General features: G+C 39.5%; 6 protein-coding genes and 2 long non-coding RNA genes across 18 annotated transcripts; 4 read left to right on the top strand and 4 right to left on the bottom strand.

Annotated features, from left to right (window-relative positions):
* Positions 1–2,689: 2,689 nt before the first annotated feature.
* aff4 (AF4/FMR2 family, member 4) lies at positions 2,690–29,007 on the bottom strand. Of its 2 annotated transcripts, none has more exons than XM_026181172.2 (21): positions 28,558–29,007; positions 16,129–16,258; positions 12,505–13,272; positions 11,967–12,005; positions 11,743–11,829; positions 11,473–11,500; positions 11,312–11,375; positions 11,058–11,150; positions 10,219–10,363; positions 9,263–10,016; positions 8,973–9,124; positions 8,389–8,474; positions 7,823–8,045; positions 7,378–7,475; positions 6,898–6,961; positions 6,156–6,292; positions 5,704–5,775; positions 5,451–5,544; positions 5,261–5,304; positions 4,901–5,118; positions 2,690–3,076 (listed from the first exon to the last, which is right to left on the bottom strand). In XM_026181172.2, exons 2-21 carry the CDS (start codon positions 16,252–16,254, stop codon positions 2,949–2,951), a joined length of 3,420 nt encoding a protein of 1,139 aa, XP_026036957.1. In that variant the 5' UTR covers positions 16,255–16,258; positions 28,558–29,007; the 3' UTR covers positions 2,690–2,948. The 2 variants fall into 2 exon arrangements, with proteins under 2 accessions (XP_026036957.1, XP_026036956.1); XM_026181171.2 differs by lacking the exon at positions 28,558–29,007 and adding an exon at positions 21,213–21,482.
* Positions 29,008–31,080: 2,073 nt separating this feature from the next.
* On the bottom strand, positions 31,081–41,521 carry zcchc10 (zinc finger, CCHC domain containing 10). 2 transcript variants are annotated; one of them, XM_080307231.1, is made up of 4 exons: positions 41,292–41,521; positions 34,081–34,242; positions 33,891–33,932; positions 31,081–31,993 (listed from the first exon to the last, which is right to left on the bottom strand). In XM_080307231.1, exons 2-4 carry the CDS (start codon positions 34,197–34,199, stop codon positions 31,750–31,752), a joined length of 405 nt encoding a protein of 134 aa, XP_080163357.1. In that variant the 5' UTR covers positions 34,200–34,242; positions 41,292–41,521; the 3' UTR covers positions 31,081–31,749. The 2 variants fall into 2 exon arrangements, with proteins under 2 accessions (XP_080163357.1, XP_026037681.2); XM_026181896.2 differs by lacking the exon at positions 41,292–41,521 and adding an exon at positions 38,876–39,016.
* Positions 40,889–53,495, top strand: hspa4a (heat shock protein 4a). Of its 2 annotated transcripts, XM_080307227.1 has the most exons (19): positions 40,889–41,210; positions 43,248–43,305; positions 43,422–43,562; positions 44,397–44,519; positions 45,779–45,878; positions 46,194–46,327; positions 46,622–46,866; positions 47,029–47,105; positions 47,346–47,497; positions 47,782–47,888; positions 48,467–48,600; positions 48,704–48,885; positions 49,336–49,419; positions 50,416–50,574; positions 51,071–51,196; positions 51,347–51,454; positions 51,577–51,696; positions 51,823–51,984; positions 52,426–53,495. In XM_080307227.1, the coding sequence occupies exons 1-19, from the start codon at positions 41,104–41,106 to the stop codon at positions 52,636–52,638; spliced, it is 2,532 nt and encodes an 843-aa protein (XP_080163353.1). In that variant the 5' UTR covers positions 40,889–41,103; the 3' UTR covers positions 52,639–53,495. The 2 variants fall into 2 exon arrangements, with proteins under 2 accessions (XP_080163353.1, XP_080163354.1); XM_080307228.1 differs by lacking the exon at positions 49,336–49,419 and having other exon boundaries at positions 40,895–41,210.
* Positions 53,496–56,115: 2,620 nt separating this feature from the next.
* rnf14 (ring finger protein 14) lies at positions 56,116–60,957 on the top strand. 5 transcript variants are annotated; one of them, XM_026182314.2, is made up of 9 exons: positions 56,116–56,253; positions 56,876–57,034; positions 57,808–57,869; positions 57,997–58,150; positions 58,689–59,074; positions 59,171–59,399; positions 59,626–59,798; positions 60,329–60,459; positions 60,573–60,957. In XM_026182314.2, exons 2-9 carry the CDS (start codon positions 56,884–56,886, stop codon positions 60,634–60,636), a joined length of 1,350 nt encoding a protein of 449 aa, XP_026038099.1. In that variant the 5' UTR covers positions 56,116–56,253; positions 56,876–56,883; the 3' UTR covers positions 60,637–60,957. The 5 variants fall into 5 exon arrangements, with proteins under 5 accessions (XP_026038099.1, XP_026038097.1, XP_080163356.1 ...); XM_026182312.2 differs by having other exon boundaries at positions 57,739–57,869; XM_080307230.1 differs by lacking the exon at positions 56,116–56,253 and adding an exon at positions 56,337–56,455 and having other exon boundaries at positions 57,739–57,869.
* A 2,600-nt stretch (positions 60,958–63,557) lies between these two features.
* On the bottom strand, positions 63,558–68,212 carry LOC145431447 (uncharacterized). The gene is made up of 3 exons (XR_013911748.1): positions 68,052–68,212; positions 67,755–67,946; positions 63,558–63,832 (listed from the first exon to the last, which is right to left on the bottom strand). It is a non-coding gene; the product is annotated as an uncharacterized LOC145431447 (long non-coding RNA).
* Positions 65,472–69,145, top strand: endou2 (endonuclease, polyU-specific 2). Of its 2 annotated transcripts, none has more exons than XM_026182315.2 (7): positions 65,472–65,731; positions 66,485–66,640; positions 67,057–67,162; positions 67,277–67,398; positions 67,740–67,852; positions 68,377–68,530; positions 68,766–69,145. In XM_026182315.2, exons 2-7 carry the CDS (start codon positions 66,539–66,541, stop codon positions 69,018–69,020), a joined length of 852 nt encoding a protein of 283 aa, XP_026038100.1. In that variant the 5' UTR covers positions 65,472–65,731; positions 66,485–66,538; the 3' UTR covers positions 69,021–69,145. The 2 variants fall into 2 exon arrangements, with proteins under 2 accessions (XP_026038100.1, XP_026038101.1); XM_026182316.2 differs by having other exon boundaries at positions 65,495–65,731; positions 66,488–66,640.
* Positions 69,146–71,318: 2,173 nt separating this feature from the next.
* Positions 71,319–80,171, top strand: ndfip1l (Nedd4 family interacting protein 1, like). Of its 3 annotated transcripts, none has more exons than XM_026182283.2 (8): positions 71,319–71,502; positions 73,376–73,463; positions 73,904–74,034; positions 76,035–76,094; positions 76,636–76,723; positions 76,829–76,953; positions 77,226–77,292; positions 79,028–80,171. In XM_026182283.2, exons 1-8 carry the CDS (start codon positions 71,473–71,475, stop codon positions 79,129–79,131), a joined length of 693 nt encoding a protein of 230 aa, XP_026038068.1. In that variant the 5' UTR covers positions 71,319–71,472; the 3' UTR covers positions 79,132–80,171. The 3 variants fall into 3 exon arrangements, with proteins under 3 accessions (XP_026038068.1, XP_026038067.1, XP_026038069.1); XM_026182282.2 differs by having other exon boundaries at positions 76,032–76,094; XM_026182284.2 differs by lacking the exon at positions 76,035–76,094.
* A 2,502-nt stretch (positions 80,172–82,673) lies between these two features.
* Positions 82,674–98,679, bottom strand: LOC145431446 (uncharacterized). Its single transcript, XR_013911747.1, has 3 exons — positions 98,500–98,679; positions 93,293–93,395; positions 82,674–88,941 (listed from the first exon to the last, which is right to left on the bottom strand). It is a non-coding gene; the product is annotated as an uncharacterized LOC145431446 (long non-coding RNA).
* Positions 98,680–121,896: the final 23,217 nt, after the last annotated feature.

Raw genomic sequence — 121,896 nt, 5'->3', positions numbered from 1 at the left:
CACAGTTAGAAAAAGGACTGAGAAAGCATTTGATATACAGAGTTAACAGACTAGGAGTGTAATCTGTAACCACTTGGAAGAAAAAAAAAAATGTGCATAAAGTATATCTCACAAGTATATTTACAGCATTTTTAAATTTAATAAAAATGTCAACCTGTAGTAGAAATTCACCCTTAAAGAAATGTTATATTTACAATTTATACATTTGTATTTAAATAGAAACATGCAAGTGTTAACATTTTTCTACTGAATAAAAAAACAAAACAAAAAAAAACCTCATCTTACCCTGGATTCTTTCAAGTTAGAATTAATATTAATTACAATGAAATCTCATCCTGAACAACCCCGTTACATTTACACCTTCCCATTTCATAAAACGGTGCTCATTAAAAAGGCAAAATACGAAAGAAACATTAAGCAAAAGGGGCAGAAAAATAAATAAGTATGAGTAGCAAATCGTTAAAAATTTTCTCTAATGCTAAATTTTTATTTTTTTCGTTTTAGGATATTTTTTTTTAATTCATTTCTTTTTTTACATTTGAGTACAAGATAGTGTAAGGAACACAAGGCGCTGACCTCTACTTACAAAGTGTACCAGTGTATGAAGACATTGACTGGGCTGGCAAAACCCACAGAGGAATTCCTATGAGAAAAGTGGCCTCCAGCTTTAAGTAGAAAATGGCTAAAGCCATCTGTGTTTGGTTATAAAATCAGATCTATACACACACATCCATGCACCCACACATGAACGCGCACACACACACACACACACACACACACAGCCAAGCTCGCATACTAAACCAGTACACAAAATTGCAATAGCTAAAGGCATTGGATTTGAGTTCAACAGGTTTCTCACTGAGGTGGGAAAAAGAAAGTGGGGGACAGAGGAATCCCAAACATAAAAATATAATTATTTTTTCCACAGAAACAGTTTCTTTTTTTGTAAAAATCCTGCATAGATTAAAATAATACCTCCTATGACTTGCTTCTTTTTTTTTTTTTTTCAAGTGTAAGAGAAAATAACAGTATCCCTTCCTACAACAAAGGCCAGGGAGCCAGTAAAAGAAAAAAAATGACAAGAAAAAAAACAGGAAAAAAAGGAAGGGTCAAACCTGGGCCAAACAGCATTTTGTTTAGTCTTGACATGCAGGGGGAAAAATAAATTAAAAAAGGCATTATAGATCTTTCTGGCACGTTCTTGTCCAGCCAAAACAAAATGAATGCCATCTGGTCCAGGCTTTAGTATTTCCAGCATATTTTGATAGAAAGTGGGCTTGAAACAACCAAAATGGACAGTTCATGTAAGTGAATTACTGTAAAATCCAAATGCCAACTAAAAATCAACGCAATGTTAACATACTGCGCCAGCTACTATCTTGTAATACAAGTGCGATTACAGTTTGACAACTTTAAATAGGAACATATACAAATACTTGTTCTTATAACCTCTGTTGTAACCCTGCTTTATGCGTCTGACATGTTATACTTTTGCTTGGCTAGAAGGAAGTAAAAGAAACTGGTTGGTATATAAATAAAATCTATATTGGTTTTTATACTTTTTCTTGAAATATATAATGATAGATTTAAAACTCTGCTGTATAAATACAACACTGATCATCTGCATCGCTGATGAGTTCCATTCCCCAGACAACATATTTCCCTTCAAATAAATTAGCTTCTGTTCAGCCAAATTAGCGGCAACTTAGGCCCAGTTTTTATAAAATGTACTGTGACTGCATTGGATGTGGACATGATCTTCAATACTTAAACACTCCCTGCTGTTCCCTAGAAAAATAGAATAACACTGATTTGGAAACAGCTCGTCCTCTAGGAAACTTTTGAATGAACAATGCCGCTACGAGTGGGAAAGAATTGTGAAGCTTCAAAGAGGCGGAAAATCTCAACGTTTGCCATCATCAATCTTGCTGAGGTCTCCCGCTAGCGACCCCTGGAGGCCATGTGAAGCGTTTAATTTATTAGAAAGGGCAATCACATTTCATGATTCTGAAAAATGAAATGGCACTTTTTGAGCCAAGTACACCGATCAACAGATGTCCTAAGGGATCATTAATAAATATGTGTGTGCCCCACGAAATCTGCTGTGCACAGTAGCCCTTCCTTCAGTCCTTAAATCTTCAGTGGGATTCTTCAAGGTTTAATTTGTGGTGACCAACACCATCTTTGCAAATACATAAAAAACAAAACAAAAACAAAACACAAACCCAGTAAATGCTGCAAGAATAACTGCTGAAACAACTGTTAAGTGTTAAAAAGACAAAAAAGTAAAAACTGTGAAAAGAAAAGAAAAATAATTGAATCAGATATGACCGGTGACTTTTCCTGTAGCTGACATACAAGGCACAGAAATGATAAAGAGAAACCTTCATTTTTAAAGCACCTTTGGTGTTCATGGGAGGTACTTTGGTGAAACAAAGACAAATAAAAAGTTCAAAGCCAAAGTAGCCTAAAAACCAAAGCAGAGTTTTAGTGTATTCATAATAAATAATTCACCCAGTGCTTCCATGCTGAAGAGATTAAAAACATGGCCTTCGAAGATTTCTTAAGAATGCCGATATATGTGTGAAGCCAGGCGATAAGCTCTTCTGACTCCTGCTGCAGTTTGGATGCTTCTCCCTGTGTGGTGCCGTCGAAGGTGAGAGATGCTCTAAATTGCTCAGTGTTGGTATTTTTGTCTTGGTTTTTTTTTTTTTTTTTTTTTTTGGCAAGCTGGTGTAGGAAATGGACACAGTGTTGGAGATATGTCTGAGAAGTTCATCACACGTGTGTGTAAATGGAGGACCAGAGGAGGGTTGTGTTTGTGTGGCTGTCTTTTTTGAGGGCATGCGTGCGTGCGTTTGTGTGTCTGTCTCTGAGCAGATGTTGCCAAACACAAGAGGCTGAGGTGTGGGTGTGTGGAAAAGCAGCTTGCAGGGAGTGAGTCCTCGCTAGGGACTAACTTTTGCATCCAAGCGCAGCCAGTGGAGGCCCTGCCGAGTGTAACGCACCAGTTCTGTCATGCTGCTGGTGTTGAAAATCAGAGGTCCCATAACTTTGTCCAACTCTGTGAAGAAGTCTGGAAAAGAGGGAGAAAGAAAGCGAGTGAAAGACTGGTTAATAAAATGACAGAAGACTGATAAATTAGGTCCTATTACCAACCAGACCACACAGAGTTAAGTGCAATCAAGGGTTTTAACGTACACCAATTGTAGAGACAAAAAACATTTTCACAATTTGTCACATTTGTCAACATGTGTGACGGGAAAAACCAGCCAAAGGACACAGACTGAGAATCCCAGCTGCACACAAAAACAGCCAAGCAATGAGGCAATCAAGAACAGCCCGATGTTTAAATGTTTCCAATGTTTGTTATCTTCACTCTCCACAAATATCTCAATACTAAGTCAAAAAAAAAAAAAAAAAAGGGAAAAAAATCTGATTTATTGAAGATTTAATCTGAGGCATAAACTGCAAGAAAAAAGACAAAAAACTATTTGGCCTCAAATCCTCGTCCAGCAAACCTCTCAACTATGAGGGGTAAACCCCAAAATCAGCGCGCGCACACACACACACACACACACACACACACACACACACACACACACACACACACACGGCGGTGAAAACTGGCCAGACAGCTAGGGAAAATTGTGCACTTAGTGATGCTGCTGACTTTTCCATCTTTAGATTGTGGCGATAACGTTGTGTGGGCTGTGGACGATCGAGGGTTTCTTGTAAACGCAGTAGTTTTTAAATCAGAAGTTCAGTCAATCACAAACATACTTCGAGCTATGAAATTTGCATTATTACTATATTGCAATGATTCGAATTCAAAAAACAGTTTGACATCTGTAAAAAAAATGAAAACACATTTTATTTATAGGTAGATAAATAAAATCCGTTTTTGCACATTAATCTAGAACACAGATGTTAGATTGTGGGCCAGATACGGCCCACTTTGATCTTAAGTGGGTCAGAACAGGGAAACTCCCCTTTCCATCATTGTAAAGAACTTTAACTACACATTTACTCTCTGTTATCTTAATATATTCAGTTCTTTTTAAAGTTGCTTAGATAGCACCAATTCACAACAGTCACCCATATTATATTAAAATATGTACTATTAAGTAATATAAGAAAAAGAAGTGCAATCTGAAGAAATGTTGCTCTAGTAAATGACACGTCTGTTGGCACGACCTAAGTGTTCTGGTAGCTCATTGCCAAGACTCCTGTATATTTATAAAATATATAAAAGCTCTAAAATAGAGATGAGAGGAAAGAAACGTTGAAAAAGAGGCATGCTAGGATCGTCTGATAGCAAATTAGTCCTATTTGAAGCCGTTTTTAAACTTGGAAAGAGCCCAAAAAAAGCCCCCCCCCCACAAAAAAACCCAAAAACTAACAGTACATTAACCATTTAAAAAAACAAAACTATCTGCTTTTTTACTTTAAATAAATAAATAACAGGAAAACAGACCGAACAAACTCATTGCCTTTATGGTAAACAGATCTCAAGGCCTACTCTGTGACAGGAAAAACACTTCATTACCAAAACATTTCTGCAACCAGGGCAAATAAAACCTTCAAATTAGTCATAAAATGCAGCTGGGGAAAAAAATTCAACAAAAAATGGTCTGCATGCTCGATCAGCCAACCTGCTGCCCATTTGTATAGATCTATACTCAAATCTCTTTACACAGTGGGTGCAAATACTGCTGGCAAACATCTATGAAAAACCTTACTGCTGCTGCTGAGCTATTAAAGATGTAGAAAATAGCAGCTCAGGATATATAGTTCTAGATCCCATCTGTGTTTGCTTTTAAACATAAATTTAAAAGTCCAGAACAAAGACCATATGTCTCTTCCTTTTAACTAACAAGCAAATCCTTGTGTCGTATACCTTTTTGCTCTTTAGATAGTTGCTCAGCCTGGTCCCAGACCTCGGTGGCGTACAGGAAGTTGGAGGTGACCTGGACATAACTGGCAGCCATCTGGTGGATCCGCTGAGGTATGGTCACAGACGAGCTAGTGCTGCTGGTACTGCTGACTGCTGAGTAGCCACCCGCTGTGCCCGGTGAGAGTTTGGGAGATACTGGAGAGGGCATACCTGCCGTCTTACTGCATCAGGAAACAGAAGCAGACATGGCAATGAGTTTCCTGGCACTGTGAGGGAGAATCTGGGAGTCACTTGACAGAACAGCAAATAAGAACCTCTCCTTTACTTTATACATCAAAAGATGTAACAGAGGATGTGACTTACTTTCCCATTCCAGGAGAGGGAGCTTGGGTGTTGCTCAAAGAGTTCTGGAAAATGAAATAAGAAGAACATTATGCACACACAGAGGAAGCATGTTACATATTCACAGAGAAAAACGTCTTTCGTGGAATTTTACTGCACGTCTTTGGTTTTGAAGGTCTGCCAAGGAAATAAAGTTAATAATAAAAAGTACCTTTAGGTGTTCGGTGAGTGTTTTAGAGTATTTTAGAGCGCTGTCTTTTCTCAACTTGAACAACCGCAGGTAGAGAAGAGACTGGCATCGCAGGCTGGAAGCAAAAAAGGATAAATATTGATCTAAACTAAAGAAAGAAGCAACAAATATTTGAAATGTGTGGAAAGTTTAAGTTACACGGCCAGGTAATGAGTACTTGGAGTTGACAGCTGAAGACAAGAGTCCACCACCTGATGTTGTTCAGTGTACTCACCACAGCACAGCTAGCCTCTTGTCTGCTGGAGTAGCATCTGGGGCCATGTAGCTTTTTAACTTCATAGTGTATCTGGATGCAGAGATAATCAAGAGCTCAAGTTTTTAGGAGAAAAGGATTGAAGCAAATTAAGCACCTCCTTAAATATTGTACTTTTTAAAGGAGCACTCCATCCACTAAGTATCAAAACCCATGCAGCAGAGGCAGAGAGTTGTTTGTCAAAGCCTGGTGCTCACATTACCCACAATGCAAATCAACCATTAGCGTGGTGTGTTATGCAACTTGTGCCTCATGCAGCCCTGAGGTGCTTGGCCTTTGGCACAGAGATACAGGTTTTGTTTTTGTTTTTCTTGAACAACTACGTCCTCATATGTAGTGGTTCTCACCAGTGGAGGTCTCCTTTAAAGTGTAATTCTGCTGACAGTGATAAACACAGCTATGGCTGCCCTTACTTGATAAGCTCCACCGTTTCAGCATACATGGGGAAAGGAGACTTTGCCTCCTGAGCGCTCTTCTCCAGCGCGTTACCACATTCAATGAAAGACACCACAGCATCCAGATAGAAAACCGCCTTGTCAAAACGGTCAAACTGCAAAGGAAATTAAATAAATAAATAAAGAGGACACATAGTGATTAAATACTACCCACTCTTTTGAGACTGGGAGGACAAACTACCTTCACATGACAATAATTTGACATGGTTTTGGTCAGTAACATTAGATAAGTGACATGGTTTGAATATGACCTGGTTGGGATTGCATAAACTGATCATATCACTGAAATAATATTATGCTGATGTAGCTTATGATCCTGATTTTGTGTTTAGAGAGAAAAGAAGAAAACAGCAACTAAATAATTAAACTTTGAGTAAGAATAAGATAATCCAACAGAGATGGCTATTTTGTAATGCAAGTGTACATAACAGATACCAAACAGATCCACCTGCTCATCTACAGTGACCCAGTAATAAAAGCATTTTTATTACCATTTTTAAGGAAATCACGCAGAGCTCAAACTAAAAGCAGCTTTGAAAACTAAGTAAAATTTCACAGTCACCACAAAAAAGTCACTGTGAAATCACTTTCTGCATAAAAGGAAACCTCTTATTATATGTAACATAAAGCTCCATAGAAAATGTCATTTAATGTTTTAAAGTCTTCTCAATTACACCAGTCATTGGGGTTTTGCTCTTACCAGTGCATCTGCATTGTGTTTAAGTTTCTTGGCCTCCTGTAAGTAGTGATCTGCTGAATGGACCCTGAAAGAGAATAATGAGAAGGTTTAACAAATCAAATCATTTAAGTGTTCTTGACACTGTGGCGTGCTTTTTATATCCACTAAACGTAGAAACTTGGAAAGAATGTCATAAAAAAAGTCTCTTAACTCCTGAAATAGCTCTTATCTCATTAAATCAAAATGTGAAGTGAAAAGGTAGGAAAATAAGAAGCAAGACTATGTTGTTGCGTTACCACGGCATTAAAAAGGCAGCGATTCCCAGCAGAGAGCCTTTTAAAATGGAAATTAACATAACTTTTCTGGCATGCAGGCACATCTATTCATGACCTCCCCAACCTCCTGCAGCTTTATGCATCAAAGGCAACTCTAGATCCCCACAGCAGTTCTTTCTCTGTGCCCCGCTGAGGGGTTATCCACAGTGGAAAGAGCTCCTCTTACCTGTCCTCAAACACCAGCTTGGATCTCTGAGACTTGGAGCCGTCTGTGGAGAGCGGGGGCACAGCCAGCTGGTTATCGCAACCCTTTGAGGATTTCTCCTGCAGAGAAGTATGGGGAAAATAACATTTAGGGAAAAATAAGCTTTTTTTTAAAAAACAGACTTGCAGAACAGGACAGAGTCACAACAAGTTAGAGGTTGGTCTTATACAAATGTAAAACAATCCCACCAAAAATCAGTGATTATGTTATAGTTGTAGATACACACTGCAAGCCATGACCTTTGCTACTCCCTTTCTACCCTCAACGACAACTTCCTCCCCACTCCATGCATGCTCTGGTATTTAAATTGCTCAGGGAAAAACACTGCACAACTGGCAAGATGAAAGTCTGCCCTATCTGCAACATTTGATAGGTATCAGAGATAACAAAGGCTTCTCATGCCTACCTTGCAGTCACGTGTGCTGCGCCCTTTTTCCTCTCCTTTTCTATGTTTGGAGGTGGAGCTGCCCTTGGTGCTGTGGCTCCCTTCTTTTCCACTTCCTGTCCCGCTGGACAATGACGTGGAGGACTGGCTGACTGTCCGCTTTCGACTGGGATGCTCTGCCTTAATTGTCCGCATGGAAGGAGAGGGGACTGGCTCCTCTTTCTTTTCCGAAGACCTTTTAGAACTGAGTGGGATTTAAATCAGTATTTCATTATGCATTGTGTCAAACTAGGCTCAACATAAAACATTAAAACTAAAAAGTTAAATATTAACATTTCATGTAATTATAAACAAAGAATGCAGATATGGAGCATAATGGCTAACAGGTACAGCTTGAAGGGGCTCAGATATAATAATAAACTCACTACATTAAGCTGTTATGATGCTCATTAGAATTTACAGGGTTTATTTTGTCTTTTGTGTGATTATCGGAAAAGGCAAAATTAACTACTACTGTCACATTAGGCTCCTGGCTTACAGAGGGTTTACTGGTAATGATATTCAGGACAAAAGCTAAGATTACTCACTCTTTACTGCTGCTTTTATGATGGGATGTAGATTTATCCTCTAGCTTGATCCGCTTGGTCTCTGGCTTTGTGCCTTCCTCATTAGTCTAAAGAAAGATGAGAGAGAAAAATAAAAAGCAGGGTGCATTAAAGAAAAAGTCAGATTTAATAATAGGTTACACGCCTCCAATTATTATCGGAAGACGCCAACTCATGCAGGTATAGCTCAACTATGCCAGCTCACTGTTATCCTAAATGACTGTTACATTCCAAAATATCCAGTCACAAAGATTTTAATTCTCCATCTTTGGTAGTTGTGTGGCTATGATTAAAGTAAAATGCACAGTCATCTAACAGCGCTAAATCCAGGTCTGGATCTCAACCAGAATGTAGTCAATTGTTCTTTGGCTCAAATGCACTTTCTTGCTTTAATGGAAATCTGTCTGTGTGCTATTCCAAGAGATGCTATACGGGGGGGGGGGGGGGGGGGGGGGGGGGACCTTAATAAGTGAAAGGGATACTCAATAACAAGCTTTTCTATTTTACTTTGCTTTCAAGTAGAAATACAATGTATTTCTTACAAAAAGCACTGAAATTTGCTCTACCTTGTGTTTCCTCTTGGCCTTGCTTGAGCTTTTCTCAGAGCTCTGTTTGCTGAAGTCTTTGCTGTCCCTGTCGAGAGAGTCTTCCCTCTCCACTTTTATCTCTGCAGGTTCCTTGTAGGGCCGCCCTGGGATTCTGGACAGCAAGCTGAGATCTATGGGAAACAGGAAGGAAAAGGGTAGGGTATGCTTAATTTGGTTCAAAGTAAAGAAATCCCTTTGGTTCAGTGCCCACTACACCTTGACATATTTCTCTGGACTTTTTACAAGACTTGCGAGCAGTTTCGACTAACCTATCTTGACTAATAAAACTTGCTGCTGAGGCTGTCTTGCAGGGTAGCGGTCCTCGGGGTCACTGAGAGGAGACAGCAGCCCTCTCTCTTCCCCAGGCGAAAAAACGCACACGGGTGTCCTGATACTCTCTGTGTACTTGGGTGTCTGGGATGAGGACGGGATGCTGTCGTTTCCTTCGGAGTCTGATGATGAAAAGTCTGTGTCAACAAATTCACGAGATTTCTGAGAAGTCTTGGTTGCTGCCTTGGGCTTGCGCTGGGCTGCAGTGCTGGAGGGAGTAGTAGTGGGCCTCGGCGAGGATTTGGGTTCTTTTTTATTGCTTGGTTTGCGTGAACCCTTCGTAGCAGCTTTGGGCTGATGAGGTGGTATCTCTGGAGCCGGCTCACTCTCCACTCTCAGACCTCCCTTTGGTTCCTCTACCACAGGAGGCTTCTCAGATTTTTTAGGCTGCTTTTTACCCACTCGAATACGTGGATTTGTGCCACCCTCGCTCTGTGCGGGTGACTTTTGCCGGCCACGGCCACCTTCTGCACCTTTCTGGGCTGCCCGCAGGTCCCTGCTTGGGGTGGGTGCTGCTGAATCTTTTGACCCCCCTCCTTGGCTACTATAGCTGCGCCCTGAGCTGTTATCTCGGCCATCTTTCTTGAATTTGGGTGGGACGTTATTGTTGTCCAATGGGGATGAAGGTGAGGACTGCTTGGCTTTCTTGAACCAGTTGTCCAACTGCCACTTGTTTGCCATGGGTTTTTCAGGCTGAAGGGGCACAGAGGGGAGCACAGAATTAGGAAACAGTCTCACTGATTGAACTCCTAACAAAATATAAGAGTCTAGAAGAAAGTACCATATAAATATTCAATCCAAAAAGAGAAGTGGACAGTGTGAAAACTGGTTCATACAATCCTTAATCAACCAAGCGGTATTACAGCTCTGTATAAAGTAACTGAAAAATTATTACTTCAGGGGAGGCAGGCCGTGGTTGCTCGTTGGCTTCGCTGTCTGTCGTGCTGCTTTCGCTCTCGCTGTCAGAGCCCGAGCTGCTCTCTGAGCCACTATGGCTGCTGGAGTCGTCCCTTGATTGCTCAGCTGCTTCGCTGTTATTGCTGTTCAATAGGAGAGCATTAAACATTGTCATTGTGGTGTATGAGCAAACATCTATACCTCCACATAAAGATTTTAAGTGATCAATAATGGTATTTTACGGTCGAGTCACTAAAAACCTGTGTATGTTGAGATTATTCGTTACCGCAGCAAAAATCTGAATACTTATGTATGCATTTTTCAGGGTTTAGAATCAGTCAGCATAAGGCTATTAATGCAACCTGTGTAGTAGCTGCTCAAGAGTCCTTGGGTAGTTCATAGGTTTCGATGCTTTAACTGTCAAGCCACAAGGTGTGCATAAAAACCCCAAGATTTGCATTCTCTGTCTTTCTCCACACACTCAAAGCAGCTTTGTTATATATTCAGTTTTTAAAAAAAAGTGTGTGTATGTATGTATATATACATATACACATATACACATACACACACACACATATACACACACACACACACACACACTTTGCATCCAGCAGTACAGCAAAAATATGGTTTTATATTTCAGGCATCACTATGTCATCAAGGTGCAGTTAACACATAAAGACAAGACACAAAATGGCTGAAAAAGAAGAAGAAAGCTACTCGAGCTGTGAAGTTTTTCTTTCAAGATTGGGAAAATGATTCAAAGTTAAAACAGTAAGTCTCAACATAGGACTTAGATAAAACTTAAGGACTTAAAAAATGTTTTCTACAGTTTACCTTGCTGATGTGTTCCTTGAGGCATTCTTGGCAGAGTCCTGTTCTCCATCACTGTCCTCACTGCTGCTTAGCCTTAGGTCTTCCTCCAACCTACTGAGATACGGGAATCATTTGTTATTCTTTATATGTCGCCACAGTCGTTTGGAGTTACTGTGATTACTTTTAGCTTCTTAACTCAAATATTTATTGTTCAACTATTCCACTCACTACTGACAAGAAAAGAGAAAAAGAAGGTTCAAAGATGAAGCACTTACGTGGGCTGGTCATCGCAAGTTTTGGCTTGGTGGCTACTCGAGCTCTTTGATGAACTGCCTCGCTCTAAAACACACATAAAAAGATTTATATGTATTGATTGAAAGCCTAGAACATATGCATTTAACTTTACTTCACTATTTTATGTGTGTGTAATACTCACTGTGCCCACTTGGAAAAGGATGAGTATCCTGAAATTAAAAAGAGGTGTTAACTTATTTTCATGAATCTCTGCGTTATTATATGACTTTGCATTCATGCGAAAGATGCCATGATACATTCAATACAAGCAGTAAGTAACAAGTTGACTTATCACATTAAGTAACCTTCCAAAAAACCCTCCTTTTCTTGTCTTATGCAAGGTTTGATTCATACAAATGGAAATAGTTCATCACAACGCAATCACATTAATCAAACAGACACTGCTGCTGACCTTGGTGGGGAATGGAAACTTGGAGGGCTCTGTTTTACAGGGAGTGTGGATGGCCGTCAAAGGAGGGGGCCATGACTGAGTCATTTCCTGAATTTAAAAAAGAGAGAGAAAAGAGAAGGGAAAAAATCCATTAAAATTAGCTTTAAGGTGTGAGTAATCTTGATGGTTCATTCAATTATTTGAAGCAGATGGCTTTTCTATGAAAATGAGAGTTGTGTCTGTACCTTCAGAATTTCGTCGACACAGTTGGCATCACCGGATCCCTAAAGACAGAAACAGCATGCTTATGAGACGTATAAACAACACGATCTCAGTACAGCATGTGTGAGGTGGCTTCCATTTTGAGCCCTATTAGTCATCCTATAGGCATTTTCTGAGAACTAGGAGTTCATTCAGACCATGTGTAACAAGCTGAGAGGTCCTTCAACGTAATCATTACATCATTAAATCAAACACATGCCACTTCTCTGACATAGTAAGCTATAAATTCTACACAAGCCGTTGGTAGGTCGTTTCTAATGTACAATCAGGGTTACACCAGAGGGACACCTCTTGTTTTGAGTCAAGGCAGAAATATATATATTTCTGTGGGTCTAAGAGAAAATGAAGGAATGATCACAGCATGCAACATTCAAAAAGGCATCTGCCTTAAGAGAGACTTCAAAAAGCTGCTCTTGAGGTGATATACAAACAAAGAGCACATTCTTTAAATAGTCAACATACCAGGTTCACAACAGCATGAGATTGAGACTCAGGTCTTACCTCTACAGGTTGGGAAGGGATCTTAAGTTTGGCAAGCTTGGACTTCATCTCTCCCACAGTGCTGCTATGCGACTGTCCAGTGTAGCTTTCCGCTTGCGAACTCTTAGGTTCTGCTGTTTCCTGGCCATCCATAGGCCGCACATAGGCTGTTGGTTTTTGCAGCATTGTGCTGGGCTTGGACATGAGAGATGGGGGAAAGGCCTGACTTGAGTGCTGTCCACTGGGGAAGGACGTGTGAACCCGTGAAGGTGAGTCCCAGTTGGCCTCTCTGTCTCGCGGTGACTTTGAGCGGTAGCGGTCCTTGTTGTGATGCTGCTCAGCAGACAAAGAGCTCCGCGAGTGACTACTGGAGGAACTTAGAGAGCCCTTTGCCGGACTTGACATGTGTGACTTCGAGTGATCGGAACCTCCGCTGTGTTTACTTGACTTTTTTTCCCGCACCTCCCCTCTCTGGCTACTGTTGCTGCTGCTGCCTCCGTTGCTCCTCTGGCTGCTGTGCCCGCCCTGGAGTCCTGAGCGTTTCTGGGACTGGGATGAAGATCCGCCCGCTGCGGGGCCAACAGGGGTCCACTTACTGCTCTGGCTGCTGCCGCCACACCGCTGGTCCCCACCAAACAAAGGTGGACCCGACTTCTCCTCAGAGGAAGACGAGCTGTTGGATGGTTTACTATTAAGTTTTGGAATGGTGTCACCAATTGGCTCTTTCATTTCGTCGTAGTTGCCCAGCATGCTCTGAATACGGCTGGACAGTTTATCTTCCTTGCTCACCTGCAGAGTGAAGCAGAGACAAACAAACAAAGAATAATTATTGTGGAGAACACGAGTGAAAAGAGGGAAAGCAGAGAAAAGAGAAGTTGTTCAACATTTGAGGTAAAGGCGCTCAACCAAAAACAGAGGCGCAGTGAGAGGCCTAAACACAAAGTTCACTTTTTCAGACTGAGCCCAGATCTGTCCAAACCCATCTGCGAACACAGTTACGCTCTGCCCAGACACCCACCACAGAAGATAATCAATCACTGTAAGGCCACGAGTTCCAGCCGACCTGTTTGCAATCAGCCCGTGACAAAAGTCTGTGTAGAGTATCCAGTTTCACACGTAGCCTCACGCTTCAGTTTTGTTTGACAGAGTCACACCGAGGGTGAAGAAATACTAGCCGTTATCTGCAGCAGGAAATGTAACTTAGCTTGGTCATAACGTGCACTCCACTACCTCCGGTCTGCGCTGCCTGGCTCACATATGCGCAGCTAGGTATCACCTATTTTTCTTAATGGCTGTTGGTTTCGATTTTGTTTTAGGCTGTTTTGTTTTGAACAACTGCACTGTTGCTTTCACATAACACACCATTGTTGCGTTATGTTTAACTGAGGAAATTTCTGAGAGGAAAACCTTCAGATTGTAACTCTGTCAAAGCTTTTTTTTTCTTTCTTGATAAACAATGGTGTATAGTGGTTGTTCAACTGCTGAAACTTTCAGAGGAAACCTCCAAGATGACCACAGGAACACTTTTCACCTTTTGGTTCCTGTGTGACAAAAACACTTAGTCCTGCAGCAGTACGGTCTTTAAAGCAGAAATAAATAACTTCAATCATTCACACTTCAACAATAACAAGCTACAAAGAACAAGCCGCTGATTGCCATCTCTTCAACATTTCTTCTGCCATTTTGTGATATCCGATAATAACAGCCACAAGTTTTTGTTTTTAATCTGACACACATTTAATTTGCCTATTTTTCGATGCAGACAAATGTTCTTAATAGATTTTTAATTTGCTGAGTCACTTTGGCTTTTTCGGGTCCAATTATATCCTGGTACCGTTAGGGTGAAAGCACCTACCCCGTCATATAATTTGAGGGATCCCTGATTTTTATTTTTATTTTTTAAGGAGCCTTTCTAAGTGAAAAGAACATGAAAAACAATATGCGGCTTCATAGATAAGCTTTTATTCTGTGCCGCTGAGAGAGTGCGTGAACTCTATGCCATAAAAATGTTACTGCTGTGCTGGTCTACATCTGGGAGGGCACAGCTGCAGCTGCGTGCACACATGGCCTTTAATACAGAACACTAAACTTCCACTTAGTGGAGCATGACAGAGGAGAGAAAAGTCAAACTAAAGCTTATATAAGACTCGCACAAGTAGAGAAAACTCTATTGGACAGACTTAAGCAGTTTGCTTGTTCCAAAATTCTGCTCTGATACTGCAAAGACTGAACACCATCTTGTTCTTAAACATAGTATCAAGTGTGTGAAAACAGCAGATCACAATGTACAAGGGTGAAAAGCTTCTTCCTTTGTAAAGGTCAAGGAGTTTTCCATCTTTAATGTCAGCTTTTTTATCTTTGTTGTGGCCCAAAACACTCCTCACTTACCTCTGGTGGCTTTTCAATTCCCAACCTGTCAGAACACATTCCTCACTGCCTCTTTGATGGCCAGCTCGAGCTAAAGAGAGAAGCCACTTACATCTGCTCAAATCTGGTTAGTGGCAAAGATTAGACCAATACAGAGAACTCAAATCCTCTTTACAATTATATTGGCCGGGCAGGAGCCTGAAGCTGGCTGGCCTACATCTATGTGTGTCTGCAAGCACAAGAGGAAGCTCTGCAAAGAGGAGGCATGTTTTCTGGTCTTTAGTTTGCTTTCAACAACTGTAATGCCAAAAAGCTACCCAAAGCCAGGTGTTTTTAAACTGTGCTGTATTTAGTGCAGAGTTGGTGAACTGCTCACAACTATCTGACAAGTATGTAACTCAAACCTCAAATCTTTGTAGAAACATTTGCGCTTTTAATCCATAATTATGATTAGAACAAACACTGCACACAAACCTACCAATTTCCTCTTGAAATCGATGTTGCTGGTGTTCCATCTACTTTCTTAAATAGATAACTATCATATCTGATATCATATCTCACAGTACAATAATATTGAATGGGTTGCATTGTTGTATTTTGTCATGTTTCTCAGGTCTTTGTCTGAATTTCTACGAACATTATTGCTAAGGATTGTCTTATTGCATTGGAGTCACACTGGGTTAAATATGTACACTTGGGTTTTAAGGGGTATTTATTATTTTCTTTTTTTTTTTGGGTTGTATGGAAGCCCCAAACGCAATTTCATTGTTCTTGACAATGACAATAAATAAATAAATACTAAAATACTAAATAATTTGTTTTGGGCGGACAACAACACTTCTGAGAAAAACTATAGACTTCAGGCCTCAATGTGTTTCTCCTCCAACTTGTAATTCAGCTCAGTTTCACTGATACATACTGAGAAAAATAGCCTTAAACTTGCTTTTGGGCTATAGTTCACCTTAGTAACAGTGTTACCTGCCTGACGATCCAGATTAACATTTCAGTTGATGTAAATCTACATTTCTAAATAGTTTAGCTCTTGGAACGTGCTTGTTTAAGCTAGCAAGACTTTCCGAAACAGCAGTGTTGTGCTGAATACTAGATCGCTGTAATAGTGTGCAGGAATTTCCCACATTGTAATTGCTTAATTTGCAGGAACTGATTATTATTATGCACAGTCTGACACCTTGCATTTCCAGTCACTGTTACAGACTCCCTTAATATTACTAACCACTTAGGTGCTAGATAAAGTGAACGTGAGTTGAACAAACTTACCACTTTGTAGGGTTCGGGGAAGAGAGGGGAATTTGCTGGGAAGGCCTCTCCTCCTCCCTGCTGGATTTCTTGATTTCGCCTTTCTCGTTCTTTCATTCGGAGCACATTCCGGTCCTCACGGTTCATGTTGCTATCAACACAGAAGAATAACAAGGTAACATAATGAGAAGAAATAATAAACAAACAGCGTATGTCTTTGCTGAACACGGATGCCTGCAGGGGCAGTATATTATGAAAATGAGATCTCGGAGACAAGTGCGGAAGAATTAAGCAAACATATAGTCTTGTTAAAAAGTCAGCTTGGAAAAATAGAAATGGTCAGTTTTTTTCTCTTCTTTTTTACCCTTTACCATTTAAAAGAAAACAAAACAAAAAAAAACAATAAAGTCACAACAACTATTGAGAAAGATCACACTACCGCTGTGCTCTGCTTTGACTCATTGTTAGCACAAACATAACTGTCATTAGTGAAATCCCACACGTATCATAAACAGGGGAAGTTGTGACCTATGGAGAAAGTAGGTTCTAATAAGCTTAGCCTAGTCTAGACACTGTGCAGTACCCTACTTCATCTGCAAATAATCTCCTTGTACAGATGGTCAGCACAATTTGCCCCCAGCTGAAACTACCAATTCAATGTTTTCACACAGTGAGAAGGCTGCAGTTTACATACTTTTTATCTCAAAACATCAACAGTTGCAGGAAACGTTTGCGAGCACTTTGTTATTTATGATTGAGATCTGGGTAAATCCAAAGGGTACAAATCAATCTGACTGAACCACTAACATGTTTAAAAAAAAAAAAAAAAAAAAATGTAAATAAAAACTTTGAGAAGGTTATCAAAAACAATTTAACTTCTTTTCTAACAGCATCTAAAAAAGCAAATGTTGCACTGATGGATCTCAGATGTCGAAGATGGTCAGCTTGATCACCAAGCGTTTGACAATTACGTCAACAGTTTAGCTTATTTTCCTCTTAATGTATTCAATAAAAACACTACCGGTATTACCTGCAAATTCAACTCAACCTGCCCCATTACTGTTTTAAGTACACATCTCTGTTAATTTAAAAAAACAAAAACAAAACACACCCCAACATATACAAAACAGACACAAAAGGTTAGTGGTTCAGTGCCTACTTGCAGTCACTAATTACAATGCGTTAAACCATTCATTGTTGTATGCGATCAAGGGTTTCAGTTAGCACTAGTTTGTTTTCTCTTCATGCTGGAAGCTGAAAATAAACTTGAAAGCATTTCTCTCTGAGCGAAAACTGCATTTCTTTTGGTTGGGGAGCACAGTATAGTAGATCAAGTAGTACAGTTTAACCTCTTCCTCCACCTGCTATCGGTTCTTCCTAAACAAGGGGGAGGGAAATCACCCAAAACTAATTTGCAGGTTTCCCTCTTAAAGACTTGGTGTTGTGAGCAATGCCTTGACGATAAATATATAATAAGGTTAAAAAAGCACCACTGAATAAGAAAGGTATACCATTGATAAAAAAAAAAATCTCTTCAATAAAATAATCCTTATGGGATAATAAATGAGACAAAAATGTAATTTTCTGGGAAAAATGCACAACTATAGCGAGGCACAGTGGACAGAGCATGATGGTTTTGGCCAAGTTGCTACCTCAGAGCCTAGATACTTTACAACTACTGATGGATGGTTTAGAAAGTACACTGTGTCCATGACCTAAAGCTTAGGAAAGGATAATGAATGCAACAAGGCGACAACTCAAAAGCATAAGAAAACAAAGATGAGCATGTCGTCCTGACCTTAACCCAAGCGAGATGCCATCCCAAAATTATTAATCAACTAAAACAGCTTTTTGTCATGTCTCATAACATCTATAACAGTCTCAGAACACTTTTATTTTATAAAATGAGTTTGTACGAATCTTACTAAACTTACCAAACTCAAAAGCTCACTTAATTTGAAAAAAACAAACAAAACAAAACCCCAAAAAAACCCCAACAACAACAACAACAACAACAACAACAAAAAACTGTCAGGCTTTTCCAGTGTTATGACTAAATGTGTTAAATAAAGTCATGGAAAGTAAATGTGTTTATTGCAGACTGTGTGACTAAAACGAAAGATCGGGCCACATTTAAGAGCAATCAAATCACAAATTTTTTCTTGTAACCTGCAAGAACCTGATTGCTTTTAAAATATTGGTAATTTTGTGGACTGTGTGCTGGATGTTTGCTTGCAATGAATGACAAAGTTAAAATAGACTGTAATTATCTGCTATGAAACTAGCTGGAACTCACTGGGTCCCCTACAGGTAAATAAACACACCCCGTAGTCTGTGTTTTCCTTCTGAACATAATGTGTATTATTTAATCAGATGAGGAGAAAGTCATAAGGGCAATACCCCTCTGATCGGATGTATGGATTGACACCAGTGAGACAAACATCATTGCGACATGTAATATATCCATGTACACATTATCACGATAACAACTCAGAGCCATTCTAAAACATTACCAAAAATGCTCTGGTAGAGGAGAAATCAGGCACCTCATAGGTGCAGTGAGCCAAAAAAACAAATGTGACTTCCCTCTGCTGTGCACTTTGTTTAACAAAAAGCAACTACAGAGGTTTGAAAATAGAAACAAGCACGCTGTCATCCAGGCGTGTCGCCTCCCGGTTTAAGTCGACAGCTTCAAGCTCTGCCAGTGACAACAATGATTGTAAGGCTGTTGACACAGTGCGATTAAGCAGCAACCATCCGGCCTCCTTGTAGATTCTCAAAACTACACACAGGGTCTTTCTAATCTTTCCCAAGCATGACTAAAAAATGTAAGAAGTGGATGAGAAACTGACTCAACGATGAGGAAATTCTTTATACACAGGGAAGTCAAATGGCGAGAGAGTACACTGGAACCTGAGACTTACGAGGAACTGATGAATCATAAAAAATTAAATTGATAAATAAACTGTGTTACAGACTAAACCTTGTCCCCATATGCTGGTCAAGCTTTGAATGAACTATTAGAAAAGCTCATCAGTTAGTCTAAACAGTAATTTCCCAACCAATCTATTTTTTTTTTTCTTAACACGACCTTTAACCGTTTTATATCATCAACCCTGACATCTATGAGTAATGACAACTCCGACGCATTACTCATAGGAGGTATAGGGATTAATCCACTATGGCTAGGGTTCATTAAGCCACACTTATAAAGAAGCGACTAAGTCAACTTTATTTCATGAAACATACCATTAACATCATGATCACCTCTTGACTTAAAGCACAGCCAAGAACCAAGGCTGGAAATACAAAACCCAAATCCTAGCAACACACTTTGCATGACAAACTTTCTAAAACTGAAGTAGCTATGATTATCATCTACAGATAACATGGCCTCCTGCTATAAATGCTGTCCATAACTTTATTTACATCCATGCACATTTGATTGCTTAGATAAAAGGGTGATTTTAATCTGCTCCAGCAGTATTAGTACTACACGTGTGTATATATGTATATTAGTTTGTTGATGTAATGTGGGTGCGGGCCTGCATGTGTGATTAAGCCACAGTGCTAATTGATCAAAGGCTCCAGGCAGGATCCTTTGTAAACACAGCTCATTTCCATTCTGCCAACTAACTTACCTGAGCTGTTATTTGTTATTATTTGAAAAGGGTGTGACGCTTTAGTATTACGAGAGAAACTCAACAGCCAAGGAGGCTCAACTGTCTTGTTTGCGCCTCCTGGTTGTTGAACTTCTAACATTTCTAATAATTGTTAGTAATAATTGTAGTACGCTTTAATTTTAGACTCTTCCCAAAAAAATCTCATTGACTTTAAAAAAATCAAAAAAAATCAAAAAAAAAAAATCACACTTTCAGAGAAATTACCATGGTCCTATTCACGAAAACTTAAGTTTGGCTTCAGAATAACTGAGAAAGTACTCACTGTACCCAAACAGAAAAAAAGAATGAAAAACAAGTGTTGGTGACATGATATGACCATGTGGCACGTATGTGGTAAGCCTCTGCACTCAATCTGTTTATAGTTTAGTCTTAGACCTGCCTCTAAACGCAAACTAGGCCTCAGGAGTACCAAACCAAGACCCTGATTCTTAATTAAGAAATATGATTAACAAAAAGTTCGAGCAAAACACCATGCCTTTCTGTACACATCAAGATTTTTAAATTGTGAATGAAGAGTAAATCCACAAAATAAAAGGCATGGATTTATTTCTGTAGAAGTGAAACTATTACCGCACACACAGCTGGTTTTCCACAAACAGTTTTGTGTTCAACATGTCCAAGCAACTAAACCAACACTGTGGATGGTGTTAATCATAATTCCTCCAAATCAACCCATCTCTCACGTCACAAGGTATTGTTATTCACTTTCAAACTGAATGAATAATTTTATGACTTACAAAATAAAAGGGTTTTCCTTTCCAATTTGACCTAGGCCAAAAAGAGCGTACTGTATATACTTCTCAGATATCAGTAGCTAAAAGTGCAAGCTATACAAATAAAATGTGACTAATCGAGAATAAATTCAACCACCATTTACTTGTGTTGTGTTCAAAACAAGTAAAACCTTACTTTAAAGTCAAGATGCACATATAGGTGAGCTTTGATTGGCATTTTCCTGACTTACCAAGCCTAAATCCAAACCTTGAGCCACTCCCCTCCCTATTCCAATAAAATAAGATGGATTAACAATAAGAAAAAAAGTTTTAAGTTTAAAGAACATTTATTAATATGAAGGTGTGATGGCCAGCTAGGTTTACTGTAGCCATTCAACACTGTGCCAAACTGAAAAGGTCAAAGTCTGAAGGCAGATCACTCTGTACCTAAATGAATCAGCTCGTATGTCTCGTTCTAAAGTACCACATAACAGTCAGATCTCATCTTTAAAAACAAACAAAAAACAGGGGAAAAAAACCCCCACGATTTTCTCAGTATCACTCTGGGACACAGCCATTATGTAAGGCAAATCAAACATGTCTCATCTGTCATATTCAAGTATTCACAATAGGATAAAGTTATGTGCTTTAGTCTTACCAGACACCAAGCGAAATGAGTAAAGCAGTTAAATAGCTCTGCATTTCTTACCCTGACTGAGAGGCCATGGCCCCAACCACTGAAACATTGGAAAAAGGAGGGGAGGAGGTTTCACAGGATCTCCCAGGAATTCAGAAGTATTCTCGTCATGACTTGTCAGCCTGAATTTCCACACAAACCACCTCCAGTCAAGAAAACCTGACCCCTCTTTTTCAAATCTAGATGTATCTGTGGGCGTCCAGCTGAAAGAATGTGACTAAAGTTTCTTTACTCGACTGGAAGGTACTGTGTATTTCCTTGGAGTGGAGACAATTCTGACTTAGGGAGGGGAGGCGACTGCTTGTTCTCGGGAAATACCATGTTGGCAAACAGCGGGGGTTGGTCACATGCGAGGTGAAGGCTACAGAAAGCAGCAGCAGCTTTTGTTTCTGTTTTGAAGATAAAGCATGCATGAAAAATGAGAAAAGTGAGGTGAAAGAAAGAGGTTAATATTGAATAAATGCGAGGGTATTTGTGCTATTTAAATGTTTGGAGTGAATGCAATAGATAAATTAGGGATAAGAGACCTAATTTCTCATGTCTATTTTTATAGAAGAGTGCCTGATGTTTGACTGAGAGCACTTTAGGCTGATTTTAATCTTTAAACCCCTCAGAAAGTAGCAGAGGAATAATTTAATCTGAGATAACAAAGCAAGGAGCACAAGCCATCAATTTGAAAAGCTTGCTGAAACACTAATAGAAACACAGTTTTGTTTTCTTTTTTAAAAAAAGGGGGGTGACTAATTAAACCTTTAAGGAATCTTAAAAGATCACCTAGTCTTACTGAACCTTTTTACACCCTATTCTTACACACAAAATTAAGAAGGAGTGAAAAATTAAAAAGGGGATTATTGCGAAGGAAATTAATGAGCTTGGCCTTAAGGAAATGATTTCCACAACCGCCATACTGGCCAATTAGAGCATCTACAGGAAAACGGGACTGAAGAAACAGCGAGAAAGGGAATAAATTTCACCTCTCTCCGAGAATGGCACAGTCCACCTCCTCCCATAAAAGGAGATGTTATTTTACACCGCAAAGCCTCTCCTCCAAGTGATGTCACGGCCCTCAGCACAACCCAGCCAATCAGAGCTGCTCTTTCCATCAACAACCTCCCCCCACCCCCCACTATGCCCTGGAGCACAGGGCAAAGCACCCATGCAGCCTGTTAAAGTCACAGCGCTTAGGCATCCAGTATGCTGGGTGTAACAAACATGAGGCTTTTTCAGATGATGACGAAACATGCTGACAAGTGTGGCATCACCGCAAGCTGTGAGGATTTTTATCTGGTACACAAGCTGACAAAATGATGCCACTTGTGTTCTTGACTTTCAGCAGATGTTTATCATTAATCAAGAACATTAAAGGGCGGGCTTTTAGGTACAAGTGTTAAACATTCATTTATTGCTTTCAACAAAAATATATCTGAATTTGATCACATCTTTACAAGGTTTTGCCCTCATTATCTGAGGGTGCTTTGATTTAATTGCAGAGAAATTCAACTTCAATAATCTCATAAATTATGACAGTTTTACATTAATTCTATGCTGACTGTGCCAATTCTTCCCCACACACAATGATGCACGCTGTGCTGTTTGCTTGTGGCGTTATTTAAAGTATTAAAACGAAGGCCGGTCTCCAAACTTTGGGAAACTCCATTTGATGGACTTTATAATAGACACAGCTGATATAAATAGTCATCAATGGATACCAAGGCTGTACAGTCCTGCCAACAGCTGCATGTCTGTATCATCAGGCTTACGCTCTTAGAGATACTGTACTGGCTGGAATTATTTCCCATTCATGCTGAATCTGAAAGCACAGTGTGTTAGTCTGTCATTTCTCAGCACTTCCGGCAATTACATATGCCCTCTACTTTTATAAATAGAAGCAAAGTACTACCCTGGGAGGATTTAATCAATGACCAGGCTCATGAAGTAGAAAATGTTAACAAAAGGTTTACTATGCACATTACAAATGGCTCTAATTTTGTATTAAAAGCTATGAGCTGTATGTACATCAATTCATTTTGGATATTAAAACATAAATATTGCATGTTCAGTGAGTCTTGGTTAAGCAAAACTACAAGTGTCATCGATCATAACTGGTTTCCAGGACTTTACAGCACCTTAGATTGCTCTACAGAAAGTATTCTGTAGCAGGTGCAGATGGACAGCCAGTGCCACCACCACTACCACCCCCAGTGCTTTTGAAGCAAACCTGCTGACTGCAGGAATTCCAGAGGGAGCGTCCATTCAAATGCAGCAAACCTGCCCTCTATACCAGCTGTTTGGTGAGGACTACAGACAAAAATCACATGCAGCTAGGGCAAGAAGACTAAGAAGAAGTGTTGGGAAAAACTGGAGTGGCTTTCAATCACTAAAACATGCAATACTTTTCATTAAGAAAACCCTGCAAGCCATATTTCTGTATCAGCATTTCAAGAGGAAAGAAAAGGGCTTGATTTTCCTTGAGACTTTTATATCAAAGTGCAGATGAGGAATTTTTGAAGAGGGCAGTATCTTAAATTCCCGCTTCAATTAAAAGAATTCAATATTTCTATGTGGCTGCACATTAGCTCCAATTAGCATATCAAAACAAGTCTCGGGTCTTGATTGGCATGTTCTCTAAACAACTGCTTATGTCCTTTCATTAAAGCAGGATTGAAGCATTTGAACTGACTCGCTGCCTGGAAAGCCTCCACTCAGCAGGCGTGCATTATCTGAATAAGAGGGAACTGGCAGCATTTACCAATCACAGGCTCAGTGCTGAGACTGTTGTGCATGTACACAGCTAATTAACTCATATTAATTTAGGAGCTTTTTATGTTTAACATTCAGTAAAGCTGTTTACCAAGAGCAAAACGGTAAATCAGTCTCTTCATGGCACTGTGAAACAGATAAAAAAACAAACAAACACTTAAAATAGTCATTTTCTAAAGCTTTTCTAAAGCTCTTCTAAAGAACTTAGGTATCTAGTAGGCAAAGTAAAGTAGTAGGTAAAATATACACTCTAAAATCTAGAGTAACTCTTACAAACAAAGCTAAAAAGTACCAGGCTCGAAAGCTCATTTGGATTTTACCTAGGTAAACATTGTCACGTGAACTCAGAAACAAAAGAAATGCTCTCACTTGCAGGTTTGACACAGATAACATAATGTTCAGTGTACTTTTTAGGCCACATTGTTAGTGGAACATGACACCCAAGCCTCAGTTATCTTGGCAACATTTCCAAAGGATCTGCGTCATTCAAGCTCTTCAGAAGGCACAACACAAGCCTGTCAAGAGGTTTTTCATTTTTAACCTGCTTCTGATCTATTGTACGATTTTTAACTCAGCAGACTGAGCAGCAGTATACGAATAATATTTAAGCAACATGGATTATACCGCAGAGAGGGAGAGAGAGAGAGAAGAAGCCATTTCGTGAATATGCATTTCATAAGGTTTTAGCTACCCATCTTGAGTCTATCAGACCTTCCTTTAGTGTGATGAAACAATCTACCGAAGAATAAACCATTCCTTAGTCATTTTTTACCTTAAAGAAACTACAATTATCCAGTCAAACTAAATCTTAACCTTTAAAACAGCAAGCACTTTGCAAACTAAAACTGTAACAACATGCAAAGATTTCCTGAAGTTAATAAAAGGTCAAACAAGACTGTAGTTCTCTCTGTGTAATAATTTCCCATCCATCAGTCTCAGCTGTATTACTCAGAGAAAAGTCTGCACTACATCTAAAGCTGAAATGTCTATCACTAACCTCCAAACATCCAATTAAACTCTCTCGTAGCTAGAATAAAGGCTCAGTTGTGGTTAAATGGAGGAGTGAAAACCTGCAATGATAAGCCAATTAACTGAAGTGCTGTCGAAAAATGAATCAGCAAATATTTTTGATAAGGGCACTGAGCGGAAATTTTCGTAATTTCTAATCAAAAATGTGCTGGTTTCAGCTTTTTTGGGTTTCACACTTGTTGATGTGAACATTTGAAGCATCACCAAGGAAATGGGTGTAAATATATACAAAGCACTTTTCAACATTTTATAAAAGAAAGAAAGAACATAAATCCATGAGATTAATCAATAATGAAAATAACTGGCAGCTGAGCCCTAAAATGTAGACAATTATTTATGCAAAATGTTTACATAAGACGCTTAACAATATAAATCTACAAAATCCACATTTTATCTGCGTATTGCATAAATTCATACCTCTGACTCTGGGATTTGTTTCTGTTTCTGTTCCTAATGCATTTGTTATTTCCTTCAAAGCACTTATCCTGCTTAAAACAAAACAAGAAGAACATACTGTGGCAATGAATTTCACTACTATTTGAGACATATTACTGCTGCCACCGAAAAAGACTGAGGCTATTATCGTTCCACTTTAAAAATAGTATTATAAAGCAGTATCTCACAGCACCAATCTATGCCAGATCTGTGAAATGAAATGGCCTTAATGAGCTTCACCTTCACAGGACTGTAAAGCCACATGAGAGTTTAACTCGCATCGCTGAGAACAAAAGCTGAAGAACAGATGCATGAGGTCAGGACACAGTGAGCAGCATATTTCTCTGCTGCGTGAGCAACAGTACTGGGGGATAAAAAGAGAGCTGCTGATGTCTGATTAGATTCGGGCTAATTAAGCTGGCAGACTCAGAAAGAGCCTTCAAACAAGTTACTCTCAACAAGCTTCTCTTTGTACAGGAAATAAGATTTGATTATGAAACTTACAAACCTTAGCTGACCACACAATTAACTTTTACTTTGGGTCAGGTTAAAGAGGAAAAGGTAAATGCTAAAAAGCTGTAACATCTGCACAATGCATAAACCAGACAAGCGCAACACCTTAAAACCATTTCTATCATCAACAGAAGAATAGCTTTTCTCTTTAAAATTGTGGCTAAAGAGGCAATTCTAAGCTTTGGATTAATTTTCCTCAAATGTAGGTGCTCAGATTTGAAATTGTGTACAATGGGCTGCAGTTGAACAGTCTGAAACTAGACATTGCTCACTTCCCAAATATCCAGCCAGCAAAACAACAGTGGAGTACATCAGGAATGTACAATAGGTGTGCCAAAGCCAAAGAAAACATGCATGCACTGCTCTGTCTGGAACAGACAAACAAGTCGCATAACATCTCGACTGAATGTGTGCCCTTCGCCTTGGCCACAGGGGAAACTGTTAAACTGAAGCCTCACAGCAAAACCCAAACAGGAAGTGAAGAGGATTTCACAGTAAGCCGCGTCACCAGTAGCACATTTACACATTACTGCCAACAAGGTGTTTACATCGCTGCTCCAGGAACCCTTTCCCCCCTTTTTAAAGATTCTTTTAAACTAACAAAGCTGGTATCTAGAAGTCATCTAGCCTCAGTTGAATGTCAAGTATGCTTAAGGTTTTCTTTGGTGCTTCGGTGTCCGGAAACCCAAAACAAAGACTATCACATCCAGACAATGTACAGTCACATGCATCAACCTTATCTCTCTGCTCAACACTTTCATTTAAAAACAAAGGCATGACACATATATGAGCTATTTTTAACAGTTTAAAATAGCATGTTTTACCTGGATTAATTTTCTGTCTACAACCTTTGAAGTAGCGCCAACACTTCAGTTCAGCTTTCTAACTTACTGCCATCAACACAGCTCTTCAAGCAAGCCTGGTGATGGCATTATGTTTCAAGCTGCTACTAAGAGTATTTCAATTGTATAGTCAAACAAGTGGGTGACCTTCTGTGTATTAAAATACAGTAAGAGCGCCAACCAAGGGCTACACTGTAGTTAAACTACTTAACAGCGCACACAGAAGAGGTTTTAGCCTTGTACCAGAGGAAAATCACCACGTCGGTGAGACATGAGGTGTAATTTACTAATGCAATAAACTCATTATTTGTTAAAAGCTGTCTGTAATGTAGTCTAGTCATAGTGTATAATCACCTCTCAAAGGTCCATTTTTTGCTATAAAAACCCCAACTTTATTTACTATTTGTTTATCTTCTAGAGTGGAAGCTGGAGTTTCAGACTGCACTATTGCCTGGCATTTTCAGAAAATTATTGAATATAAAACAGCAGTTGTCCTAAACCAGCCAAGTACTGCAGCTCACTCCACTGTATGAGAGGAGGGGGGAGAGTTTTTTCTCTGACATAATTGAATCCGACTGCAATATCAACACTCCTGTTATGTCTACATAACAACAAATCAACAACTGCAACCACAGTTCAAGTACAGCTTTTGCTCCATCCACCATCTGACTAAAGTTGCTGAGCCGGTTCACAGCTACCTGCCGTGAACGAGTTCATGACCTTAGGGCATGAACTCGTCCCCCCTCCCGACTAAGTGCAGCCAACCATAATAAGTCAGTTGGTTGCACTTTCCTTGTCTCCATGCGTCAAGCCCATCCCTCCACATGCGTGCATGAACTACCAGTGACAAGTGTTAAGAGGAACTCTGGACTTATCACGCATTTTCTGGCCCTTCCCCCCTAACTATGGCACGTAAAATGGCTTCCTAGAAAAGCACATCAGCTGATCCTTCGCTCAACCAAAGCATACATTCGGATTAACTGTGCTGCCCTTCTCCCCAGTGTTGATTTTCCATGCAAATAAAGACTTTGACTGGACACAGCAAGGAGTGGCACTAGGAGTTAGTAATACAATAAAGGAGGAGGATACGAACCTAAAACTTTATGCTCGTCGTCACTGTGCGAAAAATAACGAGTATCAAGAGCCAAACGACCATAAACTAGCACAGAAAGTACAAACAAGTAGCACTTATGTCCCATTGTTTGATTCCCCAGATGCTTTTTAATGGAGAGCGAATAGTCTGTATTTCAAATGCAAAGGAAACATAGTATGTTTATCATTTGCACGTGTAGTATCATATAGTTATGCCGCCGTCTGTAAGAGCAAACTTAGGTGTACAAGTTATGTCAGCCACGGATAAACACAAACATCAGTCGTCATGACCTGTTAGCTGCCATGACAGGAACAAAAACATTACTCCTATCACCGCGATATTTTCCCCTACTTCCTTGCATAGAAACGTATAAAAGTAACATCTACCCTTCCCATCCATCGAATAATTAAAGTCTCCTTCCACCAGAACACCAAAGCAGGTACAATGTCTAACCAAATCATTAGCAACTGGCTAGCACGCTACCTACACGACTACCTGCATATCTGCTTTAGCATAACGTTAGCTAGCCGGACCCTGCTAGTAGCGTATTAAGGCTAGGCTAGCTAGCCCTGAAGCTACTGTTTTTTTTTGGCGAAATTCTAATTAGCGTTCACTTCAAATATCAGATACCCTCTAATGCAGTAAAACACCAACTAACGTCTTCCATCAAAGTTGGCATCCTTACCTCTTGTCTTCTTTTTAGGCCCAAACCATTCTAGCTATTGGAAAGCTCTTTTTCTCTTTGTCTTTTCCACTTCCAGTTACACGCAAAACGGATTCAGAAAAAAAAAATGCTCTAACGGCTAAAATACTAAAACCAAGTGGATGGTCTTCATCTTTTCCTTAAAACACGACGACACATCGAGAGGGAAACAAAATAAAAATCATTTTCTCTCGCGTTCATTTTTTGTTACTCCTGAACTGATAGGTAAGACTGCTAGCTAAGTTAAGCAGCCAGCAGGTACCACCACAGACAGGACTGAATGCATGGATGGCAAAGCGGTGGTGCATTTGCGCTGTCGGAAATCTGTCAATCCCACCATCCGACACAGTAAACACTGTCATAAAGTAAATCTTAATTAACACGTCAGCACCGCTGACGATGTCTTTAAAAACACGATTGAGCCTTCTTAGCAGTTGCGAGTTTTATTTTTTTTTTATCGTACCCCTCGGATAGCTCTAAGTAATTCCCATTCGGTGTGAATGCAGCATTTCTGTGACGCGCAAGGTTGACCAGACTTTGACGTTTAGGAAATCACGTTTCATTGTTCCCTGATTGTACCATGGACAGCAGGTTATGACAAACCGTACCCTGCTTTTAATTCATAGCTCATCTAATCTTCAACACACACCCTAGTTATCTAGATTTAGCTGCCCGCGTCTATGATTAATAAGTAAATACGTTTTAAATAGTAATATGATTCATTTTTAATCTTTCAAACAATGACTTACTTTGTGATGTCTTACTCTGCCTCCAACTTCACACCTTTAGTGGATGTGCAATAATATGTCTGACTTTACAGGTGCCTATACGCAGCAAAAACTGGCATTACATTGGTTAAAAGGCTCAAAGCAGCTTTTGGGTGTCCTGTAACCTTATTGACTGTCTGTGTTGGATGCTAAACTCTATGTTTATATTTTAATTACTACAAAAACAATAATTTTACAAGATTTTATATTATCTTTGAAGACAACAGCACTTCCCACTAATACTGCCTGACATGGACATAGAATGAAAAGAAGGAAGTGGATCTGTTTTCAGTTCTAAGGTTTCAGGCATCAGGACATAATGTAAAATAACATCTGGTCCTTAGTAGGTCTTAAAATAAGGTAAATGCAACCTCAGTTAAACTTGAAAACGTGACATATTACACTGTTATTATTTATTCATCAAAAATTGAGTCAAAAAACCAAAACGTGTGAGAAACTAAGTACACCCTGCTTCATCTCAGACTCTAAAGGCCTTGGTTAGCATGTTAAATGTTAAAGCTCATGAGAGTACAGTTACAAAAAGATTGAACAAGTATGTCTTGTTTGGAAGGGTTGCCGGAGAAAGCTTCTTCTCTCTTACAAGAACAGGCCAGCACAGCTTAAGTTTGCAAAGTTGCATCTAAACAAACCACAAGAGCAAACTCCTTAAACATATCAGTACACAGTGAAGATGTTTGGCCATAATACGCACTGTAAACTTAGAACTGAACTAGCATATCAACACCTCACACCAACTGTGAAGCATGGTGGTGGAGGTTTGATGATTTGAGGTATTTTTGCAACCACCGGACTTGGAAACTTTGCAGTCATTGAGTAAAAGGTGAAGCCATGTGACTGTCAGCTAAAGCTTGGCTGAAATCGAGTTGTGCAAGAGGACATTGACAGCAAAGCATTAAATCTGCAACACAATAACTGGAAAAAAAAGAAAGAATCGAGGTGTTGCAATGGCCGAGTCAAAGCGCAGACCTCATCCTGATGAAATGCTGTAGCAGGAAAGTTGAGCATAAACAAACGCAATGCAACAGCAACCCTCAATGAAATTAAACAACACTGTAAAAAAAAGAAAGGAAAAAAGAGTGGGCCAAAATTCCTCCACAACGTAAGCAACTGTCAGTCATACAGAAATTGATTACTTCAACTTATTCTTGCTAAAGGCGGTTTTACAAGCTACTGAATCATAGGGTATACTTGGTTTTCCCACACACTGCTTCTGTAGTTTGGCTAAGGTTAAAAATGATTTACTATGTCATGTGTCGTTCATATGAGGTTGTGTTGAATAATTTTAAGACCTGCTGACACAAGATGGGTTTTTCTTTGTTATGTGCCGATTAAGGTTATTATAGCTAGCTAAAAATTAAAACTAAACACTTTTATTAAAAAATAAAATAAAGCATATTCAGAAAACACCCTAAGTTTAAAAAAACAATTGTTACAACTTGCCTGATGAGGCATTGATGGATGTGTTTATTAAGACTCTAGATGTCGTCAAGACCGAGTCAGCTTTGTTTTTACTGCAATCCTTGGTTTTCCTGAAACTGACATATCCCCTCCCTATATTGATAATAAAAAGACTAAAATGATAAACTGAAAAAAACTAAACTGAAGAAAGAAAATCCTCTCTGAAAACTAACGCCAACTAAACGTAAAAACAAAGTGAAAATGAAATGAAATAGAAAATGCAAAACTACAATAACCTGTATTTCACATGACTATATGCTGATTTAAAAAATATTTTATTTGTAAACTCGTGAACAAAAAGACTGTTTATTTGACATTTTATTCCTAAATCCATATATCTAAAATCATATAATGCGTTTTTCTTTTTTTTTTAGCAAAATAAAATATTTTACAATAGCAAATTCAAAAAGGTTTAAAAAAAAACAAAAAAAACAAAAAAAAAAAAACTAGCTTTACAGTGAGACAAGCAAATCCAATTCCCGAGCAACAAGAGTTTTGTGTGCGTAACTAATTTTATTCAGACTAAAACAACTGTTATATAATCTTTTATTGTTGTATCATGTCTTTTCAGTTCTAGATATGCTGCTGTTTTATAAAGATTTTGAACTGTACAGATTAAGTTTCACTAAAAATATACTAAAGTACAAAATCACAAGATTTCATTTGATTAATCACATTCGTTGCTTTGGATATTTAAAGTTTGTATCCTTAGTAGACCTAAAAATTGAAGAAAATATCCCACTAGTAGAAGTAACACTGGAATTGCCTTATTTCTCTCTTTTGTGACATCGTGTCTCCTCTCCTTAGTCCATATCCACTCAGTTGTTGTTGTTGTTTTTTTAATAAGGAGGGGAAAAAAAAAAAAAAAAAAAAAAAAAAATCAGGAAAAGAAAAATAACAACAAGAAATCCTGCTGATTCCACAATGTTTATTTCTTCTTTTTCTTCTTCTTAGGAGGTCCTTGATCCGAATCGCTGCTACTTCCTGAGTCTGAGCTGTCTGAGGACGAAGATGAGGAGGACGAAGAAGAGGATGAGGAGGAGGAAGAGCTGTCATCGTCGCTGTCACTGCTGCTGTCATCTGAAGAGGAGCTGGAGGAATCGCTGCTGTCTGACGATGAGTCACTGGAGGAGCCGCCTGAGCCGCTGCTGCTGTCGCTCGAGTCTTTAGCCCTGAGAACAAGTGGAGGAAAATCTGAATATCCAACGCTGAACACCAGAGGTTTGGTTATTAAGGTCTCAGGCTGTACCTGTTACAGTCCCTAAGGTGCATCTCACTTGCTGTAATACTCTGTTTACAAACACTGGAACTCAGAGGACACAACGTCAACTACAAGTGCTGATTTTGCATACCTGGAACATTACCTGCACACCAATTTGTTTTCTCACACGCGAATTCTAGGAAAATGTGGGTTGGGACATTATCCAGAGTTGCCCTTTCACACGTGTCGCGTGATGAGATAATACATGCAAGCTGCATTTTTTCCACGATGGGGAAATTGGTGCAGCTGGGTGTCACGCAGACTTCGCGGCTACACACGTGACAACGATTTTACGGTTTTCCTTTTGGATGCTGAACAGACCAGAACAGTCGCACGATGAGCTCTCTGATAATAAGGCCTTTATCTGCCTCTTTTATGAGCAGGGAGTGACAGTGTTATAATTCTCAACAGCTACTTTCATATATCCCTGTTATGTCTGGTACTGATGGGATTTGATGGCATTCTCCCCTCCGACCCTCAAACAAACAAGCAAGACTAAGAAAGTCACAACACTTGGGACAGCAGAACTTTGAGAGGTTTTTCAAGTCGACTCTGGCTTAAAATGCATTCAAGTGACACTTTTTTTTTTTTTTTTTTAAAACCACACACATTCTTATAATGCTTTTACACCCATTGAATAATTGCTGTGTCAGGCACCCTTACCACCAGGGGACAAACTCTTGAGTCAATCTTCAGTTAAATAGACCCAAACGGGCGCTCTTACTGCTCTCAAAAAGAAGAAGGTTAATTTATTTGGGAAAGATAAAGAGTCCTCAGCTGAAAGGAGTGCTGTGGCTGTTTTATGGCTGTCGCAGTAAGAAACGCAAAGGTGTCAAGGAGGAAAAGACAAAAAAAAAAACCCCAACAAAACAAAAAACAACAGGTTTTGGTGTAACTGCTTCAGTTTCACAGTCCTGTTTTTGCACATGCTGGGAGAACAAAACAGAGACATTGTGACTTGTTATTAGTAACAACTGTGCTTTTGCTGTGATCACAGCTCAGACTACAACAATGGTGTTTCTAACACATCGCTGTGATGAGACCAGAATCTACCATTAAAAAAATTAAATAAAAGTTTTAATGCATTTTCAACGGATAAACAAAGTGTTTAAGATTACCACAGATGACATTTAGAACAGTTAGGTTGATGGATTAGACATTATGGCTATGAGACAAAACACTGCAATCTTTAAGAGATTTGAAAAGGTTGCAAATGTAGTGATGTGCAGTCACCAAGAGCTTCCACAAGAGGGAGCTGTTTAGGGACGTTTCACTCACTTAAAACAGACTGGTTTTAATTAAAGCTTCAAAACAGGGAAGCAGCTCCGAAACACATACTCGGGGATGCCAGCACCTTCCTGGAATCCCTCGCTGAGCAAATTTTCCCCCGGAAATTAATCAGTCTAAAACTTGTTGAATTGCAAAACCGTAATCTAACCATTCTTCTCTGCTATGAATGTTACCCAGTATCATTTTGTGTAATAAGTTATTTTTTTAGGAATGTAATACATGAACTGTGCAACTCCACAGGCCAGTGTTGGAAAGCAGGACTTATTCTTGTAACGTAAGTCCAACCTCAACTCCGATGTCCATGAATGTGAGCCTGCAAGGCCCATTGGCATATTCTTAAAGCTCGCAAAGATGCACTGAAATCACGTTCCACTACTTTGCTACACAATTTATTCACAGACATCATGGAGGTACCAAAAAAAAAAAGAATAAAATAAATAATAATTGTGCAACCCTACTTTATCGCAGGTCTGATAACTACATCATATCAGTTGTGACAGTTGGTCCACCTTACTTACTTCTTTTTCACTTTCTTCTCACTGGAGCCTTCTGTGCCTGGTCTGTAGAGACCAATATTTAAAACAAAAAAAAGATTTTTAATGAACATCATTAGTGATTAGAAAAAAGAAAATCTGATGCACAAATATCTATATTAACACAGAGGTATTGTTGTACATAAAATTGCTTAATCTGATCAAGACACCTTACCCAGCTATGCTGAGGGGTTTGTTTTCATTTTCCTTGAGTTTCTTTTTCAGCTCAGTCGTTCTTGATGGCCTGTGCACATATTTCCTCTTCCCGGTGCATTCGTAGGTCCAGTGTCCCATCTCCAAACACTTCTGGCAGCGCACATGTTGTTTGTTTGCCTCCCTGTATGTAACAACAAAGGCTAATATGAATGTAAATAGACATGGCTCTTTGCTGTCACATACAGTTGTGGTAAGAAGTTTACATCCACTCATCGTAGGTGTCAATGTCATGGTAAGTTTGGACTTTCAATTACTTTCTTGGATTCTTTTTTCCCCCACAAAGTGTCAAATGTATGCATACATACTTAAATATATACATACACTCCCTTAAATATAGGGATGGGTACTGGTATCCGGTGCCATTATGGCACGGTTCTGACATAAACGGTAGTAACCAGACCGAAAAGCAGCGCACATTTCGGTGCTTTTTTTTCCTGAGATGTCATACACTTTGGATTATAGCCAATCATTTTACCTTTCCAAGGATAGTAGGCGGGCCCATGTACGTACGTTCTTTTATAGCAGAGCTACAGATTACAAATGCCCAAGGCGAAGCGGTCAAAGTCTGGCTGTACTTCACAGCAAAAGACACAAACTCAGCAGCCTGCAGCAAGTGCTTTAAGGTGATACTGTGCAAAGGAGGTAACTCCTCGAATCTGATGAAACACCTGGCGACGCATAGCGTTTTTGTTTTTTTTAACCTGGAGTTAGCAACATCTCCCAAGAACCCGAAGGGGAGACTCCTGGCCCCTAGCCCTGCCAGTGTAGCAGAAATGACGATGGCAGCATCAGCAGTTCTTCTCTGGGCGAGTAGCTTAATGTTGTTCGTGTGTAATTTACGTTAAGTACGCTAACAACGTTATTATATTAATGCATGCAAGGTGAACTAGCAAACACCGTCGTAGTTACAAGGTTTTTGGACAAAGTTTGTGTTAGGGCTGCTCAATTAATCGAATTTTAATCACGATTACGATCTGGGCTTTCAACGATCATTAAAAATGACTGAGCCGATTATTAGCCCCTCCCTCATGCTTTACTCTCGCGCTGCTCCATGTGGCAAATCAAGCGCACTGCTCTGCATTTCGAACACGCGTCACAACAATTAAGAGGACCCGAGGGAAGCTCGGAAAGCTAAGCAGAAGTTATTTGGAGAGGAGTGGACTGCCGTTGGTTGAAAAGAAAGGTAAAAAAAAAAAAACTTAAGTGGTGTGGAAACATTATGGGTTCGCGGAGTCAGACGTGGATCAAGTAGACACAGTGTGTAAACTTTGCTATGGTGTCGTAACTGCACCACAGAGCAACACTGCAAAGTTCACATTTTTCATTTATTTCTTATATTGCAAACATTTGCACTGTTATCAGTATTTGCACACTATTTTATATTATTTTTTAAAGTCATTATTCAATACATTGTTATTGTTAAACCTTTAAAGCCGGTCAGAGCAGCATGCTCGTTTTGTGTAACTATTTTTAAATCCCTGTAGAACCTGAACGCTAAGCTAGCACAATAAATTTTTTTCCATATGAAACCAGAGGAGTTGTACGTACATCTTATGCCATCAGCTTGTCCTCGGTCACGGTTTCCTTCCACATATAGCTTTGCAAAAATAGCATAAAAAGAGCTTGCAGGAACAAAAGCATAATATTCCAGAAACACGCTTTGCCGATCCGATCATGAACTTCCCACATTGAACAAGACGTCAACGTGAACTATCGCAAGTGACGTTTTTGCGGAAAATGTAGTTTTTTACTTGTAGGCCTTAGAACTCGAATTGCACTGCTGGAAATAGTTTATTTTGATGCACATTCTTTGCAAATTTGCATCATAGGATTGTTTTTTTGTTTTTCCTGCAGTATATAAAAATTGCTGTATCTCCAAAAATAAAACTATGAAGACACTCAAAATAAATTTCCTGTTGTTGTAAACTATTTTTCGCAACTTTTTTGTATTTAAAGTTTTGAGGGATAAACCTCTTAAATTTCTCCAAGTAGAAATATATGTAAAAACAAAAACGATTTTCAATTTTTTTGTAGTTTATTGCACTTTTTTGCAATTAATGTAGTTACTATGGACTTAATGCATACACATTTTTAAAATATGGGCTATAACAGTTGTATTGATGTATAGCAACTTGAAATGCTCCCACAAATGGCACTACAGCATGTAAAAAAATAATATAAGCTCTGGCGGACGAAATAAATATCGTCAAATAATCGTGATCTCAATTTCAGTGAAAATAATCGTGATTATCATTTTTGCCATAATCGAGCAGCCCTAGTTTGTGTTCTCCATTCTTTAATCACCGGTTCGAGCACCGTTTAAGCACAGGCACCGTTTCAAAAGTACCGATTTGGCACCGGTATTGGATAAAATCTAAACGATACCTATCCCTACTTAAATATTTTAAAAAGTGGCATTGAAGGTTTCACAGTGTCTTTTAACATGAAAGGCCAAGGCCTATTAACTTCTCATTAGTGATCATGACTGACTGCAAGTGGTAGTTTCTCTTTGCCAGCATAAAAAGGATTTGGCTTACAGCACTCACTAGATTGAACTGTTAAAGCCCAAGGAACTTACTGAAGATCTACAGTAAAAAGGAGAATTCCAGTTTTACACAAACTGGGAAGTTGTATTGGAGGAATTTTATTCAAATGTGTCACCGAGGAACAACTGCGGAACCGCCAGCGCTTGATCCCGATGATGAACTGGAAACTGTTGGAACATCAGCATCACTGTCCACAGTGAAGCTAGTTTTACATTGACATAGACTGAGAGGGTCAAGGGCTGATCAAGCGAGAAGCCCCTGCTCCAAAATCAACACTTTCAAACTCAACTGAAATATGCTGCATCCCACATGGACAAGTGAAATGCCTTCTTGAGAAAGGTTTTATGGTCTAACGAGACAAAAAATTGGTGCTATTTGGCCACAACCACAAGATGTATGTTTGGAGGAGTGAAGGTGAGGCTTTTAAACCTAAGAATAAGCATGGTGGTGGTAGCATCCTGCTCTCTGGCTGTTTTGGTGCAAGTGCTACCTGTACATTGCACAAAGGGGATGGAATAATGAAAGAGGAGGACTACTTCCAAATTCTTCAACTTCCCCTCAAATCAAGAACTAAACATTTGGAAGTTGGACACAATTAGATGTTCCAAGTGGACAATGATCCTGAGCAAACATCAAAACTGTTTTTTTTGTTTGTTTTTCTTTTTAAAATGGGGGGGGGGGGGGGGGGGGGCAAACTTCTGGAAAGACCTTCCCAAGGCCCTGACCACAACCCTATTGAAAATTAAAAACCAGGTTAGTGCTAAGAAACCAACCAATTTAAATAAACTCTTACAAGTCTGCCAAGTAAAGTGCTCAAATATCCAGCCAAAAATCTGACAGTAGTTTATTGATGGCTGCCAAATGTCTGGTTGAGGTGCAACTTGCTAAAGGACATTTAACCAAATATTAGTGGAGGTGTATGCAGTATTTAAGCCTGTATATATACACTTTTGATGCTATGTGGATTAGAGAAAATCCAAAATAAATTGAAACTTGTTCTTGCCTTCTTTTAACATCACTGGATGCAGGGTGGCTGTAGCTCAGGTGGCAGAGCAGGTCAGCCACTAATCAGAAGGTCGGTGGTTCGATCCCAGGCTGCCTCCTGACTGCATGCCAAATATCCTTGGGCAAGATACTAACCCCGTGTTTGCCTACTGGTGGTGGTCAGAGGGCCCGGTGGCGCCTGTGTCCGGCAGCCTCGCCTCTGTCAGTGCGCCCCAGGACAGCTGTGGCTACAATGTAGCTTGCCATCGCCAGTGTGGGTGAATGACTGAATGTAGTGTGAAGCGCTTTGGGGTCCTTAGGGACTAGAAAAGCGCTATACAAATGCAGGCCATTTTACCATTTTTTTTTTTTACCATCATTAAAGATGTACACTGTACAGTAATCCCACCCTAGAGAAAGAACAGATCAAATAAATCATTAAAAGCCCAAAATTACCATGACCCCTTTGGACCACAACTGTAAATGTTAATAAACAAAAGTACAGCTTTGTAGTTGCTGAAGAAGTTGGAAGTTTTAACTTCATTAGTGCTTTAAAGGTGCTTTTTCTACAGTGAGTAAATATGCAGCGTATATGAAGATGGGCCGACCTCTTATTCCTATACGAATTCAAATGCTCATTAAAGAAAAACAGTAATGAAAAGGAGCACCACCCTGCAGTTCTCCTTGCTCAAGAAGAGATGAAATCATTTTCACGTATCAGAATAAGTTCAGGTGCAAACTTGAGACCAGTGATAAATGGCTGGAAAAAATAAATAAATAAAAATAAATAAATAAAATAAAAAAAACCGAGCACCAGCGGGACATTGCTGTGTTGCCTGTGTTACAATTCAATGCAAAAATATTTTCAACATTTCCTCACAGACACTAAAATACGGCAAAAATCCGCCTGACTTTTATAAACAAGTGAGCGCAGAAACGTGACAGACACCCGACATTTTATTTGTCGTTCTTGAAACAGATAGTGTGACAAAAGTGGCATTCACGGCGTCAACCAGCCTTGAACAGACACCCTCTACAAGAATAAATAAGCTAATAATGATGTGGAGCACAGAGAGGCGCGCTGGAGCTGCGTTCACTGTTCACCGGCCCCTGAGTCTGACACGGAGCTCGAGCAGCTGAACCTCGCTGCTGTTCAACAGCCTGTAGTACTCACGAATATACAAAACCCACAGCGCTACAGTCAATTAACAATATTATACTCACGCTTGCCTCCTGGCTATTAATCTATGCATGGGAGTCGCCATGTTGCAGGTTACTTTTTCTTCTTTGTTGGCGTTAAATAAGCGCGTATTTCCGGCCCAATCAACTCCGTTATCGCCTCCTATGGGTAAGGAAGGTCTACTGCATGTATTTGTAATCATTAACATTTAATTCACAGCAGCCCTGACGTTTTGTGTGTGTTTTTTTAAATAATACTATGCAAAAGTCTTGAGCAACTCCTCATTTTTCTTGATATTTTGCTTATAAGGAACAGGATATTATTCTAAGTGTTCTTGAGCAATGGTTCTGCAGGCTTCCTGAATTCTGTCAAAGTTTTCCTTTGGACATTCGCTGTTATTTTCCCTCCGTTTCAGTCCAGTCTGTGTATGTAACACTTAACTCTGACCTATGAATCATTCAAACATACAAAAGCCATCTAAGTGATAAATGAGTATGGTGGCAATACAGATCAGACAATTAAAGACACAATTTCAAATTGTATGTCGTTAAATTGTAATCGACAACTACAAAAAAGCTCTCTTCGGCAGATGAGAAGTATCTCAAAGTCATCCTTAAGAAACAGGACAAAATCCAGTAAAGACCTGACTCTTAATCCATCTGTTTGACGAAATGGTCTGAGTGAGTGTCAAGAAGCCATTCTTAAGAATGGGAAACAGCCCGAGGTATGCTAAATTAGAAAAAAAAAAGTGGTCTGAAAGTCAGTGTAATTTGAAATTTGTGAGTCGAATCATCATCAGTTTGTGCAGAAGAGGTCAGGAGAGACGTACAACTGTGAGTGTCTGCAGAATCTGTAAAACAAAATGCAGATATGAATCCCCTCCATCATGTAAATCTCATGGTGTTGGAGTTCTTGTTAAAACTGATCAATTATGACTGCAGAAAAGCACAGTCAGAGTTTGATCCTCCGTGCAATACAGTCTGGAAAGCATGACAGTGATACCAAACGCACTGCCAATACAGCAAAAGCATTATCCAAATATGTGTACAAACTCACAAACTCAGTTTTTTCTTGTATTTCCATTTGGTTTGAACATGTTTCAATATCTTGGTGCATTGATTTCCTATGTTTCAAATAAAATATAAATGAATTAGAGTTTAGTGCAGTACTGTGATACATGTGATTCATTTATACTACATTAAAGGAAAAAATGTGCCTCACATAATAATGTTTCGTTTACAATCAGCATATAATGGCATATAAACATTCTGTTTATCATATTTCTCCCCAGCTTCTTATTTCCACTTTCTGTGGAAACAGTTACTGAGGTTAAGCATTCAGTTATCTGTCACCAACACAGTGCACACTTTCAGCAGTCAAGTGTCACCACACCCACCTGCATTTACGATTTGTCAGAGCTGCGTTTACATGTCATCAGCTCTCTTCTCTGTTTCATAGATTCTTAAATAAATGACATTTTGTTTTTGCAAACCAAACCAAAAAAGTGTTATGTCAGCTACTATTTTATACTAATTATTTATAATGATTGGTAATTTTATATCATGAAAATTACTAAGGAGAACGTATTTAAAAACTAATCTTTTTCAGTAACAACGACTTTAAAAATTGCTATGCTTTAGTTGTTTATAATTAATTTGTTTAATGTTATTATATTTTCTTATTTTCCCCATGACTTTGCTCTGAGCTGGGTCATTTACATTTTTTTTTTATTTCTAATAAAAAAAAAAATTAAAAAAAAACCAAAACAAAAGGGGACAAAAATGACTTCATCACTTTTTGCATCACAGTCTATTTTTGTTTCCCCACCCTGATTCGATTCCAGAATTCATCAAGCTAGTCATTTGTTGATTTCACTTACTGTAAACCTTAAACTTGGAGTTTTTTATTATTATTTATTATTAAATAAGAAGAAATTTATGGAGCTTTCTCCCTACACCTCGACTGTTGGAGAACTGTCTTTCACGTGGATATGGAAAAGTCCAGAGAGCGCTAGAACCCTGTAAATCTCGCGATGTCTGCGGGCGAGACGGTAAAGCAGACCTTGCCGCTGCAGCCTGCCAACACACATCAGAGACACCGGCAACAATCAGCGGTGTGGATTATGAGTAGAAGTATTTAAGACAGAGCAGCTTAACAACTTCACTTGACTGGAGCATCTTTTTTATGTTTTAAAATCTAGTTACAGGTTTATTTTCTTTACAGAAATCATACTGTATACAAAGATAAACCTAGGAGACACATATCGCTCAAGATGTCAGTGGTGGGATTTGACTTGGGCTTTCAAAGCTGCTATGTAGCTGTAGCCCGAGCTGGAGGAATCGAGACAATCGCCAATGAGTACAGCGACAGATGTACACCGTAAGTACCAAGTAAAATCTTATTATAGTTTGTGAAGGATAGCTACACAGGACAGGTTTTCATTTATAAGTGTTGTCTCACCTGTGTCACTGTAATACACGTGAACGCAACTTCTCTGCTTTCAGCGACCATTTGTGCTCATTGCTGGGAAATTGAACTGCTTTTCCGTGTAAGTTAGTGATACATTTCTCAGCCTGTCTATGGTGAGCATGGAACCATCTAGAAATTAACTCATAAGGCTCACACCGCCTTCCAAGACCGATTATGAAGCTAAGCAAGTTAGCTGAGCTCATAGTTTTATTAACGGTAATGACAGTTTGGAGAATTGGTGTGGCTTCGCCGGTTAAAACACGACCGGGCGGTGTTTGCCACCTGTCGTTTTTAAGTAGTTGTGCTTGTCTTCAAGGCGTAAACTCCGACCAACCGGTGTGCCCCGTGTGGCAAATTGTACGCCTTGCGTTATGCTCTGTACGATGACGACAGCGGCCAATCTCTTGTTGGAATATTCTAGCAAATTTTTATGTCTTTTAGCCTTTCATGTTTTAAACGGTGTAAGGTTATATAGTATTTATTATTATGCAAAAGTATTATTGAAAAACATATTGTTATCAGAAAGGTTTTTTAATATTGTTTGAATTCTGCTTATTTGGGTTCATGGCGCATTTTGTAATTCCATTAGTTAGATTTCAGTCATCGTGACTAATTTTTAAAGTCTTTACAGTATTTTCTCTTTTGTAAGAGTTCAACGTTAATATAAAGCACACAAGCGTTATTGAATGTTATACACTGTCACTGGTTTTGAATGATTAACTGGTATATTTATAGATGTATCATTACAATTTAGAATTCCCTCCCAAAGAGTATTAATAAAATGAAATAAGACCAGTTATTATATTGTAATTTATTTATAACGTTTGTATTAAACAGGGAAAGAAAAAGATAAGCATTAACGCCCAATTTATGCTTAGATGTGCACCTACTAGTCAGAAAGTCAGAGAAATTTAATATAATATATATAAAATGGGTTTTATGTCATGGTTATATGAAATATGTATACATCATTAAGTTGCTGAAGATACTTTATTGTGAATCAACCTGGACTTTTTAAAAATTATTTAATTTTATTCAAATTTACAAGGCAAACATGTGTCAGAGAAGTAGATCACGTATAAGATAATTTGGTGAATAGAAAGATTATACATAACAGTTTCTTGGTGTGTATATATATATATATATATATATATATATATATATATATATATATATATATATATATATATATATATATATATGTATTATACGACAAATTCACATTCAGAATTTAAACACAGAATTTCATGTTGAATATTCGTAACACACTTTGTTCTGTAAAGGCTTATACTTACTGAGTATAAAGAAAACAAATACTTTCCTGGTAACTTGCACAACGTTTTGTCTGTTGCTCACATAAATATGTTGCATTAAATTTTGAAAAATTATGAATATTGGACATTTTTTGACAAATATTGAACTGTTTTTGTGAACTTACTCTCTACTACATCATAAACATCACAAACACCACTGTAAAAAGTCCTTTGAGTGCTCAAATAGAATAGAAAAGCACTTTATAACAGCCAGTCTATTTACCATACAACTTCCTGTCCTGTTCTTGATTGAAGATCAGCATCCGCTGAGTGACTCTCCTCAGAGACTTGTATTGTTGACATCACCACACTCCACTTGTGTGTTCATAGCAACGCTTACTCTGTGTCATCAGCATCTGTGTTTGATAGAGATGGTGATGAGAGGCAAGCCCTGTGTGATTTAAGTGGACTTACCACACCACTTCAGCCTGTGTTTATATAGTACAGACAACTCAAAACTTAAACAAGCCAGTCTGGAGCCTCAGTCCAGGTTTCAACAAGGATTATTTAGAAAAGTGCTGAGATCAACTAGTTAAAAATTGTGACCAGTGTAGATTGGTCACTGAACTATCATGTGAAGCTCTGCTAGTTGTGTCATTAATGTAGCTTAACATTTTGACTCGTGTGTGTCCAGGTCTTTTGTATCGTTTGGACCCCGAAATCGTTCGATAGGAGCTGCTGGAAAGAGCCAGGTAAAAATTAATTCACCGATACGGTCATATTTATGAGAATTATTTACAATTAAATGTAAAAAGTGGTTAATACTTGGCTTTGTTTCCTCCTGTTTTGTCTTTCTTTTTTTATTCAGGTGGTGACCAACTATAAGAACACAGTGCAGAGCTTCAAGCGATTACATGGCAGAGCGTTCACAGATCCTTACATCCAGTCGGCCAAGTCTAACTTGGTGTACGAGCTGGCACCGATGCCCTCTGGGGCCACCGGTATAAAAGTAAGATTGTATTTTCTAACCAGGTTTCTGCCCTCAGCTTAGCTGATGGGAAATAATTAATCAAAAGAAAAAAAAGACCATTAAAAGAAAATTAACCGAGAGACCGCACAGTAGATACAACAGCTTATTTCTGACTATGTTGCATCCTCCACTCACTACATGCTGTGCTCTAAGAAGTGCGTCATGTAATACTTTTTGCTCTGATTCATAGCATTCCTACTTCATCTTCCCATTTAATCCTAAAAACACTTTCAGTATGTTGTACTTATTTCTGCAGGGATTTTGTCTCTTGGAATATTATCCTATGGGCAAAATGATAATTGTGTTGGTGATATGAACCGTACGCTTTGCTGACTGCCTAAATGTGAAAAATGTACACATTTCTGGCACTAACAGATGATGACTGTGAGACTCCAGAAATACCCAAAGTTATTGCAAGTGCATAAATGACAATGCTTCGCTTGGCACACTGCAAAGGCACAGAGCGGCATGTTGTAGAGTCCCCGTGGAGATGATTAATGTCAGTCCTCAGGATAAATAAGAGCACAAGAAATATCAAATCAAATCAAAATACATAAACCTGGTTTTGCCTGTTAAACCACAAGGCTTTGCAATCTGCATCTTTTCCATATTTTATCACATATGCATATTTTTGTCATCTTAAAAAAACCCTAAATGAAACTGAGATAGCCATTTAAATAATTAATGAGTTTTCTTATTAATGGAAATATTAACATAAAATGTCTTGTGTACACTGCAGCAAACATCTTACTCTACTGGACAGCTGTATGATTTGTCCTGACAGTAATCTTTTACCTCATTACCAATTTCTAGGTGATGTACATGGAAGAAGAGAGGATATTCAGCACTGAGCAAGTAACTGGCATGCTGCTGACCAAACTGAAGGAGACTGCTGAAAGTGCACTCAAGAAACCAGTAGTAGATTGCGTCATCTCGGTAAGCATTAGTTGCATCCTGGCTCAGGGATTTTAACCAGCTGCTTATAGCCCTCCTTTTCCATCATGTAAACTGCATCCACCGATTGCTCGTCCTGTCACACTGAGTGCAGCCAGCGCGCCTGGTTGATTCACGTGTTTACATTTGGGTTGCACATTACCAGCTCCTTCATAGCTTTGGTGATGATGACTTCTTCCTCAAGTACCTTTTGCAGGACCAGTTTTCTTGCATATTTCGCAAAGTATTGTGGTGTGTCAGAGGGTGTTGAAGTCGCCTCCTTTTTAGGTACTAAATCATCATTAGAGGCTGACACGGTGCTTTTACTGTCAGACTTTCCTGGGCTTGTCTCATTGTTGTCTGCACTAGAGGACCTAAACACATGGCGTTGCTACAGCAATGATTTCCTGTATAATACTTTTGTATCATGTTAAAACTTCCAGATTTTGGATGATATAATGTGGCACAACCCTACTTAAGCTCTATGAGACGTGTTAAATAGGATTGGATAGGTCTTTTATTAATCCACCTGGTTATCCTGGTCTCAATAGATGGTTTTTCAGGCTTAGGTTTGTAACAACAGATCTTATGGAGGTAGCTTTAAATGTCTTAGGAGTTGTTTGTTTATTTGGTGAAAGTGACGTTGCATGATGAATCTTTAAGTTGCCATAAAGTGACTTTGTGTACTGTACCTGAATAGAACACTGCATTAGATTTACATCCTGTCATTTGACAGCCAGCGATTAATGTCATCCTGTTGAATTTTCTACCAGCTCAGGTAAAATATGCAGGCTGACAGCTGCCTGCAAGGTGTAGAAATGCTTTGCCACCTGCTCTTGTCACATTTTGAGCCCTGAGCACTTCAGCACACGTCTTGTCTGAAAGCTTTATTTCGTCTCTTGTACCTCGAAGCTGAAGAGTGGGAAGCGTGTGTTTCTTTAGCACAGAATAAGGATCTGTTACGTAATGTTACAGAGCTCACACTTTGAGGCCCTTGCTTTCACTGGGCCTAAACTTAAGGTTTACATCAGCTCTGGAGATGGATGACATGTTATTAGTACTGTTGCCAATAGCTAAATTTAGCCTGTGATCTTTTCCACAAGGAGCTGTTTTGTTTTGGCACCCTGAGTAACTAACTTGGTAATTTTATCCAGGGAGGTTATGAATCTTGTGAGATGGGTGATTTATTCCTTTGAGGGGCCCAGATTGATCCTAAATATGGAATAGTGTAATGTAATGTTTTTTTTTTGTTTTCCTCTTAGGTACCAAGCTATTTTACTGATGCAGAGAGACGGTCAGTCATGGACGCAGCTCAGATCGCTGGCCTCAACTGTTTACGACTGATGAACGAGACTACTGCAGGTTCATGGAAACATCTAGATCATCTTTAAGTCTGCTGTGTTGTTGTTGAGCCTTTAATCTCATACTACTCAGAAACACGTTGAAAATGGTTATTGCATTAGCTTATAACTTAACCATGAGATACAGTGAAATAGATGCACAGCATTAAACCTGCCCTACATTTTATTTATATACATTTGCAGCATTGCAGTAACAATTGCATTAGTTCGAGCAGATTTAGTTTAGCATAGTGCAGCTGGAATTTGGAGTACTAATTAGTTCCTGGATGCAGCGGTGAGCAGAAAATAACCTGAAGCTTCTGTCTGATTGCTGCAGTGACTCTGGCATATGGAATCTACAAGCAGGACCTGCCAGCTCCAGAAGAGAAGCCCAGAATAGTGGTGTTTGTGGACCTGGGCCACTCTGGTTACCAGGTGTCAGTTTGTGCCTTCAATAAGGGAAAGCTCAAGGTGAGTGATGGATAAATACTGAAAGTGCTCATGTGAGTTAGCAAGTTTACTAAAGTGGATTCTGTTTAAATCTTATATTTACGATATTCTGATGTCAATAAACAGGCCTGACTATTAAATAAATGTAAAAAAAAAATACAGCATTTACGGTCAGTGGTGAACACTTCTGACTATCAGTGATGTTGGTGTTCTGGGTTATGCTGTTGAAAAATAAGGAGGGATCAAAAATCGTCAGAGGCAAAACCTAAACTTGCTTCTACCTACTACTAATATATTTACCTTCTCTACTGTTAGATCCTGGCCACTGCGTTTGACTCAGACCTTGGTGGCAAGGACTTTGACGATATCCTTGTCAACCACTTCTGCGAGGAGTTTGGAACTAAGTACAAGCTGGATGTGAGGTCCAAGCCCCGTGCACTTGTGCGGCTCTACCAGGAGTGCGAGAAGCTCAAGAAGCTGATGAGTGCCAACTCCTCTGACCTCCCTCTCAACATTGAGTGCTTCATGAATGATATTGATGTTTCCAGTAAACTAAACAGGTAAGAAGTAAAGTTAAATTAAATAAGAGAATAAGATCAGCATATAGCATGTAGCCACAAGTATTTTAAAAAGGGAATAGTGTTGTTTCTTAAATTAATGGAGTTTTCCATAGTGTGCATGTTGGCTGCACCTATTAATAATTTATGATCATGTGTCCCCAGAGGCCAGTTTGAGGAGATGTGTTCGGGGCTGCTGGCCAAAGTCGAGGGTCCCCTGCGCAGCGTCATGGAACAAGCCAGTGAGTACATGAGACTGTAATAGCAGCTGGACTATCCCTGTAGGCACGTGCACGCTCACACATTCAGTCATGTGCTTTGCTGTGGTAGCCCTTCCCCCTGGACAATAGCAGCACGTTAGCCTTCCTTTAATCATTACTTTTCAACTTTAAAAATAAAATGAAACAAATATGAAACGTATTACTTTGTAAACCTAAATAACCTGCTTTGTTTCGTGATTGTCGCTTGTTTTTTGTATCCAGAGCTGAAAAAGGAGGATATATATGCAGTTGAGATCGTGGGTGGCGCCACCAGAATCCCTGCCATCAAAGAGCGGATCAGCAAATTCTTCGGCAAAGAGCTGAGCACCACCCTAAATGCAGACGAGGCCGTGGCCAGGGGCTGTGCTCTGCAGGTACAGCATGCCTGTCACATGGCAAACACTTTGATCCCCACAGTGACTCAGGCAGCAGACTCACACAGTAACAGCTGTGTTATACCAGGAGGGAGACCTATGAGAGGATCGCTGAAGGCTGTGATCTGTGAAAGATTTGGAGACAGTTTAAAAAAACAAAACAAAAAAGATTCACAAATACTGATACTGAATACTGAATACTATTTTTGGCCTGAAAATGAAGAACACAAAAGTTTAACCTTAAAATTCTGGTTTTTGTTGTTGTTGTGTTTTTTTCCCCTCAGTGTGCCATCTTGTCACCAGCTTTCAAAGTGAGAGAGTTCTCAATTACAGATGTTGTCCCTTACTCCATCTCCCTAAAGTGGAATTCAGCTGCAGAGGAAGGACTCAGGTACTCTTTAGGCTTGAATCTAACAGAAAGTAGCACAAACATCCCTTTAATGCAGCTGGTTTAATACTTGAATGTATTGTCCTCCTGTTTACATTGCTCCTATTATATTGAAGGGTAAGCTTAGCCAGAACTCGTACTGTTGACTCCCTTCACGACTTTCTGCCACACCTTGCCCACACCCATGTACCACGCAGATCCAGTATCAAAAATCTTTTCTGGATTCATTCACGTTTTGCTAAATAACATCCAAATCCTGTTTCAAGCCCTAAAACCCTCTCATAAATGATCTTTGAGTTTGATAAAGACTTCAGATGTGTTTTATAAACTGTTGCCAAATAACAGATTGGTGCGTGCTGGTGGGTAGGTGGGTGGGTGGTTGAGTAGGTGGAAACCTTCAGAGGACAAATGGTAGGCTTCGTGTCAGTTCTCTCACCACTTGCGTTGTTGGAATAAAAACTGTAAGCTAGCACAGCTTGTTTCAAACCATCGATGACATGAACAGAAAATTGAGTTTACATTCTGATGTCCTGTCCCTGTATATTTGTCTCAATCACCTGCTCTTTCTGTGTTTTTTGCAGTGATTGTGAGGTTTTCCCAAAGAACCACGCAGCTCCTTTCTCTAAAGTACTGACCTTCTATCGGAAAGAGCCATTCAGCCTTGAAGCCTACTACAACAATCCCAAGGAGCTGCCTTACCCTAAAGCCACTATAGGTACAGCAACTTCATTCAGATTTAGATGCAGTTCTGTGAGTTTCTATTTATTTGTTCATATATGCGCAGGTATTTTCATCAGTGCTAACTTTTAACTCCGCAGGCCAGTTTCTGATCCAGAATGTGGCTCCTCAGGCATCAGGGGAGAGCGCAAAGGTCAAGGTAAAAGTTCGGGTGAACGTTCACGGTGTGTTCAGTGTATCAAGCGCCTCGTTGGTTGAAGTCGTGAAAACTGCTGAAGGAGAGGAGCCAATGGAAACAGACCAGATCGTGAAGGAAGAGGAGGTGTGTATTATGTGCTTTTGCACTGATTGTTAGACACTAATGACATGGAGAGGGTATGTGTATATCAGTAAGGAAGAGACGGGAGAAATGTTTGCTTTCTGTTTGTGTTGCGCCTGAGAAAGCCTTTCAATCAGTAACCTAGTTCCAGCCCCACCCCATTACTGTATTATTTAGGCATCTTGTCTTGACAAGCTTTAGATGGCTTTAATAGCTTTAGCAATGAAGGTTTCTGACTACACTATTGCATACAGACTGATTGCAACTCTTGAACAGGAGTGCACATGACACAAACATTTCCAAAACCTTGACGTGAACATCTGAATAATTGCTGGGGACTGCCATTTTAAAATGGGCTGAACCCAGATTTAATAGATGACACCAGCAACAGAGCAGCACATGTTGTTTTAATTTAATTATATGTATATTCTTTCTTTCGTTACCGTGTGTCAGAGCAAAATGCAAGTGGACCAGGAGGATCAGAAACTCCAGGCTGGAGACAACGGAGACAAGAAAATAGAGACAGAAGAAATGGAGGTAACCTTGTGCTGGGCGATAAGGAAACCCTAATGCCCATACATGCATATATACATACATGTGTACATACATGGGTACATACGTTCATATAGAAGAAAAATTAGATTGTTCTGTATAAGTACTACGCATACAGCAACCCGAAGACTTTAAAATGTAAAAGAAGTTCACTTTCCTCAACAAACCTTGTTCCCCTAAAGACACAATTTACAGTGTTTAACACAAAAATAACCCAAAATAGACTGATACACATGTACATGGATACTTATGGAAGCTTATTTCTGCCACTGGGGAAAAAGTATTTGGCAGAGCTAATGTAAAATTTGATATGTATTACTCCAGCAGTGTCTATTGTGAAATATATGTCTGGCAAGATATGACCATTATTGTAATTTTTAACCATATCGCCCAGCACCAGGTAACCAATACATCCAATACATTTTATTTTCCTCATTATTTTAAGAAACATGATTTGCCACTGACTTTTTTTTTTTAATTTAAAACATTCATTTATTTTTTATTTTTTTGAAGCATGCTGTTTAACATAAAAACACACATAAATTTCTCTATTTGTAAAGACTAACTTCTAAAACCATGTCTTAAGCAAACCTCAAATGGCCCTCTGAAGGTCTGAGGTGTCATCACTTTCCAAAAGTGTCGTCATTCCCAGAGCTTAAAACTATAATTGTTCCTCTCACTTACAACGAAAAATGCATCCATACTTTATCATGTGGAATTTTGCTTTTGACATAACAAATAAAAGCCATAGGCTCATGAAGAAATTATAAACTAACAATATAGAAACTTACAGTCAATACAGGCCAGAATTTACCTATCACAAAAAGCACAATAAAATTATACAGATGGTACAATTGTGAAACTGGTGAAACACAAAAGCACGTTTGAAGTTGGAGCTTTTCAAGTACTCAAAAAGGCTGAAGTCAAATACTGCTGATTTGTCTGGTGGGGGAAAAACGTGTTTCATCTCTGCTATTACAGACAACGACAGAGGATGCCAAGCAGCAGGAGAAGAAGAACGACCAGCCTCCTCAGGCCAAGAAGCCCAAAGTAAAGACGAAAACACTGGAGCTGCCCATAGAGAGCAGCTTGGACTGGCAGCTTTCCGGAGAAGAACTAAATTTGTTTGTGGAAAATGAGGTAATGCTGTAAAAATCACAAGGAATGTGTGGTGTGCATGCACAGTGTTGTCTCAAGCAGTAATGCCTAGTGATGCTCACTGGCCCTGGGTTAAGCTGTCCTAGTTACCATTAACATTTAAAGAAGTGTCTCCATAGTGTAGCTGTTTACATGTATTTGTCTAAGCAGCAAAAGATAGAAACGAACATATTAAGCAGCCAACAGTGTGAAAAAGGGAGGAGCTGATTTGGCTTTTATCATTAACAGCCCCTAAAAATGGACAACTCTTGATCATTTGATAATTAATCAGTTAATCAAACCATAATATCACCTTTTTTTCTTTTTCTTTTGACATGTGTAACATCAGGAATATACCTGAAATTGTAAATGTTGTCTTGCTTCATCCTCAGGTGTTTTTTTTGTATGTTTTTGTTTTGTTTTTGTTTGTTTTGTTTTTTTTTGGTGCACACTTAACTAAGTAGTTCAACTAATGTAGACTTTACTGTGACTCCTCCAGGGTAAGATGATCATGCAGGATAAGCTGGAAAAGGAGAGGAATGATGCAAAGAACAACGTGGAGGAGTACGTGTACGACATGAGGGACAAACTCCACGGCATCCTGGAGAAGTTTGTGAATGAAGCAGTGAGTACACACTGGACACGTCATCATACACTGATCGTCTCTGTAACATTTGGATTCTGTTCAATTTAAACTAAGTGTAAACCTTCAGTTCAGATGAAATGCATGTGTTTAATGTTAAACAATGAATCTTCCTCACTGCTTCACATGCAGGATCGCGATTTGTTCTCATTAAAACTGGAGGACACAGAGAACTGGCTGTATGAAGATGGAGAAGACCAACAGAAGCAAGTTTATATCGACAAACTGGCTGAACTCAAGGTAACTACGCACTCATTGTATGACTGGACAGTTTTATGGGAGGAAAAAAAAGACATAAAATGGTTCACTCTACAGATATTTGGAATAACTTTGCGGCCTTACTGACGATGTTGCTTTAACAGAAAATTGGCCAGCCTATCCACGAGAGATACGTGGAAGCTGAGGAGAGGCCGAAAGCGTTTGAGGAGCTTGGGAGACAAATCCAGATGTACATGAAGATAATTGAAGCTTACAAGGCAAAGGTAACCAGGGTTTGTTGTTGAACTCTTTATACAAAGTTTTAAGAACAGCTGTAGGTCAGACATATCACAGACTAAGCTCAAGAATCCCCAGACGTTTGTCAAATTTACTTTTGTGTGCCCCAACAGGACGAGCTCTATGATCATCTGGATGAGCTGGAGGTGACCAGGGTGGACAAGCAGGTAAATGATGCCATGGTCTGGATGAACAGCAAGATGAACCAGCAGAACAATCAAGACCTCACCGTGGACCCAGTGGTCAAAGTTACAGAAATCAAGGCCAAGACTAAGGTAGACATTAAAAGCACACACACACCACTTACATGCTCTTTAAGAGAGCTTCATTATGGGCTTCCTTAGGGTTTTAAGGGCTCATTGTCTACAATTAGTAGACAGTAATATAAATATGAACATATTAGCAAAGTTTATCCAGTATACTTTTGTAACATCAACTTAAAAAAATCTTAACAGAATAAACATGAATTATTATTATTATTTTACTTTAATGGTGATTAAGATCATTATTCATCATTATCTTTTGTTTTCCTTATACTGACGGCCTAAGAGCATCTGAAGATTTCACAAAAACCCAACGCCAAAAACGACACTCAACAGTCTTGTAGTAGCTGCCAAGCAGTTTGAAGTAATTTGTCATTGTGGTATGAGCTGAAGAATTTAAGTTTAAAAACTGTGATGTCATGTTCTAAGCATGTGTATCTTTTTACTCTTTAGGAGCTTTATGCATCCTGCAACCCAGTGTTGTCTAAACCCAAGCCCAAACCCAAGGTGGAGCCTCCTAATGAGGAGAAGACGGAGAATGGGCCGGTTAACGGACAGGAGGGAACAGAGAGCCAACCGTGCAACCCGGACAAAACGACGCCCGCGGGCACGGAACAGCAGACAAAAACGCCAGAGAAAAATCTCCCTGAAATGGACATTGACTAACTGCTTCCACTGCAGCCCCTGAGTTTTAGTTTCCTCCTGAAACAGAGTTCTGTCCTTCCTCTGAGATTGTTCTTGATGACCGAGTAGCCTCTCTCAAAGACACAGACGACAGCATCTCTAATCAACACTACGCATCAACCAGCCGCCTCAGCATGCCATTTCTCATTTTGTTTGACTACAAAAAATATTGCATAATAGTAATACTGAACGGACTACTTAATGACATAAAGGTTGTGAGCGTAGGATGGAAACTGCTTTCTCTCTGTGCTGCTTTGGTGGGCTGTATTGTTAAAGATGACTTCAGCATTTCCAGAGCAAATGTAAACTATGAATGTCAGATATGAAAAATTTGTAAGCAAAATAGCTGTTCAGGAGAGAATTATACATACGAGATTATTGAAAATGTAAACTACTGCGGTATGTCTGAGTGTAAGTATACATACAGAGGCACTGGTAGTTAACACGGATTGTTCAGAGTTGTACATGACAAAATTGTGTTCCCCCACCACCACCACCACAAACAATTGTAACTTCGGATTATAATGTTATTTCGTTTAAGTGGAAGCAGGGAGTTTTTGTTGAGTTTACTTGTATCGTATGTTTGAACTATATACAACAAGTTACTGTCATGCAGTATTTCTTTGTTGAGCTTTTCTCATTCAAAAGCACTGGTATGTCTGTTGTTCTCTGGTAGCCTTGAATTTTTTGTTTTGGGAGGGGTTTTGTTGTTTTGTTTTGTTTTTTACTTAAAAGTGAATGCTGGTGCAACAAATCACCTTTTTGGGTGCTGCTGTTGTTGCCACGTCACCAAAAAGAAGCAAAAATTTAAAAAAATAAAATGACTTATAGCTGAAAAAGTTGTTTTTTTTGTCTTGAACACAGTAGTAATTGCATATCCTACATCCAGTTTTCAGAAAGAAAATAAGGTTTATTTTAAATGTAGTTTTGCAAACACTACAAACATCCTGCAACCTTGCACAATACACTGCTCCAAAAAATTAAACACTTTTTAAGCAGAATATAACCTCAAGCCATTTAAACTTCTTGAATATTGATATGGTCAATTAAGTAGGAGAGCGCTGCTAGCTTTTGACCGACCCGTAGAAGTGGCCGAGGTAGTCCAACTCTACCAGGATGGCACATCAGTTGTCACTGCCAGGTTTGCTGTATATCCTAGAACAGAAGGCCATTCTTAACCAATCAACAGGACCGGTATCCCCTCCGTTGAGCAAGGAAGAACAGGATGAGCAATGCCAGAGCCCTTCAAAGTGACCTCCAGCAGTCCACTGATACAGTCAAAAACATGCTTTGTGAGGAGGGCCTGGCGTCCTCTAGTGGGCCATGCGCTTACTACACCATTATACCACCAGCGGGCTAAAACATTAATACGAGGCAGGATGGATCCATGCTTTCATATTTTTTACACCAAATTTAGGCTGTCTTGACATTCTCCTTTGACCTCTAGTGTTAACAAGGCATTTTCTTACAGAGAACTGCTGTTCATTGGATATTTTTTTACTTGTTCAGACCTTTCTCTATAAACCCAAGACATGGCTTTGTAGGAAAATCCCAGTAGAACAACAGTTTCTGAAATACTCGTACTGGGAATATTTTAAATCACCTTTCTTCCCCATTATGATGCTCAGTTTGAACTTCAGCAGGTCATCTTGATCATGTCTATATGGCTAAAAGCACTGCATTTCCATGTGATTGGTTGATTAGATATTAGTATCAGCAAGTAAATGAACAGCAGAGGTGGGACCAAGTCATTGTTTTGCAAGTCTCAAGTAAGTCTCAAGTCTTTATCCTCAAGTCAAGTCTCAAGTAATGTCAGGCAAGTCAGAGTCGAGTCTCAAGTCACTGGTGTAAAAGTCCGAGTCAAGTCACAAGTCTGAAACTTTGAATTTCAAGTCCTTTCGAGTCTTTAAAAAAAAAAAACGAAAAAATAATGTTGCAGTTATGCTAAATGTAAATATTAGACCATGTAATTTTTTAATCTGTGTTTTTCTCAACACATGACAAAATAGTGAACTTAGAAAATATACACAAATTGTGAAATTGCACCTCTTTAAAATGCAGCTCAATTAAACCTAGCTCCAAGAATAGTTTTCACCGACAGTTCTGAGATAAGCTGCATGTTATTCATGGATGCGCTTGTAGGACCAGCTTTAAAATCGCATGACAAAAATATCATACATATTAAAAAAAACTGAATCACCAACGTAGCCTGGAAAACATTTGCTAGTTAGATGAAGTCAGCTATCTCATCTTAGCATATTTATATGCATATTTATAATCATACGGTTCTTGGAGTGAGTGCATACACTCATGAAGTTTAGTAACTTCCGGTCACTGCAACAAGCCCAGGTACAGTTTACCGACGGATGGGTGCAGGACGTTGAAACGCACCGTGTCGAACGAAAGACCATCGTACGTATCATAAGTTTACCAGTCTCACAAATCGTCGTCATAAATACACATTCGTTAACCGTTTATTAATAGGACCTTTGAGCTCAACGGTAATTAATTAGTAGTGGAAATAATTTCTGGTACCCATCACAGAAATGTAGCAGTGACAATAATACTGTATGCTGTAATCGTACTGGGCAATTAGTGATACAAAAACCCTGTTTTATCCTGTGAATAAAAGTATATGTTTTTGTCAATGTACCATAATAACAGAAGCGAAACGCAATATTGTGTCAGGACAATTCACTATTTATGCACAATAAACAAAGGAGCATAGCGCGACAATTTCTGTTCAGCGCCAGACTTGCTTGTAACCTATATCACCAATTATGTTATGAAAATGACGTATTAAGTACTAAAAGACACTGACCTTCGTGTAAATGCTTGGAGCAGACTAACCTGTGAGCTGGAGTGTTCTGGGACGTTATATTTGATCTTTGAATGGCTGCAATCCAGACCATCCGTCTTGTCTTTGTTACTTCGGAAACATGGCTCGAACAATTTCTCTTCAACGACGTAATCCGATAACAACCGATCTCTTTACCCGTCGGCTTCCCGTGGCTGTCATGCGACCGGCTATTGCAGTTAATAATACAACAGCTTCTTGACATTTTTGTGTTTCTTTTTATCGCTGTGTGACTGATTTCAACTGAAAGCCTGCGTGCGCTAGTACCGCTTGCCACGAGTTCCCAGAATCCTTTGCGGTTCTACCCGTGAATGACGTCACATTTTCAATCTCTATATAATATGCATGTTAAATTTTATATTTGGGGTAAAATATCAAGTCTTTTCAAGTAAACCGGTTCAAGTCCAATTCAAGTCCCAAGTCATTGGTGTAAAAGTCCAAGTCAAGTCACAAGTCTTAGAACATTTTTTCAAGTCAAGTCTAAAGTCATAAAATTAATGACTCGAGTCTGACTCGAGTCCAAGTCATGTGACTCGAGGTGTACCTAATGAAGTGGTGTATGTTTACTAAGATTCGTACAGTCTTACAGAGGTACAATATTTATTTAAATACCATGAGGTCGCTGCTTCTTAGCGTAACAAAATTGCAAGTAAAGATGTCATACACTCACAAGCCTGAAGGTGACGCGCCATGACAGAAAGAAGTCAGGGCAGGAGTCATTAGTGCTTTGGCCGCACAAGGTAAGAAACATTGACTTTTCCATAGTTAATTAGTACTTAGAGGCTTAGGGATCTTATGCAGGGGTTCTTAGTTGCGTAGACGAGCTAAAGTGCTGTGTTGCTGCTACAGAAGAAAAGTTAGAGGACGGCCGAGATCCCCAAGAAGCCACTGTTTGAGCTAGCACAACAAGCTAGCCTGGATGGGTTTCCCCTAGTTACTTTGGTAGTTACGGAGCTGTCCTCTAGTTTGAAGCTGACTCACGGTTCAGATTTACTTGCTGTTAAATTAGGATGGAGTTAGGAATACGTCTGACATAGATAAGTAAACTTTTTCTAGCTAGCTTGCTAACTTTTGGGCCACACTGTAGCATGACGTTAGCTACGGTAAGCTGACGTTATATCACAGGAAACTGTACTTTGCTCTCAGGTGATTAGTCATTGTTATATAAAAAGAGTTCCGGGAAAACCACGGTTAACCAAGCTGCAAACTGTGAATGCAGGAAAACGTTATGTTTCTGAGGACAAAATGCAAGTTGCTGCTTTTGTTTTTAGCTTTCTGTCAGTATTAACGTGTGCTAGCGGTTTGTCAGGATTTGTCATGATATTTCTAATAATAAATGTTTGTCACACACCGTTAATGCAGGAATGTAAATGTCTGAGGACAAGGAAGCCCAGGAGGATGAGCTGCTTGCTTTAGCAAGTATCTACGATGAAGAGGAATTTCATCGGGCAGAGTCTGCACAGGGGGGAGAGATCCAGCTCTGTCTGGAGCTCCCTCCAGATTTCAAAGTGGTAGTCAAAGGTACAGCTGTCCGGTAGGCTTTGCAAAGAAAGAAAAGCAAGCTGTGGGGAAAAATCTGACAGGTTTCATAATAATAAAGCGCTTTTCAGGATGCGTTGGAGAAGATGGGCTAACCCTAACCCTCTGTACCTTAATATAATTTTATTAAGATCTTCCAGATTCCTGAAAGAAATGGCAATGGGTATATGGTGATAAACATGATTAAAGCTTAAGTAATTATTAGTTTGTTTTATTCAAAGATTAGAGATAGCTTTTTCAAACTGCATGTGGCCATTTAAGATGTTTACATTGATATTTTCATCTTTTCGTTTGCATCCTACAGCATTACTCTCTCCTTCCTGCCTCCATCTCATCCCCCTCCTCACCTCAAGCCTCATCTGTGCTGAAGTCAGGACTTTAACATAGGAAAACTTGCATAAACATACTTATTTATTACCGATATTGTCACAGTTAGTGTCAGCAGGTTAGACATGCAATCCTTCCCGGTCTCCATGTAGCTGACAACAAGCTCGCTAAACAACAACATGTTGGACTCAAGTGTCCTAAAAATTCAACTTTTCCTTATATAAATATGATTACCTTTTCATATCGTATGCGAGTTTGGCCATCCACAGCTAATATGGGGTGCAGAGGGTTAATTCAGTTATTCCCTCCTAATCATGCACTAATAAGAAATGTAATGAAGTCTCTTCTGTCTATCACAGGAGAGAATAAAACTGAATATAATGTCTCCTTCCTACCTCCTTTGGTGGTCAACTTTGAGATTCCTGCAGACTATCCCTCTACAGCCCCACCGCTCTTCACTCTCAGCTGTAAATGGATGACCAGAGCACAGGTACGGACTCATAACAACTCAGATAATCCTTTATTGTGCCACAAGAAGTACTGGACATGTTGGGATATTCAAATTGTGAGTCAACAGTACATCGTAAATATCAAAACCTTTCTCAATGTCACCTCAGATGAGCTCTCTATGCCGACGACTGGATGAGCTGTGGGAGGAGAATCAGGGTTGTGTGATTCTTTTCACATGGATCCAGTTCCTCAAAGAAGAGGCTCTGGGCTTTCTGGGTATCCAGTCACCTCTTGAAATCATAAGGGGAGGAAGTAAGGCAGGTAATGAGTGAAGAAAACCCGACCGTGCAGTGAAAATTAGAGCATAGATACTTCACACCACACACTATGCACACTGGGACAAACTGGCTCAAAACATTAGATTTGTTAATGTTATTTAACCTCGCCATGTCTTCTTAGCCGTTAGTTGAAATTATCCACATTCCAAAATAGCATAACATGGACACTGTCAGTGCTTTAGCTGCACTGAGCCTAAAATGAACATTTTGGATGCTTCTCAGTTGCAGAATACTTGATGCACACGTAGGCATCCTGGGTGTGAGGATCTCAGTTTTCTCATTGTTTTGCTGATGGCTACCTAACATCTCATTGGTGGTATCCACTTTTTTCCCCTGAAAGTTGAACTGGAAAGATGGAAGGTTGAAAGCTATTAATTGTTTCCCTGTCATGTGCATTGGTACACACACTTGTACACATTGTTCACATCTCAGGCATTTTTTTTCTGTTTGTAATTCATATGTACAGATTGCATTTTATGTTTATAAATGGTGCAAATTTGTCTTTTGCTTTTTTGTCCTAGCTATGGTGCAGTTTGGGGGCCATCCTGAAAAAGCAGAAGAAAAGAAAAAAGAATTGATGAATTCCAAGTCTGAACAGAAGATTTCATCGTCTTCTCAGCTGGACCCGAGGACTGTCCTTTTGATGGACCCGCGTGCCGACCTTCTACCTCAGCTCCTAGACTTTGACGAGGCGCAGCGGCAGAGGGTGTTCGACAGCAGAGTGTTCTGCTGTGGAATCTGCTTTGTAGAGAAGCTGGGCTCAAACTGTCTCTGCTTTAAGGAGTGCCAACATGTATACTGCAAGGCCTGCATGACTGAATACTTCCAGATCCAAATAAGGGATGGCAATGTTCAGTGCCTTAACTGCCCGGAGCCCAAATGTACCTCTTTAGCCACACCGTCACAGGTATTTGTGATTTATGAGTCCGTTCAATTAAAGTCCAACTCACCCTACCGTCAGCGCCTACCCTGCTTTCCTTTCCTGTCTGCCTTTATGTTTCAGGTGAAACAGCTCGTGGACGAGGAGCTGTTTGCCAGATATGACCGTTTGCTCCTTCAGTCCAGTTTGGACCTTATGGCTGATGTGGTCTACTGTCCCCGTCAGTCCTGTGGTACCGCTGTAATGATGGAGCCAGACACAACCATGGGCATTTGCTCAGCATGCCAGTATGCTTTTTGCACACTGTGCAAGCTGGGGTATCACGGTGTCTCCCACTGTAAAATTCGTGCAGGTAATGCCACTGAAACTTTAATAGTTTTCTTTAGAAGCAAATCTGATTGGTCAGTTAACTCGACCTACAAATTTTGTAGTAGAAACCAGAAAGTCTCCAATATCAAAATGTTGTCTTTGTCCACCAGATTCTGTACATTGGTGTGAAGATTTCTTTGTTTAAAGACATGCCATCAACACATCTTCATGTTCAAACCAGTGTTTTTGTTTTGTTTTTTTCCCTACAGAGGAACTGCGTAACCTGAGAGATGAGTACCTGTCTGCTACTGCTTCAGGGCAAAAGTTCATGGAGCAACGCTATGGGAAAAGGGTAATCCAGAAAGCAGTTGAGGAGTCCTTTAGCAGAGACTGGCTCAGTGAGAACTGCAAATGCTGCCCGCGCTGTGGAACCAATATACAGGTTGGGCTTTCCCTGTTGTTAACAGTGAAGTAGAACTGGCTTTGACTTGAGCATCATGGTTCAGATTTTTGTAAAATTGAATGTTTATTGTCATCAGACGGTCTCCAAAATGAACTGCAGCCACCAGTCAAAAATTGCTCCTTAAAACGTACTGGCCTAGAGACATCCTAGCAACTCATGTTTGCTAGGGGGAAATGTTTACTCCTGGAATCATTGTCTGCGTTTGTGTCACATGTTTATTTCCGTTAATGCCCGGTGAGTAGTTGTTAAGAGCTTTCATTGAAGTCTATGAAATCCTTGACGAGAGACTCTGGCAATCTGCCAGCAGCCAAGGCAATCGCAGAGCAACTTTTTTTATTACCTGGAAACAACTGTCTAACCAGGTTGCCAAGGGGTTGCCTAGTGATCTTTAGGCCAGTGACTGAGGCGTCATATGTCGTTATTTTTTTCTGTTCTGTCTGTGAAAAATCTTGCGTTCGCTTCCAGATTATCCCAGTTGTAGCTAATGTATCGTTTCTGTGTCTCTTCAGAAAGTTGATGGCTGTAACAAGATGACCTGCACCTCTTGTAAGCAGTACTTCTGTTGGCTGTGCCTGGGCGTCCTCAGCAAAGTCAACCCATACAGTCACTTTAACAACCCACATTCACCTTGTTACAACCAGTAAGAGATTTTTTTTCCTTCTTTTTTTTAACCCCCTCCCCCAAGTTAGGCTTATTGATATTATATTTACATTACGTATTGTTTGTGAATGCATCTTTTCTTTCTTGTTGCAGGCTTTTTCTCGGTGTGGATCCTGATGAAGATGATGATGCCTTCTGGAGTGATGAGGAGGACTGACACTGTGCAGTGCTTCACTGCTGTATGCTCAATTTGAACGCACTTTATCTCTCACATAGCCACCACTTCATCTGTGACTTCAATATGCCTGCATTGGCCAAACAGTGCAACTACAGCCACCATAACCCTACCATGTCACTATTATGTCTTTGTTTTTTTGTTTTATTTTTTCAAGCGGGTCAGGGATCTTGGATGACAACATCTTTTTTTTAGTAAACCTGACATGTCATGTATTGCGATATAAAGAATTAGGGAAAGAGACAGCTGTCGTAACTTTGGCTAATGGTAACATTAAAATTGCTGTTTTGGTTTGTACATCAATAATGGGTATTTAGATATGTGGTTATTGATTGGCAGCACAGTTTTCTGCACCTGACTGGGTCACTGGGCTAAATCATTGGAAATGCTGTTTGAATTTCAGACTTATACAGGTCAACATTATATTGGTTGTACATGTCTAGATTTTCTCTTTTCAAGTAGACATGCACTTCCTGTCCTGCAGGTTTATAAAGTTTAGGAACTAATAATGGAACCACTAGTTAAGCTCAGTTTGCTCAATTTCAGGTGCTTTTTCTGCCTTTCCAGTGTTAAGAGGAAAACTGGAACCGTCTTTGTCCCACTTTGTCATTATTCACGTCACATTAACAATCTAATCAGATTTTTCATTTATCAAAGGTATGGCATGAAAACCTTTGTTTTTTTTAATTTCGTGATATAACAAATACAATTAAGATAAAGCTTTAAAGAAATGGAGACAAACCCAGAGATGTGTTACTCACACATAATTTCAAAACTGGAAGTTGTGCTTTGTTTTAGTTCTAGGCATTATGGGAAAACCCCCATGCCTCCCAAAGACACAGGGTGCTATTTACAGAGCCTACTCCGTAGTCTTTCATAAACAAGTTTAGCTGAGTCATTGCACAAAGTCAAAGCAGGTTAAAATTTATTTCATTGGATTGGTTGGTATTGGTTTTATTATATTTCTGTACAGAACTAAATAATAGAGGAAAGTGGCTTAGATACTTTTGAGAATCAATGGTTTAACGATTGCTCATTAGGGTATGTGTTGCTTTAATTTCATTCAGGGATTGGTGTGAGAAATGATATAATCGAATAGATCTACTCCTTAATGTTGCCACTAATTAGTGTCAAAGTGAGGCCAAATAGTTTAATTATATCCACAGATACAAAAATTAGTTTGTATTGTATTACTTCATTTACATTAGAGTGAAAGGGCAAATTTCTAATGCAAGCAGTTCTGTTCTGAATTGAACCCTGCAGCAAATCTGTTCTTTTTTAGCACTGAATGATTTGGTCTGTCCTGCAAAGCATGTTGATTTGCATTGCAATTAACTGTTCCTCAAAGTAAAAATTCTTACTTAACATTTTGTCTGTTTCATTTCATGTCTTGGTGCCAGCATAAAACTGCACATGAATAGACACAACTGTAGGTTGAGGTTTGAACGCTGACCTTAAGAGTAATACTGAAAACAGCACAGTGTAAACAGTTTAACGGGTTATTAATATTTGAAATGCTTGCCTCTGTTGTCAGTAATTTAGTGAAAACTTCCTGATGCACTAAACATAATGTAAATGTCATGATTGTCTTGCAGTGTATCACTTTGCCCACATGTTATGAGCCATCATTACTGTGGGCAAAGTGGATATACAGTATAACAGATGGACGAAAGTACTGTGACATTACTCAGGTTTGTGAAGTCCTATATTGAAGCCTCAGGATGAATTTTTGACACCGTCTCTGTCTTTTGAAACCTGATGTACCCATGAAACTGCATGTTTGTTGGCTACTGACTTAGTCCTGCTTTCTGACAGTCTTGTGCTTGAAAGCCGCTGGACTTCTTTAGGTTCCTGAAAACAATTTACAAAATGAACTTGATGTTTTATTCAGTATGACCTGAAATAAGATACGGAGCGCACAAGCTCATCCGTCCACTGCTTACTGAGGTCAGGGCTGAGGGCTGTTTCCACAGTGGTAAGTTTTATTGAAAGTCTTGGTGTGACCCCTGTTTTGACTGCGTTGGCTTCAGTTTTTTTTTAAAAAAAAAATCATCGCTATTATTTCAGCAGAATCTTTTTCTCTTACACGGTTACAACAAAATGAATGTGAGATTTCACATGACCAGCAGTGTCATATTTAAATGTAGGGTATATATTTTTCTTGTTTCTGCAGAGGTCCGAAAAAACTTATTTTGCACGTGCATTACACAATTCAGGTTTCTGGTTCAGATGAGTGGTAAAAGTCTACACTCTTACCATAAAGTGGTTAGGTTAAAGCAGCTCTTTGGAAAGAAAGTATTGCCCACACTTGCTCTAGATTAACTAAGGTCACGTTAGCAAAGGCCCACAGATTGAACACCTGAATAGAGACATGTCACACTGGTACTGAATTGTGTTTATAAAAAAAAAAAAAAAGTGAACTGATTAAATAACTTTCCTTGAAAGAAAAAAGTTTACTTTCTTACACTTGTGCCAAGGCTCCAAAGAAACTAACAATAAATAATCATTTTATATAGGTTTTTTAAAATGATCAGATGATGTCATGTTTAATGTCAGAGGACATAAAATGTTACAATATAAATATTCACTGATAGTAGTTAATAAATTGTCATATTCATGCATATGAATTAAATTAATAAAAATCTCACTACTAATGTTACATAAGCAATTTAAACAAGCTTTGGTTGGTTGCTAAGCTTGTAAAAGGGTTAAGCTAGCTTGGTTAGGAGATGATTAACAAAGTGAAATCAAATTTTGCTAAACTAAATCTTCTATTTGTAGTTTCTACAAAACAGATGCTATGAAAACATATCTATGCTCTTATCATATAAAAGACACCTAAAAATGGGAGACACAAAATAATGTTGGTTATGCTGCTAATAATGCTCAGTAATGGTTAAAACTAAACTTTCAATTCAATTTTATTCATACAGCGCCAAATCACAACAAACAGTCCCCTCAAGGCGCTTTAAACTGTAAGGTAGACCCTACAATAATGCGTACAGAGAAAAACCCAACAATCATATGACCCCCTCTGAGCAAGCACTTTGGCGACAGTGGGAAGGAAAAACTCCCTTTTAACAGGAAGAAACCTCCGGCAGAACCAGGCTCAGGGAGGGGCGGGGCCATCTGCTGCGACCGGTTGGGGTGAGAGAAGGAAGACAGGATGAAAGACATGCTGTGGAAGAGAGACAGAGATTAATAACAAATATAATTCAATGTAGAGAGGTGTATTAACATATAGTGAGTGAGAAAGGTGACTGAAGAAGAAACACTCAGTGCATCATGGAAACCCCCCAGCAGCCTAAACCTATTGCAGTGTAACTAAGGAAGAATTCAGAGTCACCTGATCCAGCCCTAACTATATGCTTTAGCAAAAAAGAAAGTTTTAAGCCTAATCTTGAAAGTACAGATAGTGTCTGTCTCCCCAATCCAAGCTAGAAGCTGGTTCCATAGAAGAGGGGCCTGAAAACTGAAGGCTCTGCCTCCCATTCTACTTTTAAATACTCTGGGAACAACAAGTAAGCCTGCAGTGCGAGAGCAAAGTGCACTAATGGTGATATGCTACTATAAGATCATTAAGATAAGATGGAGACTGATTGTTTAAGACCTTGTATGTGAGGAGCAGGATTTTGAATTCAATTCTGGATTTAACAAGGAGCCAATGAATGGAAGCCAATACAGGAGAAATCTGCTCTCTCTTTCTAGTCCCTGTCGGTACTCTTGCTGCAGCATTTTGGATTAGCTGAAGGCTTTTCAGCGAGTTTTTAGGACTTCCTGATAATAATGAATTACAGTAGTCCAGCCTGGAAGTAATGAATGCATGAACTAGTTTTTCAGCATCACTCTGAGACAGGATATTTCTAATTTTAGAGATATTGCACAAATGGAAGAAAACAGTCCTACATATTTGTTTAATATCAAGTCAAGTCAAAGTCAAGCCACGAAAACTTTATTCACCCCCAAGGGGCAATTAAGATAGTTGATACCTATATATGTACATTGAAGAACATATCCTGGTCAAAAATGACTCCAAGGTTCCTCACAGTGTTACTGGAAGCCAAGGTAATGCCATCCAGAGTAAGAATCTGGTTAGATAGTTTCAACTTAATGACTTAAAAAATTGAATTAGGGATCTTAAAATTTTAGCTTCTTTAGAAGCAACTTAAACTTTCAAAATGGCAATTTTGAGATTTAGACATAAGATAATTTTGCTCATCTCTTAGACTTAATTCTGCCAGACATTTTTTCAGTAGTAGAAACAAGGTTAAAAAAAAGAAAGAAGCCTGGGATTGTATTTTTCTGAAAATTAAAACACTCAGACGGCTACAAGAAATTGTATATTACAAAAAGATAACACAAAATAAAACTCTTCTATTCTAATTCCACGAAGGCCACATTATATATAAATATTTTCGGGATTTTTTTAAATAAATAAAATTATTATAAAAGTAAAAAGTTGTATTAGCTCCTCCTTAAATTTAATTTGTTGAAGACTTTAAAATCTTGTTTTAAAATGCTTTAATCAAGCTTTTAATCTGAAATGGTGAGGTCAATGACTTGTAAAAAAACCCAACAAAAAAAAACCCCAATCGTGTTTCGTACAAGACCTTGGTTCTATGTAGATGTTTAAGTGAACTTTAACCATTAACAAAATCTTATTACCTGAAATATGACCCATATTTACCCTGTAATTCAGAGGTTATGCTGTGACAGACAGAGAAACAATGAAATTCTAAAGAAACAAAGACCCCACGTTTTAGTGTGAGACTGAAAAGAGACGACAACATAGTGTGATCCCTTTGGTCAGAGTTGCTGACAGGGGATAACCCTTTAAAACGGCCCCTCTCTCCTGTCCTGTCCCATCCCCTGCCTCGTGGTCTCTGTTCGCTCCCCCAGCCCATGCCTGCCTTTCTCCATACACACTGATTGACTACATGGCTGGACTATTACTATGCCTCTAAACACACCTGCACGGCAACCAGCACGAGCAGCACCTGACCAGCACTGAGATACTTCACTAACCCTCAAATCATTGATTTGATTTATTAAAGCAGGAGGACAGACAGAGGAGAAGGTCAGTGGATTTTGATGTGGTGGCTGATGGGATGCAATGTGTGAATCTATGTCAGCCACGTTTGTTGAATGCAATAGTGTTTAAGCTAGATTAAGCAGTTGAAGCTATTATGTTTTTACAGTGCCGAGTCACTTAGGACAGCCTTGTGAATCGCTTTCATGTATCTATCTAAAACGTTGAAATGTACAAATAAATAAAATAAAATACTAAAGTTAAGAACATCAACTCAGTTACAAAAGATAATAAACCACTAACCATAAAAAGGACCTTATAGTGACACAGAAATGATTAACAGTGCTTATTTAAGTAGCTTGAAATATCTAGTTATTTATGATAAAGCTGACATTTTCCTCAGTGGGAAATGGCTATTTATTATATCTAATTATTTATATAATAAATACATTCTTTATTTTAAAAAACAACAACATGTAAATGGTTGGGCTAAAATGCTGTACTCAAATAGCCAAAACCATTTGTATAAACTGATTTATAACCTCTGTTTGCACACACATCACCTCAAAGTTAAATATTTCTGAAAAGCTTTTTACACATAAGTGAGTATTATATTTAATCTGATGGGTCACTTAAACAAGTTCAAAAAGAGCAGAAATACATTATTGTATGCCTACATGCATTAGCGTACCTGTGCTTTACACTTTTTATATGTGAAAAATAGTTTTATGGTGTTGTTCACCTCTGAAGCTTAAAGCTCGAGTTAAGCAGAGGCTTCAGTAACTGTTCCTCTCCTGTCAGAAGCACATACTGGAAAGAGAGAGCATCCACAGCACATCTGCAAGCGGTCATATCATGATTGAGAGTGACAGAGAGCTGTCAGCCATGGTGCAGGAGCTATGGGACAATGATATCAACAGACTAAAGCCTGGAAAAGACTACAGGATCTCCCTTCAGGTGCATCACGCACTCAGACACACACAGACACCTGTTGTAGATAATAGTATATATTGCAAACTTATGACGATATCTGACAGTCTGCATTACACCTCAAAACAGGCACTGTTCTTCTCCTGCAAATAGAGCTCAAGTTTTTAGCTCTGAATGAGCTTTACTCAGTAAAAAAGTCAAAGCCCGGAAACTTAGAGACCTACTGTAAAGGTAAAGGTTAGATCTTTGTGATAGAAACCGTCGATATTTATGGAAATTTTTATTGTAGGTCTTCCTAATTTGGACAAACTTTCTACTTGTATTTTTTACCACGTAGTAGTAATACTTACATTTTGGAGGCACAAGTAAGAGTAAAGGAAAAGATATCACTGGAAGCATACATGAGGAGCATTTTATGAAAAGCACTGTTCTTCCTGTTTCAGGGAAAAGCTGGAGACAGCATGAACATCAATGACAACAATGACGGGGCGGGATATCCACTGTTTACCTTTGTCGATGAGAACATTTTCAAAAAGGAGACTTTTTTAGGTAAGTGCACTAGGCACTGTATTGTTATCATCCATGTTTATAGGACTGAGCAGCCCTAAACATTGTTTAATGACGTAATGTGCCACTGAAATGTGCCTCTGTTGATCTTTGCAGCCTTTATCTCCCTGCTGGATAACTATGAGAGTGACACCGGTAAGCCAGAAATTGTAACTCCTGAGGAAGTGGCAGAGAACCACAAGTTCCTGGACTCCATCGTTCAGACTCCCACCATGAAGGTACCTATGAGGGGCATTTGACTATGTTCGCCATCGTAGGTTAGTGTCATTATTAAATACAGAGGATGAAGAAATATTATCAATGGCTTTCTATGACAGGAACAAAAAAAAAAAAACGGATGTTAGTAGCACTTATTTGTCTGTGGAGGTTTGTTCCAGTTTCACCTACTAATGGTGGAAGAGATAAACTCATGGGATCACTAAATAATTAGGATTTATCCTCTGTGGGTTAAAGGTATTTGAGATATTTAAGTCCTGATCGGACCAACTAGCGCTTTCATCTCGAGCCACCCTGCTAACTGAGCTATAAGCATTTTGTAATAAGTTCTTCTATTTTTTAGATAGCCCATAAATACCTGGTCAAGAAGCATCTTTCGCCTGAGGATGAGACAGAATTCAAGAAGCAGCTGTACAGGATCTGGTTTGAGCTTTATGCGAGGAGAGGATCCAGCAGGTGGGTGGAATCTGCGTCAGTGGAATTCAGCACCGCGATGGTAAATACAGGCTGACAAACTGGCTCTGTGTGGCAGATACATTCAGCGTCAGTGCTGTCAAATGGAAGAAAAAAAAAGTGTTCAGGATTGGCTTGTCCATGTGGGCAGCTGCAAATTTAAGGCATCGATTTTGGAGCAGCTTCTTTTTTGGCCGGTAACCTCTCAGTCCATGTTGATGTAAAACTGGCTTCACTGTGGACAGCAACACTGCTGGTCCAGCAGTTTCCAGTTCATGGCAGTCTGGAGCCTTGGTGGTTCCTGGGTTGTTCCTGAACATTATAACCAATTTCATCTCATCTGAGTGGGTCTTCTTCCAGATCCTGGCAAAGCAAAGCAAAGACACATCCAAATAACTTGTACATATGTATGATCGTTTAAACTCGCAATCTTGGAATCTGCAATTGTCAAGGAAAACTACTGTGGCGTTCACGCCCATGATGAGTGGCTGTAAACTTCTGACATTGCCCTTTTTGTCTCTCTTCAGGCCAGACTCTTCGGGCTTTGAACACGTGTTTGTTGGAGAGACAAGAGGGGGGAGGACTGTTATTGGTTTTCACAACTGGATCCAGCTATACTTACAAGAGAAGCTGGGCCATATTGATTACAAAGGCTACAGTGTCACTGCACATTCACCCCAGGTATACTATTCTTAAGACTTTCTTTAATTAAACTCAGGCAAAGAAGTTCTTTTCTCTGGTACTTTACTTTTAACTATTTAGACAGATATTCAAAAATGTATTCAGGTTACTTTTTCCCTGTATATTTATCAGTAATTTCTTTCCTGCCTTTTCTCCACTGTCAGCAAATATCTGTCAAACAATCTGACTCATTTCTCCCTGCCTAACCGGCTTTTTCATTTTGCCCCTACCGCAGCCCGATGAGAACAAACACATCCTGGCGCTACAGTTTAGCTGGAAGAACGGTATAAAGCCCAAGGGCAGCATCTTCATCGGAGTCAGTCCCGAGTTCGAGTTCGCCCTCTACACTCTCTGTTTCCTCACCTCGCCTAATGAACGCGTCAAAGTCCAGTTCAGTTTGTACGACATGGAGATTGTTTGCCACCACTACAACCAGAAGCATATAGGTACCACCTACCCTGTGCTCCTCAGGTACCTGAACCCTCGGTAACTTGACTAGAAAATACATCTGACATACAACTTCCCCATCACTTAAGCTTGGGTACAAAGTGTCATAGGTATTGTTGTTGTCTTTTTATTTTACATAAAGATACAATAAAACCTTCCAAGAGCTAACTGCATTGCCTTTGTTTCTGTTTTGAGAGTGTGCTACGGATTACGTGATGGGAAATAACTGATGAGTCTCTGAAGTCTGAAGCCGGATACTGATCTATCTTTATCTCTATTTTACATTTTTTCTTAATCTTTCTTAGCGTTTTAGGTCATTAAATACATTTTAATACTAGACAAAGATAACCAGAGTAAATAAAAACCTGTAATTTTTAAGTAATGATTTAATTTATTAAGAGAAAAAAACATAAACATACTTGACCCTATTAAAAAATGAATTGCTCCCTAGACCTAATAACTAGCAGCAACACTGGAGAGTTTTTGAACACGAATGGCCTGTTTGAGGTCATGCCAAAGCATCTCAGTCTGATTTAAGGCTGGACTTTGAGTAGGACTCTGCAAAATATTCTTTTGTTTTTTCTTTTATTGATTTTTATGTGTGTGGGGGATTTTTTTGAGTCATTCAGAGGTGGACTGGCTGATGCGTTTCAGATCACATCAGCCAGTCTTGAAGATCGTCCCATGGAGGCCATTTTTGTCCAGTTCTTATTGTTGAATCATGAACTCTGACCTTAAATGAGGAAAGTGAGGTCTGCAGTTCTTTAGATGTTGTTCTGAGTCCTTTCCAGACTGATAGATATCAGTGATTTTGTTTATCATCTGTTCTTGAGTTTATTTTGATGGTGGCATGATGTTTGCTTTTATAGATCTTTCAGACTTTACTTTGTCAAACAGGTTCAAACGAAGTGTTTTCTTGATTCAACAGGTCTGGCACTAATCAGGCCTGGGTTTGGCTAGTGAAATTGATCTGAACTTTCCAGAAAATATGGTTAATCGCTGCTAAATCATGATTTCATAAATTTAATTTTTAATTTTTAATTATAAAATTAAAAAAATTTGTATTTACTTGTGTTATCTTTGCCTAATATTAAACGTAAAAACTCCAAAACACGTACAAAAGACAACAGAAGTGCTCCAGGATGCTAGGCGCAGTGTTGAGCTTTTGTTACCTAGTTGCTACACAAGCCAGCAAGTACCAACGACCGGATTTGGTGTGTGGTAGTAACAGGTAAATGAACACTTTTTTTTTTAATTATTTGAATATATATGAGTGCTTGTGTATAAATACACAAACAATACACATATGCTTTCAATTGTGTAATTTAAGTGATCTAGGTAGCTCTGTTTTGGAAGTTCAGTTAACTCTAGAAATGTGTTTTGGAGTTTCAAATCAAATCAAATCAAATCACTTTTATTGTCACATCACATGTGCAGGCACACTGGCACAGCACATGCGAGTGAAATTCTTGTGTGCGAGCCCCACAAGCAACAGAGATGTGCAAACACAACAACACAAACGAGCAAAATACAAGAATGGCCAACCTGAAACTAATAAATATATGTACAATATATAATAGTGTATGCATTTCTGGATGTGTATACTAAATATTTTCCTACGTGTGTGTGTGTGTGTGTGTGTGTGTGTGTGTGTGTGTGTGTGTGTGTGTGTGTGTGTGTGTGTGTGTATACACATTTTTACAAATTAAATAGTAAAAAAAAAAAAAAAAAAATGTGTACGTGCTTTGTCTCAAGGGGCCACCGCATATATTTATATATAAACATATATAAATAAAACCACTTTTTTTTACATTAGTAATTCCTTTTGTGCATAATTTTATATTATTGTTAATAATAAATTAATTAAAGCAACAAAACAACCTGAAGAGTCGGTTTGGAGACGAAAGAGTCGGAAGAGCCGGTTCTTTCGACTCGACTTAGTGTGTCGAGCCGAAAGAGCCGGTTCTCTAAAAAGAGCCGGAAATCCCATCACTACTTTAAATTATCTTAAATGATCTTGTTTCACTTTCACGACCGAAAGGTGGCAGTACAGGGTTTGTTGTGGCCAATGACGTCAATCAGTTGACGTACAAGAACTTCGTCAAGTAAGTGAGAACGTAGCGGAAACTGATTAATTACATAATAAAATAATTGCAATCTAGCATTAAAATAGAACATGTTTCTTAATTGAAAATACGCGAACGAATACAAAGTTGTAAAACTGCAATGACAACATATTTTTAATTACTATTAAAAACCCAAAGTATTGCGAATTAGGCATCACAATGGATTTTATTTTGAAATGCTAACAGGAAACCTTTTGTATTTTGTCGGTCGCTAGTTTAACTTCACAGCATACAGGCACAGCCGAACGAGGAGTCTTTCCATTGTGGCGAGGACAGAGTTTACCGTTTGTACTGTTATATAATTTCTTACTCGTTGGGTGTCTTGCTGGCATACCTTTCTGTCGTTGATTGATAGCCGTTCAAGCGGGAATGGCCGAATCGAGCCCCAGATATCAGCAGGTAAGAGAAGGCTTAAAGTCAAGCTAAAAGATGTTAAAGCTTCAGTCGTAGGTACCGTCGTCTAAATGCTGTTAGCATCGAACTGTTAACTTCGAAGATAAAGTCGCCCAGGCGTGTCGCTTCGTGTTTGAAAACAAGACAACAATTTCCCGTCGAATAAAGATGGATGTCGTCGATGGATTTAAGCCGATTAAATTGTGGGGGTTCTTATTTTAATCGTATAAAGGGTTAGGTGTGTTAACGGGAAGCTAACGCGCTAACGAGTCGCTAAAGGTTTTAATTACGCGTTACGTGAATTTTGAACCGGGTTTTTCTTTTGTTCTGTGATAATATGTGGGCGTCTTTTTCATATTGAATTACAGTCTACCGCGAAAGGTTGCCAGCTACTGAGTATTGTTTGGTAAATAAGGTCAACCGTTGAACAATATCTCGATCACCTTTTGAAAAATATGAGAGCATTTAAACTGTGGCTATCACCTGAGCAGCACCAATGGGTGTGTTTACTGTTGTTATTAGAGCACACAGGCCGTATTAGATGCATGTTCATGTTGGTGTTTGATATAATAACTAATGATCAGGTGCATAGAGGCTAATTTGAGTCTATGAATTTCTCACTATGGGGGAAAAATACTCAAGATCTATTGACAGTAAAGGGAACTATATTTATAGTCATATTTATATAGATAGATACTTTAAGCATCTCAAAAAAGGAAATTACTGTGTTACAGCTGCCAGTGTAAAGAATAAAAATATAAATATTATAATCTACAGTAAAAAGAAAACTGTCAAAAGTACCATAGGCCTGTAGTGAAGTTAAAGAAAACAAAAATAAGACTGGGATTGCGCCAAAGAGAATTTTAGCAAATGTGCACATGACAATAAATTAACAGTTACACTTTAATGTCTAAGCTACATAATGTATGATTAATACTCCTGCAGTCCTAGTGTTCCTGGAAACTGAGTTATGGCAATTGAACAATCAGTCTTAGTTTTAAACTCTTATTTTGGGGAAATAGGAGCAAATAAAGTCTCACTGTTTCTAAGTCATAACTGTGTTGGTCTGGTTTCACAGACTTACCTGCTAACAGTTTCCTTGCTAATAACAAAAAAAAGGAGAAATAAGAAACACATCACTCAACATCTTTTTTTTCTTTCTTTTTCCCAGTTCTGTTTTTCTGATGATTATATCAATGCTGAGTTTTAAGTTCCTTTTAAGTAGGTCAGGATGTTCAAACATGCAGGCTTCTTCCCTGGCTCAGAATAGGACACTGGGGGAATGCCTGTGCACTTGACTGGTCTTCAGTTTTATATCCAAACCTTTGTTATGGGACTTAACAGAAATCTGTCTTTTCTTGTAACTGGGACAAATATGGAAGTTAAAAAAAATCAGTATGGGGGCCAGTGCGTTTAAAAGTTCATTTGGGCTGAATTTCTCAATAATATCAAAAGTCTGCTTAATACTTAATATTGTAAAATCTTAAACAATGAAGAAGTGACATCTGTATAGTTTCTTATGACATGTTTAGATTTTATTTAATTTAGTTGACTAGTTGTGGGATTTTTTTTTAATATGCAATATTTAATCTGCTGTTAAAAAGCTATTCGACTTGAAGGGCAGAACTGATCAGTCCTAGGACTTGTCTGTGCATCTTGACAGCAGACTTCACACCTTTAGTTGTCTTAAACTGTCTTGTTTCACTTCTTTAGAAAGGTTTCAACATTAAAACTAGCAGGCTTTTTCCTGGCTCATAATCTGCCTTAGGCGAGCGTGAAGTTATTTTTGGCCACTTGATAGGCAAATATGCATATGGAGGGTTTACGCATATATGCCTCACAGCTTTAACTGTGAACTTAATTTATCTTCCTCTCACAGCTTACCAATGAGGAGGACTCAGAAGAGAGCCCACAGGTAGCGGCTGATGCTCCTCCGCCGTACAGCAGCGTCACAGCGGACAATTCTGGTAAAAATGATGTTTCCTTGGAGCTGAGGTCATCTGTAGTGGTGGCATTTTGGTCCACACAGGAGTGCCTGAGTAAAAGTCATGTATTAATAACTGCAGTGTACATTTTGTTGGAAAAGTAGTGAGCTAAATGCAACATGTAGCTGAGAAAGAATTGATGTGTTATTGGGCAAACTGTGTGGATATATTAGAATCCTCCAGAAGACACATGGGAAAAAATACAGGAAATTTCCTCTTTCACTGTTTCCATTTAGCCACCACTTGCACACTAACCCCCTTAAAGGTTTATGTGAATGTTTGAGAACACGTGTTCAGTGTTAGCTTTAGTTTTGTCTTTGTCAACAAAAGGATTGGACCTGTTTAGAATTAAATAATACTTTTTTTTTTTTTTCAGTTTTGTGTGTGCGTGTGTTTGAAACTGTGCTTTATTTCTTCGCTAGCGTTCTTTGACTGCAAGGAAGATGGGATTTTCCCCAAGCCTCCGTCATACAATGTAGCAACTACGCTGCCTTCCTATGATGAAGCAGAAAGAACCAAGGCTGAGACTAATGTTCCCCTGGTACCTGGAAGAGTGAGTGTCTCACTTTTTTTTTTTCTGCCTGCGGTCACATTCAGTACATACGCTCTCTCACACATATACACTCGTACACTGATGCTTGTGCTTGAACACTTCCTGTGTTGTCTGCAAGGCACGAAGTCTTATCGCTCAGCTGTGGAATTTTTTTTTTAGTCTTCTTCATGTATGCGACTGTATCTTTTCTGCTCGTCTTTGTTACCGGATTGAACAAATTCAGATTCAAAAATGAAGAAAAACATTTCTTCTTGTTCATATCAAAGGACATTTGCTGATATCTTTGCACTCAGTGCCCTCAGCTAGCCGCAGTGTAGTGCTCACAGCCTTTTCTGATCTCCTCTTTGTGCTCTTGGTTGTTCGTATTGTTTACTCAAAACCAGAGTAAATATAGGTGCAGCCTTTCTACTGTGTGACAAGCTTAGGACAGTCTGTAATGATGCAAAGTTTGGATTATATTTTTGTACCAGTAACTAACGTGTGACATAGCTAAAGCTAGCCACATAAATCGATGTTTCTGGTTGGTGTTTGTACTGCTGTTATATCAGTCCCAGTGCCTTACATCACTTTTTACTTAGTGATGGAGATGTGTAGTAGCAGTGTAAACTTTAAAAATGTTAGGAAGACAGACTAAAAGATGTGATAATATACTCACTGGCCACTTTATTAGGTGCACTTTTTTTTTTTTTTTTTTTTTTTTAACTACTGGCTTGGGCCCCCGTTGGCCTCCAGGACTGTCTTAGTAATTTGTGGCATAGATTTAACAAGCTCATGGAATCATTCATCAGAGTCTTCGGTCCTTATTTGGTCCATATAGATTTTGTCAGCTCAACATCCACAAGACGAATCTCTTGCTTGTTTCACCACATTCAAAAGGTTCTCTATTGGATTGTGATCTGGTGATTCTGGAGGTCCTTTGAGTACAGTGAACTCATCATGATGTTCAATAAACTTGATGATTCGGGGTTTATGACACAGCACATTATTCAGCTAGAAGCAGCTGTCAGGTTTTAAAGGGATGGAAGTGCAGTATATACAGGGATTGAAACGGTCAACAACAGTACTTTGTGGCATTTAAACAAACTGTTGATACAAGGCAGGATGGATTTGTTCTTTCATGCCTTTTACACCAAATTCTGACCCTACCGTCTGAATACTGCAGGAGAGAGCAAGACTCATCAGACCAGGCAGCCAGTCTTCTGTTGTGTAATTTTGGTGAGCCTGTGTTAACTCTAGCCTTGGTTTCCTGTTCTTATCTGACAGCAGTGACACACTATGTGATCTTCTGCTACTGCAGCCCATCTGCTTCAAGGTTCAATATCTTGCTCTCCTGCATCTGTAATGAGTGGTTACAGTAACACAGTAACTGTGGAGTCACTCTTGCCTTACTATGAGCTCGAAGCAGTCTGGTCATTCTCAGGTTAGCATTTTCTGAAATACTTAAATGATCCCTGACACCAACAGTCATGCAGAGTCACTTAAATCACCTTTCTTTATCATTCTGGTGCTGATGTTTGCACGGCAGCAGGTTGTCTTTGACCATGTCTACATGCCTCAATGCATAAAGTTGCTGTGATCGGCTAATATTTAAATGAATAAGGAATTGAACAGATGCACCTAATAAAGTGGCTAAGAGGATCTTATCGTTAACATTATGTATGGGGTGTCTTATATAGTTTTAAAAAAAGGGGAGATCACTCTTCATCCTCCACAGTACGGCAATAAAGGGAGTTTTAAAAAGATTCAGTAGTTTAAACAGTCAGGTGCTGGTTTATTACAAGGAATTCATATCACACCTCTCTCTCTCTCTCTCACACACACACACACGCGCGCGCACACACACACGCGGAAACTAAGAGCATGTTTTTAGCCGTGAAATGGTGGCTCATGTATGACCTCTAGTGGTCACTGTGATGCACTGCATCTTACTGCATGTGGGGCTGCCCTGTTTGATTGCTGCTGTTGTGTTTCTCTGCCACACATTGCCTTGCGCTCAGCAGCAGCCTCAGCACAGGGACCGCCTGGAGACTTTTGACGATGTAATTCGCAGTTCACTGGAGGTAACTCGAAGAAGAGTGTACGATGAGAAGGAGTGCGTTTGGTCCTGGTTGTGTAGTTAGAGTGTGTTTGTATTAAAACCCTCAACCCCAGACCTTCCTGTGTGTTTGTGTATGTAGACTTTAGAGTGTTAGCTGAAAGTTATGCAAGACCTAGTTCTGCTGGTGGCCTGCATTGAATCGGACACATGCCAGACTTTTAGGTAAAGTCACGGTGATAGTAATTAAGTCGGCTTGCTGTCTTGTGAAAGTTTCCATTAGTGTGTTGGTTGTTCATGTTTTGTTCATTCTGTTTGTTAGGATGACTTGGTTTCTACCAAGAGATGCTCACCCAGGCTCAATCACAATTGGCTTTGTCTACATTCTAACTGTAGAAATTAAAATATAGCAGTGTGATGTGTTTGAATTTAAATTGTCAAAATTTGAAATGATTAAATGAAAGCCCGGGAAGCTCTGCTGCTGTCGTGTGTTGCTGTGATGACATTTTCTCGCTGATTAAACGCCTCACTGTTTTTGTGCTCTTCTGTTACTCACTCCATCACAGGATGAAGACTTTGTTACCAGAGATGACTTTGAAGATGCAGATCAGCTGAGAATAGGAAACGACGGCATCTTCATGCTCACTTTCTTCAGTTAGTTTCCCAATCGTAAACATGTTCTGTATTCATCAGCTCCTCTCTTCCTTGGATTTGTGCAGAGATGACTGACTTTTTCCACCTTCTCTCTCGCCCTTTCAGTGGCATTCCTGTTCAACTGGATTGGTTTCTTCCTGTCTTTCTGTCTGACCACCTCTGCTGCCGGACGCTACGGGGCCATCTCAGGCTTTGGCCTGTCCCTCGTCAAATGGATCCTCATAGTCAGAGTACGAGACGCAGACATTACGCAGCACACATACAAACACATAAATTGTGGTTTGGTGTACGCACAAGCAAATCAAAAGCCCCAAACACCACTGTGGTATTTTAATGCCGTCTCTGTAGTGGCTGGCTTGTTGGCACCAAACTGTTTCCTCAAAGATCCGTTTGAGAACTGTGCTGCTTCCTTAATTCGCTTTTAAAATGAAGGACTCATTTGAGTGAAAGCTGGGCCAAATTTATTCTAACCCGTGTTTGTGTTGTTTCATTGGGTTTTTAGTTCTCCGCATACTTCTCAAATTATTTCGATGGACAGTACTGGCTGTGGTGGGTGTTCCTGGTGTTGGGTAAGTAGTGAACCTCTGAATTTAAATGAATTGCATGCTTTGTCTTGAACAGGATAGTTACCATTACCTATAAAAGGTGGAAGTTTAGATATCAAATTCAATAAATAACACTTTATCTATATTTACCAATTTATTTTCAGTAAAGAAATAGGTAAATTGCATAGGCATGTTAGAGTCAAAGAATTTACATTTAAGTCTCTTTCACCCCTCTGTAAATAAACACAAACACTGTTAGCAGGCAAGACAAACAACACAAAAAGAAAATGTGTTTTTAAGGATAAGGTTTTCTTTTTATCAGACTCCCTTGATACCATAGAAAACAATAACAACAGTGAAATTAAAGATGGGAGTAAAACTGGAAGGTCTGGGGTGTTTCAGAGTGTAAGGGAAAAAAATAACATTTGATAAAACTACCTCTTAAAAAAATTACAGAAATGAAATGACAAGTACGTAACTTCACAAGTTGTTCACAGGATGAGAGAGAGGGAAACTATGAATATGAATCATGTGATATCTTTCATTGTAAAGCAAATATAGAAGCAGGTTGGCACAAAAATGTAAAAGTTTTTTATTTTTCCTTAATTTTTATTATTCTGATGTTTTATTTATTACTCTGATATGTATACATCACTTCCCCCCCACCAAAAGTTGGGGGCCATTTAAAAAATATAAATAAATGGAAATTTTGAATTTGATGGCAGCTGCATCATCTTTGTCCTCTTTAGTCCAGAAGACATTTCCTAAAGGAATTTCAAATTTCATTTCCTCTGACCGCAGAGCAGTTTTCCACTTTTCCTCAGTCCATTATAAATGAGCTTTGGCTGGATGAAGATATTTGTGGATCACATTCACATGTGGCTCCTTCTTTGCATGATAGATCCTTATCCTTCATTTATGGACGGCTCTGAACTGTTTTCACAGACGGCGATTTCTCGTGATTGTTTATGAGTCTATGTAGTGATTTCGCTCATTCCTGTTTTTAATCCAGAGCAGCACGATCTCATACATCCAGTTGTGATTTTCAACCTCGTCCCTTACACACAGAGATTTCTCTGCAAATCTTTTGATGATATTATGTACCGTTCTGCCCATCTTTACAAGTGAGGAACTCTGCCTCGCTCAAATGCTGTTTAAATATGCAATCATTTTTAATTAATTAGTTTTTATAAAAGGCTGATGGTATATTGTTGTTTGTAAATGTGAAAAGTTCATAACAAGGCGCGCTAGGAGGCTGAGGGGTGTCAATGGCGGCTGCCAATATTTTACTGGTCCGTCAACAGCTAGCCTAATTAGCTGTAAAATCTTCCACCTGTTGTTTCTTTTTTGTACCACTTACTTTTCCAGCCTTTTGTTATCTTCGTCCCAAATTACTGGAGACAATAAATCCCAAATTAGCCACTATTTCTCCTGAACCAATAAAATCTCTGTTTAAATGTTTTCTTTATTCTCTTGGGAATAAAATGTCGGTTTATGAGATTTGCAAATCATCCCGAGCTTCATTGGAATTGGTTTGCTATCACTTCAATTCACTTATTTATATAGCACCAAACCGCAACAGTCACTAAAGGCAATTTATGTTGTAAGATAAAGATCCTACAGTAATACAAAGAAAACCCCTTTGTCTTTGTTTTACTAGTAAGAGCAGCCGCACCTAGGGGCAGTGAAAGTCGTCACATGGAGATGTAGCATTGTTGTTTATTGGACTAGTCTCATGCCTATTTCTTCCCCTCTTCAGGCCTCTTGCTCTTCCTCCGAGGATTCATCAACTATGCCAGAATCCGCAAGATGGCGGACACTTTCGCCACCCTGCCCCGCACCCGGGTCCTCTTCATCTACTAAACCCCTTCATTCTTTTGTTTCTTGTTTCTACAGTGAGACACACTGTTAAGCGTTATTCAATCAGATAGGGAGAAAATATGTGTTTTTCCTCCCTCGGCCTAACATGATTTGGACAATACCACGTCTGTTGTTCCCTCTTGGTGTAAATCTTTGACTGCTGAGAAATCTGTAAAACCCTTCAGCTGTTAGTGGTGAACTGTCAAGTGCTATTTTACAATTATGAAGTGTGTAGTAAATGTATAAATGATGCCTTATTTACAATTTTACCATCTATTGGTATCTGCAGCATGCTTGGGTCCCTCTTTAACCACCAGGGGGCAGTCTTGCTTTTTGTTCTTCTCTTTTTGGTGGGGGAGTGGGGCACAATTGACTTCTAATGAAGTCATTTGTATAGATAAAGGTGTTTCTCATCCCAGGGGTCAATGGATAATTCTGGGGTTATGGGTTGATTTGTGTAATGTAAAATAATATATTTCAAGTACCAATTTAATGCTTTTAACCTTTTTGACCAATGCGTTTTGCTCTTTGTCAAATGGTACACAGTTCAGGTAATATAGGGCTGTAAAGGGACAATTATTAGCTTTCTGTGGGTTCGAGGCTGAAAATATGGAAGAATATTTGTGTATATCCATAGAAGATCAGGTGGCAGGCTTACTTCAGAGCATTTTTCCTCATGTATTTATAAACACTCCATGTCCTCACTATAATTAGGAATGTTGTTTCCCCATTTGCTTTATACGTATATCGGCCTGATCACCCCTATATGCAGGGATGACCAAACTTGAGGGATCACTGCTTCGCTTAAGGACATGTTGCTAGTCTGACACTGGATTTAGATGTGCAATTGGACACTTCGGTTCAAATAAATGACGCCAATGCCCTGTCTTAGTCACTGGCACCCAGTTGGTGTCCAGAGAGAGAGAGAAAATGTATTGCCAGATGTGATTTTCAAATTCTACTCTTAGGAGTGAGAAATATATTCATTAACGAGAGTTTTTCTTTGATGTAACAATGAAATAAACTTTTTTTTTTTTCATTAATGTGGAAGTGATTTTTATTTATTCTTTGGTTCACTGCTGCACTTTGTTTTCACTGTATTGAGCCAGCTACTTAAAAATTTTAGGACATTTTGTGTTTTCAGTGTGGAATTAGAGAAGTCTTTTTACAAGACAGTGCAGTTCTGTGAAAAACTACACACACGCTTAAAGCTTCCGTAGGAGTTAAGAGGGAAAGTAGCAGCCAGGCGTTGGTAATAAAATGCACTTGATTACGTGATCATCAGCAAGTCTGAGCACCAATGTAGAAAGCAGAAGTTTGAACTATTTTGCTTGTCTGGTGCATTCAGTGTGCACATCCAGCAAATGCTGGATGTGCATTAGGGTCAAACTATGCAATGCTTGTATAATTACATTTTTTTTTAAATATAAAAACTAATCACAACAACAGTCACTTCAAGGTGCTTTATACTGTAAGTTAAAGTAATACAGAGAGGGCTTGATCAAACAACCTCCTTTAAGCAAGCACTTGGCGACAGTGGGAAGGAAAAACTCCAGTTAATACGTTCTGCACACCTGAATCAATGACACGTGGCCAGGAGGAAAGAAATATTACAAAAGAAAATGTACATGTATATAGATTATGACCTTACACTGTTTTGCCATTATTTTTAATGAAATATGTTTCAGTCCAAGCTACCTTTGTTAGGTACAGTAAAACAATGTTCACACAGTCACACACAGTAATATATACTACCACTCACAAAGGCAGAATGCAATCCACCAATTAGGAAATAGTGTCTAGACACAAACTGGACTCAAAAACAACAGTAGTTTTTGTGATTGATTCTCTAAAAGCCAGAAGAAAAGCAGACACCCATTTGTAACATTTATCAGTAACATCCAGATCCAAGGAAAATGTCCATTTAACATTCTAAAAACATCATCGAAAAATTAGTTATTACTATTGCGAAATGCTTTCTTTCATCCAGTCGATCATGTGCAATACTATAAGAACGCAAACGACATCAAAATCTATTAGTCTTGTACAATAATCCCTACAAAATAGGATCATATGAGAAACTGCAACATTACATTCAGAAGTTCATTTAATCCTGTGGGTGACAAAGTCTGCAGACTTTGTCACTAGAGTAAACATCTAGAAAGCCTTTCTTTTCTTCAATAATAAATCATGGTCTCCTCTAGGTGGTGCTGAACCGTGTTTAATACCACAAAGTCAAAGGATGCTATATCATATTTCATATAATTAAAGTGGGCTGCTACTGAATAGTCGCTATCAAGCCGGTGAATTGCACTTTTATGTTCAATTTTCGAATGGTTTTACCTATATGTGCTGCACATGTGATCACACTCCTTATTGGAAACTGTTTACCTGTGTGTGGATGACAGAAATACATTGTTTTACTAGTACTGTGACACTGGGTGCACACTGGTAATTTAGTTAGAGATGAAAAAGTTCATTACAGTACAATTAAGAAAACATCCAAACAAGCACAGTCTGTTTGGAACGGCTGGCAGTGAAAGCCTCTTCTCTCAAAAAATGGCAGCACAGCTTAGGTGCAAAGTTGTATCAGAGTGAACCACAAAACATCTGGAACAATGTGCTTTGGACTGATAAGACCAACGTGTAGACATTTGATCATGAATGCCACATTTTGTGAAAGCCAAAAACAGCATGTCAGCATGGTGGAGGAGCGGTGATGATTTTGGCTTGTTTTGGAGCAACATGGCCTGGTCATCTTGCAGTCACTGAGTCCACCATGAACTCCTTTGTATACCAAAGTTTTCTAGTCAAATGTAAGGCCATCCGTCTGTCAGCTAAATCATGCAACAGGACAAATGTCCAAAGCACAGTAACAAATCTACAACAGAAGGACTGAAAAAGAAAAAATCAAGGCGTTGCAATAGCCCAGTCAAAGTCAAGACCTTAACCTTAAGAGAGAACCTCAATGAACTGAACCAACGCCGCAAATAACACTGACAGACAATGTGAGAAACTGATAAAGTCAGACAGAAAACAGTTATTTCAAGTTGTTGCTGCTAAAAGTGGTTCTACAAGCTGCTGAGTCATGGGTGGAATTAGTTTTCACAGAACTGTACAGTGTCTTTTTTTACACGAGTCTGTGCTGTTATTGGATACAAATATTGAAACTAAATTACATTGGATACTTTTTTTTAATCCAGTCATTATTGTGGAGTTCACACCTTTTTATCCAGCCACATAGAGAGGAAAACCGTGCTTGCCACAAAGTTTAGTTACTGACACGAGGTGTACTTTTAGCTGTGCTAAATTTAGCATACGAGACATGTGTGCACAAGAAACAAGATGATTTACTGGCGGTGGCTAATTATACATGTCAGCAGTGTTTTCCCTTGCAACTGAACAGGAAGTGAAGGTCACCCCACCTGGAAGACTTGTCACATCAACTGAAACAGACGTTGGCTTTTACTGGAAACCGTAAATGTCGCACAGTGTCACATTATCTCTCAGGCCGCCCCCCAACCCGACCCCACCCAACGGCTGGATATTGACTGGCCTCCAGTGGGTCTCAGCTGACTCAACACTGGCTCCATTCAGATCCTTTTCACAGCTCTCAAAAGGAAAATATCACTTTATCTTCTTTTATTTTTTATTTTACAGCATGCAAATAATATATGCCACCAGGAGTAGAACATGGAAGTTTAGTTAACGGCCTTCGGGGGGCGCTTTGCCTCATGCCATTTTTGAGGAGTAATTGTTAAACAATTTCAGATTTAATGACACCAAGTTTTGAATTTGACACAAGTGTACCACCTACTGCTAAATGGTGTCGACATTTTTCAGCAAAAGTTTATCTTCCCTCTGAAATCTGATTTACCCTGCTGTTTACCTCTGTCTTGACGCACCACTGGTTCTTTTTGGAAATCTTATTTCCTGAAGTCATTTTTTTCTTTTGCAGTGTACACATTGTTAAATAGAAACAGCTGGCGCTCTGAAAATACAGACGTTCTGTGGCTCTGTGCTGAAAATGAGAACTTTAAACTGTATCAGCTTTACAAAACATAGTACTTAAGTAATTCAAGATATTGTGTTTCTTTCTAAGGAGGAAAAAAGGAAGGGGGGAGGGGTGGACAAAAGGGCAAAGGTCATAAACCAGACCTTCAGCACTGGTCCGCTGAATCCCCACGTCACCAAATGACCTTGGATAAACAAACTTCCCTTTGCCAGGTGCAGATAGTTTAACTGTTGACAGTGTTTTAGCTGCAAATCCCCAAAAGCACACAAACAGCAAAACTTCCCTATCGTCCACATTGTGACTCAGTCTACTCAAAACACTCTGTAATGTCATTCCTCCTCTGCTCCAGCAGGGTCACCCAGTGCAGGTGTTCTTGTTATCCAGATGTCATTCATAAACTCTATTGTGCCAAAACCTGTCTGTGTCTTGTCAGCTGCCGTCGATTTACAGAGACGGAAGTATTTCTTGGAGTAATGGATGGGAATTATGTGTGCTAGCCAAGTGGCTGTGCTGCTTGCATGTTTTAGCTATCAAAAGATAAGAGGAGTCTTTATGATTTACAGAGAGTGTGTGGGAGTGAGCCATCTTTCCAAAAGGACATGCTTTACTTATCTGGTTTCTGTAAGGTTGATTTTTTTCTTCTTTTTAAAAAAAAAAGTTTTCATTTACATGATGAGGAGCTTGAACAAATCAATTTACACTAACTGGACACTTTACTAGTAGTAGGTAGAACCGTGTTTTTCTTTCTAAATGGCCTTAATTCTTCATCCTATAGATTCAACAAGGTGCCGGAAGCATTCCTCAGAGATTTTGGTCAACACTGGTTGCAAAGATTGGTCGTTCTACCCTCACCTGTGGCATCAACAAACCATTTTTGTTTTGGGACCTGGTGCTTATAGGATACTTTCTCTTTTTTGGACTCTGTGAATCCTTCAGTTGTCTTGACCAGGTCTACATGATCTACAAGTGCACTGAGCTCCAGTCATGTGATTGGCCGATTAGGCGTTTGCATTAAAAAGCAGTTGAACAGGCGTACTTAAAAAAGTGGCTGGTGAGTGTATAACACCTTGGACAAAGCCAGCCCAATGCTTCCTACAGTTTTCCTTTATTATACCAAAATAAAGTTGCAGACATTAAAGTTTTAGGTTTTTTGTACTCTCATTCTGCCTTTGGGCCCTAGAGCAGGGCACTTTCAACCACTCTACTAAAACTGCAACAGCTGTTGCCAAAGTGCAAATCTATTACTACCACATAAAGGTAAAATAATAAATTCCCCCACTAAAATCGGAAACACCAGTTTAAATGATACAATCAATGAATAATGAGAACATTTGTGTTACTGTCAAAAACATGGGAGGAAATTGTACCCCTGGGTCATATGGAATTGCTTTTCCACACAAATTGGATAAATTAATTAACCGACTGATTCATTACATTGCCGCAAATGCAAATTCATTTGCAGTGTGGGCACAGAATGAAAAAAACAAAACAAAATAGCAAACAAATAAAACCAAAACCGATAAATCACACACAGTCCACAGCAAAACAGCATGACACAATGCAGTGGTAAACAGTAGGCAGATTTAACTTAGTGCAGACAAAAATACAAACGCTGATGTGCACTTAGAGGTTGGAAGGCCAACGAAAAGCTCACTGATAGACCCAACAGCTTTACACTACCTGGACAAATATGCTCTCTTCTGTTAACTGGAATGGGTAAATTTGATATATTATCTTTAGCAGACGAGACACCAGGAGAAAACACGATTAAGATAAGTTGATGGCTCCTGCATTGATTTGATCACAACAAACTGACACGCTGCTACAAACTTTTAACATCCTCATTTATTTAAAGCCACAATATCCTGCCAGAGATTCCCCATCACCTTAGACAAACTGCACTCAGCCGGAGCCTCCTGCTGTCAGTCTGAGTTTCAGATGGGAGGTTCCCAGGATGTGGGGAGGATGTGGGTTGCATCCAAATGATATGTCCTTCTTCTTCCTCTTCTTCGTCTTCCTCATGTCTGTGTGTGTGTGTGTGAGAGAGAGAGCGACTGGGCCATGGGGGGAGGAGTGTTATCATTGAAGTGTGAGTCATCCTGACCCTCCCCTCCTCTCCCTGCACTTTATGTGGCGTGTGTGTGTGTGAGGGAGGTGCATTTATGTTAAACGGGGATGCTTTGAATGCATCAAAGGAGGCTATGATAGTGTGTATGATTTATTATTCCGTCCATGTGTATCATGGCGGATGGCGTGAGCATCCCTGCGTGATGTGAGCGTGCAAGGTTGATAAAGCTGAGGTGAGTCATCCACAGGCCAGCATCGCTTGTTACCATGGGTCACGCACAGCAGGTACCCCACCTCTCCATGTGTTTTTTTTTTTTACTCACCTCTCTTCCTTATCCTCTTCCTCCTCCATCTCCTCCTCTTCTTTTTCCTCTCTGACTCACAGATGACTCCCCACCACCGCCACCGATGACATCATCACCCCCTCCCAAACACTTTGTTGTGGTGAATCATACTGTACGTCGAGATTTTCTCCGCTCGGCTCCTCAGCCAGCCAGCAGGATAGACCCAAATGTTACCCGTTCATTCATAAAATCCTCCTAAAGTCGCTGAAGCGTTCGTCTCTTGACGGCTGACTCCTCATGTTTGTTGCTTGAGTGACGTCATCCATTTTAACATTTATACTGTAATGGAATAAAATGACCCTCTGATTATGTTCGGGGAAATATGCTCTGCTTCGGACGCCCATGCGAACGCGCTTGAAATGCCACTCGCCCCCCTCAAGTAATCATCAGCTTGTTTGAAAGCTTGTTCAGTTTTGGAGAAATGTCTCTCTGGGTTAAAAGTACACATTAAGATTAAGAGTAGTCTCTTAACTGAGAATTCTTTATCATTTAAGTTATCTTAGGTGGGAGCCAGAATATGTTGCCTCTTTTCCACATTGATATGAGTACAGTGGTAAAATGAAGCTCATGTTTCAACACTACCTAGGCATTTTTCATGGCTGCTGTGACTGTGACTCTTATATATTGATTGGTTATACGTTTTACAGGAAATGCACCATTGTTCTCCTGTCACTCAATCAGTAATGAATACAATGTGCCTGTATATAAAAAAGGCCAGTACACTAAAAAAGTGCTGTCTATGTGTCTAACCCACCCAATCTCAGCCATTTGTCCATAAAAGTATCATATTCAGATTTCTTTCAGTTGTTAACAATAATGTATTGTCATCACATCTCCTCCTCTGGTGGAATAACCGACCCTGGTTTCTTCCACAGACTGCTGACAGCTTACGTTCTCCAGATGTTTCTAAATTTTCCGTCACAAAGGGCGAACTCGCTGTGTTGTCTGCGTTGTGTCGTGCCTGTGAATGCCGTGGGTTAATAACACGCGGCCAAATCAGACCCGCAGAGACGAAGCGATTCAGTGACGTCAGAGACGAGAGCGTGAAGTCACCTGACTTCTTTGTCTTCAAACTACTGTATGTATCTGCTCCGCCTGTCGTCTCAAACTACATATGGATGCTCGACAAGGCGGTAGATTGCTACATCTATCCTTAAGATGTGAGGTGCCATATAGTTTCTGTTATATTTTATTCCCATTTTTTAAATTGTAGTTGCTGAACTGGAGAATGTGCTTAACACAGCATCTAATTTCTCTCCTCAGCCACAGTTTTACGCTGCAAGTCAATTTTTTTCCTTCACAATGGGACACCTCAAACACACTTTCTGACAACAGCCTAATTACTGTAACAAATCACTGCTCTTGGCAGTCTCACTCATATTTGACAGCACATGCTGTAACCATGGCAACAGTAAATCTTCCACAACATGCTCTAAAAAGTAATTGTGAAACGAGCTCACATCTGAGCTAAAAACAGTCATTACATCTGGCAAGACTTTTTTTTTTCTTGCCTGCTCTCTGTGGCGATGAATTTCAAATAGATGCCCTGAATCACGTGATATGAATCTATACTATTCAATTAAAAAAAAAAAATCTGCTACTGTTACAGTGTTTTAATGAAATGTATGTCATCGTACTGCATGACAGTTTGTGTGTCCTGGCGTCGTAAGTCCACCTGCCGTCTCTTCCTCGGCTTGCAGGGCTTTTTGTGAATGGAGGCTTGCTGTGCTCTGACGGTAGGATGGATGAATGGGAGGGAGCGGCGGACGAATGAATGAGAGCGATGGAGGGATGTGTGTGGCGAGATAGGGAGAGGTGGAGGCTACGTCATATTACGTTTCCGCAGTGCATCAAGGGAACTAGTCTGTCTGTGACTCATACTGTCAGGATGGGGGGGAAGGGGGTTGGGGATGGCGAGGGAGAGAGAGAGCGAGAGAGCGAGAGAGAGAAGGGCAGAGGGAGGAGGAGACAGAGATGAAGAGGATGAGGAAAAGAGAGCAGGAAAGGAGGGGTCTGGTCTTTTTTTGTCCTACCTTTAGTTTTTTTCTTTTCCACTGCTCCATCCCCCATCAGTGATGTAATACAGGTGACCTATTCATCGCTGGGAGGAAGCCTTCCTCGCCTCTCCTCCTCTATCCCCGCTCTCATTTTCTCTCTCTCTCTTTCTCTCCTCCCTCACTCCTTGCTCAGCTGACTGACTGAATGCATGAATGAACAGGTCTCTCTCTCGCTCTCCTTTTAACGAGGTGGGGGGAGGGGTGACACAGGAAGCTGTGAGGCAGACCAGAGCAGGAGAAGAGGAAAGAAAGAGTGATAAGGAAGAGAGGGAGGAGAGAGAGTTCCCATGGCGTCTGATACATATCGACTGCTGATCTCATCCTTTACGTGCGAAGCCGTCACTATTGTCTGTCTAGCCGTACCCTATGTGCGTAAGACACAAATGGATGCAGCTCAATTCACTGAGAAATACATGTATGTTTTCTGAGAACTCTGTCTGACTTGGAAACTTCTTATATCTGCCGGCTTTTCTAAAGTGCACCAGTGAATCAGAATTTGTACACACAGCAATGCATCACACAATTTAAAGTGTATGTAGCAGTTCTAGATAAAGATTAGAAACAATGCTACCTCTATAAATGTGAAACTCTTAGGTGACTTCTTGACCTTTGAGGTCGCCGGGATTAGAGCTTGTCCAAGATTTTAAGTAGATGCACCTATGGTATCAGTTTCAAAATCCTACGTCACCTCATTCTTGAGTTATGCATTCACAAGATTATTGAAAACTTGACCTCTGACCTCGAGGCCGAGGCCACTGAGATCGTCGTCCAAGGTTTTTTGTACATGCACCTATGGTATTATTTTGAAAATCCTACAATGCCTCATTCTCGAGTTATCATATTCACAAACTTGGGTGTCCACAGTACCCCATCGCCCTTTCACAGCTGAAGGCTAAAAACCTGTATTTGTTATCGAACTTTACACTGTGACAACTTCCACATGTCACCTAGCCCTATCAAGAGGAAAAAGTTTAAAAAAAAAAAGTGATAACTTACCACATGGTAATCTGCTGACAGTTCAGATGTGAGGAACACAGTGAGCTAAATCACCAGAATCAGATTACTTTAATAGTAAATCCACTGCTACCATAAACAGATCCCAAAAAATCAGTTTAATGTTGGATAAAAGTAGCTGCACCAAATTTTCCCAGATGAAACAGTTTATCTAATAAAATACTTACTTTTAATGGACTTGAAGCTCAAACTGCTGGAGACCCGACTGCCTGGGTCCATGGATGTTTGTCGTGGACGCGTACGTGTAAAGTGTAAAACCAGCTGTAGCCTCTGGGGGCAACATTGTAAACAGCAGGTCTTTGTCTTCTGTAATTTCCTACAAATGCAGACAAACAGAAAAATCTTATAAGAAGCTAAATCAGCTACACACAAATGCTAAAAATTTTGAGACTACATTTCAGTAAAATACAGTCTGTTCCCTTGCACATGACTAAAGCCTTCCCCCAAAAGAAGGGATTATAAATCCATACCTGCTTACTTTGCCATATAGGCTACATATGTAGGAGTTTGTACGCATGTATGTGTGCCTGTGTGTGTGCACATGCTCATTGCCAGCCATCAGACCCTGGCTGTCTCAGCCTCCACCTTGTATGAGTCAGAGCTGCAGTACAGTGTGGGAGAGGCGGGGATTGGATATCCTGCTGGTGGCTCGTCCACACACTTGCACACACACAGACACACACTTTTGTATTATTATTCATGTGAGTACCGCCAACAATACATTCCCAAACCTTCAGAAGTGAGGACCAGCAAAATATCCACTTTGAGTGTCAAAAACACCAGCAGTTCCTCATAAAGTGAAACGTTCAAGAACAACACAACACATGAAAAACTTCCACACGTATGCAGAAAGACATACAGAGAGCAGCAGCGACATATATGTCTGCATTTAACACAGATAAGGAGACATACAGTGCGCACACGTATAGACACATACACAGCATGCTGTCACATCCGGCCCTGCGCTCCACAGTGTGGCCTATAATTAGCTGCCTGCAACGCTGACTGCCTAGAGATGAGATGAGCTAACCAGAGAGAGAAGGAGAGGAAGAAAAGGAGATGAGCTAACCACATGTAGGTAGATGCTGTTTCACTGAGTGAGGAGGAAGAGGAGGAGAGACAAAAAATAAAAAATAAAGGGAATGTAACCAGTTAGAGGTGAAACTTCATAAATTGAGAGCCACCTATGATAGCAGATAGATGGAGCACCCTCAAAGGACATCATCCCAAATCTGTTACAGAACTATGGCTGCACACTCTGAGTGTGGGTGGCCCCAGCAGGGATTAAACGCCAAACCCTAACAATCATTCTCAACTCATTCAGATGTACAAGGCATCCAAATGTGGGATTGAAGATGTGTGCATGGGCGCGCGCGTGTGTGTGTGCATGAGCCTTCCTCGGCACATACTCAGAGACTGGAGCATTTTTATGAATGGGGCTCCAGCAGCCAGTGCGATAAAGTATGTCACAGCACTATAATGAGAGCTGGGATGGTCTCTTAAGTAGCACAATTTCATCTGTATAACAAAGGCAGGCTTGAGACTCGGCTGTGAATGAATGAGTCAGGATCGACGTAACCCGGCTACATGGGCAGGGGTGGGGGTAGGATGGGCCGGGAGGGGGGGTGAAGGAGAGAGGGAGGGGTTTGTGTATGACTCATACTCTCACTTTTCTCATTGTCACTCCACTGCAGTAGGACTGTAGAACTTCTGGACTGCTGTGGGCTCTCCCTCTGCCTCTCAGCTGGATCCACAGCTTCTTCAATACTGCATTTTCACTTTTGTCAATTTGCACATTTTTATAAGAACTGCACATCTCATTCTGCTTTGACACAGGTAACGAAGGCGATCCGTACCTCACAAATGCATTGGCTCTGATGGTGGGTCAGCGTTTCATAAATGCATACTGTGCAGCCAAAACTTGTCACAACCCACTGAACTTTTTCCAGTCGGGAAACTAAACATTAATTTTGGTATTAATTCATGGTTAAATACATTTGTGGTGCATAAGGCTTCAAGAATGAATACATTTGCTCACCTGTGCAAACATAAAACCACGTCTGCAGTGATATATAAATATTTTTCTCAGTGTGAACCACATTCAGCTTTAATAAAGAATGGGAATGAGCTGATGTGGAAAACACAGCATGCTCAAACTGTGTTAATCACATAAGTTTCCCATACCTGAACATGTCGCGGCAGCAGCAAACTGTCCAGGAGATGCTGCTGGTTTTTTTTGTTCAGGTGGTAGGCGTGGCTAGTTTTCAGCCACTGTTTTACCACCAGCAGTTAGTTTCAGTTCAATGATTTGTTGCTAGTAGCAACCACTGCTGGCGCAGTTTGCTGTTTAACTGGCTTTGGCTGTGCCCCAAATCCCCCCTTGTTTACTCACTACATAAAATATACACAAGACTTTACGGAATACCACATACTTTCCAGCAATCTCTGCAGTTTGATGTGGTACGGTTGTTAAAGATAATCTGCCATCTGATGAATGTCCTTCATGAAAACTCACCGTATTCTTTTTAACCCTACGTCTTATCCTATGAATCTAACAGATAACCTTGATTTTTATATCTAAAAAAAAATCATCGCCACCACCACCACCACAAAAAACACGTATCCGGTAATTCTATAGATGTTGTATGCCTCTCTCGTCCAATAACATCCAGCTTGAAAGAAAAGGTTTCCCTGGACTGCTGTTGAGGTGGAAAAAGTCATCCAACTCTTAATCGTGAAATGTTTTTTGCTGTCAGAAAAGGGACACAACATCGTCTTCATAATGACATTTGGTGGGTTACTCATTGTCATTTTGTGCATCAAGCTCAGCTATTGAGCTGTGCAGTGGTCTCGCTTTAACCAGATTGGTCAAAACTGACATGCTCATGAGTGTGCAGCTGACAAATCTGCAAGAACTGCATGACGCTATCGTGTCAATATGGACCAAAATCTCTGAGAAATGCGGATCTCATTAGTTTGTTTGCAGAACATAAACAGCATGTCATGTAGCCATTCAGTCATAGAGTAATGGAAAAAATAGAAAAGTTAAAAATTTAAACCTTCTTCCTTAAAATCAGCAGGACACAAAGAGATGAGAAACCCAAATGATGACAAGTATGGATAAAGAAGCAGACAGATAAAAGAAATAACCCCTTTGAGATGATTTTGCAGCCAAAAGCTTATTTTATTGTCAGAGGAAGAGCTCCGTGAAAAAAACAGGACATACATTTTTCAAAATAAAACACCTGGAAAGTGATTTAAATTATGCAAGGTTCCTCTAAAGTGATCATATTGCCTGCACAGTAATGGGTAACACCTACATGCAGCCCCAGTTTGATTTAACTCCTTTTAAGAGACCTGTTAGGAACAGCTCAGACCTGTATTTATTTCAAGTGTGCTCATGGCAAAGATGACGCAAACTACGCAAATCTGATCAGTGAACACACATACATACACACGTTTTGCTAACCTGATATTTTAGTCAGCTGCTCAAGGACACAAATCCAGGAACTAAACCTCAACACAGCGATTTACCAATATACGCTTGCTGTTATTTTAAAAATCCCCCAGCTATGCAGAAGATTACATCACACCGGGTCTGTCTTCATAACTTGTGCAATGATTTAGAAACTCCATTTGAAAAGCAACATCTAAATAAAAAACACACTTCTCAGGATGATCTCGTGTCATAAATCATGAGGAAGTAATTCATTCATGATTAGTGCTCCACTTTATAGTTCCCTTGAGCTTTCTATCAGACGGTTTTTATTATTTTACCTCCTGAGAAGTTTTGACAAATTCACTTTCCAGTCCAAGAGACACAACGTGTGAAGATCTTGCTGGGAATGGAGCTGGTGTGACTAAGAGTGAACCAAAACAAAGCACTTAAAGATAATCTTTGTTTTTTATGAGCTCATCTCTGTATTTGTAGACTGTTGTTGAAATAGTCACCAAACCTGACTTATTAACGACTGTGATTTATTACTTAAAACGTCTGTAAGAATACTCAACAGAATTAGCTTTGTGTCCCTGAGTGCAGTATTTATTACTGGGCATGATGCTGTGCCGTTAAAAAACAAAACTAAATAAGTTTCAACATGAAAGCAATTTCAGCTTTAATCCTTTGTATCAGATGGATGGAAAGATTATTCTGCTTTCATTAAATTTTTTTGCATTTAATGATTAAAAGGAAACTACATCAAACATGGTCCAAAAAAAATTTGAATTTCACGTGTCTGATATGGTTTTAAAGATGCATTTCTGTTTTTAATAACATAAACTGACGAGATCTCATTGTGATTGACCCCAAGCAGCAACTTCTCCTGGTGTTTTTACGACTTTGCACCTGTGTACGTAATTGTACCACAATTTAGCTACTAAAACCAAAAAAATATGTTGTCCCCTGGGGAAAAAAGGTGTACTCCATTAACATTTTGTAGTATTAACAGTAGAGACGAGCATGTTTCACCTACCATTTTGCTTCAGTTTATATGAAAAATAGTAACGTTTATTTCCTTACTTTTCCTAAGTAGGTGCTACTTTTATGAGCTGACAGGTCAGCTGCTGACAGATGTGAAGGGTCACAGGAACAGCAAGTCATTGTGAAGCAATGACCAGAGGAAGCGAGGAAGAGGAGAATAGAGGTAATGAAGGTGTAATTTGCTAACCATTTGTGAGGTGCCTGGTTGCCCCGGGGGTTTCCTCTTCTCCGGAACTTCCCCTCCGCAGGGGTTACAGGTGCTGGAGAGAAGAGGAGGTGGTGAGAAGCGGCTGGTAAAGTGTAAAGGAAGGGGTGATGCAGGAAACGTAAGGGGGAGATGGGAGGAGGGTGAGAAGGACAGATGGATTAATCAGACAAGCAACAAAACAAAGACAGAGGAGATAGATTCTTATTAGATTATTTGGAAGGAAAAAAAGACACAACAGGAAAGTTAAGTGCACTTAAGAGGTTTAATGTAAGCCTCTCTTTTATTTCTTTAAAAAATACCCAAAGGTATTTTGAAATTTTCATGTATTTTATAATACGACAGAAGTACCTTTCAAATCTTGTAGAAGGTATGGTGGTGAAGATAGAAAACAATTTCTAAACTTCTCCATCTGTAACTGCCAACTTTCTAAACTTCTAACTCATCCCCATCACATCTTCTCCTTCTGCTTATCCCACAACAACAACCCTGCCTTCAGAGATTGAGTCAACCCTTTTTGCTGTTAGTATTAGCGTTGCTAATTTAGCGATTAGCTATTTAATTAGCTATAGCTTGCTCCTAGTTGAGCTTTTACTTCTACAGTACACAGATAAGGGTTTACAGGATCCCATTGCCAAACAAACGAACAAACAAAAAAGCAACAGGCCAGGGAATAACGAGTGGATGGGATGTTATGAGTGGCTACTGGCAGTGGCTGTGAAGTTGATTGGCTAGAGAGCAAGGCTAGAGACAAAGTCAGCAAGCCCCTGGTAACCACCAGTCACTAGGGAAAAATAGGTATTCTGCAACCAGTTGGCAAGTACTCATGGGAAGCTGCTTGCTGTTGCTGGTTGAAATGGTTGCAAAGTGGTATATGGTGCTGCACTATAAAAACTCCTTGCTATTGCTGTAGTTGCCTGTAGTTTGTATGGATAACACTGAATCCTCTGCACACTCGCTATTTGTTAAGTGTTAGCGAAACTGTGAAGAGAGCAGCGCAAACCAGAAACGGAGATCATGTGCCTTCAAATTAAAAGTTCAATTTTTTAAATCAGTTGGTGTCAGCAGTAAGGTACCGGCGCTTTGAAGGCAGAAGGTCTCCATTTCCAGTATGTATTTTTTCAAGTTTTACTATTTCTTGGTTGCAGTTAGCATGTGTTTTCGAAAAAGCTTGGCATCTTTTATACAAACAATGGGTGATCACAAGGAGGTTCTTGATGGAGAATGTATGTGCGACTGATTTCAACCAGCAACAGGCAGCAACCTTACACCAGCTGGTTGGAGAAAACACATTTTTCCCTTGCGAGTGGCAGTTGCCAGTGGGTTGCCAACTGGTTTCTAGGCTTGTGTGCCTGAGGGCTTAGCTGTACATATATGAGTGCATAAAGCTGGTAGCTATCCTCTGGGTATAAACTGATTAAAAATAGAGGGATAAGACCTGATTCTTCAGGAATTAAATGTTTTTAAGTGGAGAGTACTTTTAGATTATTTAGGTATAGGTATGTCATGGCTGACAGTGTCTATTTCCGATCAAAGAACACTGTTCCCACAAAGCAAACTAGCAAACAAACAAAACAGTTTCTGTAGAATAATTTGGTCTGAAACCACTTTGTTACAATCATCGGTGTAAACCTGACCCCAAAATTTTACTTGCTTTTCTAAATACTAAGTGTTTCTCAGGGGGACTCACTGCAGCAAAAGCAACAGAAGCTAAGCGTGCACAAACCAAAACCACTGAAACTTAACTAACATGAACCAAATTAAAAGGAGGCAATCTCTTGTGACTGAAAATTGAACCTCACCTCGTTTTATATCCGCCCGACTTTTTGTTTTGCAGTTTTCCTTTACGACACCAGTGCATGTTTAACTCAGTTCACACCACCTGCACATCTGAAATGCTTATTCTCAAAACTCTGTTTTTAATCAGATTTAGCTGCTACTAAGTATTTTGTATCTTTTGTCATCCTCCCTGCCCTATAACCCCATCTTACCCTATAAACTCCTCACTTCCCATTGAACATGCAGACAGCTGGAGGTGGTGGTAGTGATGGTGGCTGGGCTCCTTCCTGCTTTGAAGCACTCCAGTCAGCTGTGTTGCCTCTGACTGGCTCTCTCTGAGGGGCTTATAATGGCTTTAAGACGCCCTAGCTTCCTCGATAATGACTGCTTCCTTTGCTCTTGGCCTGGCAGGCTGGCTCGCTGGCTGACTTGCTGGATGTGTGGGTGGCTGGCTGGCCACCTAACAAACTGACCAATGCTCAGTTCACATCTGCAGTATTATAACTACACTAACCTAACACAGGGAGGGTCTGATCAAACCTAATAAGTTCTGTGTATCCTGTAAATCAAACAATCAGGCAGCAACCAAGTTGTTTGTGTTGCTCTGTAGTTTTTTTTTTTTTTAAACTTTGCTTCAAGCTTCTTGTGAATACTTGTTTGCAGATTATTAAATGAGTAAATATGAGCTGTTGTCTTGCTGGTTAACTGAGGGAATGGATAGTTAGTTTAATGCGTGACTCTTTGACTGACTGGGATGGTTATAAGCTGGCTCCTTAAGTAGCTGACTTATTGGCTCAGGAATGCAGCAGGTGGCTCAAAATCTGAATGGGTTTTGCGGTTATGTGTGTGTGTGTGTGTGTGTGTGTGTGTGTGTGTGTGCGTGCGTGCGTGCGTGCGTGCGTGCGTGCGTGTGCACATGTGTGAGTTTTGTGTGTATGGGTTTGTGCCTGAGTGCGTGTTTTTTTCCCATGGTTGAAACCATTGAGCTTGTCTGCAGGCCCTCAGATTTCTTCTCTAATCTGGCATGTTTCACATTCCCAATTTCCTCTGCTGATGCATGCCTCCTCTGCTGTTTGTTCAATGGGAGACTGTAAAGGGGAAAAAATGACAACTGCCTGTCTTTCCAACTCTGTCTCTCTCTGCTCAAGCTGTTCCTGTTTTCACACAGTCAGATTAGGTGAGGCATGAGCTCCTGCTCGTCCACCACATCCGTAACACTAACATGCAATGCAAAACTTTGCTGCACTTCTTACTGCTGCTAAATAGTCAGCTAGGATATTAATCTTGGATAGGATATTTGCATTTGGCAAAATAAATCAGTCATATGTCAATGTAATTTACAAAAGAAAGTGTTTTCTCCTATAGTATATTAATGGAAAAACATTAACTTAAAAAAATATATGGTCTGTTTGTGGCACAATGAAAGCTGGAATCCACCCACATAACACATAACGCACACACACACACAACACACACACACACACACACACACACACACACACACACACACACACACACACACACACACACACACACACACACACATATAGAGCCACTTGACCATTAGGTAAACAAAGGGCAGCGGAAGCCAGGGAACACTCTATCAGCAGGTTATCTACAGTACTGTTGACTCTACTATCCCTTATCTATTACACGAACTCTATACTTTCATATAAACATGCTCCAGGTATGTGTGCGTTCCACATTTGGATAAACACTCACATGCTATAAGAGTGTATATATGTTACCCCGTGTGTTTCCATCTGGTTTAACAGTTGAATATGTGCGCGACAGTATGTATTTGTATGTGTTTGGTTTTCAGAGTGGGAGGGTTTGTGAGCGTGTGTGTTTTGCTGAGGTCGAGAGGAAACAGCAGGACAAGTGAATGTGACACCAGCATTTTCTGATGCAACACCATGACTGGATTCACTGTGTTTGTGTAACACATTTTCATATCTATTACTTTTCCTATGAAGCTGAATTGCACTTATATGGTTAAGCACGAGATATATTTAAAGTATTCCCTTGATTAATGTTGATATGCTCTGGAGTGTTACAGAACCTTTCTCTCTTGCACTCTCTCAGTCCTGTTCAGACAGGATTAGTATTTGCACAGGCAGCTATTCTTTCCCATAAAGAGAAGCAACCCATCCTGGTTAGATCATATAAAAGTAGTAGCAAGTAGGGCTGACATTGGCCGCGAGATTAAGACACGTGCATTAGAGCCTCTTAATGCGTGTTTTGTTACCAAAAATAGAGAGGGGACAGCTTAACATATAAAACAGGAAAAGACCCTTTATTTCAAAAAAGTAACTGTATTCTAAATACGGTAATGGTAACTGTAACGGAATATAGTTACTCATATTTTGTATTTTAAATACATAACGACAGTACGTGTATTCTGTTACTCCCCAACACTGCTTACATGTCTATGGTTTATGGGGTACAAATGTTGGTTTCTAGTCCCTCTAATAACTTTGTTTGGGGTGATTTATGGTCACACTTTGGCTACAAACCTGGATATTCTTGAGTCAGCAGGTGCCTTAGGATTCACAGACATGTTGCATGCAATGTTCTTAGCTTCTTACCCAGAGCAAACCTGCCCTTGTTTAATAATACTAGGATGGCGATATACGCCAAATACCTCCCGAATGTGAAACTGAGATGGAAACCAGAAACAAAGAATGCCTACTTTTAAAGTAAAAATTAGGCCTTACCGCTGCAACTAATAGATTTTAATTTCAAGATGAATAGTATCCTTTTCTGTTTTGCTTTGCACTTTTTACAGTTTCACTACTGCTTGGTGAGTAGTTGGCAAGTGTTTGCAGACAATTCTGTCCTCACCACAAACCACAGACAATCTGCTAGTGGCCAAAACTAGCACATCCTTGCAACCAATTTCAGCTAACAACGCCAGGAACCTCATACCAACCAGTCAGAGATTACACTTTTTTAGCTAGCGACGTAGGGTTATCAGGACGTAGATGCTAACTAGGGGTAGTACAATAACTGAAACTGCATAAAACAGTAATTTGTTCATTTGTTTACCCATCTAGCTGTATGATTTAGTTTTTGCTAACAAATATTTTGCTCTTCCTTTATTTTTTAAATTTAGTTTCAGTCATAATTTGACTCACTTTTTTTGTTATAGTGGCTGACAAAATAAAAAATATTGTGAACTGAAAGAAAATTAACTCTCAACACCAACGACATCACTTTTCACATTTAAATATGAAGAAAAAACAGATACGACATGGTGTTGGGTCCTGTTTTTTGTAACGCTGAGGTAAGTCGTGTCTTGGCTGTAGTGTCGAATTTACTAGACACGTGTTGTGATAAAATCATGAAACATGCTTTAAATTTCCTTTAAAACTACCTGACAGATTTCAGTGTAGGTGAAGTATACTTACTGTTATTTTCCAAAAAATCACACACCCTGGTATCCTGCAAAATAACCGTAAGTCTAATATCTGATATGTAGCCATATACTGTGCACCAGCTGCCCAGTTTGCTTAGTGATATAACAGGAAGTGATGACATGCAGGTCTTTCAAGGATATCCCAAAGTGAACCCAAATACACCAGAATTTATCAGATGTTTGCTGAAAGTACTGTGTCAACCTTTCCCAGGACAGATTATCAGCAAGAGTTTGCTACATAATAGGATAACAAACTGGGTCAGGCTTCTTTTTTTGTAATCTAATAAATGCAATCGATAGCCTACATATTCTGTACCATATCTCCCAGACTCACCAGTAATTTGGAAGACAAGAATTCCCTGTGTATTTCTGGCCTCATGTCAATTGCATAAAATCAAGCTCACACCAGCTTTATCAAACTTTAACAATCTTAACACAAGACAGTCTCCTTTCTGTTTGTTAAACCAGACAGTGCCCTCTCTTTTTTTTATTCACCTCACTTTGTGTGTCCTCTCGCTCACTAACCCTCCTTCTCTTTCTCCGTCCCATCCTCCATGCTAAATGAGAACCAGACGTTCAGCAGACCTAATCAAGATGTCCTCAGCTGAATGAGCGTTATTATGGGATGGGTAAACAGAGAGATCCGATGCTGCTGGGGGATAAAGTCCCCGGATAAACCAGGGTTGATTGAGAGCAATGATACTGACAACGCACAGTGAACACTTGTCAGTTGCAACTAACGTCTGTTGATGTCTAAGGAGGAGAAGAAGACCTTTTCAGGACTTCAGAAGCATTAATGTATTCACGTGATAATAAATGGTTTTGACGATTTCATCTTCAGTTCGATGTGGTCAAATCATTGCATTATATGGCTTCAAACACAGCTCTGGGAGTGTGTAATTATTCTCTTGAATTATCCTTGGGATTTCTAGAGCAGTTTGTGGAGAGCTACAGCTTCCTGTTGATTGCTGATTTGAGTGGCCCTGCTATAAAATCTAGACTGTGCTTGTTTTGTCTTTAATGACGGGAGGCCATTCAGACTAACCTGTACATAAATGTTGGCAGTAAAAAGCTGCATGTCGACCCTGCTGAGTGTGAACCGCGGACTGGATTCCTGATTGCATATATCTAATTCTCAGCATCTACAGAAGGAGTCGATTTCCAAAATGTCTTTGCAGACAAAATGGCCTATGTCAGAAAACAAGTAAAGGTTCAGGCTGTGAGTCAGGCTGTTGTCAGCAAAGCAGTTTTCCCCAACGGTAACATGACATAACCTCATATAGTGTCTGCTATGTTGTAATTACTGCTTCAGATACTAGGAATAGAACAATGCGTTTCTTCATTAAACTTTTCCAAGAGTTTTACCTGTTAACTAAAATGGAAAACAGATTGTGTCAATACTAAAGTACGGTGGCCCTGAGAGGTCAAATGCACTGCAACTTAAGAAAACACCAGCAAGTAGAAAAAAGCACATAAAACCCAACGGAAGTGTTTTACGGTAGACAGAAACACGACGGAACAGCTGCGGTAAACTAATACCAAACAATACCAAAGTCTGACTGCAGTCTTCATGTTTTAGTTTCTGTCACTTCTGCAGCTGTGCTGTCACATTATCGTCTCCCCAAAATCACTTCCGTTGTGTTTTGTGAGCTTTATTTGTCTGTTTGTCAGCTTCATTCAACTTCCGTTGGGTTTCGTGTATATTTGCTGCGTTTTCTTATGTTGTCTTAAACGTTCTTAAGTGTGTTTGACCTTTTCAGTGAGTATTTCATTAAAGGGTATTAGTGGGACAGTCAAAAAAATTTATCTATACATTCATGTTCATGGAAACAAATTAAAGGATAAGATTTTCAGGATAAGAAAACCCCAAAATGATTTATTTGCTTCCTGTTTCAAATTTTTTGATTGATACAATTTCTACACAAGCGCTGATGCAGAGGTTTTTCCTGAGTGGTGACACCTATCTTTTAGGAGAAGACTGCACGCCCTCAAGCACCACTATTAACAGTGATGTGGCTGTGGCGATGTCACAGAGGGCATGTGATGTAATATGGTGACCATAAACCATGATTGTAGGGCTAACCAAACAGCAAAGACAATTAATTTTTAACATTTTCTGCTTGTTCACTGCAAATTTTGGTATTGATCCGATACGAAGCAAACTACAGCAACAGTAGTGCCAATATCAATACCAGAACTTATGAAAGCAGCTTCTGTAGTGGAGAGCAGTGTGTCATGATTTGTGAGATAAATCGTTATCAATTTGCTATTTCTGAATACATTTTAATGACCAACAAATCATTGCGATTTTTACTTTCCACAATAATTAGCTAACGCAACAAAACACACCTTTTAACCTTTCATGTATTTTGGTAAATGTCTAAAGCTTTTTGGGTAAACATCTGTTGTATAAATGTACTTTAGAACAGCGGCTCCCAACCCCTGGGCCATGGACCGGTACCGGTCGGTAAGTCGTTTGGTGCCGGGCCGCAAAAGTTGAGGCTCAAGTCTGAAATTTATGGTTTTCAGGGTTTTTTAATTGTTAACTGGGTTTCCCTGGGTCTTATTTTATGCGTTACCATAGCGATCAGAGAGCATTAAGGGGCAGAGGGGAGGACGTTACTCTTAATGTTGTTGGTGCATTTCAGGAGGACGCTGCTAATAAAGATACACAATTACAGAGTGAATTCACTTTTATTATTATATTTACAAAATAACATAGTTTTTGTCTTGGTTGTATCATTTTATTTTGTTGTATTTATCTGCGACACCTTAAAGGCTGGTTCGTGAAAATATTGTCTGACATTAAAACGGTCCGTGTCGTAAAAAAGGTTGGGATATATAAACATATAGAATTAAAAAAATAAATAAAAATAGACCCAAAACACTTCAGACATTTTTCAAAGTGTATGTTTGAAGCATATTTTCTCATTTCCAAAAAAAACAAAAACACAGTTCAGTGGGTAAAATACTGAAAATAGAGGATTAAAACAAAGTATTGATCCTGTCATGGTAGTATCGATCTGATACCAATACCAGTTTTGATATCAATAGTATCGATGGTTGAATCACTCATAAATAGGACGGGGCTTTTGACTGTCATCCATTTTCCCCCAATTATTCAAATCAGGTTTAAAGGAGAAGGGGAAGACTGGAGTCTTTCCTAGCTGTCATATAGCAGCCCAACACAGCTCACTAACAATTAGGTTGTTCTAGAAACTATGTTACCCATTGTGGCCCCCTTGTTGACTACAGCTTAACTGGTAGTCAAACAGAGAAGCCTTATCATAGGTAAACACTAAGCGGCCACTCAGCCGTCCAGCTACGAAGATAGGCACAGAGAGATAAACATCTCTGCATCGTCATGCAGAGCTGCGTTCAAATTGAATTTCCGCTCCACGGTTTGGACTCTTGTTTATGTCCAAAAGCATCTGGAATATTAACATGACCTTGAAGGAATTTCCTGACACGCTTCATGCAGTGACCACATGCACATTTTAGTGCCATGTCAATGCGAGTATGTATACTTGATTACTACCTATTTAAAGTTTGTATTTTTGCCACTACTTGTTCTTTTGAGTTGTATATTTGTTTCAAGTTTTCCCTTCAAGGACAAAGTCAGCATCTGTCTTTTTGTCAGAATTGACCCAAACCAGCCAACATTGCACTATTCTGTCGTTCATTTCTCTGCCATGTCTATGACCTGAAGGGCATTTCTACTAAATCTCTACTATAGCAACACACAAAATCTCAAAAAAGAGGAAAAAACAGGAGGAAAGGTAACACATACACAATTCTGATTAAAAAAAAAAACGTTTAGCAAACAGCTCCGCACACTAGATTGCTATAAACGTCACATCATTTGTGGGGAACTATTTATAGGTGCTGATCAATAAACATTTTCTGCACTCGTGAGCGTTTATGCCACCAAAATGATGCATGTGGGTTTGAGTCACAACAATTTACAGTGATCACAATGAATAAAACCAAAGACCTGGTGCAACTGTGTAGCTCATTGATGTGGTTTTTTATAGTTTTCTGGACAACAATGGAGGTCTGGGGCATACAGGGAAGAGCTAGCTTTTGGCTGATAAAAACTCAAGAGGATCAATGAATTGCAGGTATTGATATTTTCTTGGGTTTTGTTGAGAATAAGACAAAAATAAATCTTTAATGTAAATGCGATTTTTCCCCCCAGAATCTGTGCTTGTGTGCATTATTAGTACTTTGTCTTAAACTGCAAATTTCGCATCACTCAGCTTATCCAAGCTAATATAGGTTTACATTTTACATCAAAGCAGGACTTCTTCGGGGCATGCTTGTTGCCACACAAAGCCTTCTCCTTACAATGAACCTAACATCAGAGCTGAGTGGAAGGAGAGCTGTTGTAAAAGATCTAAAAACAAACTCCCTGCATGCTTATTTTGCTCTTGTTTTCCTGCAGCACACCAGTTTTTCATTTTGGGAAGTGATGGAGAGATGGAGCGAGGAGAGGAAGGCAGGATAGAGTGCATAGCGCTGACAGTATTTATAGCCCAGTGTTCTGACCAAAATTATCAGTGTACCACAAAATAACTTCCTCTGGCCTCACCGCTAAATAACAGGAAGCCTTCAATTGCACGTATTTATTAATTTTAACGCACGCACTGACATAGACACACACACACACACACATGCAGAGTTGCTGAAAAGTACTTAAATTAAAATACGCACACATATGTAAGTGGGGATTTGCCGCCTTTATAAATAGAGCAGCTCCTGGAGCTCTGCAGAGTCGGCTGTGTAAACTTCCTCCAATTTCTGCACTCGCTTTTTCTTTGTGCTCGCAAACTCATTCTGTCACTCTGCCCTTCACCATCTCATGCAGAAGGATGCAACTGATTGTGACCACATGAAAATGCACACAAACATGGACACACTCCCAAAAGTCTGGCTTCCATTTGAGAGCCATTCAGTGGAGTTTGGGGTCAAAGGCGAGAATGTGTTAATGGGTGACATGGGGGGTCTTTTCTGCTTGAATGACCATCACTACCACACACATACACACAGGCACACAAACAGAGAGAAAAAAACAAACAAAAATCAACCATCTATGTTTATTAAAAAATGACTTTGTCTGTCTTTCCTTTCCACTGTCACCTCTGTCTTTTTCCTGTCCCCTCTCTGTGTTGTGCCTTGGGCTCTGTAAATCACAGGTTGGATGTTTCAGCACAGCACAGAATACAATTGCAGACGCTGCACCTGGTAGACGTGTTACTGAGCTTGTGCACATGTGCAATGCTGCGAGTGTACATGTACCGATGCTGCATTTGTGCTACGTCAGCAATACTTGGACTCAGGTCCCATAAAGCACGATCATAAGAATCTGAAACTATTTACATTTCTGTTTCAAGCAATGTATTCGGAAGGGTCTGGTGCTGGAAGTTATGTATTTATAAATTGTTTCTTGGAGTCCAGGCCTCATGGGACTCGCAGGGTGCTGGATCAGGAGGAATTGGATCCCAACTGCTATAGGTTGAGAGGCCAGGAACACCCGTTTGTCTGCAGCCCACCTGCAGTGGCCTTTAAACCCCGACATTGGGACCTACCGTAAAGTCTAAGAAACACAGGATTAGTTCCATGTCGAGCTTTTGTTTGTGTGTGGATACAGCTCGTTTGGTTGTTTTCTGTGTTCTGTTTGCAAAAGTTATCCCATCGTTTGATATCACATAGAAATATTGATGTGCATTGCATTAGCTGAAACTTCTCAGATATACTATCTGGAACAAATATGGCCACATCTGGTGTTAAAAAAATCTAGATTTTTTTGGCCACAATGCTTTAACCGGGAGTCTTTTACACGCATCATACAACTATATTTAGTTGTAGTTGTGAAGCTGTTTCTGAAGTTGGAGATTAGCATTAGCTGACTAAAAGGTCACAAAGGTATGTAATGCTCTGTTTTTACTGCTAGAGCACTACGACGCGCTTTAGTAATGCTGTTCTCAACATTTTGCTTTCGTGAGTCAGAAGCTTTTAAAGTGACCATCCACTTCACACCAAATGAACCATTACCTATTCTGCTTTGTTATGCAAGTATTGTGCAAAGACCAAATCCCAGTGAGCTAGTGTAAGAGCCATTGAATGTGCCTGCATACTTGTAAGTGCATCTGTTTCCTCACCCAGGTGAGCCCATTATCTGCATGTTTAAGTGTGTACTCATGTGTTTGTGTGTGTGTTTGTGAAAGAGGAGTTGACTGAGGTTGCGTAATCACCATGTGCCTGGGTGCCTGGAGCCGGCAGCTCGTTAACCTGCCTTCCTTCCTGCTGTCACCTCAAACTAAATAAACACAGAGGCTATCTGCTGTGCATGCACACACACACATGCACAGACACACACACAAACACACACACACACATAAATATCCATGCTCACACTTGCATTTGTGCATATGGTCTTTCTTTCTTATGAGCACATAATCTACACATGTACATCACTGGAGGCTCTTGTCTTTGAGGATAGCAGATCATATATCTCTTACTGATCATACACACACACACACGGACTAACTTTGAGCTTTTATTTACCCTGTGGGGAGGATGTTACTGTTAGGATGGGATACAACATGTCATTGAGGAATCCTGCCTCCCTGACAGTTGAAAACAAGCTGCTGGGTCTTTTCAGACTTTAACCTCTGCTTGGTGTTTTTCAGCAGGGGCTTTATTGGCACCCAACAGAGGTTTGCGGATGTTGTGACAAGGCAACCAATATGTTACCAAAAAAAAAGAAGAAAAAAAAAAGACATGAAGAACTTCCCCGGGTCAAAAATGTGACAGCCATGTAGAATTGTTCTAGCCATAATTATTGTTTATTGATCTGATTTTGCTGAAATAAAAACAACTCTTTAATGAAAAGTTTTTATATTTTGTTATATCCCTGAGTAAACATGGCTATAACTGGTTAATAAGGAAAAGACAAAAAAAGGTCTAAGTTATTGTTTTTCAAAGCTATGCAAGATTTTTTTCTGATTCACCAAACGCTTTTCCGTTGGAAAAGGCATTAAATAAAACGTATCCACAGCAATTGGGTTAACATTAATAAACATCTTATTGCTCTTTTTTTCTCTCCCCACTTTTTCAAATGAAAATTCTTGGACATCCTCACTGATTACCAAACGTTCGTCGGCTGAGGATGGCCTCATCCGAGCTTAACTTTTCACTTTCTTTGTCCCGAGGCCTTTAAATCCATTAAAAGACTAAGACTGAAACTACAGCCTTTCATTTCACAATCTATCTCGAACCACATGTGACGCAGCCACATCAATGGCTCATGTTTGTTCCATAAAAAATAATTACATTAACATAGCCCCTTTCTCTCTTTCTCTCTCTCTCTCTCTTTTTTTTTTTTGCTTTTAAGCTTGAACCCAGTATTTCAACATTAAACTCAAGTCCTCGTCAGTGGGTTTTGTTTTTCCCCTTCTATATTGTACTTTCTTTCTTTTAAAAGCATAACATAAGAATGTGGGGGAGGACCAGCAGTGCGAGCATTAATAAACAAAGAAATAAATAATGTTTATTGCGAGCCAGACATCACAGTGGGTTTATGGCTGGACTGTAAACTAGAAGGCCCCGGCTCAAAATTTACATAATTACTTCCTGGTGCAAATTGCGTACCCGCTTCCTCTCTCGCTTTGCCTCTGTTCTTCTCCCGAGCCCCATTCACACAGCCTATTCAAGGTTCAGGTTTTAAACGAGCAAGTAAGGGCATCATAAAGACGAGTCGTCCTGGGCTGCCTTGTGAAAAAATGGGTTGTGGCTAATTGTAACAGTGGATTAGCAGGAAAGAAACCTTTCGCAACTGATTTAAAATAACTTGACATTGTTATGATAACAGAGGGCGCAACACCCCCAAAACGCAAGGGCTGCACTAAAACCTTTGTGTTTTATGATGTTTTTATTACAACATGATGAAGTCAGCCTGTTATGGCGTCATTGTGATGTCGTGGGGCTTGGTATTGAAAAAATAAAAAGTGTGTTGCGCAGCTCTCTCCATCTCCTTGTTTCTCTCAGGGTCAACTAAGATGAATAATGAAGGTCAAGGTGAAACGCTTAGCCAGCCTACGTGTTTTTGTCTCCCAAGGCCTCGTAGATCGTTGTGAAGTTTGAACACGAGCCTTAAAAATGTGGGGGTAATATGATGATTTTCACCAAAATATGTCAGATTAAGTTGTTAATGGTATCTTACATTACACCAAATTTAAAAGTAATCTATCGAAAACTGAAAAAGTTACTGTTAATAAACAGACAGACAAACAAACAACCGATTATAAGAGAAAAATAGACTTTCTACAACTTCATGCCATCATTATTAGTCCTGTAAAATTCTTAATTGTCCACATCAGTCTGATAGAGATCAAGTTGTTGATATCATTGTATTATACACTAGCCAATGGCTTCATTAGGTGAACCTTACTAGTACAGGATTGGGCTTCTTTTGCCTTCAGAACTGAAGTTCCACCACACCACCAGGCTCAAATGATTTGAGCTTTGGTTAGCAAAAATACTCAGGCAGGCTGGGACATTTAAATGATGCTCAGGTGCTATTAAAGGGCTCAAAGCATGGCAGGAAAATACTCTTTCACATCCTTACTTTTGTGTTGTTTATACTAAATTCTGATGATACTATATGAATATCACAGTAGAAACTGAGACCCAATCAGACCAGGCAAAAGATGCCCACCCTCACTCGGGTGGTCCAGAACTGAGGATCTGTACCAAGGCCCATTAAACAAGGGTGATTTTAAATGTTAAATCCTGGAAAGCTTCTGCATTAGTCCCCCTTTAAGTGCAGGAAAACACTGTGGTCTATGTTAAGTTCTCAAATAGTTCACAGTGTCATGAAGTTTAGTAATTGAAGTGGTTACTTCATTAACATTTGACCCAGCTAAAAGTTCTTAATTTAGTTAAAGAGCCACAATGATGTAATTAATATTTACGTAAATAAATACAGTGTATCTGCAGCAACGGTGGACTTTTCCCTTATTAAACCAGAGCATGCTGTGAGTGTCTGAACACAAACCCCTCAAAAAGTTGCGGTTATACTGCTGTAACTAAAGATGCTGCAACACGAGACGTTTTAAAGGGGAAAAAAAATGCACTCAGTAAACAGATTACTAATTCAGTATAATCCTGACTTGCAAAACAGCTTATTACATTGTGTGTAATTTGTTTTAGTTGATACGGTTGTATTTTTGCTTGTTTGACAGCAGATAAATGGAATGATTGTAGTTAGTAAGATACAACAAAGTTTATTTTGTGTAATGCAACTTACAGCCTTAATCCTTTAATAATAAATCCTCATGAATACGAGATTTATTGAGAGATACAACTTTGTACCAGGAAAAACTGAAGACTTAAAGTATTTCTTTAAGGTTTTTTGATTCTTAATCCTTTTTTTTTTTTTTACAAGGACGTTTTATTCTATGTTTCTGCGAATGTGCACGTATTAGCCAGCTGTCCTTTTGCTTTCAGAGCAGTTGGGTTTACAAAACCAAATCAAGACCAAGTCGCAGTCATCAGAAGCCTATTTTGTTTTTGCCTTTAAACAATGAAACAGCGAAACCCTCCATTTGGGAGCTGCAGGGAGGTTTTTTCTGTCTCTGTTCCAGCCGTGAATTGTAAAGCACAGGGTTAGGTTAGGTTAGCGGAGGTCAGGGAACACAAGGACAAATTGCTAAATGAAATGTTTCTTCGTCTTTAGGTCTGCCTCTTTGCCTGTCTGATGTTTAGGCTTAAAAAAAGACAGTTAAAGGGTGACAGCCTTTTCTTTCTCCAGCGTGTCTGCTTGCAGAAACTAATGTTCTGTGTCAGTGTGGTCATTTTACGTTTTCAGTATTCTCCTTTAGTCCTTTTCTCTATCCTTGTACTTTTTTTTAACTTTCTTTTTACCCGCACCCCTTCACCCCTTCACCCCTCGCTCTCTTGTTCCTTCTTTCCCACTGGGATGACAGCCATGTGCTTTGGAGGCCCTCACGGACGAAACCACACACTGAAGCTGTAGCAGGGGGTAGAAAAAGAAGAAGAAGGCGGCTCCAGAAAAAGCTATGCCAGTGCTCCTGGCCAAGACACCGGCCAGAAACCAAACTGGATGTGGTGAAACTGTCAAATTACTTAAGGAAACTGCAGCAAAACCTCAAGAGGCAAAAAACAGACATGGAGAGGAGTTCTTCAGTGTGTTGTGAAACAAGCAAAGCTAATTTTATTTCAAAAATAATTTTAAGTTATTAGTTAAAAGCTGTCAAAGAGGATACCTGGTGGTGCACAGCTGCTTTTCAAGCGCCCTGGCGCTGGTTGGTCTGACAGCAGAGATGCAGGCAGGGTTTGCATTGTTTTCCAGTATCTTGCAGAGTTCTGTTACACGATTTAGTTTTTAAGTCTTTTTAATGAGTACGAACTGATCCAAAAAATAATTAACTTCTTCACGATACTGCTACTTGATAGTTACATTTCATTTTTTTTTGCCTACAGGCCTTTGGTGATGACCATGAACCACAACGTTCAAGTCAAAGCCAGCAGGGGTTCTTTGTTGGATGCATTCCTTATATCTCTGTTGCCTCATTTCCTGTAAGCTTCTAAATACAATTCCCCAAAATACTTTTAAAATAATTGACCACAGCATTTATGACCACAGAAAACAAAACAAAGCAAAAAAGATGCTTCCCGAAGATGAGAGATTTGAATCGAAGAGGGTTTCTGTGCATCTTCCTTGAATTCTATTCTAAGATCCAAATCCAGCCACCGTGAGCTCTTAAGTAATGTAAAAACGACATACGTGACTTCTACAACCATTCGTCCACATCAGTGGGACGAAAACAATAAAGTTGTCTAGATTTTACTGTGAAAAGCAATGAAAACTGTCTTATTGAAAGAGTAAACCTTGTAAATCTTTTGATGAGGAAACACTAGACCACATCCATTTGCAGTCCCGGTTTTGAGATTATAATTATATAATGCAGATTTGATTTTGAAAGAAACATAATTAATGAGTCTGTTTATTGGCAGCATTTCTCTGAATGCACTCTAATGCTATGTTTTTACACCGCATGGTAGTCGCAGGGAGTTGCCTGGCCTAGATGGAGAGCGTACAAAGACCTTTCAAATGTACTTTGGTTAAAGTTAGCGATGATGAGGGTTTCCACTACTTATTAAAAATAACTTTTATGCCATGTGCTCTAGACTTCTTAGTGTTTATCCAGGTCAGTGTTTACCTAAACCCCGGTTCCTTTGAGATCATCCTAAAACATTTCATTTAAACAACAGGGTTGTGAAACTGTGGATTCTTATTAATTTCACAATACCGATCACTGATCATTTGTTCACACGCTCACAAAAATAAATCCCCCCTACTGCTGTGTACAAAATCTCCTAATGTTAGGTAAAATGTGAAGTGGTGTTTCTTTCACTTACAGCTGTCAGTGGCATCATCTTCCTCCGACTTCCTGCTGCTTGTTAGGTCCCTTCACAACATACTCTTCTTACTCTCATAGTGCTGCAGCTTGTTTGTTTTTAATGTTCACTTCTGGAAACTGTACTAAAAAATAGAAAAAAAGGTCTTAAGATCTCATTTGTATAACCTGAGGTGGAGCACTTGGCATATTTACCTTTTTACGCAGTTGCTGACAAAAAGAAGGCTTTTATTTTGACATTACTGCCTGTTAAACTGATGCAGGATTCCACTTTCATGTCATTTATGAGGAAGATGCAACATGAAAACGCTGCAAGAGTTGACATAAGGGATGAATCAGCTCAAGGCCTGAGTGGATCATTAGGCTGCTATAAATCACTGGTATATGTTTCAAATAAAGTGTTACCATTTGTGACTGTGCGAGTCTGTTTGTGTGTGCACTTGCACCGTGCTCTGACTCCACTGAGACTCCGTGCCCAGCAGTTACAGACAGCAGAGACGGCTATAACTTCCACTGCGTCTCTCTCCCTCTCTTTTTCTCCCTGTCACACGTACACACTCTCTACCTCCTCCTCGCTCCATAACAAACAGCAAGAGCCTGGGCCCCCAAGGCTTCCTGTATCCTACACGCAGCCAGCAAGTAAACACAATCACATTCATTTACCCCTATACACAAACACGCACACACACACAACCACACAAAGGCATTCATTCGAGCACAACCGTGCTGCAAAAATACCCGAGGACCCACATAAGCATTCAGGCATGTGCAGACACACAAACCGAAAGCCCGAAAGAGGACTTAGACCGAATGGGTAACCACTGCTATTTCTTCCCTCATTAAGCAGCAATATTACGAGCTGACACTCGGAGAGGCCTGTGGGCTTGGACTCAGTGTCCCGAGGTTTCCACTGTTGAGGGGTGAACGTCTCCTTCCGTTACAGGATGAGGGAAGGGAGGAATCGGAGGCGATAACCAGCAATTCCACAAAGATTTAATGCCCATATTTTAGAGGTTAAGTCAAGGAAATTGTCCACTCAACAATTAGGGTCTCGGAGAAGTCGACGACTTCTTCTTTGGACAAAGTTTCCATCCTCTGCAAGTTTTCCTGTGTTTCAGTTAAAAGTAGAAACATTTTCTATCATAATGAACTTACCAAGACAGCATTTCTCATTTAAATAAGCTGACGTTTATTTATAAGTTTGTATTTCTCTTCCCGTTTACCTATATGGACATTCCAAGAGTCATAGACTCGTAGCTGGCAATTTAATTACAGTACATATTATTTATTGTTTAGTCACATAAAAGCAGCTGAAATATTTACGCTTGGGTGAGTCAGTAATGGCAGTGAAGCTAAAAAATTCAGTGAGATGCAGTAAGGTGGGAAAGACCAGCAAAAAACGAAACGAAAACATGACGATTTTAAGACAGTGATTGCAAACTGTAATTTTAAGGATGATTAATTCATTAAACTAGATATTTTGGTAAATTAATACACTTTTTCCCTCATTAAACACCTGAAATAAAACCTATTAAATATGCAGTTATTTGATTTGATTTGATTTTTATTTAAAACCCATCTTTTCTCTTTTTTCATTATCTTTCTGCTAAGCTAAGCTAGTTTTTTTTCACCAGCTCCGGCAGCGGCACCACTTGGATCTTACAAAAGTGAATTTACAGTTGTTCCAAACAACTTGTTTAACTTGTAAAATTATTTGGTTTTGCTGCAATAAAATGAAACAATATTTTAAAATAATCAAAATTACTGTGCAGTTCTTTTCGCATGAATAAAAAAAAATCATCACTGCTGTAGTTTATTACAATTCATGCATAGAAGCACAGGGTAAAACAAAATTCACGTCACTGTCTAACTACTTATTGGTTGGGCTGTATCTATTAAGGGCTTAAAAGCAATTCTGCCTAATTCACCACCATACTAAGGCTAAGATTTAATGGGTCTGTGTTGGCTTTAGAGTGAAATTGCACTGATAGATGCGATTATTTCAGAGTTTAGATAGTCAGAGGTGGTTTTCGGGGCTAACCATCACGCGTGCAGGCCCCTGACCGAGCCAGCCTGCAAGCCTAGAAAATGTCAACTATTCGTTGTGCAAATGTGAGGTTTTTTAATGTCAACCAAATCAGGATTTGTCAAGGATGGAAAAAGACTTTGTATGAATGATAACGTCCCGACACTAAACAAAGAAAAACAACAACAAAATAATACAATCTATGTGTGTATAGCTGTGCCCGTGTGTTTATTTTAATTCCATTTGTGTACATTTAACTTGATAAAATTAAAAATATCCTAATTTATTGACAGCATTTATAATCTTTATTAAATAGAGTGAATACTTTTTCCACCTGGCAACCAAAAAAGGTTCTTCTTGGGTTTTAAACTGATCTACAAAACATAAACAAATTTATTAAATATTAACCCAACTAAGAACTATCATATTTTATATGTTCTGTTAGCTCTTTCTTAATGCTTTATTTTTTTATAACCTTTCTCTCAGCTGTGCTCAAATAATAAATCTTCATAACCTTCATAATTCCACAAAACAAAATATTTCCTCCTGCTTTGTAAACTCATGAAAGACGACTAATTTTTGGTCTTGTCACACATGTATTTTTGACTCCATGTCTACATACGACACGTGTTTCATGATATCCTCGTTCCTCTTGAGCGTGTGAAAGGAAGATACCAGGGTAGCAACAGAGGAAACATAGCAACCACATAATTGTTGGCCAGTATCAAACTTCAATCACAATGTCCCATCGGTGAGGTTTTGTACCCTGTTCTTTTCCCATATATCTTGAGCCATAATGACAGTGACACAACTCTGCTACTACAGGGTTTGGTTTGGTTTGGTTGGAATGTATGTAATCGGTTTACAACAACTGCATTAAAAACATCTGCAGGGTAGTAAATGGAATTGCAGACATGCTTTGAAAAATGTTTTTTACCTGCCGTTTAGTGTGGCATATTTGTTTTGGCATACATCATTTGCATTCACTGTTCACTAAATCACACTCCACTGATCTGGCAACATCTGAAGAGTTGGCTGAATGAATGCCATTGTCACTTTTATGGAAAAATCGTGATGCAATCTTACTTTTAATAGTTTAGAACTTTAAAATGCATTCAAATGCATCAAGGGATAGAACAGGATGGGGTAAAGACACAAAATTATGAAGCCACTTAACACTTATCTGCATGACAGAAGGATTTTTAAGTTTAGATAAATTGTCTTGCTTCCTGCAAAATATTTGATGCACCTCTTCTAGTCTATCTTTCTTTTGCTTACAAAAGTTTTGCTGTTTATCTTGTAATGAGGGGTGAGGGTTGGTTTAGGGTTGATATGAAGAGCACAAATAAACTGAGGCATAATTTGTGCATGGCAACTACACTACCCTAGACAAAAGTATTTGCTTGTCTGCTTTGACATGCATATGATCATCCAATGAGTGACATCCCATTCTTAATCCATAGATTCATATGATGTGGGCCCATCCTTTCGAAGGCTTTTGAGTTTATGGGAATTTTTGACCGTTCATTCAGAAGTGCATTTGTGAGGTCAGACACTCATGTTGGACGAGAAGGCCTGGCTCACACTCTCCACTGTAATTCATCCTAAAACTGTTGTGTTGGGTTGAGGTCAGGACTCTGCGCAGGCCAGTCGAGTTTTTCCACACCAAACTCGCTCATCAATGTCTTTATTTACCTTGCATTGGTGTACAGTCATGTTGGAATAGGAAGGGGCCATCCCCAAGCTGTTCCCACAAAATTGGGAACAGTTTGGGGATGAAGCATTAACCACCAAAATTTAAACTTGGCACAGTGCAGCCAGACAAGTGCCTTTCTCCTGGCAACCGCCAAACCTAGACTTGTCCAGCGAACTCCCAAAAGGAGAAGCATGATTTGTCACTCCACTGCTGGAGATGTGTTTTGTCAGCAACATGCTTGCAGACACTGCATCCAAACCCTTGCATGAGACTTGGCAGTGTAAGGTTTGGATCCAGCTGCTCGGCCGTGGAAGCCCTGAAGCTTCCTATACACTGTTCTTGAGCTAATCTAAGCTAATTGTGTAAAGTTTGGATATGTGTAGCGACTGAGTCTACAGAAAGTTGGTCACCTGTGTGCACTATGCCCCTCAGCATCCACTGACCCTGCTCTTTGTTATAATACTTAGGAGCGAGGAAATTTCATGATCGGACTTGTTGCACAGGTGGCATCATATCACGGTATCACGCTGGAATTCACTGAGCTCCTGAGAGCGACTCATTCTTTTACAAAGATTTGTAGAAGCAGTCTGTATGTCGAGATCAGGGGTGGGGAACTCCAGGCCTTGAGGGCCGGTGTCCTGCAGGTTTTAGATACCACCCTGGGTCAGCACACCTAAATCAAATGATTAGTTCCTTACCAGGCCTCTGGAGAACTTCAAGGCATGTTGAGGAGGTTTAGCTATTTTAAATCATTTGCGTTGGATCAAGGACACATCTAAAACCTGCAGGACACCAGCCCTCGAGGCCTGGAGTTCCCCCATTCCTTGTCTAGATGTTTGTGCCCATGGAAGTGATTAGAACACCTGAATTTAATGATTTGAAGAACAGATTTATGCCTTGATTTCCTTGAACTGTGCAACAATTCAGAAATGTGAGTCGCCTTCCTTTTTAAAAAATCAGAATTGCTACTGGCTTTGTGATAAATGGAGGTAGAGGACAATTATGTAACACTGCATATCATGGACCTGTTGCTGAGCTGAAATCTGTGGCCAAAAAAAAGAAAGAAATGAAAGGAAAATAAATCCAGCGATTTAAGCTCTAATGCAATGCCCCACTTTTGCAGATTTTCCCTTCTCTCTCGTTTTGACCTCCTACTGGTGACGAGCTGAATTTCAGAAATACTACTTAGATTTCTTCACTGACTGTTGAGCTGTTTCCATGGGGATGGCAGTTTCAAGTTTAGCATCCAAAGTTCAGCCCACCCTGAAACAGGGGGGAGGACAGGGCAGCTTTTCTGGCACATAATATATCTAATGTGTTTAATTTTTTTGCAGTGAGACCCCCCCAAATCTTTTAGTCTACTAGAAATGAAAACAGAACCAGTAAACTAATCACTTTTTTCATCGCTATCAGCCAGGAAACACTGTTTCTTTTGCAAGCAGATGCCAGTGATTTTTCTGTATTAAGCCTTTTTCCTTGCTCTGACATTACTTAGATGAAGTTGGACTGACATTATCGTTTAATCTAAGTTCCTGCTTAAATTCACTACAGAGTAAAATCTGTGGAGAACCATTTTTTTCCACTGAATATAACGTTTGTGTGTGATTACTGCCTACAAGTGTTTGTGTGTGTGTGTGTGTGTGTGTGTGTGTGTGTGTGTGTGTGTGTGTGTGTGTGTGTGTGTGTGTGTGTGTGTGTGTGCATGTATGAATAGACTCACTCTGTACAAACAGCTATCTTGCTGTGCTGTTTGGTCGTCCCACCAGACACAGGAAGTTGCAGTGTCCTGGACGTCATTGTATTGTGGGACAGAGGTGTCTTTGTCTGAGCCGAGGTCGCAGAGCAGGTGCTCCCTCTCTGTTCCCTCAGTGTCTCTCGGTCACTCTGTCTGTTCTTTGTTTTTGTATCTGGCTTCCTCTCACTTTCCAAAAAATCTCTAGCTGCATCCCCTTTGGAGATTATGCACATATGAACATCATAAAGTGCAAATATAAGTTTTTGTAAAGCACCTAAATTGAAGTATTTGCTTTAATGTCATGTTAGGTTCAATCTTTGGATTAGATATGTAATGAAAATATATTTAAAGTGGATCTGTTATGCTTTGAATTTGTTTGATCTTGCACTCATGAATGATAGGTAAAGACCTAATCAGATGATCCCCTACGGGCAAGCACTTGGTGACAGTGGGATAAAAAAAACCCACCGTTTAAACAGGAAGAAACCTTCAGCACAATCAGATTCAGGGAAGGGCAGCAATCTGCCGCGACCGGTTGGGAGTGATGGGAGGGAGACAGGACAAAAGACACACTGTGGAAGAGAGCCAGAACTAATGATTAAATGCAAAGTGAGTGAAAAAGGTGAGTGAAGAAGCCTATTATGGCACAACTAAGAGAGAATTCAGAGTCAACTGATCCAGGCCTAACTAAACAGACAAGTTTTTACATTTTTCGGACAACTGACATCCATACAACATTCCCACTTCTGAGAGTACTCCTTCTTCAAAAGAGCCCAGTATAAAGGGAGAATAACAGATTGGACTGTTCCATCCATGCAGGCCAATGTTGATAATTCAGATGCATAATGTGCAAATAACATTATAACATTAGAGGTTTTTTCTTGTGTGTGAATATTTGTGCTGATTGGCTTGTAGTTACAGTTTTAGTGATGTTATTATTAATATATTATTTTACACCCCAGAGCCAAAGCTAAAAGTTCCAGTTTACCCACAGTTTTTATACAAAGTATTTTATCAAGTTATTATAAACTTAAACTGAAGAAAATCTGAATGCCTAATTCTGGCTTTTACCCCTATCCTAACTTTTAATGGAGTGAGAAGCAAGGTAGACTATAGCAGGGCTAACACAGAGAGAGACAACCATTCTCACTCTCATTCACACCTACACCCAACTTAGACTTGCCAGCTAACTTCACATGTATGTCTTTGAGTTGTGGGAGGAAGCCAGAGTACTGGGAAAAAATGAAATCATGCAAACTCCCCACAGAAAGAGACCCAGCTAACCACTAGATTCAAACCCAGGACCCTGCTGCTTAGTCATGTCTGCAGCTTATATGGACTCAACACTCAATCCATGAGACCCCTCCCTTGGTCCAGACACAGAAAGATTGATAGCTCATCTTTGATTTTGTGGGTGGTGGTCCATATCCAGTCTTGTCCAGTCTAGTTGCTGGAGCGATTTGTCTCTAATACTCTCTTAAATAAATAAATTACATTGAAAGAGCAGATAGTGTAGTGGCTAGCTTGCAAAAAAAGCATTTATAAGACCAAAAGATGCACTCACAGAAATACATGCACTGGCTTCTGTTTTTTGGGGAAAAACAGACCTTTTATCCCGTCAATTTTCCAAATAAGAAGTATCACTAATGGTAGCTTTTAGGGCATACATTTGAATAACCTCACTAATATTGTCTAGTCCTTATCTTTTGATAAAAGCTTTATATCAGAGCAACAATGGCTAATTTATTACTAAAAACGTGTAACCTCATTTAAAACATGCTTCTATTTTCTGATCCTTTTTTTTATAGTCATGTGCTTACTGAACAGCATTGTGTCTTACAACAGTTAGGAGATATGTGGGTATATGGACCTCTTGTGTACGGGCCATCAGCAGTAAAAGAAAAAATGTAGCAGACCTGAGAACAAGTAGGACAGAAGATGTATGCAACCATAGAAAAACCCAAATGTAGGAAAGAGGAACACTGAGAAAAAAACGCGAGAGTGAGATTAACACACTAATCCAATATCCTATGCTCCTGGAAGGAGGAGCAGCTGTTGAATGATGCCCCTTTTCCTCTTTTTTGACAAGCGCACACACACGCGTGCAACAAGACACACATGCAGCACACTATAGATGGGGATTTAAATGATTCGTCTTGTACGCTTTTCACTGAGCTCAACCACATCCTTGGCTAAGCCACAGACTCAAATACACAGCCACAAGAATAGTATTCATGGCCAGAGGGCTTCACAGGCCAGACCACCTCTCAGACACAAAATTTACAGGGTTTGCTTCTAATACTCATTTCTATGACTGCGCATGAACATGTGCACGTGTGTGAGTATATGGCTCAGCTAAGCTTGTTCCTGTAGTTCTTAGAGATTCCCTTTCTTGGAAACCATTACTCACATCACTTTTCACAATGGCTGGCAGGAAGCGTATCCAAAGGATTTTTAATTAATTTCCCCATCATCATGCTTTCAGAGGTTCTGTCCTCTGCGACCCATCAATTGGCTGCTGTATTCAATGTTGTATAGAGTAGGTTGAAAAAGAAATTCATACCAAACTACTCCTTTCCTTTAGGCCCTTAATGCAGTTTTTTGGTCTGGAGCATTCACGTTTGTGTTAACAATGCCACAATGACATTGCAACAAACTGGCCACAAGATCAAACTGTGCAATGCTTTGAAAACCAAAGAAAACCCAAGAACTACATCTCTGACTCCACAGGCCTCTGTTATTTAAAACAGATCTACTCATACACTTCCTAAATGGCTCAAGCACAAAGAAAACTTTTGAAATAGTTAAATTATCAAGAAAAGTGACAATGCCTATTTTTTTTCTCTCCAGTTTCAGTAGTGAAACTGTCAACCTTGTTCCCGGCACCCCGTGATGGACACTTCCTCCCATTCACTGTGAAAGCCAGCTATCAGCTGTTAAGAAAAACTGATGGCAGCAGGTTAAGCTGAATAACTGTTTCCAGCTTTAGCCTTCTGTTTGTGCGTTCTCATTGCTGCTGCTGTTTGTATACAGTGGTCACATGTTTGTGCTATGTTAATATCATATTTGGCTTAAGCCTGTGTGATATCTGAAATGTTAGCAGAGGAGGCTTTCTCTGCATGTTGCAGTTTACAAGTGAGAACCAGCTGCCATGTCTATAGAGATGTGGAAACATTGTGGTACCGCTGGGATTCTCCCTTTCCTTCCTACATTGCTGTGTGACAGGACTGTGCACTACTCTGAAAAGTAGCCTCATATTTTATCGTTTGGGGGGGTTTTTTGTTACTGATTTTTCAAACATGTGCAATAAGTTGCAACAATGAGCTCATGTGAACGTATTTACTGTTATAGTAACCATGTCGACATTAAACAGGCTTGACTAAGTATAGGCATTATTTATGTAAACTGGTTGCATTTAACTAGGGGTGCTGTCCTCTGCTGTCTGTGGTGGAACTGCACTGGAAATTTGTAGGGAAGTCTGTGGGCCTTGTTGCTATTTTGCTGTGTGAATTGTGGAGCTTTAATCAGAATCAGAATCAGAAAGACTTTATTTATCCCCAAGGGGCAATTAACATACAACAGAGCAGCATAACGTTGAAGATAAAGACAATAAGAACAGGCAATAAGAGTGAGATAATAAATACACAGAATATAGAGTTTTAAAATTACACAGTTTTAAAATTAAAGTAACTGTAACTGTATAATAACTGTAAGTGACTAAAAGTGAATAAAGTCTCGGTAGTATAAAAAGAGTGTAGAGTAGTTTATGTTTCTGGTGTGGGAAATGGTCTTAGTGTGCGTGTCTACAGTGTGTATCCCAGACCCAGCATTGCGAATTTGAGAAGCTGTTTCTTAACTTAATTGATTATGTGTCTCGTTTAGCTCATACCTCTATGGCTTTGGCATATGATTAGATTTTCAAAACCCATTTCTTGAATGAACTTTAGGAAAAATGTACACTTAAATGAGCGTCTGGTACATTGTTACTGTCTGGGGCTGAAGACTGATCAAAGGAGATTTTGATGAAAACCCCTCATCACGTGAGGTGGCTAGTTACTGGTTACTTCTTTTAAAAAGTCATTAAACTTATTATAATCTTTATTCAAATACAAACGATAGCAATGTGTGCTAAAACCTGTGTAAATGCACTGTATGTAGTAGTTTTTCTTTCACTGCTGGTATTTATAGTTGGCAAGGTACTCTGTGCAGATCTGACTACAAGAGTCGATCCAGGTAGCTGATTTTGGTCAAAAGACAGATAACCGTGCAGCAGAGGAGGCTTGTACTCTTACATTTGTGTTTCCTACAAAAATAAATCTGCACAATTGCAGGTTGTAAAATGCACACTTTGCCTTTCAAGTTTTCATTACAATGAATTATTATTATTATTATTATTTTTAGCTTGCTGTTAGTTAACTAAATGCAGCAGTGTATACCTACCATGCGTGCTAAATATTCAAAAGCAGTCTCCGTTCTTGGGCTAATCTAGCTAGTATATCTTTCTTCTAAAGTATTTCGTATGGAACAATTGGCCTGGCTTTAAAGATCTGTGACCTTCGACTGAGAATGCATGACAGGAACTTCACAGGAAGCGAAAAGGTCAGCCAACAGGAGCTCAAGAGTGCCAGCTGAGCTAAAAGGAAACATTAAACTGTGGTGAGACATGCCAAGATACTCCACCCTGAGGTCGAAAACACACACACACACACACACACACACACACACACACACACACACACACACACACACACACACACACACACACACACACACACACACGCACGCACATAAACATGCACATGCACTCTGCCTTGCACGAATGCACAAAACTCTCACATATCTGAGAAGACATGACTTGACCTCTTTATCTACAAGCGTGCCAGTTTTAGCGGTAGTGAGTCTGCTTGTGTCTGAGGGGTTGCCCTGGTGATTTTCCTTGTTGTTAATGAAATTAGTGAAACAGATGTATGGCAACAGGAAGGTGGGAGTGCTTGTCAGGTAAAAACAGTGTTCACAGTTGACTGCAGGAGAAGACTTGACTGTGTTAGATTTACAGTTGGATAGTTTCACAAGAGTAGGGTCCTCTCCTTTCTTCTGCCAGAGAACACAGATGTGTTACTCCAGTAACTGGCATAACTGCCATTAGTTTTGTAATATAAAGCTGCTGTAAGTTTACCATCAGATATCCAGAATTCACAACTTAACTCTGCTGGCCTGTTTGTAAGTGCAAACATTTCTCTAATGGCTCTGTCTGATGTGCAAACTGGACCTGGATACAGAAACTTAAAAGCTGTGCATGGACACTTTAGAAATATGTTCCTTTGATTTCATATACAAATCAAAACAGATTTTCTTAACTAAATTTAACTGAATAACAAAAATTATTACAGACTAAAGAAATAAAGAAGCATACTAGTACACATATTTAACATATGTTAGTGCAAACCTAAAAATCAAACAATCAAACATACCACTTCTGATCAGAGTACCAGTACAGTTCAGGGACCTGACATCCAAGGGCCAGTGCGGACACTGAGGTGTCTTCCTGTGTCCTAACTTCACTGTGGACCATGAAGCAAGCAAGCACTCGCACACACTTACATACATAATTTACAATTAATTAATGCCCATATGTGCTCAACATGCACTGAAAAACATGGTCAAATGGTATAAACACCACGGAAACAAATGCACACAGAGGCACACACTCACAGACATTGTGATTGACTTCCTGTGAAGTCATGTTTGTTACATAAGAGTGTGTTTGGCTCCTTTTGTGTTTGTCCTGACATGGCAGATACTGCAAACACAAAAGGACAAGCAGACACATGAATAAAGCAGACTGAACCGTGTGTAGCACAATAGGTAACGAAAAGCCACGGATGCACGGACGTATACGCAGGAGAATCACGTTTTTGATTTTTGATTTGATTTATCAAACATTATGTTGATTAGATAGATTTTTTTAAATATACATTTGATTTCTTGATTTTAATAGAGGCAGCAAGACAAATTCTCCACTGGGACAATAAAGTCCTACGTTCGTATTCCATCTTTGAAATTCAAGTTTTGTTTGAAACGAGTCAGTTTTGTGACTTTTAGCTTTACTCAAGGAAAACTTCCAAATATCTGCTGGTTAAAAGTGTGATCACTGCTTGCTATTTGACTTACATTGAGAATAGCAGGTTTACCTCTTTCACTGACAAGGAAATTAATGAGCAAAATAGCCGAGGAAGCTAAATTACTCCTTCTGGTTTTGCAATAAGCCAAATGTCAAACATTTCCCTGGAAATAGTCACTGAATCTGTTTCTTTTAAACTTAAAAAAAAAAAAATCGAATCAGGCAACAATCCTACTTTTTTTTTTTTTTACTGTTGCAAAAGTTGTGAGACCCATGAGTCTATAGAGGATAGAATGTCAGCTCTATCTCAGAACAAGCAGAGGTCAGGATGAGGACGGTTTTGTTTGTAATCTGTTGAATATCATAC

The sequence above is a fragment of the Astatotilapia calliptera genome, chromosome 10 (genome assembly GCF_964374335.1).
Source record: "Astatotilapia calliptera chromosome 10, fAstCal68.1, whole genome shotgun sequence".
Lineage (NCBI taxonomy): Eukaryota > Metazoa > Chordata > Actinopteri > Cichliformes > Cichlidae > Astatotilapia > Astatotilapia calliptera.
The sequence above is the reverse complement of the archived record's forward strand: the minus strand, read 5'-3'. Positions and strand labels throughout refer to the sequence as shown.

Bases quoted from the DNA above. Each gene is read 5' to 3' on its own strand.
- aff4 (XM_026181171.2), bottom strand. The intron at 10,017-10,218 runs GTAATAATTTTT...GTGCCCCTTCAG, and splicing joins CACGGCCTGCCTCCCCTGAA to CCTGAAAAACCCATGGCAAA. The intron at 3,077-4,900 runs GTATACGACACA...CCTCTTTTCCAG, and splicing joins ACTATCTAAAGAGCAAAAAG to ACTTCTTCACAGAGTTGGAC.
- zcchc10 (XM_026181896.2), bottom strand. From the start codon at position 38,916: ATGGCGACTCCCATGCATAGATTAATAGCCAGGAGGCAAGC. The intron at 34,243-38,875 runs GTGAGTATAATA...TGTTACATACAG, and splicing joins TTAATAGCCAGGAGGCAAGC to GGAGGCAAACAAACAACATG. The intron at 33,933-34,080 runs GTAAGGTGTCTT...TGGTCTCTACAG, and splicing joins AAACCCCTCAGCATAGCTGG to ACCAGGCACAGAAGGCTCCA.
- hspa4a (XM_080307227.1), top strand. From the start codon at position 41,104: ATGTCAGTGGTGGGATTTGACTTGGGCTTTCAAAGCTGCTATGTAGCT. The intron at 43,306-43,421 runs GTAAAAATTAAT...TTTTTTATTCAG, and splicing joins GAGCTGCTGGAAAGAGCCAG to GTGGTGACCAACTATAAGAA. The intron at 46,867-47,028 runs GTAAGAAGTAAA...ATGTGTCCCCAG, and splicing joins GTTTCCAGTAAACTAAACAG to AGGCCAGTTTGAGGAGATGT.
- rnf14 (XM_026182312.2), top strand. From the start codon at position 56,884: ATGTCTGAGGACAAGGAAGCCCAGGAGGATGAGCTGCTTGCTTTAGCA. The intron at 57,035-57,738 runs GTACAGCTGTCC...TGTCTATCACAG, and splicing joins TTTCAAAGTGGTAGTCAAAG to GAGAGAATAAAACTGAATAT. The intron at 59,400-59,625 runs GTAATGCCACTG...TTTTCCCTACAG, and splicing joins CCACTGTAAAATTCGTGCAG to AGGAACTGCGTAACCTGAGA.
- endou2 (XM_026182315.2), top strand. From the start codon at position 66,539: ATGATTGAGAGTGACAGAGAGCTGTCAGCCATGGTGCAGGAGCTATGG. The intron at 67,399-67,739 runs GTACCTATGAGG...TCTATTTTTTAG, and splicing joins TTCAGACTCCCACCATGAAG to ATAGCCCATAAATACCTGGT. The intron at 68,531-68,765 runs GTATACTATTCT...CCCCTACCGCAG, and splicing joins TCACTGCACATTCACCCCAG to CCCGATGAGAACAAACACAT.
- ndfip1l (XM_026182282.2), top strand. From the start codon at position 71,473: ATGGCCGAATCGAGCCCCAGATATCAGCAG. The intron at 74,035-76,031 runs GTGAGTGTCTCA...CCTTGCGCTCAG, and splicing joins TTCCCCTGGTACCTGGAAGA to CAGCAGCCTCAGCACAGGGA. The intron at 76,954-77,225 runs GTACGAGACGCA...TTGGGTTTTTAG, and splicing joins AATGGATCCTCATAGTCAGA to TTCTCCGCATACTTCTCAAA.